The sequence below is a fragment of the Urocitellus parryii genome, chromosome 2, assembly GCF_045843805.1.
Source record: "Urocitellus parryii isolate mUroPar1 chromosome 2, mUroPar1.hap1, whole genome shotgun sequence".
In the NCBI taxonomy this organism is placed as follows: Eukaryota; Metazoa; Chordata; class Mammalia; order Rodentia; family Sciuridae; genus Urocitellus; species Urocitellus parryii.
Genome location: NC_135532.1, coordinates 5,500,686 through 5,644,864, shown reverse-complemented (window position 1 = coordinate 5,644,864; position 144,179 = coordinate 5,500,686). Strand labels below are relative to the sequence as shown.

Sequence of the window (144,179 nt, the reverse complement as noted above, 5' to 3'; positions counted from 1 at the left end):
TTTCCTCCTCCTTAGATGAGGGGTGCTTTAAAGTAGTGCCTGGTGTTGTACCCCAAACCCCTACAGCTTCCCTGTCATGTTGTAGATCCTCCATGAATATTTCTCAAAATAAAGAATAGACAGACGCATGAATCCGTGGATGGACAGAGGAGTGACGGAGCATGAGATGGCATGGGGACAGCTTTCCACACCTGCAGAGAGGTGTCAGGCCCACAGCCTTCGTGAGGACTCTTGCTATGATCTGGAAACATTCTGTGTGGAGCGTTCTGACCCCACCAACCACAAGCTGGAGACTGGATTTTCTCCCGTCTCCCATGGCACCAGAACATAGGGTGTCACGGAAATGTCATGAGAGACTGAAACTGGAGGACTGTTCTACTCCAGGCAACGGGTTCTGCATCTTGCTGGAGATGGGTCCAGAAACCATGCTGGTGGCCTCAGCTGAGGGTGTGGCAAGGCAGCCTGGTCCTAAGTGGAGTCCCAGCAGCAGAGGTACCAGGAGAGATGGGCACAGAAGCCGTCCTCCCAGGTGACCTCTACGGTGTGGTGTGGACATTACTCCACGGTCTGGCGTAGAATCAGGTCTTACAGCCCTCTCAAGGTGCCTGTGACCTACTCGTTTCTATAATTATATCCTTTTCTCTGTAACAGAAGAGTTGGGTTCATCTCGGGCAATTTTAAAAACAATATCTCCAGGCCACAGGACACTGGAACCGGAATAGAGAGCGCGTGCCTGTGTGCATGTGTGTTGGGGGTAGCAGATGCGGAGTGAAGCAGTAGCATTCAGAGGTAGTGAGAGGGGCAAACAGCACCATTCTTCATCTTTCGTGCTCCCATGAGGCACCACGGGTACATTATAATGTGAGGATTCAGGGATGGTGACCCATTTGTGATTTAAATTAACATCTTCCTATTTCAAATGCATGCCTTGTTTCTTTAGCCTATCATTAAACTTAATATTTACTGGATTCACAAAGTTGTTCCATCAAAGGATTTGAGTGGTTCATGTAGTGTTTGGGGTAAATCTGAGGGCAAGCTTAGGTTAACAGGGTATCTGAGCTATGTGACAGTGAGTCCCAGAGAGTCCTATGGCCTCACACCAAGCAGCAAGGAGTAGAGTTAGTGGGTTTTACAACACCAAAGTGGTTGTACTATCAAGAGAGCGCTGGAGATAGCCTGAAGCAGTTGCCCACCGCACAGCGACACGCTACGTGTGTCCCAAGAAATTCCAACTCAAGAAGAAGGAGCTGAAATAATTTTGGAAAGGACAGTAGAATAAAAAATTATTTTGGGAATTTTGCCCCCCTAAAAAATTAACTGAAAAAAAAAATAACTTGTCATTTTTTTCATCAAATATTTATTTCCATTAAAAGTTTGTGGACTCCCGAGAGTTTGCTTCCTGAGGGATGATTTTTTTTTGCTAGGGGCTACTCCTGTACCAATCAAGTGGACAAGGGGACATAGTTTTAGTTTTAAAATCCAGCATTTCAAGCCACACACCAGGACTTGACACTCTGAACCAAATGTGCTTCCTCTGAATTGAAATAACTTGGACTTCTGAAAGACCTTGGTTTAGGATTTCTCAAACTGGCCCACGGGCAGGGTGCGGGTGCCTACCTAGAAGATGATTGCTTTTTCCTCACGACCGTCCTTGCAGCACTCACAAGTGTGATTGACACTACTGCTTCTCGCTGTGTTCTGCAAAGTCTGGCTGGGAGTGAAGGGGTGGCCGCCTCGGAAAACCTGAGTGGCCGGAGGTCCCAGTGGCATCAGTCACAGCCCAGCTGCTCTTCTTTGAAAACAGGTCTATTTTTCAAGCTGTTGCTGGCATTTCTCTAGATCCTGGGGGCATGACTGAAAACAAGATCATAATTGAGCTGTAGGAGGTCTGCTTATCTCTCCAGCAATGAGCGGGAACAATGCCCCTGCTTGAAGGCCTAACTGATTTTAAATCTTGCTGGTGGAAAGGTGTGAAGAAATGCTCTTGCTGTTTTTATGTCTGCTGCCCTGGGAGGGGAGGGTGGGAAGCTGCGTGAAGTAGGCAGAAAGGACATAATTAAAACTATTCATTTTGTTTTTGAAAAACCTGCTCTAGCCTCCCAGAGGGCCTTGACCTCTGTTACGCTGCATTTGGGAGCTCTCTTGAAATGTCACTCAGGACGGTCGCACTCCAGCGGCCTGGCAGAAAGAGAAAGGACCGTCAGAGGAGCAGAGACAGTGAGAAAATAAAAGCACACACCTAAAAAAGACTGATGTTTCATTAGGAGCCTCTTAGTTAGTGGTTGGTGGATCCTGAAAAGTTTGACATGGATTCCAATCAAGTCATCTCCAAACAAAGATTTTTTCTAAAAACAAAGATTTTAAAGAATGACTATTTTTTTTTTATGAAAATGCATGTGACCTTCTTCCTTCTTCACTAACATGTTGGAAATGAGATTGCATCATATGGCAGGCTGATTTGTACCTAGAAAGAAGAGGAGGAGCAGTAATAAATAATAATGTCCATAATTAAAATAAGAGCCAACATTCACTCTGTAAACATGTGGATGTCATGTTGGTGCACTCCAATTTTGTTCTCAACTCATTTATGTGAACTTTCAGTTTGATTTTCTTATTACTCTTTATGCCTCTAAGTCATCCTCCTCTGAGGCCCAGATCTCCTGGACATCAAAGGTAGCGTGGAGTATGCAGAGGAGACTCCAGGAGGACCCAAGCAGACTGGGTTAGACCTGCAGAGACCACATTTGTTGGAGCTAATTTTTAAAGAATTAAAAGTATGGATATGTATCTAAGGCAAATACATAATTATCATGGAGAAATACCACAATCCTTCAGTCCTTAATTCATAAAGGCTAGATCTACCCAAGCTTGGTGTTTCAAGGGAATAGGGGGTGATATTAGCATACACTCATTAGAAAGTGTGGATTTTTAAAAATTATTCTTATTCTCTGAAAACAAATGAATGAAAAGGACAGCAATTTTGACAATTCCAAGGGTCAGGTCTTTAGATGATCCATCAGAATTCCCTCATCTGCTTGACTAACAACCTGTTGAACAGGGAGGGATCACTGGGAGAGGGGCAGGGAAAATGATCTTTTATAGTGAATTTGAGATGTACTTTTTAGAGTGGATCTGTGTCCTTACTCCTGCTGAAATATGGATTCAAACTCAAAAGTTAGATAAATCACAGTGGAACTCACTTGCAGCATTTTCAATTATGACTATAATTAGACACTAAAGTAAATCAAATATCTTGCCTAGGGTTCCTCTGAATTCTACCGAAAGAAGAAAATTTCTTTTTCTCAAAGAAAATAATGCTCTGTCAGATAATCAATGTATTTAATAATGGAGTAAATTGGAATCATTTCCTTTCCTAACATCAATAGTGTTATTCATCTGACTCTAATGAATGTGGCATCACATAACATTTCATTGATCACTAGCAGCAAAAATGGTAGGTGAGAAAAATCATTTTTGTCCTTTAAAAAAAATAAATACAGAAAGAATGTGAGCACAGCATATTAACACTTTCCTAAGACTTTTTTGTTATTAGGAAATAGGGAGATACTCCTTAGATTTTAAATAATCAAAGTTCTTATAGTTAATCTACTTTTTAATGTGAAAAAAAGTTCTAAATATATTATAGAGGTAATGCTATTGGAATTTATATATACATGTATATATATTTCAACTTTGTCTTTGTTTGTAAATAGTGTACTTAACCTTACATGCCTACTTTTTGAGATGGCTTTTTCAAATAAGATAAATTTTTCAAGACATGACTTTGTAAGATGTAACTTTTTCAGATAACTTTTTCAACATTTTCTGAAATCTGGAGGAACATTAAATCTCTATGTTGGAAGAGAGTACCATTTCACAGGTTCCTTATGTGAGTGCCAGAATTTCATAGGACTGGTGTTAAAAAAGGCAAGTAAGGGCTGGGGTTGTGTCTCAGTGGTAGAGTGCTTGCCTAACATGTGTGAGGCACTAGGTTCGGTCCTCAGCACTGCATAAAAATAAACAAATAAAGTAAAGGTATCGTGTCCATCTGCAACTAAAAAAAAATATTTTTTTAAAAAATGCAAGTAACCACAGAAGCACGTTCTCTGCTGCCCTGCACTCCGCTCTTCAGTAATTTAAGACAATTCAGTGAGGAAAAAAGAGTGAGATATGTTGAAAGAAGAACAGCATCTGTAAGGTGGTCTTCCTTTGTAATCTGAAGGGGCTTTATCATAAGCAACATCAGGCTGCGTAATCCCCACGTTGACGGCCAAACTGCCATGCAGGATAAGTATTGCACGTCCGGGGCTTAGAAGACTGTGAGTTTGAGGACAATTGTTCTCTGGGAAGGAAAAGCCATACTTCTCTAAAGATAAATTTTGAGGAGGGCATGAAGACAGAGCGGCACTGCGGGCTGTGAGTTCTTTCAAGGGATGGTGCCGGAATGCTACCATCATCTCACATTATTCCCAAGATATGTGCAATTACCTCCGAGAGAAGAACTGGAATTGTGAGGTCTCAAGAGCTTAGATAATGACATAAAATAAATTGCAACGATTACCCGTGTGCTTTTCCAGAATCATATTATTTAAAACCTATCTAGGGACTTCAAGAATGAAAGACACAGGAACGTCCACTTTATGAAATTGCTATTAAAGTGTGACCTAGAGTTGAAGACAAGGTTAATTATTGGTTTTTAACCGAAGTACCATTCTCATTTAATATTAGTGCCCAGGTCTTAAATATTGAAGCAAGTCACATTTTTCAGGGACAATTGCCTTTGAATGAAGAATGACAGGCCTCTAGTCTTTGCTGACCCTTACAACTCCTGCAGCGTAATCCATGGCAACCCGGTTACTACGGCAACTGAACAACACTCACAAGAACAGGATAAGACCGTGAAATCTGATGTCATACTTTCATAAGATATAAATTGCAAATGATATTCTAAAGTAGATTTGTTAAGTGTGTGATCTAAATTATAAATTACTTGGAAGTGAATATAGATAGAGCTTGCCGTTGGACTGTGTTCATCCAGTCAACTTCCTGGTGACCTACCAAGCCCGGCACGTGAAGATGAGTAAGTCAGAGTTCCTGAAGTTCTTTTCCTCTCCCACTCCCAATACTTCCACTAGAAACTCAAAGTTAGCTCTCTGCATTTATTTGAAACTGTCTAGCTGCAAAATAAAGTTGGTATTTTGTTTCCATTGGTTTGATCAATATAAAATCCATAACCAGATCTCATGCAAAATAGACATACATTTACCACGTTTCCAAGTTCCTTTCAGAAATAGAGGTCAACATTGTCTCACACTTTTCCATCTTGAAAAGTAGACTTCAGCATTTTTTTTGGGGGGGGGGTGTCTTGCTCTAGAAAACAAGGCTTCTGGAGTGTTGGAGCACTTCCAGGCACTTCCATCCACATGCCACTGAGTTTACCAGAACTCTGCAGTTAGACCAAAAGAAATCCCTGCTGTGCTTAGGAAGAGACTTGGAACCTAGAACTGAGCTGAATGTGGCAACTGCCAAGAGTGAGTCCTGGCCCTGACCCTGCCACAGGCTCTCTCCAGTACATCTCTAGAGTAAGACCCAGTCAACCCAGAGGCAAATGTGTCGTCATTCCCTAAATTTCCAAACTCAATGAAGGGAAATGTCAAGATTCTGGGGTAATGTAAGAGAAAAAAACAAGTGCACACAAATGGCCATTTCTCCATCCCCATTCACAAACTAAATGTAGGTGATTCCGACCACTGAATTTCCCAGCAGCCCCTGTACACCCCTGGCATGATGACAAGGTGCCTCCTCACTTAGCACCTCTGACAGATCTGCACAAACCAAACTGGTCTGTTTCAGCCTGTTTACAAGTCAGGTAACTGTGAGTGGCTCTTTCCTTTCCTTTTAGATCTATTTATATTGCAATACAATCCATGTCACATATTAAGAGAACATAAAGGAAAGCATATTTGCACTTCATAAGAGGTTTCATTCAGAAAACAATACTGCCATCTGAAAGTTGGAGTCCTTCCCTCATTCACTGAGAAAACACACAGTGAGCACCTATTGGCCAGCCATGATTTATTCAAGGGCTTAGGTGACTTGAAGAAACATAGTCTTTGAATAAACGCACAGCTCATGGAGGGAAGCAAATGCCGGTCATGCTAAACAAGCAATAGTCAACCGAATACCAACAAGAGATGTGCAGCCTGCCATGGGAATAAGAGGCAGAGCTGAGGGAAGCTCACATGAGGTTTGCTGTTCCCTGCAGAGAAAGTAGGTGACAATCCCATGCAGAGAGAACAGCACATGCACAAAGCACAGGGAACGAGATGGGCAGTGTGACTCAGCAGCCAGAGCTGCACCTGGGAGCTTGGCCCGCATCCCCCTTGAAACCACAGTGAGCCTTTCCTAACATGCTTTGTTAGTTTTGTACCTGAAGTGCTGGCCAGGCAAGCAATAGAGAGTCCCAGGACAGCTCCAGCTGTGACACTGATTAGTGATGCATTGCTGCAAAACCAACACCCAGAAACCTGCCTTGCTAAACAGCAAACACGCTGATCTCCCAGTGTCTGGGGTCAGGAATCCAGGTGTGGCTCAGCTACCTGCCTATGTCCCACAGCTGCAGAAGGCTTAGAGCTGAAGAGGCATCAGGAGTCGTGGAAGAACTGCCTCCAAGCTCACCTGCACAGGTCTCTCCACAGGAATGGAGCAGGCTGCCTGGGCGAGCCACCCAAGGCAGGAGCCCCATATCCTTGTAACCTCATCTCAGAAGTGACATTCAGTAATGTTTTCTTCTTGTTAAAAGTGAATTACTAGGTCCAACCCACAGTCAGGGAAGAGAACTACCAAGGAATGAATGGGCCAGGCTTCTTGGGGTACCCCCAGACTGCTCCGCATGGAAGGCCTGATGGTCTTGCATATGGGGCTGGCACCAAAATGGTGTCCACAGAGTGGAGGACCGCACGCCATCTTCAATTACATTAGCATTTCCGGTTACTAGAACCAGGTAAGTTCCCAAGCCCCAGTGTTCACTTCCATTGTCACAACACCTGTTGATGGTTTGAATGTGAGGTGTCCCCAAAAGCTCCTGTGTTAACACAGGAATGTTCAGGGCAAGTTGATTAGATTATGAGAGCTGTAACCTGATCAGTGGATTGATCCCTGAGATAGGTTAATAATTTTAATGAATTAACAGGTGGTAACTGTAGGCAGATGGGGTATGGCTTGAGGAAGTAGGTCACTGGGAGTTGGCCTTGGGGTCTGTATTTCATCCCTGCATCTCTCCTGTGTGTGCGCTCTCTCTCTCTCTCTCTCTCTCTCTCTCTCTCTCTCTCTCTCTCCTTTCTTCCTCCCATGAGTTGAGCAGATTTCCTCCACCCTGTCCTTCCTCCATGATATTCTGCCTCATCTCAGACCCAGAGCGATGGAGTTGGCTGACCATGGACTGAACCTCTGCAACTCTGAGCCAAAATAAACTTTCCCTCCTCTAAATTATTTCTGTCAGTTGTTTTGGTCACAGCAACATAAATCTTCTAACACACCAATTATGTGAGATAGGAAGAATTGTGTCCATTTTACACTGGAGAAAGTATAGTGAGTTTGCCCAAGAAAAACCAGGCAGGCAATGCTGACATCCTTGGAACTGGATTCGGGCCGCACTCTTCCTGCAGGTCTCTCCTCTCATTTAACCACTGCACAGGCCGCCTCTTATGTCTTCTCCGCTTCTGTGACCTTCAACCCCAGCCTCCCAGGCACCTCAGGACAAGGCTTAACATCCATGATGCAGTAAAGCAGGAGCAATGACAGAGAAAGACATCCAACACGTCCTCACCAATGTCTGGGCCTCAACATTGGTACTCAGGGCACCAACTCTGGTTATCAACAGAAGTACAAAGTAAATCACCTCTTCACGGGCTGAACTGAAGATGTTTGGCTCTGACTCTGCTGTGCCCAACCTCCTCCCCATGTAAAACACCATCCTGCTGACTTGCTATGTTCTAAGTAGCATGGAAGACCCGCAGAACGTGCAGTTCCAGGGAGAGCGCATTGTACGTGCTGGCCAACGCTTGGAACAGACGACAAGACACAGAATTTGCATTCAAGATACAATTTAATGCAGAAGTATAAACCTGATACCACACCAAATACACATCAAAATAGCAATGGCAGAGAAAGACAGCCACATACCCTCCCCAGAGCAGTTCTGGGCCTCAACTTGGCACTCCAATGCCAATGTTGGGTGGTAACAGGTAACGAGGAGGTAGTTTTAGGGCATTAGAGTCCCTAAAAAGCAGATGTTGACAGCAAGCCATGAAAGAAGATCTGAAAACTGTTGAGAAGCTGCAGAGCACCTGAAAAGGAAACAGGGAGACATGGGCCCCACTTGATTACATGGTCGAGATGAAACGTGTTCCATGTTAGTATCTTATTTATTTATTTAGTCCAAAGAATTGAACGGACTTTGTGAAGTTCAAGAGGCCGTAAAGATGGGCACACTCACCCTCATTTTGGATGAGGAGGGAAACACCTCCCCTGCACGATCCACCATAGTCATTCTTGCCCTGAACAAGAATCCTCTGTGCAGCCCCTCCGTCCCCAGGGCTTGGCTGCACAGTTCCGGAAGACGGTGGGCAGACGCCGTGCTCCCTGAGCAGCTTGTCATCCGCAGGAGGAGCCGAGTCTCACTGTGAAAAGGCAGAAACCCAGACCCAGGAGGGAAGAGCTCTTCCCGGGGCTGTTGGAAAAGACTGACCATGGAAATCTCAGCTGAGTGGGCAGAAAGGGGCTGCAGGAGGAGGGAAGGTGTGTGCTTAGGTGTAAGGGACGGGGACCTCTGGCTTTGGGGGACCTCTAGTAAAGAGGTAGAGGCCAGACCTCAGTTGGCACATCCTCACCCCTGCATTCCAGATTCTTTCTCTGCTTCAGCACAACGTACAAACTTGTGATTTGGTCTTTAGCTAGTGCTGTACACGAAAGGCTTGTGCACCCACCCCCCTGGACACATATTGAATCCTAGTCCCTGCCATGATGGTATTGGACATGGAGTCTTTGGGAGGTGACAGTAATGAGGGGGTAGCCTTCAGGAATGTAGTTAGTGCTGTACCCGCTCTAAAGCATAGAGGGACAGTCAAACACCATGTCCCTCTGTGCCCTCTTTCTGTCCCCAAAACCTAGCCAAGTTAAGAAGACACTGAGAGCAGGCCTGGGTGGGAAAGTCAGATACACAGTATCTTGAGGGACAATGGTTTGCTTTTGTGCGCCCTGGGAACTAGGTCAGGTGAGTGCTATCTCTAGAAAGCTACTTTCTTGCATGTACACCAGGACAGTTGCTCCTTGGGACGCTGGCACCCAGGCAAACTAAGCAAAGCACTATGAGAGACTGGTGCTCCCTGAGACTGGCCCATGGCCCTGAGCACATCTTGGAGCAGCCACTGATCGCTTGGAAGCTCTCCCAATAAACCATGAGTCTCCCATGCTGTCCCAGGTATTTTCTTTGCCCTATCAACAACCTGTACCACTGCCCTGGTGCTACTGGGCTGTGTACAAGATGAGTGCCTTTATAAAAGGACCCTCCATGAGTCCCCTCATCCCTTACACAAGAAGACACAATGAGAAGGTGCTGGAAACTAACAGGGAGTCCTTGCTAGACAACAAATCTGCCGGTACCTTATCTAGGGTTTTCAACTTCTAGAGCCATGAGAAAGAAGCTTCTGGTGTTCGTGAGACGCCCAGTTGTGTTCTTTTTGTGACAGCCCCAATGAGCGGGCGGTCTGATCATTATTGTTGTCTTGTGGCTTAGCTTTTGTTTCACCAAAACGCTGCCCTACTAGAACTACATATTAAAGTCCCCATAAAAGAACACCTCGTGCAGGCTGTATGCCATTCAGAAAGGCTTACTGCTCCTCAGAAGTGACATCTTCCAGCACTGTCCTCTGTTCCTCACTTTGCGCTCCACAACCTTCCCCGCAGTACTTTATTAACACCACAGACGCTGTGTCCAGCTGGGCAGATACCACGCAGCCCTGCCCTGGCCTGCCCTTCAGCATGCCTCCAGGATGCCAACACAGTAGGTCTCCTAAGATACCCCAGGACCGGCAAACTCATTTACCTATTTGTTCTAATTTTAGGAGGTAACTGCAGGAACAAGAACAAACCTATGAAGTATTAGGATCATTTATCATCAAAAACTGGCTTTTCCTTGGAAAATAAACATATACTTATTCATCATTACCCTAAGTACATGTATAAGTCAAGAATGGTTTGAAAATACTCTGTGTACAATCAGTGTCTTGAAAGATTGTGCCATATATGTGTAATATGACATGAATTGCATTCTGCCAGCATGTATAACAAATCAGAATAAATTTTAAAAAGTGGCTTTTCCTTGGAAAATAAACATAAACTTGTTTATCACCTCTTCTATTTGGGGTCATCTTGTTACATAGAACATTAAATGATTTTTCATTTTTAAAACAATCCTTACCACTGAGTTAATGCAAAAAAAAAATTGAAAGATAAATTGTACAATGTGTATTCTATACACACACACACACACACACACACACACACCCGCCAGTTACTGATTTACTGCATTTTTGAAAATCAAATAAAATTCCAAGTACTTAGACAAGACAATGTTTCTAAAAGAACTTAACAAGACTTGCTTGGGGATGTGTAAAGTTGTCCAAATATTTCATTAAGAAAAAAGGGGGGTGGGGGAAACAATTGAAGGATTCCATTTTAGTTAAGAGATTATTATATTTATGGGTTAGTAACAGTCTATAATTTGAGGGAAAAAAAGCCTGTTAATAGTGGGTTTCTCTGTGGAGAAAGGTATGAGAAAATTTCACTTTTTCATGTTAGAGATTTCTGAATTGTATTAATTTTTTATAATGGGCATGTGCTTCTTTTATAATCAGGAGAAAAAAAAACAATAAAGTAAAAAACACATTTGTCGCCGTCCACTCCTAAGCAATGTGACTCTCTCTCTCTGGTCCTTTGAGAATAGCTGAGGTCACTCGGGCTTTTCTTTCTTTCTTTTTTTTCTCCATCTCAGGCATGAGATGTTTCCACGCGGGAAAGGGCGCTTGACAGTGGGCCTTCCTGGGCACCCTCCTCCCGGTGCGAGAGCAACACCCCTCAGTAAGCAATGCAGCTGTCAGAGGGAGAGGAGGCTGCTTGCCTGGACGTCAGAGAGCTTTGAAAGCCACACAGCGACCAGACCTGAGTCACAGAGAAGGTTCTGAGCCACAGACTGAGGAGGAACTCTTCCCCCTGCAGCTGCTGGCCCGGGGCCAGCCTGGAGCCGGCCTCTCACTGATGCACCTGGGGCCAGCCAAGTTGAAGGCTCCCTGCTAACAAGGTGGCACTGTCCTTCCCCATCCAGGGAGAAGAACCCGGGTGCAGGCATTTCTAGGATAAACAGTGCTTAAGCCTCGAGAACATGCTAACACTTGTCTTTCTCAGGATTTTAAAAATACAAATGGCATCTGCTTTACCACTAAATTATATATTTGTTTGAAGCTTAATATAGGGATACTTTACATAGTTTCCCAAAACACAGCAGGACTTCTGGGATCCAGCATATATGAGAATCACCAGCCCAAAGTTCCTGGCAAGGGGTTCGGCCTGAGCCGCCTCTGTCGGCTCCAGTTGTGAGGAACACCAGAGGCATTTGAAGACGGCTGCTCCTTAATTCTGGCTTCTATACTCCTGCTACAGAGGGCTGCCTGGATTCCTTCCCTTCCCCCTGCCTCCCTCCACGTCATCTTTGACCTCATCCGAAGCTCAAATCAACCTTCTTTGGGATATTTTCCCTTTTATTTTCCTAAAATATTAGGCTTTTTCTTCTCTTTGCTCCCATAGCATCTCCCCCCCACACACACACACACTTTTTTTTATCAACTTTTCACTCTGTAAACACGAGAATTGCAATGAACAATATTTATATTGAGTACACGGAAAAGGAACTCTCGATCTGGTCTAGGAAGAATGAAGATGTTTTCCTGGAAACATGTCAATCAACCTAGCAAGGAAGGATGAAGTCGAGTTAGGCAGGCGGTCTGGGCTGAGGGACAGGGTTTGCAGGAGAAGCACGTTACAAGGTGCCTGAGATGGAGAATGCCCAGGCATGACGAGCAAAGGGAAGGGAGGAAGATGAGGCCCGGGAAGCAGGCAGGAGACCGAGAGCCTGGCCGGGCATTCTCCCATGAGGGAGACCACGGAGTGGGTGAGCAGGAGAGTGAGCGGACAGCTCTGTGCTCACAACATGCAGAAGCAGAGGAAATGGCCTACTGCGAGGTGAGCTGGAGGTCTATCAGGGTGGCCCAGGCAAGAGAGGATGACAGCACGGACCACAGCAGTGGCCAGGGGGGAGAGAAGGAAATCCGGGCAAGTTTTCCAGAAGCTGAGCTCAATAGGAATAGGAGATGGGCTGCATATGCGGAAGCCCAGGGAGGCGGGCAGGGCAGCTGCGGTCTCTGGGTCGTAGGAGGAACACCTCACCGTTCACTTGTCTCATGCACCGGGAGTGTGGACTGTTTGGGATGCACTGAGCATGAAGGGTCCTCAAGACAGCCAAGGAGAATGCGAGTGTCTTTCCTACCACCATCCGGGTATGCCATGAGCAGGTCTTCCCTCTGGCTTTGGAAGGGCAAATGAGGAAAGAGGAAGGGAAATTACACTTTTTCATGCCTCTCCCTTGAACCAAAGCCCATGTTAGCCTTCTTTGTCTTTGTAAAATTTTTCTTTATGAGATTTCTGCAAATAAGACTATTGTCCGCTGCTGGAGCAAGGAGCTGCTAAGAAGCATGTGACGAGCTCCGTGGAGCTGGGAAGGGCCCAGGCACACATCACTCCCCAAGTCCCTGGTCCATTTCTGCGTGGGTCACGACCTTCTGATCAACACTTTGTATTCACCTTTTTTGCTTCTTGTGGATTTTATGGACGCCCACTTCTCCTGATCAATACAGAAATTTCTTAAGGGCAGGATCCTTCCTTTTAATCCACTCGGTCTCCACATGACCTAGAAAAATGCTTTACATAATCAGCTCTCGGTGAAGCTGGGTTAGAGGTTGGAGGAGTGTCAGTGAAGTCGGCCAGACATCCTGGAGGGAGACAGCAGGTAGTTGTTTTCAAGCCGGTTTGTAACTCTGCACAGGGAAGCGTTCAAGTGCTGGGTTACTCGTGTATTCACACCCACTTGGGCAGGACACTAAAGGAAGCGAAGATGCTCTCTCCAGGGACTGGCCAGATGGGGTCACAGTGGCCCACCTGTCTGGGGTGTTGGCATGGACTGGTGAACCTTTCTCCAACCCAGTCATAGTGTCCTTCTGGTAGAACAGAACACAGAGTCTGGGTGGATTACAGAAAGCAGACATTTATTTCTCACAGTTCTGGAGGATGGATGTCCAAGACTGGGCACAGACAGGTTCTGCTCAAGGGCAACTGTCCTGTCGCGGAGGCCGGGTGTTCTGCCTGGCCGCTTTCACAGGAGCACTCTTCCCCTGCTTGAGGACTCTGCCCATGGAATCGCCTTGGAAAAGCCATCACACTGAGGGTGAGAATTGCATATGAATTGGGGGGACCCAAACCTGCAGACTATAGCAGCTACACAGAAAGCTTGAAGAAAAGCAAATTTCTCCTCCCAAATCCTCCAGGGTTTGAGGTTCTGTTTGCCAAAGCCAGAAGGGAAGCTGAGGCTCATCTGCATTCCTGGGTGTCAGTATAAGAGTCTCTGAAGCTACTTACGGTGATGGTTTTGGAGGAACAAGTCAGCATAAAAATTGGAACCGACAGGAAGGGTCCTGTCCAACAATGCTGCTGCGCCCTGCCCTGTTCCTCTGGGTGTGTGATGCACTGTTGGCTTTGTCACCTCCATGCAGACTGTCAGCCACTGCACCTCGGCTGCCTTCAGGATGGTGGGGAAATCTGGGTGCCCTGTGGGGTAGGAGGCCCCAGGGGCCTCTGGGCCTCTCAACATGCTGGGACGTGAGAGACCTTCCCAGGAGCCCGGCAGCACCCTCTGGACCCACCCTGTATCTCTCCCTGGGATTCAGGCCCCGTGTCTCCATCTCTTCAACCGTGAAGCTCCCAACTCAGGATCAGAGCCCAGAGTGAATTCTTTGCACTTGAAGTTCTCAAAATTGCCACAGAAGTGGAAGTCTCTCTCAACACCGTAGGGCTGCTGGGAAATAATAGAAGGCTATAAAATTCCTTCCAAGTGTAAAAGCATTTTGTAGAGTATAATCATTTCAATGGTCATTAGTATTTTTTCAGAGTCGCTTAGGAAGTGGTGGTTTACCAAAGTTCTGAACTCGGGATAATTAAAGAATAATTAAACTGTCTCGCCCCAGGCACCTGGGCCTCCCTGTTAGACACACTGAGCGAGGCTACGCTGAAGTGCTAGTTTACCCTGGAAAATGACAGGCTTGTTTTTCAAGGTGTAATAATTTTGTTGCAACAGACTACAGAGCTGAACTTGGCCACGATGAAATAGCAATTCACATCCTTCATCAGCTTACAATTTTTCTTTCAAGCTGGGTAGTTGTTAAAATCAAAGTCTGTAATGGCCCAGGAATGTTTAATTCTTCTCATCTGCGTATTGTTATTTTTACCCTTTTGATTATTTTCTTAATCTACTTTCCAGGTTTACTTGTTTTATCAGCTGAAAAGCTGGAAAATATCCTTATGACTAAATGCTTGGATGTTTATTATTTTACTTATTTTTTTAGCCAAACCCTATGATAACATTCTAATTTGATAATGTTCCATTAAACACATTAATAGGAGATGGGAAAATATAACAATTAAGGAATGTAGGAGCAGTTTTTAGTAAGATGAGTCCTCTAGCATAAAAACATGATATTTAGCTTTTTGGAGCTACAATATGTCTGTGACAAATGGCTCATATTCAGAAGTTGTAGGTATACTGTGTACACATTTTGAGCAGAAACTCGAAGAAACACCATGTGGATAATGTTTTGAAGCAACAGTGCAAAAATAAAGCCTCATAGCCTGATCCCAACACTTAACACAGTCTGCAAAACCCTTAACCTGCTTCACTTCTCCATAAAAGGCATCATAGAACTCATGTCCAGAGTTTGGAGATCAGGGTCATGAAGTGCTTAGAACTGCAAAAAGTGCATAAATCTTCAAAACAAGTGTTCAGTTACAGCTTGGGTTTTAAGCACATTTCATCTACAAATAACACTCATTTCCATGCCACTTCATAGCTAATTTTTAGGATATAGCTAGTAACACAACTGCATCTTATTAAGTCTATGTGATACAGTAAACTTTCTCCCAAGAAAGGGAATGCAAATGTTAGAACTTAAGGTACCATTTTTTTAAACACTTAAATAAGGAAAAGAAATTCAAAATAATTATTTTCTAGTGGTATTTATCCTTTTAAAAAATATTACTATGAAGGTGGTCATGCTTAGCCACCATTAACAAGAAAGATTTTATTTTGACTTCATTAATGTCAGCATTTCTTTCACGAATTTACATTTCCTTCACATTTTTTTGGTAGATGAGACTACTATGGTATGCAAATTTTAAATGTAATTTTCATAATGCATTTACGGAAGCAAGAATATCTGTGTAGGTATCTGAAAATAAATATGGAGCAGAAACCCAGGAAACAATCAGGTTAACTAATATTTACATGAGGAATCTAAAGGAACCACATGTACAGATATCTTGAATCAACTCCCAAGAGTTTGAAGCTAGATATTCAGATGTTGTAGAAAGCTTAACATTTCTTTGTCCAAGATGTGATCTTTCTAAATGAGTTTGCACTAAATAATTAGAAAGAAAACATACTTATTGGCCCCATAAACACACATGCACATTTACAAATTAGTTACACTCTGTTTCTCACGTGCTGTTTTGAAGTTGTTGTCTTTTCTTACAAAAAAAAAAAAAGACTTATTATGAGTAGAGCAGAGAAATATCATTATTCAGTATTACACCAAATGTTGAAAAATTCCCCTTTGCTCTGGGGATTGGCACTGCTTCCCCTGGTACCTTAGGTAAAGTCTGAATATATGTTTCAGAAGGCAAAACCATAGATGCAGTGAAAAGGTCCGTGGTGCCGGGGCTGGGGATCCTCAGAGGCAGCAGGTTCTTTGGGCAGTGAAACCCCTCTGCGTTACTGTAATGATGCACATACATCTTTACACATTCCCGCTCCACACCACACGGGGAAGCTGAATGTGTACCACGCCCCGGGGCACATTCCTGTGTCCTACAGGTCATGCACTGCAGTGACAGAGCCCCTCAGTGCGGCCAGTTGACTCTGCAGAGGCTGTGCGCAGGTGGGGCAGAAAGGACTGCCAATCTCTGTGCCTCCCCATCAGCTTGACAGTGAGCCTAAAACTACTCTAAACAATAAAGATTTTCAAGACTTTTTAACATATTATGTCCATTATATAACTTAAAACCTGTGTGTGAAAACATTTTAACCCATCTTTCTGTTTTTCAAAGGACATTAATACAAATAACTGTCTGACTTGGAACAGCTGGAAGTTTGTTTTTCCTCCTGTCTTTTTTCTCTGAATGTTTCCAGAAAGTTCTTTCTTAAAGCTGCCTGTCTTGAAATACTGGATTTTCTGAGTTCCGCTGTTCCTGCTGACCACACCGTCCTTGGTGGTGGGCTTATCTTGCTGTCTCCCCCTGTGGAAGGATTTCAGCCATCCACACCTCACATGCCCAAGTTCCTTCCTTTACCTTTCACACTAGCTCTATCCCCAGCTGCCTGCGCTCCCAGAAGAGAGTCAAGCAGAGAGGGAGAATGATGTCCACAGTGTCTGGCATAAATTTGGCCCCTGAGAGTGCATTTGCTGAATGAATGAATGGAAACCAAGGTGACTTCTTACTTCATTATTCCCATTCCGCCTCAACTGCCTAGCTATTATTTCACGTCTATGAAGAAAGCAAACATGAGCAGAGTGTCTCCTCAACCCCTCCAAGGTATTCCTGGACTTCTGCGTGTGTCTCTTCAATTGCCACCTCTGCTGTCACCTGGTATCCTCCCTGTGACCCTGCCTTCACCTGGTGTTTTGCTCTTTGAACAAGGGACACCAGTCACTTTAGATTCACACTGTCCTTTAAAACCCCACCTTGACATGGTGACATCTACAAAGGCTCTCCTTTCAAATACAGCTGCCTGTGCTGAACCAGAGGCCAAGCTGTGGGCCTGTCCTACAGGAGGACACAGCTGCACCCCTCACACTGGCTTCCCTCATTGGAAGTGCCTGTCCTTCAAAAGAATTCCTGTTTCAGAACAATTCCTGAACAACAGTGACAACCTGGATGGTGGCAGCAGTAGCAACAAACACAACGAAGACAAGCAGATAAACTCCCTGATGAGGATCTACTCCAGAAGGGCTGGTTCTGAACAAGTTTCTACAAATCATGAGAAGAGGTAACTACTCTCCACCTCCTGACTTTATTAAAGTCCACAAATTGTCTTTCCTGTGTGCACTTTCAATTCCCTAACTTTGTCCACATCTTGTAGAGGAAACAACCCGAAATTCATTCATATTAGAATTTTGGAAAATGAGGAGTTTAGCCCAATGGTGTGAAACCCTGTGGCGGAATGACAGTTTCTGCAGCAGGAAGCAGGGGAGGGCTTTGGGGTGGAACCTGAGCTTCTGAAAGCCATGCCACATGGTTGGCCACCCACCTCTTGCTGTGGAGGTTGCTCTTGACACCCTCACAGTCCTCTAACACCCTCACATCCAAGCAGCATGATGCTCCAATCCCCTCCCCACTGAATGCTGCCCAGGGTTCAGGGGCTAGTTCATGTGCATAGGTGTGGCTTCAGAGACCCAGCAGGTGAGGGTCCATGTGGCTACACAGCCTTCCCTTCTAAACCTATCCATGGCTCATGGCATGGGATGCATATTACCCAGGAGTAGAGAAACAGATAGGAGGAGGAGCCCGTGGAGTCTAGGAGCTCACCTAGTGCCTCTGCTCACCCAAGGTCAACATGCTCCTCACAGTGCTGCCTTCGCCACACCCTGGCTGGCCCTCTAGCAGTTCACTGAAGGGAAAGTTCCTTGGATGTCAGTTGGCTCTTCAGCCCTAATTTATAGCCAAATTAAGGAAGAAAATGTTCTCTGTCCCTTTAAAAAAAAAAATACAAATGAAACTTTGCAGGATTTTAAGGAGGTTTGAGAAAATAAAAGGCTGAGTACATCCTAGTGGGAGCCTGATGGGGTCTAGGGGAGGACTCTCGCTGGCTGTTTGTGTGCTCGGGTCGAGTTGGCATGGGTGAGGAACGCTGACCCAGGCCCGATTCCCACGTTCCGGACTGCTGTGCTGCTCTGGGGTGCTCAGTTGATAAGTGGATGTCAAGAACCCCGTGCTGGCTGAAGGCATGTATCGGATCCATGCACACAGGATGCATGTGTGCCAGGTGTGGTCAGGCTAGGCAGGGCCGGGGGTCAGCAGCAGGTAGCTCTCTCAAAATTGAAATAGCTTATTGCTTCTGGAGGAACTAACCGTAAATAGCAGTAGGTTTCCTAAATTTTGTTTTGTTTTTATGTTTTCATGGCTGTGGGAGAGAGCAGGCTGAACCGTATGTGAAAGGACAATGGTACCATGGTCCTCCCCAAGTTTAACTCGTTCTTTGGTCAGAGGGGGTTGACGGCTACAGGACACTCTGCCAAAGCTCGAGGCAGAGGGGAGGGGTGGGAAGAGTAGCATTGTCCACCACCCTGGGCTCCCCCAGACCTCCACGGCATCCCATGACCACAGGCACATCTCACAGCCGTCCCAACATAGGCAGGGGGTGGGTACTGGAGGAACTGGCCAGCAGGGCCAGGGACAGAGGCCTGTCCACAGAGATTCCTGCTAGCTTTTCATCCCTGTGGAAAAAATGCCTGAGAAAAACAATCTAAAGGAAGAAAGACTTATTTTGGCTCATGGTTGCAGAGGATCAGTCCATGGGCATCTGGCTCCATCACTGTGGGCCTGAGGTAAGGCAGAGCATCATGGAGGATTTGGGGGGTGAAGAGAGCTGTCAGCTTATGGCAGCCAGAAAACAGAGATGGGGTGAGGTTGTGGTGATATACACCCTCCACGGACAAGCCCTAGTGACCTACGTCCTTCAACCAGGCCCACCTCCCAACAGCACCACCAGCTGGGGACCCAGCCTTCAGTGACCACAGGAACATTGGGGTTAAGATCCAAACCATAACCTGTGGTACCTGGAATGGGCTGGAAGGGCAAGAGGGAAGCAGCCAATTCAAGATTTTGAGAAGGAGTGTTCTAGGCTGAGGCCAAAGGCAGACACAGCCCTGTGCTGGGAATACGCTGGGCCCCAGTCAAGGGCCGTAGCTGGAGCAGAAGGAGGGAAGAGAGAAAGGAGGTGAAGACCTCAAGCTGGTCAGACAGACAGCAGTGAAGGCTTTGGAGGTAAGCATTTGGGGTTTATCTTTTCTAAATATGTGAGAGGCTATTAGAAGATCTCAATGAAGGAGTCAAAGTGTCTTCTCTGTCCCATCGAGCCAGTGAGTCAGGATAAGTTGTTGGGGTGCAGGACTGTAGGAGAGTCCCTCCTGAGAGCCTGGCAGGAGGTGGTTCTCGTGGACCAAAGTGGATGGGCTTGGGTTTAATTTATGGGGGTAGATTCTAGAACTTGCTGATAAAATCGAGCGTGCAGTTCATTTCCTTAGATAACTAGGCACTGTACCAGCCACATAGACAGAGAAGACAAACCATGACGCCCATAAAGAAGCCAAACAGGTGACGTTATGGTTTGGATACGAGTGTCTGCCCAAAGCTCATGGGCGAGACAGCACAGGAATGCTGAGAGGAGAAATGATTAGACGATGATAGCTGTAACCCCATCAGTGGATTAATCCATTTGATGGATTGATCATTTGGAAGAACTACTGAACTGGGTGGTAGTTGTAGGCAAAAGGCAGGATGTGACTGAAGAAAGTAGATCCCTGAGGTTTTCCCTTGAGGTTTCACTTTGTTGCTGACACATCCCAGGGAGCTTTCTCTGCTTCCTGGCTAAGCTTCCTGCCAGGAGCTGAGCCACTTTCCTCCCCAGGCCTTTCCACCATGATGCCCTCCTCACCTCAGACCCAGAGCCATGGCGTTGGCTGACCATGGGCTGAACCTCTGAAACCATGAACCCAAATAAACTTTTCCTACTCTAAGTTGTTCTTATCGGGCACTTTGGTCACAGTGACGCCAAGCTCACGAGCACAGGCGGGTGCAGCAGTGAGGGGCTAGCTCAGGGAGGTATTGGCTGCAGACACATGGTCTCTCTCTCTAAATCAGGGAGGAAATGAGGAGTATAAAATAGGAGAAAATTTATGATCAAATCATGGGACACTCCCATCATTCAGTGGTTGAGCCAAGAATCATGAGCCAGCAGATGAGACTGGGAAGTAGTGGAGATGGCAGTGTGGGCGGGTGCTGGGCTCAGTGGCAGAGCCCTCCCTTCAAGGGCATGAGGCTCTGGGTTCCATTCCCAGCACTGGAAAAGAAAAAAAGAGAGAAAGAGGAAAAAAAAGATTGAAGTAGAAAGGAAACCAGGAAAGTAGGATTTCCTGAACCTGGGGAGCACCGTTTCAAGGAGTGGGCAGCAGCCCTACGAGGAGAGAATTGCTGAGAATTGAAGACAGGGGAGAAGGGGCGCCAACCGCCAGGCTTCAACATGGAGGAGAGAAATGGGGAGCTTTAGTCTGAAGAACAGAGAGCTAGAGTGCACTTATAGGAAGCCAAAAGAAAAAACAAACAACAAAAACCCAGGTAACTCGGCCTGGTGCAGCAGGTTTGTGGAGACCCTGGAAAAGGTGAGGCCTTAAGACAGAGGAAAGCTGTGAGGATTTTCATGACATTTCAACCGCAAGCTCCAGCTCTGAGCGGTGGGGACCCTAGGAGAACGGCCCGTGGACAGGTTTGAGTTTAATGAAATCACCATGGTTACCAGCGGGGTGGAGGGCAGCTCAAGAGTCAGTTGCATAAGAGGTGAGGGTGCCTGAGGTGAGGGGTGGGTTCGTCTTCAGGAAGGAGAACCGTCGTGTGTTTGTGGAATGTGGGAGCCAGGGAGAGAGGACCACCAGTTGGGAGGCTGGCTAGAGAGAGAGAACGCAGAATGAAGCCTGGTGTGCTTGTCTCCCTTGGCTTTTTGTGGCTGATGGTGTAAAACTGGTCAGGTGACGTCTTGCCTTCTTGAATTGGAGGTGGACAGATCCCTGGGCCTGCTTTGGGAAGTGAGAGAGAGCTGAAGTCCTCAGAGACCTGGCTGGAGTCATGAGCTCTCTGTGGTACTTGGTGCTGGGGGCTCGATGGCATGCATGATCCCAAAGTGGCATTCAGCGAGAGCACAGTCCTGGTGACTTCCAGGGGTGTTTTCTGATTGTCGAAGATGCAGCCTGGGGGGCTGGGGATGTGGCTCAAGCGGTAGCGCGCTCACCTGGCATGTGTGCGGCCCGGGTTCGATCCCCAGCACCACATACCAACAAAGATGTTGTGTCCGCCGAGAACTAAAATAAATAAATATTAAAAAAAAAAAAAAAAGAAGAAGATGCAGCCTGTGTGGAGTGAAAGTCTGGCTGCTGCAGACAGGTTTTGTGGTTGATTGGAAAGGGGATGACGGGGAAAAATGATCTGGAATTTGCCAAGAGCTCACATTTCTAACCCTGTTTCTCCCCATAGCTAGACAACACGTGGAGGAAGCGTCTTTTTGGTATTTTCCCCCCTCTGGAGTCTTGCTGTGAGGCTTAAGTTACTACCTGCGGGGTTTCAATAGTAATGACAAAGCCAAAAGTTTGAGAAGCTGACTTTAATGGGTTGATGTGCTGCTAAGAGGCATTTATTAGGCTAAGGAGAGTGGCGCATCATGGGACACATTCATCCGGAGGTGCAGAGCTAGGAGCAGGGAGATTTATCAAAGACGGAGCGTTATTAACCAACCCCAACACACGGGGAACATTGATTTCTATTAAAGTAGTGAGGGGCATATAAGCCTCAGTTTTTATACTCCTGTATCCCTTAACCTACCTTCAAAAGCAGTGAGGAAGACTTATTTGTCCAGGGAGGGGCTGCTTTCTGAGCCTGAGTCCCAGAATCCTCCTGGACCATGCGCTTGGCAGGAAGGTAGGAAAAGTGGTATGTATAGCTTACACATTGGGCAGTGTGGTGGGTTAAAGGGGCATGAAATCATTTCTTCACTCAGGTCACAGATAAATACACCTGACAACTCTTGGTGTATGTCACCTCAGTCCCCAGAGGTAGCCTTGGATTCAGGGATAAACTTCATGCCACTGGAGATGGAAGTACCACTGGCAGGTACTGAGCAGAGGAGGTCACTGAGTGCTCAGCAGGCCTGACCAGGTGGAAGCCGAAGTTTCAGGCAGTGGGAAGGAAGCAGGAGGCATCTCCTGGACAGGGACTAGCAGTGACCTCGCTGATGACACAGATGAACTGACATAGTGACCTCGCTGACATAGATGAACACGGCTGGCTACTTTGAGAAAATCTGAGCTGGAAGAGGCAACACATAGGAGAAACTCTCTTATAAGAACATGTGGATTATCTGCAAATATAATGCTTTGTGTTGGAAAAACTATGGAGAAATCCAGAAAGTAACAAAGTAACAACTGTAAAACTACTACCTAGAATGAACATATGCCAATATCCCGTTGGTTTTAATTTTTTTAAGAAACCATATGAAGCATTTTTGATAAAACGAGCTGTCCCTTTCCTTTTCTGTCTCCAGTGAAATTTTCTAGAGCTCAGAGAGAATCATTATGGGAATTCAATGTAATATGGCTGGACCACATTACACACACATGCAGGCATATGCGCGCGCGCGCACACACACACACACACACACACACACACACTCTGCTGCTTTTAAAGTTGTTCCTATAAATTGTGTTGTACTGCACTGTATAGCTTTGCATCTTTCTATTTGGGTTTTGATATTGTTTTGATATCTGTTCCTGGTGACACACATTGATCTTATTTCAGCTTCATAGTGTGAATGTGCCTCTAGTTCCCTCACTTAAATTGCGGAACATTCATTTTACTCCATGATATCCTGCTGCCATGAGGGCCTCTGTTCTTCCTGCTGCAGACCAACATACATTTGACCAGGATCTATGCCTCTAAGTAGAACTATAGATCTGGAATGTAACAACAGGAGGCAATTTGCTTCCTGAATATATTGAACCAATCTATAATTCCTGCAAAACCCATCTTTTTAGAGATTCCTAACAAAAAGAATTGGCCATTCAGTTCACCAAACCTTTTTGGTTGCCTGACAATTTAGGTCAGGAATTTTATGAATGACAGATCAGAATGAGAAAGAGGCTCACAAAGCACAGGAGTTGTCATTCATTCCATTTCCATTGGTCAAATATTCTGATGACCTTCTCCAAGGGGCCTCTTGCAGTAACAGTCATGGAGGAAGATTTGAGTCCTCTGTCCTGTGTACTTTTGCCAATGAGATAGGAATAGAATGTGATGTGTCACTTTTTTTCTTTTTCTTTAGTACTGTTGGAGGTTGAACCCAGTAGTGCTCTACCATTGGGCCATATCCCCAGACCTTTTTATTTTATTATTTTATTTATTATGAGACAGGGTTTTGCAAAGTTGCCCAGGCTGTCCTTGAACTTGTGATCCTCCAGCCTCAGCCTCCTGAGTTGCTGGAATTACAGGCATGGACCATCACATCTGGGGTGATGTGTCACTTCTAAACAAATGTTTTAAACAAATGTTTTAAGAGCCATTCTGGGCTCACTATGTGTGTTGATTACCTCTGTGCTGCAATTTTCCAGAAAAAGCACATTTCAGTGCAGGTCTCCGTGAAGGCAACAGGGAGCAGAAATTCAGTCAAAACAGAAGGGACAGAAAGAGAGAATGGAGTAAGAGCTTCTGGCACTGGAATGCACCTCAATAGCCTGGCCATTTGTTGTTGCAGCATGACTCTGCTCATGCTGACTGACACAGACACTTTCAGGAAGAGGAGATGCAGTATGAGCAATGACCATGATGAAACTGAGTGAGAGCAATGGGTGAGCAAATAAACAGCTGGGAGCTCTGCAGGTTGTGTTGGAGGGCAAGACTGAGACATCATATTTTATCAATGCTTTGCTTTTTTAATTAAAAAAATGCAGAATGCCTATGATTCCTCATGATTCCTCATGATCTGTCATAACAGATGAAAGCAGGAAAAAAATCTAACCTCTCAAGTTAGGAGAAAACTAAGCAATAAGCTTCATACCTGAAAAACTTTCCTTCTTAAAATTCTTCATGTTAAAATCTGAGATTTCAGTTCTGGGGAGACATTTCAGAGTTCTTTCATCTTTATGTGTCACAACATACCTTATTGTGTCCAACATTTTAATAAAAATTAGGACAGGTTTTATCACTTAGCATTTCATTTTTTTTTTCACTTAAGAAAGGATCAGAATACCTGAGGGACTTTTTAAACACGTGAGTCCCCAATCTTGAGTCAATATTGCTCTAGGTATTAATTCTGGAAACTCCACATATGTGTCTTTTGATGTGTGGAAAGGGACAGATGCTCCTGAAGGTTGGTATCTGTAGGTATAAAACTTCAATTGTATGGTTTTAAAAACAGAATTCCTTTCCTAACACTAAGTCATTCTTATTTTTAATTTTTAGTTTTAAAAGATCTTTTATTTATAAAATAACAGAAACAGCAAGTAGTAATCATGAAGGTATTTTTGGTTACTTCCTTTAGTGCGGTACTTGGCAAAATAAAGAACTGGAAGTCCTTTAAAAATAAAATAAATAGATAAATAAAAAGGATCCGAATGTACATCTTGGAGTTATTTAATAAAATAACCTAATTAGAACATGAGAAATTGGAAACATGGAAAAATTACATAGACCATTTGTTCGGAATTATGAGTCTGGTATTGGAAGTGGGAGAAGATAAACAACGAAGAATATGCGAATGAATAGCTCAGCGCTCTGGAAATTTAATCAGGTATCCATGAAGCAATAAATACTTGGGAGGCTTTCATAATTGCTGGTTATGGTGCTGTACGAAAGCGAGACTCAAGAAAATGTAACGCATAGCACCTGTCTTCCCAGACCTTAAAACCCACTTGGGGACACTGGATACAGGCGTGTGGAAAGCGCTAGTGCTCCAGCTAAGGACCACGAGAGGCAGATCAGCAGCACTGGACCGAGGGACGTGGCCTGGGCGACTGGGGCTCCTGTTGCCCTGTCCAAGATCCGGCCATCAGAAAGTGGCAGAGAACAGACGTGGAGCTTGAGTCTGTTCTCAGACTCAAAACATGTCTCTGTCATGTAGAATTCACAAATGTGTGGCTCAGAGCCCACATGTAGTCCACAGACATGTTTTTATTTTTATACATACATATATATGTTTTGGATTTTTTTTTTTGGTCTGCACATTTTCATAGATTGGAGGCCACAGAGAGTGAGTTGGAAACTTCATATGAAAATTCACACTTCTTAGCATCCCCTTCCCACAGGGCGCAGTGGGCTGGGTTAAGCAGTGGGCCTAGTGGATAGAGAGCACGATGCCGGGTCCACGCAGCCCTACTCACATGGCAAATGTGCGAGCGGCCACTCCTGCCCCTAGTCATAGATCCCCTAGTCAGCACCAGGGGCCTGTCCTCTGATGAGTCATCATGAAGACACTATGCAGGTGTTAGCTGCTTAGGTTGGCTCCTTTAAAAAACTCTCCCCCCACCCCACCCGCCGAAAGACACAAACTATGGTTCACATAAAAGAAACATCCGCTGGAGGCCTAAGTGGGAGATGTATTCCCCAGTGTCAGATGTCACCCACCTGCCCCTGGACGCTCACTGCATTTCTTCAGGTCCCTTTACGACTGCTCTCCTGGTCTAATCTCTGTTTATACCTTTCCTTGTCATTCCAGTTTGATGCATGGCCACCTTCCCTCCGACAGTGACCTCAGGTCCCTGCAGGCCCCTGGCTGTCATCACCCCTCCCGAGCTCTTCCTTAGACAGACAACCTTCCCTTGGCCCCTGGGACCTGCCCTCATGGGTACAGCCTCAGAGCAAGGGCATCACAAGCAAAGCCTGGCACAGCTCACCGCGTGGCCAGACTCTCATTTCTAGCAGTTGATTCCTATTTGGTTACTGAATTTATTGGTTTAGGGTGCCTATTTCCAATTATTTTCTGAAATAAATCTTCAGAAAACGTACAGTTATGATAAAGTGATTGAAACAAAGAAGAATCAACTAATGAAGGAGAGAGGAATAATTGTACCCCCCAAAAAGAAAAGTAATGTTGTGGTCACTGTCATTTCAACTGGGCTTCTGAGAGCTCTGCACTTCATAGAAAACAAAACAAAACAAAACAAACAAACAAACAAAAACCCACAGGAAGAGGGTGGCACTATGGCCAAGTTATATGACCTAGTTCTTAAATAAAAGAAGCACACTGGTCCATTTGGAGGGGGAAAAAAAACTTCTGCTATTAAACACTAAAAAAGATTAATGAGGAAAATTTGTTAGAACAATGAACTATTTCCCTAAGTATTAAAGATAAATGAACCAGACCTTTCTCTCAATGGAGAATTTTGATTAAATAAAGAATGTGTCCCCTCTCAGCCTAACAGTATTCTCTGCACGGTGACCACGGGCGGGCTGGAGTGCTCCCTACATGGGAATGAACACTGATCCTGACCCCTTCTGCTGTCCTTGACATGATCTAATTTCATGAATGCTACTATAACTCGCTTGCCTTAATTACCACTTAGCACCTGAAAATTGATACCTTGAAGGCCACTAAGGAGAGCTTTCCAAAGTCCCTCTACAGCGGCCACACTATTGTACTTGACAGGCCCATTGTGTGAAACAGACTCATCATTTCATGACTCCGGGACATCAACTTGTTGGGAGCTCGGCTCACTCCCCTCTCAGCGTGTCTGGGCCTGAAAGCTCCTGGACCGTGCTTTGAAATTCCATTATCTGCAGTCGCCCCCTGACCTGCCCTGTGCTGGGCTGGCATCTCCCCTCGGTGGGGGAGGCTGCGTCCCTCCTTGCCTTTGAGGGGCCCCCTGAAAGCTGCTCTTTCAGAAGTCAAAGAGGAGTTGAAGCTGACAAATAATGCCGGGAGAACTTCTTTTAACTTTTCCCCAAGTTATCTAAGCAGACAAGCTCGCAGCTTCAGTCCACCATCCAGCGGGGGGAGAGAGCTTGCAATCCAAGTGCTCTCCTTGACCAGGGAAGCTATCAGAGTAGGATGGTTCGTGAAAATGCCAGATTTTCAGTAGCCTCAGGCACATGCCAACCTGCTGGCACTGCCACGAATGCCAGGCCTCCCTTGCCAAAGTGAAGACGGGAGTCTGCGGGTCCCCAGTTTGCCAATCTGGGCCTGCGGCCTTGGCTGATAACATTGTCAGAAGCACCAACCATTCCGAGGAGGCAGCGGAGGGCCTCGGGTGACGGGGCGCCTTTCAATGACCAGGTTGCTCTGCCGAGCTCTGCCAGTTGGCCCGGGAGCTGCCATCGGCTGCCTCAGACAGGGCGACACAGCCAGATATGTGAAAAAGAGACCGCAGTTAACAGGCGAGGAACAAAACGAATCAGAGAAGGGCCTGGGAGACAGGTGGGGTGGGAGCTCAGCCGGGGCCAGCCATCCCTGCGACTCCTGCCTCAGGGGACAGGTGGAATGTGGCAGGAACTCCGAGGAGAAGTTCAGATCTGACTTCCACAGAAGCTGGGAGCTCCTCATGCTGTGTTGCGATCACAGATAGGGTTTCCTGCGCCTTCCCTGTTTCTTTCTGACAGTCACCTTGACACCTTTGCTGTTTGAGATATATGTTTCACCAAAATGTGCCGGCGAATCGTTTAAAAAACATTCTCATAACAACTTTTACCTAATTTTTCTTGATTTTTTCCTTTTCTTCATTGCCTGGAGACACCACCTGACACTTCCGAGAAGAACCACAGCCAACCAGGAAGCCACCTCGCCACATTTTATGAGCCTGCAATGGAGGATGCTGGTTCTCCTTAAGATTTCTTGGACAGAAATGGCTTCCCCGACTGTTTCACAGGGCAGGATTCACAGGTGCCTGGGAAGTCTAATCTGGGCACAGAGGGCTGTCCTTGCCAGGGCAGGAAAGGCATCAACTCCTTCATGGGAATCTGCCTGCAAGGAAGACTGAAGCCCAGGCAGGACAGTGGCCGGGGTGGGGCTGAGCATGGATTCTTTGCCAGAAGTCACCTGGATAACAGTTTCTGATCTTCACCGCAGAAGTGCATCCCTCCTTTGTGGCAAGACCAGAGCTCTCAGGACCCTCCGTCACCTCTCATGACTGCTCCCCGGGATGCATGGGGACTCGGTGTCAGTGGCAGAGAGAGGCCACAGATTGGTACCTGGATTCGCACCTGGGAGTGATAAGGAGCTGCTGCTAGACCGGGGAGGGGTTGATCTGAGGGGCTCTGATGCTGACCACAGTTATGGCCTGGTACTCAGCTCCTCGATTGGCCAACACACTGAAGAATTCAAAGTTGAAAGACAACAACTCTGAGAGCAACATCCTGTTTGAAGGCTGAAGTGAGCTCTCAAGCTGATTGCCCTCAGTGAAGATGAGAGCCCCGGATTCTATGCACAAATACAGATTTCCTTTCACTCTGGAAACTGAACACATAGAAAATAAGTTTCTAGTTGGGTGTGGTGGTAATGCTAGCAGCTGGGGAGGCTGAGGCAGGAGGATCACAAGTTTAGGCCAGACTCAGCAAATTAGTGAGCAACTTAGTGAGACCCTATTTCAAGATAAAAATTTTTTGAAAAGCAGGAGCAGAGGATGTGGCTCAGTGGTTGAGTGCCCCTGGTTTCAATCCCTGGTATCAAAAAAAAAAAAAGTTTTCATTTGCTTAATGAGTTGATAAGACTTTGTTTTTACTCCTATATAGGGAACAATGACAAGATCAGAGCCAGTTCTTAGGCAAAACAGGGAGGAATGTTCTGGAAGAAAGGTAAGTTCTAATTTGAAAAGTGTGTTTTAAGTCATACCTTGAGAATTACTCCTGATCAGGTCCAAAAAGAATCTTTCCCATCACCAAAATAAAAATAAAAACAAACTAACACACCTGCCCCACACTCACCCGACTGAGCGCTGTTTATGTTTTAGATGCTTAGCAGCCTCAGAAAGGAAAGCTCTGAGATGCGAGCACAAGGGGGGCTCCTCTGCTTGTCCCTGATGCTCCTACACACTATTTCTGATCTTATGAATCATGCTGGAGGAACTGGAAAGCACTTCTGCTTTGGATCAGCTGGTGAGGAGAAGGGGCTGGTGCATTATGCTAAAAGCATCCCCTTTCCTATTTCCCAGGAAAATATTTTCACTGGAAAAGTCAGTTTCTCTGGCTTCCAGGAACGAAAATACCAGTGCAGTCCTCCTCTGCTTTGCTCTCCTGTGCTGGGTGGCCTAGCTCACGTCACCACTCTCCTGGGACTCATGTCCCCAGCATTTCCCGAGGGTCCTCCTTGCTCTTCCCTGTTCCTTCTCTTGACCTGTCTTTCCCGTCCACGTGGACGTGGCTGCACCATGTGGCCATGCCCACTGATGCACAAGACCACACAAAGGTTGAGAAGCAGACTCTCACCTCCTTACCCTCTTCTTGCCCACCTATCCCTGTGCACTTAGCATCCAAATCATAAACAAGGAAACACCCGAGACATTTTGCACATGAGGCCTGCGCGCAGCCGCGAGTCTTGGGGCGTGGCTTGTGCTCTATGGCTGTGGAAGTGACAGAAGAGGAAGTTGAGACTAGTGGAAGGAAGGAACTTGGCTGGGTCATGCAGGGAGGAGACAGTGTTCAAAACATTCTTGTTGTTGTTGCTCTAATTAGTTATACATGACAGTAGAGCATAAATAGTATAACTTCTCATTCTTCTGCATGTACGTGATGTAGGGTCACACTGGTCATGTAGTCTTATATGCACATAGTGTATTAATGTCCAATTTATTCTACTATCCTTCCTGCCCCCATATCCCCTCCCTTCACTCCCCTGACTAATCCAAGGTACCTCTATTCTTCACTAGCCACCCCCCCTTATTGTGAATTAGCACACGCATATCAGAGAAAACATTCAGCCATTGGATTTGGGGGATTGGCTTATTTCGCATAGCATGACATTCTCCAGCTCCATCCATTTACCGATGGATCCAAACTAAAAAGCTTCTTCTCAGCAAAAGAAACAATCAATAACACGAAGAGAGAGCCTCCAAAATGGGAGAAAATCTTTACCACACATGCCTCAGATAGAGCAGAGCATTAATCTCCAGGATATATAAAGAACTCAAAAAACTTAACAACAACAACAAAATAACCCAATCAATAAATGGGCTAAGAAACTGAACAGATACTTCATAGAAGAAATACAATTTGTCAACAAATATTTGAAACAATGTTCAACATCTCTAGCAATTAAAGAAATGTGAATCAAAACTACTCTAAGATTTCATCTCACTCCAGTCAGAATGGCAGTTATCAAGAGTACAAACAGCAATAAATGTTGAGGAGGATGTGGGGGAAAAGCTACACTCATACATTGCTGGTGGGACTGCAAATTAGTGCAAACCATTAAGGAAAGCATTTGACCCAGTTATCCCACTCCTTTGTTTATACCCAAAGAACTTAAAATCAGCATACTATAGTGACGCAGCCACATCAATGTTTATAGCAGATCAATTTCCAATAGCTAAATTATGAAACCAAACTACGTGTCCTTCAAAAGATGAATGGACAAATAAAATGTGAAAAAATAAGAAAATATGGTACATAAACACAATGAAATATTACTCAGCCTTAAAGAAGAATGAAATCTAGCCATTCTTAATATTGCTACACAATATTATACCTTGGCATAGTTTTCAATCTGAGCAATAAAATATTTTACCCTAGAAAGGCATTAGCAACATTCATAATTCTTCTTTTTAGTGAAATCGCCTTGTAAGCACCATACTATTACTTGGGTTGTGCACCATTATCTCTCTTAAAAGATATATAATGTGGCTAAATGAACTATAACATAGGCTGGGTTCAATCCCCAGCATAGGAAAAGAGAAAAGTTATATAGATAGATAGATAATAGATGGATAGGTAGAAAGATAGATAGATATGTACGTATATTTGTGTATAACATGTCACTTAGTCACCAACAGAAAATGCATGTTTTCACAACACACTGCAGTTTTCGCCACATCTTAAAGAATCATTGTGGGTTGGGGTGTAGCTCAGTGGTAGAGCACTGCTTACCCAGAACCAGGAAAGAATGACCAAAACCCAGTCACTGCACTCAGGACTACTAAATTAAAAGCATCGCTGTTCCTTGCTGAGTGAGCGAGGAAGCACGTGGCTCTCTCACAAAGACTTTCAGTGTTATCCGCCTTCAAGATGATCGGTTTCCTCTGACACTTACTTCAATCCAGCTGGCTTCAGGATGTTCCATGTATCTCATGCTATGATTTTAAAATATTAGAAGGGACCTTGGCTTCATCAGGCTACACAGGGTGCTTGGCGCACACAGGGCTAGGAGCTCCTCTTTTCCTCCCTGCTGCATACAAAAATCTCTCTTCCTCTACTAGGAAGCAACTTTCCTAAAAGTGATTGATCCTTCACAAAGAGCAGTTTTCAAGGAGAAGAGGTGTGTGTGTTTGGGTCTGGGAGGGGTGGACCTCACCAGAGCTGGCCAGGGCTGCCTCTCTCCTGGGAGGTCACCCCTCCCATCCCCGAGTCAGCTGTGCCCAGGCGGGTGGCAGGAATCTAGGAGGAGAGGGATGCAGACTCCCTTTTACCAACCCCAGCCTCCTCCAGCCCAGCCTCCCTGGAGTTTCTGCTTATCTAGTGCCGACTGCTGGTGTCCCAGCCTTTGTCAGACTCGCTCACCCTGGACCTTGTCCTCCTGGCCCACTGCTGACCCCAGGCTCCTGCCTGCCAGCTTCTAGGCCAGGCTGACCTCTCGAGAACAAGCCCTGCAGTCAGCCCTTCCAGTGTCCTGGGGTGGCAGAAGGGGTCGGGAGACTAAGTCACTCCTGGGAAGGGAAATCTGAGGTGGACTCAGCACTGACTGAGAGGCTGAAGGCAAATATGCTTCTATCCAAAGGGAGTTGCCCCAACTCAGAGGTTGGTGAAAATAAAGACATAGTTTTTGCTTTTGTTTTCCCTGTCTGAGCTTATTGATCCCAGAAAAGTAATTACAAACTGTCTGTGGGTCACAGGTAAAAAAAAAAAAAAAAAAAAACCCAGCAGCAGACGATGGTAAAGTGAAGTCCTGTTGACTGGATCAACCAGTCAAGGGTCAAGTGGGCTCCTGATTACACAGGACTCCTCTGTCTCTAGCAGGTCCAGCTTCCTTTCAGGCCTACAGGAGTCCTCCAAGGGAGCCGTACTGTATTTAACCAATTCCTCTTGACTATAAGGAGGAATCACTGCGTTTCTCCTCTGCCAGAGGAGCCAAGGTCCACCAAGTCCCTGCCCAAGACTCTCAGCAGTGGCCACTGAGGCTGCAGCCTGGCCCAGTACCACTGGCAATGCTATGCATTGGTGTACTGCACAGATAGAAAATGATCCGGAAAGGTTGCTGCTGAAACGTGGAAGACATCATTGTGGGGGCTGCTCATTCACCCTTGGGTGTTCTCATCCCAGTTTTCAATGGCTGCCTTGAAAGGTCCATCTGCATTTACGGTTTTAAAAATTAAATAATCACGAAAAAGCTGCGAATTTATCTAGTCACTAAATCCGTGTGTAAAGGCAACAAAAATAATAGCCAGGCAAGCTCACGGTCTCACCGCAGACAGTGCTGTGCCTTTATTCCCCTCACACCAGGCCAGTCACTGAGGCAAGATGGTGAGAAACATAAGCCCCAGGCTGCAAGAATACCTCTCACTGTCCAGGGCTCCCGCGGTGTCGTTGGGACACCCCAGCGCGCCCCTGATCTGGCCAGAGAATTGTTAACTCCATCCAGTGTTTCAGGTGGTGGGTTTGGGCCCCTAGAAGTTAGGGAAACTTGTGAACTAAATGTAATGAGTCAGACTGCCTCCAAAACAAAAATTGAAGAGAACAAAACAGTATACGAAATATCACATGAAAGAAAGTTTGTGAGGAATAGTCAATGTTTCCGAATTTTTTGTTTCAGTGGCATGGTGTGCGCATGTGTGCTTCCACGGCCACCCAGCTCGCTCACTGTGACCTGCAACTGGCTCTTAGGGGAAAAAAAAAAAAAAATCAGCACTGTCCCTGGCCCGCACTTGGTCCAGGGGCAAGGCTGTGCAAATTTGGGTTCCTGCTGTGTTAACTAGAGCCTGTCTGCAAATTTGTACCTGGCCCTGATCCTTATCTGAGCAAAGATGGCCTATCATGTCCCCTCTGGAGCACAATGACAGTATCTGCCAGTCCTCTCGTGGTGAGAGCAATGAGAGCACATTATCCTCATGGCAAGAGTTAAATACAGACCCCGAGAAATGGAGCCCCACAGGCGGCAGGATTTGCCAGGGACAGTGATGGTGAAGGAGCCCGCCACACGGCTTCCCTCCTGGCCCTCAGTGCCCACCCCCAGGCCGCTAGGGCCCTTCTCCCGGAACCGCGGCCCTCCCCAGATGGAGGCTGATGGATGCTGTCCCCAGGTAGCAGCCCACCAGAGGCCCTTCCTCACCTGCCTTGGGTTATAATTACGCCTCTTACCCACTCTCTCCAAGAAGCAAAGGCCTCTTGGTGATTGACTCAGCTATCTTCACCTGTGTGTCTCTCATGCTCCGGCTCCATGTCAGGCACAGCTGCAGATCACTTAGTAGCTGTTCCATCTGAGGGCCTCTCCTTCTGGTGTGTGCAGACAGTTTCAGATTCAAGTTAGTTAGACCTCATTTAGATTTTTAACTGGTACATTAAAAATCGTGCATATTTATGGGCTCCCTGTGATGTTTAGATACAGGTGTACACTGTGTAAGATTAGCACTAAATGGCCCGGGTGGTGGTGCCTGCCTTTAATCCCAGGTACTCAGGAGGCTGAGGCAGGAAGACCAGGAGCTTCACACCAGGCTCATCTTTTTTTTTTTTTTTCTGTCTCAAAAAAATAAACAAAAAAACCCAATATCACACACATAGATTTTTAAACATAATTTAAACACAAAGGTAAAAAAAATAGAATTATTTAATGATTTCTTCAAAGAAATATGTAAGCTATGTTATGATTTGAATATGAAGCATCCCCCAAAGGCTCATGTGTGAAGAAGGCTGGGCCCTCAAGGCTTGATTCACAGGTGGGCTCTGGGGAGGTCATGGGATGGTGAGGGTTCTGACCGCCATCAGTGGGTTGATCCAGAGCTGAACAGAAACTGTAGGTGGGGGTCCTGGTTGGAGGAAGCAGGCCACTGGGGGTCCCCAGAAGGGTATCTCATGTCCACAGACCCTTCTTTTCTTGCTGACACCCACCCCCACATCCCTGCTTTCCACCTGGCTACCATTAGCGTCAGGTTTCCTCCACCCCAGCTTTCCTTGGTGATGTTTCTGCCTCGGAACCATGGACTGAAACCTCTGAAACCATGAGCCAGAATAAAGCCCTCCTCCTTCCAACTGTCCACATGAGGTACTTGTGCCAGCAAGGAGAAGCTGATCCACACGAGACACGAGTACCTGTGCTGTATGTGCCTGTGGGACTTGGCACGCCGGTGGTCAGCACAGATGCACTCCAAGAAATAGAAAGCAACGCTCCGAAGAAGGGAAGAGCTGGCCTGGTACCTTTTTGCTTCAGCCTGATGCTGCAATCTGATGCTGATAGCTTTTCTGGACACGGAAACTTCTCAGGCTGTGCTGGACTCAGCAGGTGTAGCTGGTCTCCAACCCCAGCACTCTGTGCAAATAGCTTCACCACTGTGCGCTTTAGTTACCCATTTATCATAAAATTTGGAGGTATGACTCATTGGCAGACAACGTCCAAGAAAATTGCCTGCTCTTGTCAGGCAGGGAGATGTAAAAGAGTCGTCCTCAGCTGCGGTACCACTCACTGCCGTGTTCTCTTTGAACATGCAATGCTGACATCCACACGAGATTGGGGACAGGGCGACATTTTCCCTCTGCTGTATCACACATCCTCTCTGAGTCGTCACTCTTGCCTTCACGATAAAAACTGCTTATATTTATTTAGCCAGCATGTTGTTTATCCTTAGGATGGGGCCCCTGTGACACGTCTTTATACCCATTGTCTCCTTTGATTTCTACACACTTCCCGCGACCATCCCCAGTTCACATGGAAAACGTTTAAGACTGCCGCGTCTAGCGGGTACAGCCAAGGTTGCACACAGTGCAAAATCGAGAGCTGTTTGTAGCATGAAACGAGCATCAGGACCCTGAGATCTGGAAGTAACACTTAGTCCCACGCTTCCCTCTTAACCTCTATGCTACTCTGGCTGCCCAAGTTGCAGGGGGACCCAACACCCAAGTGCAGACACCGCCCATCACATCAAGAGTTGACTGTTCCCTGCCTCACACCCTCGTGGTTGTGTATGACCGTATAGCTAATGTTTTACTCTGCTTGTGGACACTCCACCTCCTCCCTTACCTGTGTTTGGGACAGTCCTGTTCCCTGACTGCAGCTACCAAATGCAGAATCCTGATACAGGGGCAGTATTCTGTGTGACACATTCAGTGCACACTTTTATATGACTGCATTTTTAGTTTATTGCACAAACCAGGAAAAAACAGCCACACAATTATTTGTGATCAACAGTAAGATCCTTCAAAAAACCAGGCCTGAGATCAGCTATTTGAAATCTGAACACACCAGTCAAAGTTCATCACTGAGTACCTCCTATCTCCCAGAACCCTGTATGCACATTGTTTCTACTGGTCTTCACAGCAGTTCTTCAAGGTAGGTGTTCATAGACCTCAGTTCCTTGATGAAGAAACTGAGGTGCCAAGAGGTTAAGTAGCTTTCTCAAGAACTCATAGCTAGTGAGTGGCAGGACAGGGCACCCCCAGAATCCACCTCCAGGGAAAAAGAACTTTGAGTATCCTCCACAAGGCCACTGGGATGACATTGCAGTCTGGACAAGGGCCCCTTCCCATATCCAATAGAGGACCTGGAGTGATAGGAGGCCACTGCTCAGCCGTGGCTGACAGCTGCACAGCCCTGGATTCCTAACGCAGGGGGAGACATCGCTGCTGGCCAAGACTGCTCTTCCTTGCAACAGGATCTTCTCCTAATGTGTTTTCCTAACGCTCTGCAGAGGCCTCCTGCAGCTCAGATCCACAGAGCACCATCCCTGTGAGCTATTGCCCTGTGTGTGGAAATTGGCAAGAAAGAAAGGGAGAGAACCTAAAAACAACCACCACCAAAACCCAGCCCATTGTCTCTCCTCTTGGTTATCACCACTAGCTATTGACTGCATGTGTTTGCTGAAATAATGAAAAGCCTCACCCAGTTTCTCAATTTCTATAAGAAAAAAAAATCGAGACTGTTCGTGGTGTGAAAAAAAAAAAGAGGAAGAAGCAAAGCAAATTATGCTCATCCTTCCTGTTCTAGGGAAGTGCGGCTGAAGCCAGTTGGGCATCTGGAGGGGGAATTCGGCCTTTGGATGCTATCGAGGAGCGTTTGTTGCCAAAAAATATTTCTGTATGGACTTTCTATGAGCTGATATTTTACTGGGAAAAACAAGAAAAACTGAGGGCACTGTCTTCAAAGGCCCAGTCAAATAAACCATGTGTTTCTCAAGCCAGGCCTTTTAAGCTTTAGAAACTGTTCATCAGATTAAACAGTGAAAATTGGGGGTGGAGGGACCCAGATATTAAACAGGGGCTTCAGGGGGTGTGGTTCAGGGCAAAGTAAACTTGGCAGCCCAGTGGGATGTAGGGGCCACCAGGGAGGGGCACTGGCCCCGGAGCTCAGACCCCAGACATCTGCCTGGAGACTCAGAGGAAGGAGGAAACAGAGGCATTGAACAATCTCACCGGTTTTCTAAGGCTGGACCCTTTGCCAGCTTCCCTCTTTCAAACCTCTGATCTGCTGACTTGATGTCTATTTTCAGCCCATCTGTGCTGCTCGCAGACCCGTGAGAGTCAGAGGGGCACCGAAGAGGCCAGGCAGAGTAGGTGTATGTCTCTACTGGGAGTCCTGCAAGATTAGTCGGGTCCTAACCTAGACAAAGTGGGTGACCGCATGCACAGTATGATCTGAAGAGTTGGAGATCTGAGTTTCAGTCCTGTGTCTGAATAATTATATATATATAAAAAAGGTATGTGTAAGCAACATATTCTTCTCCCCATTCTTCCTTCATGGCTGGTAACTGGAATTATGCTAGAGAGCTTAGATTCTTTAATTGAAGAAGTTGAGCCCTTGAGAGAAACAATGGCCTGCTATGATGGGGTATTTCCATGCCAGGCATCTTGTGTGACTGCTGGGAAAAAGACTCTGTCTTTTTTGGTCACACCAGCCACACGGAGTCTGAGCCTCTGGCTTCAGACACAGGGACCTCTATTTTAAAATGGGGTATGGAAATTTACAGAACTGCTTCAGTAGACCTCCATAATTCTCAAAACAATGATTTACTCCTTAAAATTCTAGTTGTTTTTTTAAATAGAATTTTCTTTTCCCTAAAAGGGGTGTTCTTCTTAGGAAACTAAGGACACCATAGTGTGCTGTGATGGCTGCTGCACAGCAGCTCCATCACGTGTGCCTGCTGCCTCTCCTGCCAGGCTCCCAGCATAATTTTAGGCAAGTGGAGAGGTGTGGGGAGGGAGTAGTGAATGTGTGGTGAAATGAACAGAGTGCACGTCTCTTACCTTTGCACAGGACTGTCTATCATCAGCTCATCCTCCCATGGGCTCCTGGTCTCGGTCTGTGTTTTTGGAGCCCACAGAGATGAAGAAGTAATGAAGTATATGAAACCACAAAGTTACTACCTAAATTTAGGGAAATTTAATTTTGTTTTCATTACAAAGATTACCAATTGCAATTAAGCGATGTATACTTAGGCATCTTCTCTATTAGAAACATAAACCCCTGCATTATGGTCTAAGACCCACAGCTCAGGATCCCAGGTTCTGAACTCACCAGAAGATGTCAATTCCTGTTTTAGTAGCAAATACACAACGACTGAGCTGTTGTGCATCCAGAGCTACGCAACAGAGGACAAAACCATGACAAGTTGGGGTCAGGACTTTTGATGTTTTTAAGTATGTGACTTTTTTCTGATTCTGAGAACTGGCACCAAAGTGGTATATAGTGTCTCAACTATTGTGGCTTAAACAGAGGTAGTAGTTCAAGTACAGCAACACACCAACAAAAACTTCCTTTAAGTATCAATCTTTTTTATATTACTTGTCCCTTATAGGTTTCAAAGAGCATCCCAGAGTAAAAAATTGTAAACAAATTTGAAAAGGGAAGCAATAGAGTAGAACAGAAAGTGTGCATTTAAACCCAAAAAGAAGAGGAAGGAAATTGGAAGACAGTCCAGCAGGGCTCATCGAAAGTTCAAAAAGTTATCCCCTATCACACAGTGACCCTAGGTACTCACCCAAGTTGTCCCCTCAGGAAAGGACCTGGAGCCGTGTGGTGTGCACAGGGGAGGTCAGCTTGTGCTGTGGAATAAGCCTCCAAGTCTTCAAATGTAGCTCATTCATTTTATTTCTCATGCAGAGAAATGAACAGGAGGTTCCATTCCACTTAGTGACTCAGGAACCAAGCCTCTACCACCCTTCAGCCGCAGCATCTGAAACTTGGGACGGCCTCATTCACCACAGCAGGAGAGGCAGGGAACATGAGAAACCATATCTGCTCTTTTAAGCTTCCCCACATCTTTCCAATCGGGGTGCCTTGCTCTCAACCTCACTGCAGGTGAGTGAACACAGGGAATTCTGTTACTTGGTGAGTCCACCATCTCAACCACAAATCAAGAGGTGCATGAGGTCTCCGTGTGGGAGCTTAAAAGCCAAGTTCTGCTAGTAGGTGATGACTTAAAGAAACCATGGCATATTATGTGAGTTTTTAAAAGTAGATCTCCAAATGTATTATTTCCAAAGAAAAGGAGTAAAACCATGAGTATAATTGTAGCATTCGTTTTTTTAAGAGTACATGCATTATATGCCAATGTGGGCATACTATATTTTCCTGAAAGGATAGATAAAACTGCTGTTGATGGTTAGTTTGAAGGATGGAGAAAGGGATGGAAAAGGAAATATGGTTTTTTGTTTGTTTTTTGTCAGATACGAGTATATTACTATTTTTAACAAGAAAAAATTAAGCTAAAAGGATAAATTTAACAGACTAGATAAATGTTTGTTAATGCTCTCAAGATTGATAGTGACATTGTGCTGGTAGGGGAGGGTCTCTTTCTTGGATGCTGAGATGTGAGAGGGAAGCATCGTGAACTCTGCAGATGCTGTGGTATAAAACACACGCACCCATCCACACACATATATAAATACCTGCCTACACACACAGAAACACAGGAAGCATGCACACATGTGCAGAACATGGCTGCTGCTGGAAGATGTTTTGAGGCTCCTTGATCTTTCAACTGTTCCATATATCTGAATGTTTTCCAAGTAAAATGTTAAGAAAGTAAAACATAGCAAAAGGAAAAGTAGCACAGAACCCAAGAACAGTAAGCTCCACAGCTCCCCAGTCTTTGCATCTTGATGTTGGTGAAGAATTTAGGACCAGCCATGTTCTAATGGCAGAACTCAGGCACTGATCTCTCTAATGTGGCAGGTCTGTCCCGCTCAGCACTGTCCTGGGTGGCCTTATGATGCACACCTAGACTCCTCTCAGGATGTCCTCCCGTCATCATCCTGGACCTGTTTGCCTAGAGGTGCTGCTTAAAAATTCTACTGCCATATTTTGAATGTCTTTCTGGAATCTGTTCTGCAAGTTGGTGTGAATGAGACTCTTAAATAAAATACTGCACGTGGGGACGAGAACCCACAGGACTGCCCCCATTCTCTCTCACGTCCTGAAGGAGGTGTCTGAAGGCAAAAAGCATGCTCCTGCTGGTCCTCCTCAGAGGCAAGGTGGGCACATCCCTTCTAGTGGACAGCTGCTGGTCCCCGCATGGTCAGTGACATTGCACACCAGGCTGGTGAATCTGGCACCGGTGCCGTCCATAACTGGTGGAGTCCCCCACTTTGCCAGCGGTTCCCTGCAGCGTGGCGCGGAAGCTTGGGCCAGCACGTTCTCAAGGTAGACTTCCCATTGGTCAGCCCGGGGCTGCCCCTTTGGAATTGGCCAACAGTGCTTCTGCCACGTCCAGCAGATGTTTCCATAAACCCTCGTGTGCCTGCTACGCACGCCACCAGCGTAGCAGGTGCCATGGAAAATGGTGCAGCCATTTTCTCGTCCCTCCCTGATCCTCGGCCAGCTAGCTTGTGGAGGAGTAAACGCACGGAAGGTGACGTGTGATTAACGCTGTCATTACTTCTATCTGAAATATTTAAAGAGCTGGTATCTTTATCTGCTCCTGCCCCTTTGCGAGGAGAGCTGCTCACGGCAGGCCTGGGCTTCTGCGGGAGGAGCCCTGTGTCTGCCCGTCTGGAGCGCTTGTGCTGCCCGGAGCTGGGAGGTCACTTTGGCAAACATCCCAGATGCTCAGACTTCATTTTTTTTCCTGCTGTTTTCGAGCCCAGTGCTAACTACTGTTAGCAGACATAAAGCGCTCTGCAGTTCTTTCCTCAGCACTAGCTACAAGAAAACTACCAATTATAGCCAAGAAACAGTCTTTCAAGTACACATACACATTGTAATGTGGGCTGGAAACCAATTGGAAACCTTTTGATTTGCCCTTTAAGGCCAGAAGCAGGCACGTAAGGCGAACTCCTAAGATGTTTTGAAGAACGGAGCAGTTATACTAAATTTAGCATGCTAACCAGCCAGTTGGCACATATGTAATGAAAGATTTAAAAGGAAAAAAATTCAACCACAGAAACAGCAGACATAGATGGATGAAAAGAAAGCTACAAATAGACAAAGACATTTTTTTAAAAAGATGCTCAAGGAATACAACATGGGGGGTTATCAGCCTTATCACCTCCTTTCATGCAAGAATCTGAGATGCCCAATTGCTATTCATGAAAGTTTTGAATTCCCTATTAGGAGGAATCCACTCTTTCTTGTTGTAACTGCCAGCACAGTGCACACTGCCTGGCATACAGTAAGGGCTAAATGGATGTAGGTTGCATAATTGAACAAATTGATGTGTGTGTGTGTGTGTGTGTGTGTGTGTGTGTGTGTTCACTGTACAGACGCTTCTAGACCTTTCCATGAGCAAGAAGTGATTGGGTGGGCTCAATTCTGTGTGTTCGCCAGTTTAGTAAAAGGTTCAGCTGAGGATGGCTGACACAGTGCTGTTTCTGCCTGTCTGTCATTGCTCTTACTAACCAGAGAGTGCTTTCTGCTGGTAAGCCAGAAACAATGCTTTTGATTTGTTGTATATTATAAACTACATTTCAAAATGTAGTTTGAATACATGAAATTGAGTTAAACCTTAGGAAGCTCCAGAGAGCACCCATGAGAATCCACATTAAAGATGGTGAGTTGGGTACAGTGGTGCACACCTGACATCTCAGGAGGATCTCAAGTTCAAGGCCAGCCCTGGCAACTTAGACTCTGCTCAAAAAGAAACAATAAAAATGGGAAGTACTGGAGATGCATCTCAGTGGCAAAGAGACCTTGGTCAAAATATATAAATAAGTAAATAAAAACAAAGACGGTTGATGTACATGGAGGAGCATGGTTTACCTGTGGTCACACAAGAAGCCCAGCTTTGCAGACAGCAGAGCCTGTGCCTCATCTCAGAGTCCACTCAGACTTCATTGAAGGAAGCCCAGTTACAATAACACTCAAGCAAAAATTTTGGAGCGATGCTCGTGGAAACATGTCTCACATTTTCCCCAGCATCTTGAATATTATGCACAATACTTTGTTGATAAAGAATGAAGGGACCCAGATGGAGATGGATCAATCTGGGAATTCTTCCTTTTTTGCTTTTTTTTTTTTCCTTTCCCCACTTGGTGAATCCTAGAACAACACATTCATTTCTACTACTTTTTTTTTATATGTTGCATTAATGGAGTCTCTGCACAAGAATGACATACCTGAAGAAGAATTTCGTAAAATTTAGTTGAAGATTCTAGTTGATTTTAAGCAATTTTCTTTTATCTCCCCTACTGTCCTTGGACTTAAAGTGTTCTTGTGCCTTTAACAACGCACACCACAAAACACACACACACACACACACACACACCAAAAAACACTCTCTTAATTAAGCATGAATGGCATTTAGTTAGACAATAATGGCCATATTATCAACTCCAAGGTGTTTTTCAGCTGTGCGGTTTTCCGTGGCAGACTGCAGATCCGAGGTATAAATAATAAAGGAAGCATAAGGACCTGTTCAGATGCAGGTCTGACAAGAGTGACGTACTAAGCAAATTCCTCGAAAGACTATGAGGAAGAGGAAGTGAAGATGGGTCAAGTTAGTTGGTGGCCAGGGACTCACTGCCACCTGCCACTCTGCCTGGCCCACACCACACGGGCCCTAACGAGGTGATGTGAGAACAAGAATGTGTTGGATATGCTGGGCTTGGAAATGTTTTTAAATAAAGAAAAAAGATTTTACTTGACAAATAGGCTGAAGGATTGGAAGCACTGCCTCCCTCTGGCTCCCCATTTGGAGTGTGTCAATGTTAGCTCAGGGACTTTTTGGATTCTGATTCTGGGAAGGGTAGAGAGCAGCAGAACTCTGAGCCTCAGATGGAGAAGGCAAGTGGATGGTCAGGAGCAGCACAGCAGGACACACAGAAGCTTGATTCAGAAACTTTCTTAGAGGGGAAATTCCTGGTGACTTTGTTTTGAATTCTTAGAAAACTCAGGGCAACCTTCAATATCTTTGATTCCATCCTTTCACTTTGCAGATGGGACAACTGAGGCCCAGGACACAGATGGCTGTGCTGAGTGGCCTCAATGTGAACCAAAGCAGAGCTGGAAGCCAGCTATCCTGTGTTTATTCATGAAATATACTTACTTAACTATGTAAAGTGGACCTTCAACTGTGTTGGTAATAGTATTTCTCTTATGCCATATAGTTACATACCTGAGGATTTTTTTTTAAGGAGATGGGTAGTTGCTTTCTTAAAATAAAATTGACTTCATATAAAGAATTGTTTTAAGAGATTTCAGCAAGCAATTTATTGATGTATAAAAATCTTATGCTGAATATATCTTTAGCATTGGAGCACAGGTTAATCACTAAAATTTTGATTCATTTACCTCATTTGCTACATTTAATTACAAATATAGTATTTTAATACCCCGCCCCCGTCACTAATGAGTGCTTGTCCAGCTAGAATAGTGAGTAGAGTAGGAAATGCTCTTTTTCATTACAATATTGAAAACTTTCCTTCCAGTACATCTACAGTGGACATATCACAAACACAATTCCAAATCCAATAAAAACAAACCAAACAAAAGCACACCACCCACTTGAGTGTCATTGGTACTTCAGTTAGCAATTATGTCCCCCAAATTATTCTCCCAAGACCTATTTGCTATCCAGTAGGACAAATGTCCCTTTCTTTTTTTTCAAAACTTTTTCTTTTCTTTTTTACATAAATAAATTAGAAAAGTAATTTTTGCTACTCTGGATTTTGTGGGTTTTTAAATGCATCAATTCTCTCTGGGCTGGGTCCGGAGACTGACAGCAAGTTAGACAGCAGTTACTGAGTGAGGGCTCTCTTACTGATAACTTTCCCCCTTTCCTTTGAGAACCTTCACTGGGGTAGCATTGGCAACTCGAAGAGCTGCATTGTTGGCACGTGGTGATGGTCCCACAGAGGTTTCGACTCTCAGAAAGGACGAAGAGCATCTGGCCATACCGCCTCTGCAGGAAGTTTCAGGAGGTGCCATTCCTTCTCCCAGTTGAAAAGATAACACCCAGACACATCTGAGCATGAGCCCAGCTGATTCCATTTGGGAGATGCAGCCTCAAGAGCAAGGCATGAACTATGACCTGTTTTGAAATTTACAGGATTGTAACGCGGGCCACGGAGTAACAGAAGTACAATACTTCATTGTTTTTCTTTTCTTTTGCTCAGATTAAACATTAGGCATCATGGTACATAGGACTGAGCATCCAGCTTAGTGACTTGCCTGCAAATCGTGCCCCTAAACTTGGATCTGCCAAGGAGAGGCAGTTCGGTGTAGCCGAATAAATGCTGCCAGGTGAAAACTACCGTTCTAATGTCAACCAAGGCAGGGGGCCTCCTGGGATTTATTTATTTTTAACAGAGACATTTACTCAAATAACGCTTCTTTAATACAAGTACTGTGCCAGACTGAAGCTGCAGAGAGCCATGGCTCCCAGAGCAGCCTTCCTGGTGGGTGTCTCTTGCTCCTTCCACTTGCCCAGGCTGGGGTCTTGGGCAGGGCTGTCGGGCTGGCTTCCGGACTTCAGGGCCTTTCTAATCCTTCCTACCTAAAATGCCTCACTCCTCCTGGGATGGATTAACTGAGATAATGTGCACAGAGATTTTAACACTCAGGTCCCAGGTGAGGAGGCTTTCCCTGGGGGAGAACTCTCTGCTCACGGCTCCTCAGGGAGCTGATGATACAAGACCTTAAGACCACAAGAGGCCTGGAAGCTACTACCAACCCTCAGGGCACACAGTCACCCTCCTCGGAAAGGAGATGGCTGAAAACTTGGTCAGTCTCCCTGCTGGCCTCTGGTTCATCATAATCCAGTAGCACAAAATGATTTTCCTCAATGTCACACTTTACAAAGAACACTTGACTTTTTTCTTTCCCCTGGGATTCTTGTGTGAAGAAAAATAAAGCGATCCGTTGTGAACCACTGTGCTTAAATGGGAACAAGATAAATCTGCAAGTAAGTGCGAGGTAAGAGTACATTCCCTTCTTTGTCCTCCATAGCTACCTGTGCAGGCGACCATTCCTACAGTGCATTGCAGGTGTAGCGGGAGACACGTCCTGTTCAGGATGATTAGGATGTCATAAACCATTATTCACATCATGTGCGTGACCTGAATTGAGGAGCCAGGCCCAAAATATTCATGGGCAGAAGGGTCTGGATAATTGTAATTTTGGAGTAACAGAGTTGAAAGAGGCAAATCAAAATAAGAAACAAAAAGAAAGAAAAAATTGAAAAAAAAAATAAGGAAGAAAAGGAAAATACTTTGAAGGCACTTTTTTCCATAGGAAAAAAATATTTTATTTTTTTAAGAACAAATTCAGTTTGAAACAGACGTGGAATGTGACTTCACGGGTCTCATTTTCTGGGGGGGGGGGGTAACTGCAATGTGGAACTAAAGCAGATTTAAAACCTATGACAGGCTATTAAAATAAAACAAAGAAAGAAAAAAATATTTATAACTCAAGCATAATACTGTGTTACTTACAAATTGGACAACGAAATTTTAAATAAATATTCATGGTACATAATTACGGCACAAATATGCAGCAATTTGGCAACCTTTTATACCATTTTTTTTCCTCATTACAGCACAAAGGGGAATGACACTGCCGTTAAACAAGCTGTAGCTAAATACATTGCAAAATTCAGATTTTATACAAAACATCTTGCTTAGACTTTATAAAAAACCAACATTGCTCTATGTACACAATCTGGGTAAGAAAAACCATTTCTGTCTTGTTTTCACGTGTATTTTTATTAAAAAGGTGAATAAGGCTACTGTAACACCCCAAATCCATAGACAGTAAAATCTGAACCTATTTACAGCATCTTCACTTAAACACGATGGTGCAAATTCCGAAGTCAGGTGACTAGGGACGATAATACAAGCAAGGCATTTACAGTAACTTTCCAAAGCTGAACCAACTCCAAATAAGGGGACAGTTGGTAGATTGTCATCTTCTGCACCAGACACAAAACAGACTCGCAGAACAATTGGTTGCAGGTAACTCTTCATCAACTCATTTGATTTTTCACAGTTTAGCATATAACCCAAATGTAGCCAACTGATGATACATACATTGGATTTCATTAAAATCAGACTGTTTCCCATTTTTCCCCTCCTCGACCCTCTCCCCCATCCTACAAGTCACTTCTGATGGCTTACAAGAAAATCTTGTATGAATGCACAGAAAGGAGAGGTTGGGGTGATGGAAAGAATTACATATGTACTGTGACTGGTCACCATGGCAACCCTCCACAGAAATATGATATAGATATATATAATATATATTGGAGATATATATTATACATATATGTACACATGTATACCACACACCCAGTCATACACACAGACACGCACTTTGGACCAACATCATTTTCAGGTTCAGGAAATAGGGAATAATAATTTCTGTGACAACTCATTTTTGCAGGTACTCACTGGAGGTTTGAGAACCTTCAAATGCTGTCGCTACATTTTTTTCCCTCCCAATTCAGAAAGCAAAGTGTTACCATAGTAACAGGACTCTGCTAAAGATGTCTATTTTGCATAGCACATAAAAAGTAGGTTTCCTGTTTACTCTTCTTGTTTCTGGAAGGGTGGGGTGGGGGGAAGGAGAGGAGGAGGGAGCCCAGCCAGACTTTCAACCGAAACTCCCTCAGTGTGACTGCTGGATTCTAGAGAACACTTCAGCCCATAAGGCAAGGGAAAACCCAACACAGAGAATAAATGCCGGAACATCTTGTCATTGTTAAATAGATGACGCAGTCACATCGACTTCCTGGTGTTTGGGGCTTGTATTTCCTAGTCTACAGTCTGTGAGATGCTTTCCGAGGACTGTTATTTTTGTATTTGCTCTCATTATTGTTATTTTTGGAGTGGTATTGTTTTTCCCAGAAGTCGCTATCCAATTGTTACATTTCATTTCTTAAAGCACTGAGCGTTGGGATCACTTAATTGCCACGAATGAATTTCACATCTTCTGGTGTGTACTGTGTGCAATCTTAAAATATATATTAGTAAAAATCTTTCATTTTATATCCCTTGTGTTCTATACACCTATTATAAATATGTCCTATCTTCCTTCTCCCCCTCGACATCATAATTCACTTCCGTCTTAAGAACTCTAAGAGGTTTGCCTTGTGTGCTTCACTTTGACACCGAGCACTGGGCACTGGACTCGGCAGTACCTCCCTGTGGCCTAGCAGCCCGGACAGCACCGCCATAAATCAAAGTGTCATAAGGCTCAATTGGGGGAGGGGGTGGGGACGGGGGCATTTAGGGGGGCTGGGGAATCTGACCTACCTTTTACATATGAGAATTCTTTAATAATGTCAATGGTGATGGAATTACAGCCTGTTTGACCTTTGGCTTTTCAACTTTTAGGTCAGATTTGGCTCTCTGCTATTCTCCTAAATGCTTTCCCTGTGTTTAATAAAATGTGACAAGTATAGCAGCTGAGTCTGCTTAAAACATCACCCAAAGCAGACCGACTCTCGTACAGCTCCAGCGCTGTATGTCTTATTGCCAGTACCACGACAGTCCTGCCCGAGTGCGTCGCCAGTGGCCGACTTTCTCCCTCCCCGCCAGGCTCTTCCACTCCAACAGTGCCCCGCTTTGTCCCACTGAAGGAAGAGGGACTTGGTTTCCCTGCACATTGCTGTTTGGTAACAGTGACCGCCTCCCACGACCGCCATCCCCTGCGTGTGTTGTGTCTACTGGCTCCGTCAGTCTTAGCAAAGCCAAAGTGCTGTGACCTACTCGCTTCTCTCTCCTCCCCCACTTTCCACTTCAGGGGCAGCAGCGTGGACCTGCAGTCGCAGCCAGCCCTTTCCCTGTGGCCCTGCCACCAACTCCCAGTCCTCCCGGGTGGCTGACCGCCTGACGCCTGGGGGGCACCTACAGCGAGCAGGGTTTGAGGGGATTGCCCGCGTGACCCCAGCTGTTGTTGCAGGGGGCAGGAGCCGGGCTCCGGCCACGAGTGTCCCGTGAGTGATGCAGAATGTGGAGGTGCGGAGCTCAGGTGAGGAGCTCAGGTGAGGTGCTGCCGAGCCCCGGACAACAGGAGTGAGACAGTGAGGACTAAACGCTAGAGACCGCGGAGAACCTTACTTAGCCCGAGGTCCGAGGGACAAGTCCAGTGTGCACCGCGGGAGAGACCCGCCCGGGCAGGACTCCTGGGCAGCAGCGCCTTCGGACGCTCGGCCCTCTCGTCCACACCTCGCGCCCTCCCTGGGCTTCCGCAGAGGCCTGAGTGACTGCCGCACATGGCTTCGAGGACGCGGGGCGCGCAGCAGTCCCCACGATCGGGCGTCTCAGTCTTCCGGCTGCAGGGAGGGTTTGTGGTCACCAAGGCCGAAATGCTACAGACTAGAAAGCTGTCCAGCTGGGCTCTTCCCGGAGGCGTGATCCCGCTCCCGCGCCTGGCTCAGTCAGGGGCCGGTGCTGACCGGGCGGCGACAAGGCGGCGGCCGCCCTCAGCGGGAGGGGCGCTGAGGTCCCTCTGGGGCGAAGGAAGCCGGAGCCTCAGACCTTGTAGTAAATGTTGGCGGGGCTCTGCGGGGGCATCTCCTGGACTATGTACACCGGGTGCCCGTAATCGCCGCTCACCTTCTCGTAGTGCGGGCAGAAGACGCTGTCCGCAGTCCTTAGCGGGATGATAATGTCACTGGGCTCGGAGCCGTTGTTGTTGCTGCGCTTGGGCGTGGCCAGCGTGCTGAGCGACAGCGTGTTGGTGTGCTGCGGCGAGTGCTTGCGGTGCCTCCGGCGGTACTTGAGCAGCAGCACCACGAGCGTGATGATGATGACGATGAAGATGATGCATCCTGAAGCAATCCCTGCGAATAAGGCCACTTCGGAACCGAGGATGTTGTTCCCCGAATGTCCGGCGCTGTTGCCGTCTGTGCTGGAATCTAGGGAGAGGAGGACAGAAATAGGTACTGCTGTCGCCAGGGCTAATCAGCGGCGTTAAAAGCGCCCCCCAAAGCCAGCAAAACCAGTGACTTAAAGGGCAGCCAGACTTCCACGAGCCAGGTTCCCCGTTTAATAGCTAAATGCTAAACGGCAGACGTCAGCAGTCAGTGGCAAAGGGGACGGATGCCCAGGTCGGACTTCCAAGCCATCCCCAACCACATCGTTTCCTTTCATGTGTCCTCATCCCTCAGGAGCGCGAACTGGCGTGACGGCGAGCCCTTGATCTCCCTGCCTCTTTAACCCGAACGCCAGCCTGGGGCCACCGCAGGGAGGAAGAAAAAGAGCGGCCACCACTGTGGGCAGTGTTTAGCCTTCCTGTGGCCGGGCTCGTCCCCTTCCCTTCAGAAACCCGTTTCATGTGGATCTTCAAACAGCCTTTCTTCCGCGGCAGAACCCTGCCTACGGCAGAACAGCGCCAGAACCTGAACAGAGTGAGGGGGCTTGGGAAAAGGTTCAACTCGAAACTCGTTTGTATTATTTGATTTACACTTAAAATATATTTGGAAGGCAGCAGACACTCTCGCACTGAACAGACTGCCAACCCAAATGTTAAGCACTAAAAAATTGCCTGGCATCATTATATTATCCATTTATCAGTTTGTCACAAGAATTTGACACATCTTGTCATTGAAAATCAGAAATAACAACTTCCCTCCTTGACTCTTGGAAAGAGACAGAATATTGCTGCAGATGCTAAATTTGCACAACTACCAACCAAGCACACAGATCCCTAATACAAAACGCTGACGTCTGCTCACCAGCTATGTATGAAACATTCATTAGCATAGTAACCAATATACACAGTTCCAAGACTATTAAGAAAATCAAGTTCAAGGGCAGCCAATTTTATCGGGTATTCTGAACCTTAGTCAGGAATCCATTTGATATTTTATTTTAGTTAGAAGATGTGAAAAAATTAACAATAGCCACCTGAAAAGCATAGCATTATGCAGTATTAAAAATGTTACCATCTAAAATTCAGAAGAGGATCAGTGAGACTCATTGTGGATTAGACATAATTAGATGGAGGATTAGAACATTAATTACATATACATTAACATCAGCTTTAAGCTGGTGTTGACAATGAGCTCCATAAAGTGTCAGCCAATGAAAACTGTGATTTGAGGGAGTAGTACTAATAACTGGCTCTTACATCTGATGAATTCTGCTCTTCTGAATATAAGACTTTCATGGCAATGAATTATTTTGTCTAACTGAGTTTAATAACAACACACTGAGTGCAAAGATTACTGATGACTGTAACTACTAGTTAATTCATCTGGCACAGAAGCACTTTGACTCTCTTCTACCTCTTAGGATACTAAGAACGTGGCACACACAAACCCACAAACACAGACCACACTGCTGTACCTGGGTTTCGTTTTACAAAGGGGCTTGTTGTGGAACTTCTTCCATTTGTACCAGCTTCTAGTTCTGGACGTCTCGTTGGATCATTATTCCTGGTTGATCCAGCAGAACTTGCATCTACATGAAAAACAAATGATTAATTACAGCACCAACATCTGATAGCATCTAGCTTTAAGAGATGCACATATATCTCAAGAGGCATGAATAGCAATGAACATAAGACTCCTTATGCAAAGCACTGTGAAATACAAGAATATAATTTTCCTTTTAAAACACAACGGTTATACTAGTTATTTCTGAGGTTTAGATTGTGAGGCCATCTGTGGAAACTATAGGGATTCTTGCATTTGGCAGGCAAAGCACTGCAGATGACATTTCAATTTAACTGAGCAAGTTGATTGACTACTATACCAATTTCTAATTAGAAGAATAATTCTTTCTTTCTGCACAATAGGTTATCTCTATGTGAAAAGGCACAACGAACACAGCTCTTCTGTAGTCAACATTCGGAAACGAGTAAAACTGCAGAAACATAGTTTACATTGTGGAGATTTTGAATTGAATCAAAGAAGTGTTTTGCTTTTTTTAAAAGAATATACATATATGGCAATAGACATTCTGCCTGGCTGACCTTAACTTTTAGAGAGATCTCCAGTAAGAGAAGCTTATTACATTGGCTTGAGGAAATTTCAGTGGCTAGAGGTGCAGAGAAGTGTCTGCTTTCCAAACTAAGGAGAAGAGGGATGAAGGCGAGTGTCAACACTGGAGCCACACTAGTGGGGCCTGACCAGGGCACAGTGACTTCGGGAAGTAGCAGGTGGTCTTTACCTTGTCCAACCTTCATGAGGATCTTCATGGCTCTTGTCTGGCACACCCCTCCCTCCTGGTTATCCAGGCCCTCCAAAGACCCATTTGATGTAGCTGATTAAAAATAAAATGGACAAAACAAAAAAATAAAGAAAAATCAGGAAATCAATAAGCCAAGTTTACATGAACATGAAATGTCTGAAAACAATTTGAAAAATAAGAATTTACTCTTAATCACAAGTTTTCTAAAAGTATGGGATGCCGAAAGCCGAAAAAAAAAAAAAAAGAAAAAGAAACAAAGGAAAATGGACATTGGAAACACGGCTGCATGTCAACTACCTGCTCCTTCTCCTTCCTTCAACACAGCTGACAGGGCTGGCCTATGGGGAAAGGGACAGCATCTTCCTTTCTTTGGGGCCAAGCTCCAAAGAGCAAAAGAGTGAGTATGGCAATTCTGAAACATGGTAATCACCCCAGGACACCTGCTTCCTCCACTGCAGATTTCCTGCTTCAAGAACAATTAGTTTGATGCTCCCTTTGTCAAACATCCAAGTTCTGTAAACACTAGAAGGGGAGCTTTCCCACACCCTTTTTCTTCCTTCTCCAGCCTTAAATGTACTTCAGAAGTCCACCAGAATTCAAATTTTCAAAGTCTGATTTTCTTCCTCCATTAAGGTAGAAATCAGAAAGAATGCATGTGTGACTGTGGCCAACCTCCTCGCCCAAGGTCCCTGTTGGGTTAACACAGGAACCTCTGTCTCTGGGTCCTGTGGCTGCTCTGGATGTAAGGTGAGAACTCCTAACAACCGCCAGCCCCCAGTTCAACAGCGGGATTCCCTTCCCCCATCAGCACTGAGGGCAGAGGGGGGACAGAGCCCTTCTGCCATTTTCAGTGGGGATTTTCCCCTTTTTCTTTTTTCAAATGCAGACTGCGCTCTCTTTAAACACATTACTGTCTGTCTCTTTAGGTCGGGGAGTTCTCTGAACAGCTTTGTAACTAAAGCTGCAGAGCTAGGCTGCCAGGCACTCTAATGAGGAGCAGGCTTTCAATTACAGATCCAGTTCCAGGCGGGCAGAGGTGGAGGGTGCTGGACACTGCACACCCCTAAAGTTCAAGGGCCAAGGAACAGAAGTGTTTCATATACACTTCTGCAACTTAAATCATCTTCCACTTTGATTGCTGAAGTCTGGTCTACAAACATTGCACTCTGAAAGGAACTGAAAAAGGGACAGGTGTTCTGGTAAAAAATAAACCTGAAGATATCCTTTAAATCAGGTTGCTTTGTTTGCCAGATTGTAGGTCAGCAAACAAGTTCATTTACAGTGGAAACATGCACTCCATGCATAAGTATATAACTGAAAAAATAAGGCACTTATTTATTTCTCTTTGTGTTCTTGAGTTATCAACTTCTACCATCACCATTTTCCTTAAAAACAAAGGCAGCCTCTTCTGCATGTAAATATCTGGCTTATCAGAGAGCTCTAACTTGGGTCTCACCACTGCATCTCATTTTTCTGCTATTGCTGACACCAAGTTTTTCCTGGGAAAACAGGCAATAGTTGCCTTAATAATGGGTGTTGTTTTGTCAGGAAGGGTAAGAAGTAGACATAATCTTTTCTTAGATTATGGAGAGAATGTTTAGCAGATAAGTAAAAATAAACACCTGAAACCTTTGTATGCTTCTGGGAATCTAAACAACCTCCTCCCCATTCTTCAGTCTTCTTTCCCGGCTTCCCCTTCTCCAACTAAGTGGCTACATTTCAAAGTATCTACTCCTCCCAAGGCCTCAGTGTGAATTCCCAGGAGCAGACTCTGGTTCTGCACAGTTTCAGAGCAGCAGTATAATCTCTGATTAATAGTTTAGTTTTCTCACTTTATTTTTAGAAAATTAAGGTATGTCTTCATATAGAAAAGTGGAAAACTGATCTATTTGGCTGATGGTTTTGCATGTTCAGTGGACTTAATTCAAGTCAAATCCCAATGTCTTTTTAAATTCACATACATGTAAATGCACCTCCCTGCAAAAAGTGCATGAGCTTCAAAGTTAAATGACTTTTTCTTGCTAAAAGTTTCAATGCTAAATTGATAAATGACAAAATGATGTCTAAGAAGTAGGGCACAGGAAAAGATAAAGAGAAACAGAGATTTGTTTACTTTAATCTTGAGGTGGGTGGGGGGGACAAGTAAAGATTCAGAATGAAAAGAAAAAAAAGAAGTTAAATGGATACCAGAAAGGGGAAGGCAGGCACTGGGGAGCCTGGCGCTTCCCAGCGTAATTAACACTGCATCTGCAGAGGGAGGAGCCTCTCAAGACTGCTGTGCCAGCTGGAGAGCAGGAGAGGTGGGCATTGTCGGAGTGACTTTTTTCCTTTTAATTTGTAGGTCAGTGCCTTTGTGCCAAGCTCCCAGGTTTACTCAAAATGATGTCCAAACAATCCCCAAACCATAAACAACTCTAAAGGCATTCAAATTAAATTGCAATCCATAATTTGACATCCATGGACTGTTGGGTTAGTAGGAAGAAAACTGTTATATAAGGATGAAGTTGCTTTGCACCCTGAAGAGTTGAAACTTTTTCCTCCTTAGTTAACAGAGGGGGAGAAAAGAAAGAAAGGAAAAGAAACAGGCAGACAAAAAAGAAAACAAGGAGAGGTGGAGCCTTTGCATAGCTCTTCTCAGGAAGCTGCTGCTGGGTAAGGGCAGTGCGGGGACATGCAAGGGAGACACCATTCTGAATGAGGACAATTGTCCTCCCACATTCCAAATTCTGCTCCTTTTCCCATTAAGTCAGCTTATAACTTGCAGAAATCACGGGAAGGTATTGAAAAACTTCATTACTAATGTTACAATAGCATCTGGGATGACTGCCTGCTTAAAAATGGGCTGAACTTGAAATTACCATTTCATGTTCCACCATGAAAGATTTTGACCGTGAGTTAGGGATAGTCTATGTTATTACAGATAATCCTGTTTCAGACATTTACTACTAACCGACACGCAGAAGGTAATCTTTAAAATTAAGCTAATTTGGAATGACTTCCCTTTCTTATTTGATATAAATATAATTTTCCATAGTGAAAACTAACTTCCCTCTTCCTTTTGGAGTGCTCATCAGAGAATGCAGCTCTAATTCTAGAGGTCTTGGTCTCCACCTGAACACTGACATGACCAAAGGTGTCCTATCCTGAGTGTACCTCTTTCCCAGCAGTAAATTCTGAAATACAACCACAAGATTAATTTTCTGATTTCTCCTGCAATAGCCAGGTCCCCAGAAGCTTTAAAAGGCTTAGTGGTTGATTCTGAAAAAAAATCATAAGAAAATTGATAATGCTTGGGAATAAAATCTATTTCCATTTGGGGAGACAATTTTGCAATTATTTTTATTGTTCATTTGAATGTCCTCAGAATTTTCAATGTAAGACAAAGAGTAAAAATAAATCGTTATCTCATTACATTGAGTTTTTCCTTGTATCTCTCCATCAGTATTATCTAATGTAGCCACACTCGAATTATTACTAAATGGATAAAATTGCATTTAATCATTGAGAGACAGGAAAAAAAGAACATCTTTATACCTAAGCTTTTAGTGCCCAAGCATTTTTCCCCCTTGGCCCAGAGGGAAAAAAAAAATAGACTTTATAAAATTAAAAATTACAAGAAGTTTCTCCCTCCAGTTGGAAAATAGGCTTAATAAAAATACATGGGCATTTTACAGTCTGCTTTTAAGAGCTTTTGCTCCAGGGGTCTAATTGCATGCAGGGAGTCTACAGAAATCATTATATGGTTCCTCCAGGGTCTGACTTCCAGTGGGCAGAGATCACTGCTCAGGAAAGAGAAGCACCCCCAGTTCACAGCCCTGAGAGTTGTGTGGCACGTCTGAGAGCTGGGGCAGCAATTGCACCTGCTTATCTGTGGTTCTCACTCACCAGGCAGAGTGACAAGGCTTATCTGACTAGAGAGAGAGAGAGAGAGAGAGAGAGAGAGAGAGAGAGAGAGAGACAGACAATATGAATGAGAATACGAGAATCAGCAGGTGGTAAAGGGCTCAGAGGACCACCCCCAAAGAAAGGAAGACCATTGCATTTCCACCTGTCTTGGTTTGCTTGTTACATCTCTGCTCACCAGGAGGCTTAGCTGCAGCTCTGGGTAGGTCTTGCCTGCTGGAGTCTATCAGGCTGGCAAAACCATGCTAATCAGCTGGAGAATCAAACTGCTGCCTTTGGGCCCCTATGGGGTCTCATTCGCCAGGAGATTAGAAATGAGGGTAACCAAAAAATCCTAAAGAATAGGAGCATCTCTATGAAGAACGCTTTTTAGGTTCTTAAGGGAAGAATGAAGCCTCAAGATAGGTTAATGCTGTAGGAGATACATCAAACTATTTTACTGTGTAGCTTATTGGTGGGGGTCCTTGAAAGGGCTGCAGATTGATGGACATTTGAAAGCAAATATTTATATCAACTTCAAACAAGTCCACCAAAGAGCAACAGATAATAAGCATACAGAGTCAGGAAAACCACAGAGTAGTAAGAATAAAAAACCTTAAAGCTTGTCCTTAAAGCTGAGCTAGACATAATTCACGCTCATTTGATCATGAAACAAACAGCATTTTATGAAAAATCTTCTGTCAGTATCACCCTCTGTACTATTCGTTCCCACCATGCCATCTCATGCTCTGTGAAGGAGGGTTTCTTAGGCCAGATTGCCACACATGGTTCTCCTAAGGCTCAACACAGACTTCTAAAGAACCAGAATCCTGTTATCTGGCAAACCATGGGACTAAAAAAGAAAAAAAACATAACCCAGTGAGAAACATGGAAAGCAAAGCCACGACTTTAAAATAGACATGACACACAAAACTAGATCACTGTTTTCATGTATCATGGTGATTGAGAAAAAACAAAACAAACAAAAAAGGAGAAAGTAAAAAGAAGGGGGTACACACATTTGAAATACAAGGAAGCTGACAGAATGTGATTATTTAAAGCCAATGCACAACCCAGGAAGTCAAGATCTATTTACTTATCTTGGCATAGTTTCAAATCAAAATATGTGATGCGAACTCTGTTACAGAAACAGGGATTCCATTTCTAGAACACAATTCATGAGATGTCATGCCTTGAATAGCACAGTTGTCCTCTAAGATACTAACTCAAAAGGGGGAAAATCCTAAACATAAAAATAATGTGTCAAAAATGAATGACTGCTTTTTAGAAGTTAATTAACAAAGTATCTGAAACCTATATTTGTATAATATGCCCCCAAAATCACTCGAAAGTCTTTTTTTTTTCTTTTACTGTGGCTTTAGAGTGAAAGAAATGAGGACCATATCATTCTGACTTTCCAAGGGCAGTCAAAACATTATTGTTAATGTTTGGCTTAAAATCAAAAAAAAGTTCAGCATTACTTTTAAATCACATAGCATGTCATCCAACAAAGTCAAATTTTCCTTTTCTTAGAGCAAATGTATATGTGGTATACTTCTTCAATAGCTTTATTTGAAGAAAGAAAAAACACAAAGGGTAATACTTTCAAGATGAAACATTCACCAAATCTTTTTTTAAAAAAATAAAAAATAAAAACCCCTCTCCTGGATGAGATAACTCACTGACTCTGGATGAACCCTTACCTTTGAAACTGGGAAACTGTTCACAGCTAAAACACAGTATAAACTATCAGTGATGTAGGAGGTGTGAATTTCTCACCAACTGAACATTGTTCTAGCTCGATAAGAAGAATCACTTGAATTAGGCCACATTGTTATGGTTGTGTTTTGAAATTTTAAAGCAGCAAGTCATGCATAGAGAAGTAATAACTGGCTGAGGTTCAGTGACTTCTATACAACACAATTAATTAGTTTCTCTACTAAGCAGAATGATGTGGAAAAAGTGAATTCTAAAATGGATTCACAATTTAGACCTTCCCTCCTGTTTTCTAGCACTGGAGAATGACTGACAATACCACGAATCATGTACAAGTTCTTGAATAAAATTGTTTAATTTTATTTCCTCGATTTCAAAAGTTCATGGTAAACAATGATATGGTAGATCAATGACAACTCAGAAACAGAGGTTTTAAAAAAATGTTGCAACTTTGAAAAATGTTTACTAAGCTGCTTTTGTTTGTATGTGCACTTAAAAGAGTTTAATGACCTCGATTCCCTAGCCACTTTCACTTGGGAACAGACAGGACCTGAGATATACGTGGAAGGAGTTTGAAGATGCTAACAAAGTGGAGAAGGCCTGGACACTAGGAGGCCAGTGCATTGGAAGGACAGTCACAATACACAGCCAAAATTTCACACCTAAAATGCAACATGATTTATCATAGCTTAATCATAAAACCTTTCAACCATCAAAACTGTGCAAAAAGTAAACAAATGGCAATCATCAGAGATGACAAGAGACTTAGCTGTCTTTGATGGCATATACTGGAAAGTAACTAGCTACCTACAGTGGAAGCAGCAGCAGTGTATACACTTGTGTGCACCCAGGAGCAGTAATTGGGAAGAGAAGCAGAAATGCAGTATCCCTATCTAAAATGCTTGGGATCAGAGGTTTCAGGTTTGGGGATCCTTTGGGGTTTGGGGATTTTGGACTTTGGAACGTTTACGTAGACTTGTCATGCCAACACTCAATGTTTCAGATTGCAAAGCATTTTGGATTTCAGATTTTGTATCAGGGAAGTTCAACCTGCATCTCCAGGTTCAGCCCAGTATGTTGACACCTTTCTGGGAAAAGATCAAACAGTGCTGGCAATAAACTGCTTCCACCCCCCACATTTTTTTTTTCTTTTATCTGAGCAGTGCTTAAACACACATGATTATTTATGAAGTGGTTTACTTTATTTCCCCTCAAAACATTGCTTGCAACAACTTGGTGACTTGGTTTTTGATAAATCTAGCTGAGGAGAAATATTGCTATCCAGGACTAAAATTTTATTGCTAAAGTTATGATGATTTATGCAGGTAGAATTTCTCATTAGGTTAAAAAAATTCAACATGATTTCATAAAAAAGGCTTTTCATCTCATGCACTTCAAGGAGTTTTCTTATTGCCACAGTGATTCAGACAGTTAATATACTGAAGACATTTTAGTCAACAGTAAAATAATAATTACCTTCCCACAGAAGAGTCAACCTCTACATGGGCAAAAACCTACTAAGAAAGGAATTGTGTTTTAAAAATAGGTGTCCAGATGACCAATTCGATAGTAATGACTAAACTCACATTTTTTTTAAAGAAATGAATGATGTAATGGTTCTCAAGATAAAACATAATTCTCTATTGTGTATATTAGCCTAAGCATCAAGATTTTTAAAAGCCAAACTTCCTGGTTAAGAGAGCATGATAACATCTAATGAAAATATTCTGAACCATGAAGCAGCATGTGTTTGAGTGAATTATATCTAACACATAATCCATTGCCCACTCTCTAGTTTTTAATGATTTTCATCATTAAAATACCTTTGCAGAGATATGGAAATGTCCAGCTAGGACAGGGTCAGAGTAAAAAGTTCATGGGCGGGGGAAGGGCACACCTCCCACAAACCTCTAATTCATTCTCCTGTCACTAATCGCATGCAATGATATTAATGACCCAGTAATTGCAAGCCGAGCAGCGCTGAAGTGGAAAACATCCCTCTGAGGCTGGGTTCATCTCTAGGTGGTAGGATTTCACCAGTGACTGAATTAATGCCTGCTGACAGTTTAGAATATAACACTGCACATGAGAAAATGTGTCACTCTCATGGCATAAGACTTTAGATGGACATGATGTTATTTGCTGTGACCATGTAGAGACCAGCAGTAACCCCAATAAAGTGCCCCTGTCTAAATCTGCCCTGCGTGTGAACCTTATTCCATTCAGGGGACGTGTTCTACACTCTAAGAATCCAGGGCAATTTTCCACATGTTTGCTTCAATAAAAGAATACCTTCATCTCCTGGTTTAACATGGGGACAACAAAGCTGGGCTACTTCACTAATGCAAAAAGCCACTTTTGAAGCAGAAGTGTCTTTTAGTAACACACAGACTGGCTCCTCTGTAATAGGATCAATTACACTCCTGCCTGAGTTTGGGCCAATCCATCCAACCGTGCATCTGTCCAACCACCCATCCATCCATCCATTCATTTGAACTTGGCTAAGGAAATTCGAAATCTCTGTTATCTCTGTTTTCATATTTGACAGATTTTTATTTTTTAATAAACTTACTATTTAGTACTATTTTATTACATTAGCAAATTTCTACTTGCTAATGTAATAAAAAGTACAAAATAACATACTCTTATTTAAGAAATGGAATTAATAGACCTAAAAGGAAGAAGAAAATTCAGGATAGCTAACAAATTGCTATTAGGACCTTTCCTAATGGCCCTTACTCCTTTCTTACCAACCCGTAGGTTTTAATTATGTCTTTGTTTGTTTTTTGTTTGTTTGTTTATCTATTTTTGAGATAGGGTCTTGCTCTGTTCTCCAGGCTGGCCTTGAACTCCTGGGCTCAAGTGCTCCAGTTTCCCTTGTAGCTGACTATAGCCACGAACTACTCTACCTGATCCCACCTACCCTATAGGATGTGTGTGTTCACCTTTGGGGACATAGGATTAAAGTTAGTTGTGTGTTGTACAATGTATGTCAGGGTATCAGGGCCAACGTGCCTGACGCCAGCAGAATTCATCATTTGCTTTGCATGAGCTCCTTTATTGTTGCTATGTATGCAATGCAATATATGCACTCTTCACTGTCATTGTTTCTATGCTATGAATATAGGGACGCTGTCTTTTGTGCTACCAGGTATGCAATGTGTGTGTTGTGTGTGTGTGCTTTACTTTCTATAAATGTGTGCTAGGGGTGTTTATGCACCATTTTTATCACTGCTGTGGATGTGATGTGTGTGCACGCACACTCTCTGTGTGCCACATGTGTTTGCATGCTGTGCACCTGAGCCAGGAGCACCTTTACACACTAACAACTGTGGTCTAAGGGTGTGACAATCCAGGACTGTGTTTCGCCTGACATTTCTGCACTAAGCGACACACACCATCAAGTTTTGGTTTTCTCACAGCAGCAAAAACTGCTTCATCACCTGTGCTTCTAGACTTGAAAGTGAGATAAGAGTGTGTGAAGGCCACCACACATCCCTGAGTGATCAACACCCAGGCTGAGAGTTAGAATTTTAGGATCAAATGTGTGACTCATAGCAACTATATAAATCAGTTTTCTCAAAGTAATCTTTGCTAACGTCTGTCTATGCCTGTTGGCTATTTTTTAAAGTTTTATTTTGCTTTAAATTTTATCTTCATGATGAATATTTTAAGTCTGTTAAGAAAAAACCTTGTCCTCTTTTATGTTCGCACTAGGTCTCCAGGATTGTTCGATTATTTATAAATCTAAGTGAACCTTTGAAAAGCTATAAATACAGGGCTGGAGATATTGAGATGAGTTCCATGAAACAATAAAGGCAGTTTTATTCTGAGCAGTTCCTAAGTAACTCTTTCTCGGGCTGTCCTTCATTCTTCATCTGCTCTGAAATCTCTTTGGCATCCATAGCTTTTCGTCTCTCTCCCTTCCTCACCCAGTCCTTGTCACTTTGGGAAGCACAGTCATCTTTTCACTGGTTCCTTTGGGAATGAGGAATGGTGCCGAATGGAGATAAGCTGTCACCACTGCCTGGGCGAAATGCCACAGAAGGCAAATCAAGTCTTCCAACCCCTGAGCCACCTGGGACAGATATCCCAACCGTATGACTCCAAGGGAGGCCTCCCCACAGCCCAAAGAGGAGCTCACATTGTTAATAAACAGCAAAAACCACGCTTCTGTTACGGTGTCCTTTCCCAGCTAGTCTCATGACAAGGCAACTTGACACATTTGTTCCCTGAACAAATACTTGTCCTGTATTAAAGTGCTGCTTAATGTATCAATAAAAATGCAGGGTTTTCCCTGCTGTGTCCTAGGGAACCGAGAAGAGTACTGAGAAACGGGTGAAATGGAAAGTGGGAAACATGATTACATGTATCTGAAGACTCCTCCCCTGTCTGTCTCTTCTGGGTCTGACAAAGGACCTGTTAACAAGCTTGGGCAATTCCAGGAACAAACCATACATAAATGCATGCTTCCTGGTAAAGAAAGCCCAAGGACAGAATAACTTCAATAAGACTCAAAGAAGACAAAGAGAGATCTTGTAATTAAGCATTACTGAAACTTGTAAACTCTCTGCAGCTTCATTTTATGGGTGGACTTCAAGTCAGTGAGGCATTCTGTGTCATCCCGCTGGGTGCTCCAGTCGTCAGCCCCCTGCTTCCTCCCTGCTCCAAGGTGAATTCTTACTTGTGCTTTTTGTGCCAAGCTTGGAAGCAGGCTCCTGACATCTACCTGACACAACCCACATTACCCTCTGAGTAGGTGCTACCACCATCCCCATTCGCAGATGGAGACATCAAGGCACAATAACAGGTTAGATTACTTGAAGAAGGGCGCTCAAGAGCCCAGGACTGCCAGACCCCAGACCTTCAGCTCCTCGGCTAATCTGTGTTAGTGGTATGTATGTTTATTTTCTAAGCACCATACTCTACAGTGTCTGGCAAGATTTTGACAATTACATTACAAAAAGAACTGTTGTAGAGAAGGACAGAAATGGGTTTAAATGCTTACACTTAGTAATTATGTGCAAGTTAGCAAACATGAATCTCCAACCCTAAGTCAGGATGTAAGGGACAGGATGATTTTGCTGTATCACTTAGCCTGATCTATGTTATGATGGAAGTGTTGCTTTTGCCACATTTACATGTAAATAATCCACCAAATAAAGTGCATTATCACTTTATAGAAGTCACGTATTCTTATATATTTCAAATGATATCTAAATACCAAAAGACATTTGAAAGCTCCCGTAACTTATTTAGCTAGGAAAGAGATGACAGCACATTTAGTATATGTTAGTGTCCTCTGTCATTCCTATTCCCCAAACCTAGATCCATAAATGAAAAAACAGCAGAAGAAAACAAACATACATACATACGCTCAATCAAAATAAGGAGTAGGATCTACTGTTCTGCTTGGGTTTTTACAAGTGTTGTTTCATTCTATTTGTGTAAGCATTTACTTGATTTTGTGATTTTGCTCAAAAGTGGAATACATGTCCAAAAAAACTGCAAAAGGTACCTGTGGAGCCTTCCAATTTTGCATGCTCTTATATAAAAAAACAAAAACAAAAACAAAAAAAACGGACCACCAAACCAATGAGGGGCCTAAGAAATGGCAGTTCCTCCAGAATCCTTCCGTGTTTATCAGGGAAGGCTGGAAAGTGAGGGCTGACTCCCAGAAAGACCACTGTGAACACCTCAGGCTGAGCGTGTGTGTACATGTAACAGAACAACTATCAACCAAACAGCCTTTAGAAATGATGACCTACAGGCTACGCCACAAGACCACGTCCTGGCTACAGGTTGACAGTCAAATAATGCAAAAGCCACATTAAACTAAATGGGGAGGCACTCTATGAATATTATTTTATCCACAGCTCTGTTGTGGTCACTGTTCACTTAAAATGCACGATCACAAAGGCATCCACTTCCCGCCCATCTCTGATTCACACAGTTCTGGTAGTGTGATGGAAATCTCTGTATCTTGAAGGTTTTATGCGAAGGTCATAAGCAACCTACAGGACTGCCCTTAGGACTGTGTGGCAAAGACCCACACACCCAATGGCCGCGCCACACAGCTTGGGATCATCACCTTTAAAAAAGATGGTAAGCCAAGCAGAGAGGGCCTAAGGGACACTGTGCGGATGAAGGACAGGGAGGCAGGAACACTTTTAATATTAGTTGGAATGTTTACTTATGTCCAACACAGAGCTTCCCTCGAAAATGGGAATCAGCATGAACATATAGTTATTTCACAAACATTTGCACAATTTTAAAGACATGATAAAAATAACTGGAGTGGAGAACAGGGGCTTATCAGACCATCTTTGAATCATTTAATAATTAGATTTTTATTATGCAAATTAAGCCCAAGGCTAATTAATGAAACAGGTCACTTGAAAAAGTCAATTGTAAACATGAAGAAAATCCATATATATCATTTTGCCACATGTCAAAGCAAATAATCATCTATGAGAAGTATTAATGAGGATACATATCATTTTATTATGTCATTTCTTAAGAGAATTTAGTGGATCTTTGGTAGGATTAAAATAGTTCTCATTAAACAGTAATATTTATTTTTAAAACTCAAAGTGTGATGACTATTTTAAATTGGGTAATTCTACAGATTGAATGAAGAGTCTTTAAAGAATTCAGAGCAGATCCTGCCCGTGTCAGCTGAGAAGAGTCACCTTAACAAGGTCAGGTTTAGGATCCTGTTCAGCCATAGACAGCCTGGACCTAGAGGAGACTGCTGTTGCTCATCTGAACAATAACACCAATAATCAATGAATTTTCTAGAGAAGGAAATTAAAGTTCATAGAAATAAAGTGACTTTCTCATTATGCTCAGGCAGCAGAACTAGGATGCAGGACTCTGGGCTCCTGGTCCAATTATTCCAAATCTCTGTTCCCCAGTGGAATCACCAGACCCCAGTGTAGTCCATGTGGACTGTCCCCGGGGGGTCCATCCCACCCCCAGTGATGAAGACGCCACCAACCAGACACAAAGGTTTGGAGTTAAACAGAGTATTATATTTCCTAGCAATTCAAATGCCAATATTACTGTCTCAAAGAGAACCAGTGCTTTCAGGAGTTAAAAATACACTTGTAAATCTGGGTATTTTCCATCATGCTACCAGCACTATTTTATGAGTGTACCATTATAAAAATCAATATCTTCAAACATTTACTTTCCTTCTTCTGAAGAAAGGCAAAGAGTCTGACTGTGACCCTGTGTGTGCGCACACACGGGTGGGCATTTGTTTGATATAGAAATTAGTAACTTTTACAAATCCCTTAATTATTTTGGTGTCTTGGAAGTCTTGAAGAAAACAATTCAAAGTCAACATTATTTTTTAAGACTATTTTAACATCTGTTCTTTTAATTTCCCATTTCCTTTCAAGAGAGATTTGTGTATTGATGAGCTTTGCTATAGGGTGGGTAAGAAACTGGCTTCTGCTTTTTCCTAAGCATCTGAAATGCCCTCCTCTGCCTGCAAAGTAGTCGAAACCTTTCAACTCTGTTAAGGTGTCACTGGACTTCCAGGCCAATTTCTGAGCCTGGGCACTTACCAACCCTGGGGCAGTCTCTCAACAGCCAACATTCAAAAATCTCCTCCTTTTGCAAATCTGCAACCCTCAATTCTGTTTAAGATTCTTTTATCTCAGTCCACCCCATGGTTTTGCACTGTAAATCACAATTCTAAGCAGAGTTTTGGAGGCCAGAGTAGCTCAGCTACCTGCAATGAACCTGCTAATGTGGCATAATGAGTTTCCAAAGAAAGAAAAATAAGGGATGCCATTATTGTGTAGATTATTATAATTATAAATTAAACTATGCTTCTAAATACAAATCTCTCATGCATTGATAAAAGCTAGTTATTAAATGCACTACATTAAGCAAAGAGATGTTGGTAAACCATTTATTTATTTGCATTTCTTGTGTAGTATTTCAGACTAAAGGTTAAGCCTTTAATGTTTACTGAAATCCCACTTGCACTCAGTGGGATCTTAGAATTCACAAAGCCATCTTTATGAAGACATGAACTAAGATAAGAGAGAGAATGGATGAGGGTCTGTTGGCTATCCTCCATGGCTGGGTCAACAGGCAGCCTCAGGCAAAGGGACAGGCCTTCACCACCACGGAACATCAATCTAGTGCACCCACTGATCAGAGACTGCCACTTCCCCTCTCTACCCCACAGGGGCAGAAACCTCTTCCTGAATTCACTGCAGGTCATTTTCACTATCAATGTTATGCTAGGCATTAGGATCCACTGAAAAAGTCCTTACATGGTCTTGAAAAAAAAAAAAAAACACTGTTCAGCTTACGAAAGTTTGGTTTTCATCTATTTTACCTTGTAACTATTGTGTATTGTCAAAGATTTCCCTATTATTTTGTACACTTTACCACCCCATCTGCTTTGTTTCATCTTGGAATGCTTTTATTTTCATTTTATGATAATTATTCCATTAAATACATAATTTACCACTTTCCCCTATCCTTTGTTACTTATTCTTGGAAAGCTGCTCTCTATGTATCAAGTTGGCTTCAAAAACAGGTTTTTAGTCTTTGTAGCATTTCGAAGCAACAGACAAGATAATTAGGCATCCATGACCACCTTCTTTTAAATTCCTAATGTAGTAAAACATACATATTATGGAGCACTGGATAAATATTCAGTGAATTATTGGTTCTGAGCTCTAAAGAAGCAGCTTGTAGATGGAGAAAGCCAGACCTTTAATCTGATCACCAAGCAGTAGGGGAGCCCAGCCAGCAGAGGCAGTTCCCTAATGAGCTCAAGTCTACAGAAACAAATGGAGAATTCCACTCAGTTAAGAGTATAATTTTAAACTGAAAATTTAGGGAAAAATATTTCATTGCTTGAATCATGCACACAGCTGTCTGAGCCTCCCAGACTCCACTCTGACAGAATCCAGGGCCCTGGGAGCAATCTGGGCTTGGTGCTAGCTCAGGGTGCACACAGTAGGCCCATGTTCAGGGTGTCCTCGTGGATTTGGAACTCACAGCCTCATGAGTTTCCATCAGATATAATCCAAGAACTCTGCACCATCTATTCCTGAAACAATGTTATATTTATGGGGAAGGGAAGTAATTCAGTGAGAAAACTAGGTTTTGCTTTACCCTTCAAAATCTGGTTTTAAGAAGTCCATGTATAATGGTGCTTAGTCTTGCAACCCTAACCCTTCCAACCTATGAGATCCATCTTCTCCAGGCTGACACCTTCATGCAGGAAGTCATCATTATGCCACCATGTCCAATGCTGAGTCCCTGACACTGAAGCACTGTCACCAGAACAAACACTGAATGGATGGATGAAGGGACAAATGGATGGGTGGATGGATGGATGGAGAGAAAAGGCATCGCATAGATTTACCCATCAAAATCTCATCAGTGGTCCTTAAAAGTGGTTTTGTCAGTAGAGCTGCTGAGTATATATTCATTTAATCCATTTATGTCAATACTGTAGGAATCCCAAGATGTTTTTTCCCCCTTTGGGTATTTATATTTAATTAATACTGTTACTACAGGGTCCCAAATTCAATTAAAATTTCCTTGAAAAAGTGGACAACTCTTCAGCAAAGATTCTCACCCAACTATTTGCCACAATAATTTTAAGGAAACAAAAATTGATACAAACCTATTTAGCTTATCCTAATTTCTACAAAATAAGGGAACACAATTATACTTACATATAATGTAGTAATCTTTGTTCTTCTGAAATTCTAGACCCCAGAGATTAGGGCTGAATTCTTGAAACTTGATAGTAAATTTCACGTCTTGGTCTGGTTTGGCACAGTTGAGCAGAGGGGTATTTTCCTTCTTAATAGTGCATCTGTCTGCTTGGTCTTTATCAACCATATAAACTTTATAATATTCATACTGGCCAACAGTTTTAGAGTCCACTTTGGGGCAAATAATATCCAATTTGTCTCCTATCTGTGGGTATAGTACCAGTCCTTGTCCAGGTAGAAATCTAAAATATAAAAGAAAAGCCACTGAGTTGATAAAACTTAAACAGTGTTAATGATATGTTAACATCAAGCCAGACACTGCCAATAATCCCAAATTGCAACTTCTTGGATCCACACTTTTACTTACTGAAAGTCTCTTTGTTCATCAGATCATCATTGAGACTTTTTGTTTTGTTTGCAGGGCTGGGGCTGGGACCAGGGCTCCATGCAGGCCGGACAAATGTATTTAGGAACTAAGCTTCAAAAACCAAACAAGAAAGCAGACTCCTTCTAAGCCGCAGGGTCAGGCAGCCTGCTGACATTTCGTGGCCACCTCCTCCCTCAGAATAGTTCAGTACTCCTTTGTGTAGCTTTACAATAACTTTTCCTCCAGGGTGAGTCAGACCTTCCCACCTGTTTGTTATTTTTTAACCATTGGCAATTTGGGTTTATTGGGCATGCCACAGAGATCTCATCCATTCCAGGGAACAGTGGGCGCACTAAGACTTTGTTGTCCTGTTGGTTTCCATTTGCTGTGGATGTTAATTAACAGACAAGTTTCATCAGGAATGATTCAAATTACTTATCATAATTAGTCACGATCAAACAATGGGTTTTTTATTACACTGAACAAAAGAAATGTCTTACAAACCCATAAAAGATAACCAGAAATAATTAGTCCTACTATTGATTCACCTGCAAAATGAAGAGTCCTCTACTTGCAAGGATAACAACTTCAGTCCTTGCTCTACATAGCTTCTCCCCTCCTCTGAGATGTATTTGCTCCAATTAATTATTAGGGGCAAACCTTTAGAGCTAGGGCTACTGATACAATATCCCTGGTTGCACACACCTAAAAGTCTCCCTCCTTCCTTCCCTCGCTAGTCATGCTGCTGAAAGATCTTTCCTAATGGGGAGTTTCTCTGAGATACTGAAACAAGAGCTTCCTAATGAACATCCTGGTTCAAGTACTAACACTAACAACACACTCAGAAGTCCCAGGCACTTATAAGCAGCCAGGCCTGTGGGCTCATTAAGATATTAAAGCATGGGAAAAAAGCATTGCCCCGGAATCCTTCCAATGTAAGGTTTTATTTAACCAGAGAAGCCCACCAGCCACGATGTTGATGGGCCAGGATGCACCCACAGAGATAAAGCAAGGGGTTCAGGCACTCCAAATTTCTAGTCCACACTGAAGTAACCGTGTATGGTTTATGCTAATGAAGTATTCATTTTCTGAAGAGTACATCAGAGTGGCTATGAAACAGCCATGTAATATAATTATATTATAGCTTTGATTTTAGAAACCAATACTTTTATGGTAGGAAAAATGCAGGTTGCACATGGTGGCTTGTCACTCTCTGGGGAATGTACAACCCCAAAGAGAGGGCTGTCCCCCCTTAATGTGGCACCTTAAGCAAGAACATATAACATTCATTCGTCCTTTTATTTTTTTTTAATATTTATTTTTTAGCTGGACACAACACAATGCCTTTCTTTCTTTATTTTTTTATGTGGTGCTGAGGATGGAACCTGGGTCGCGCCTGTGCTAGGCGAGGGCTCTACCGCTGAGCCACAACCCCAGCCCTCATTCATCCATTAAAAAAAAAAAAAAAGTGGTGAACAGGAATCATCTAAGACAAAACCTTCCTACAAAGCAGAATTCAAAATTAGTACATCTGATAACAATGACAGACTCTAAACATCATGTGTGCACTGCCGAAGAACTCTCTGGAACTTCTGACCAGGGGTGCTCACCTCTCAGAGAGGCCTCTCTGTGCCTTCTAGGCCTTGCCACAGCTCCCCAGAGAGACACTTCCAACTCTAACCTGGGGAGGGGTTGGCGGAAGCTGCGTGTCCCCAGGCGCTTCCCCTCTGCAGTCCCAGTCCCTGAGAAGGGCTGCATCTGAGCATTTGTGGAAGAGGATTTTTCGTTTTTTAACGGCCCTCCCCACAGGACACTCAGTGATTCTGGCGCGTCCTGTGGTGAAAGAACAGGCCCCGTGCCTGGCAGCAGGTACAGGAAATTCCACGGGATCAAACTGCTCTCCTTCTGAAGCTGCTTTGTCTTTATGCTTCCTCCTCCACCTTTGCAGGACAACTCCATCGTTACAAAAACCAGGGCCCCGTCCTGCCTGGGGTTCCCACCCTGCTGGCACCCAGGGACACGCGTGGGAGTGAGCGAGTGTCGGCACCAGCATTCCTAAGTAACCAGAGGAAGCCCAGGCCTGCTCTACTCTGCAAAGTTCCGTGGCCAGGTGGGGCCGCTTTAACCTTCTAGCAACTGCCCGGAGGGCTTCCTGGGCTTAGAGGGCAGCTCCTTCCCAGGCCGGAGCAGCCCTGTTCTAGGTCAGCCTCCCTCCCCAGCTGTGCGCCTGCGCAGCTCTGGAGCCCATCACAGCCTGGCCAGCAGTTGGGCTTGACAAGCTCTGAGCTCAGAACCTGCCAGGACCCCTCCTTCCTGAGGATGCCCTCCTGCTGCAGTGAAGACCCCCGGAGGCCCCCTGCCCGCCCAGGAAGGCGCCTGCTCTGGACTCTCCTGCCGCTCACCAGGGCCCAGGGCAGCTCTTGCTGAGCTGGATAGAGGCAGGTCAGTGGCCCATGGCGCAGGGGCTGGCGCGGCTTCCGGGACGACCTGGGCATCTTAGGCCATATTCTTCAGACGGCACAAATCACATAAATATTTAATTGGCTCTTAACTCATTTTGCAAACAAGCTACACTTTCTTAACACAAAAGTTTTAATCCAGTGTATGCAGTCCAGCTTTGTCAAGGGCTGTGTCCCAGCCAGTGACAGGAGGCTATGACCCATGGGACGTCCAATCAACATGACAGTGCAGGGGAGCAGAGGGGGTTGAGTTCAAACAAGCATATCTGACACGCTCCTATCAAACCCTGACAAAACCCACTGGCCCTAAAGCTCAAAAAAAAAGTTAATTACCTTTTGAGTATATTGTGGCAAAAGGGGGCGGGGCCTCCCCGAAACTGGGCCCTCCCCGAAGCCCTATTTCCTAAAGCAACAGGGTCTCAGTGAAGGGCACAGCAACCTACTCCTTGTCAGATGCTCTCAGAGAGAAGAGGTCCCGCCGTCAAAACCTCAGCTCCTGAGGGCAGAAGTCTGGCTCAATACTAAAGAGCAGCGGCCCAAGTGGGGGAGACGCTGAATGCGGAGGCATTCGTTAGTTGAAGAAAAAGGGAAGTGAACCAACGGGGGACACCATACACGCATGCAAGTCAAATCACGTGCCACAGACTGCTTGCAGATCACAGGCCTGGTAGGGATTCTAAGACCGAGCCACGTGGAGTTTCCAAGCCATGTCACCCAGGGCAGACTTCTGACCCTTTCTCTGTAGAAGGATGTGTATGAATCCTATGCAGCCTTCTAAAATTCCTCCCCATTTAAAATACAGGAATCAGCCACTTCCAAAGTCACTCATCACGACAACACGACAGCTGCTGGGCACTTTCTGGTGGGTCAGCAGGGTCCACGGAGTTCACACCACACACCCCAACCTGCAGAGCAAGGGGCAGCACTGGCGCCCATGAACCGGACAGGGAAAGCCTGACCCTCCACCGTACAGTTCTCAGTGCCTTTTGAACTGAAGTCCAAATCTAGTTTTGTGAGATACTTGTTTTCCTAAATTAAGCTTTTTATAGAAAGCCATGAAGCTAAGGAAAAATCAAGAGAAAACCAAGATGCAGCGCAGGCCTGTGGCTTCCCACGGAGAGCTCCAGGGGACCTGGGGGCATGCACAGCACACACCCCTGTGCCTGAGCGCTTCCAGCGCTTCGTGGCACTCATCTGAGGCCCTGGCTCCTGCAGGCTGCCACCTGGTATCCTGCTTTGCCCCAGGAGGCCAAGAGCCAAAAGGAGAAGAAGAAATAGGCCGACCACATGGAATTTGTGTTTTACAGGCCATGTTACAGATGCATTCCAGACCATTCATGTAAACAGCAGATGGGAGATGCAAACCAAAAGGGGTGTTTCTTAATAATAATACCATTTTTAAAAATGGAACACAATGATTCCTATATGTTAGAATCAGGTCAGTAAACAGTAATGGTTTTGAAGCTAAGGGTTTTATATTCGGATTCTGTCAGTTATCATGTGTTGACTTGGAAAGTGTTAAAAAATCATCTGGTGATGATAACTGGTTACCTTGAAATTACTACATGATCATTCCATGGTGGATGTTAAATATAGATTTCTTTTTGGTGAGCTAAGCTTCATCTTGAACCCAAGCCAGCTCAGTGAAACCCCCATAGTTACAGCTCACACCACAGAAGGAATGTAGCTCTGGTTAAATCTTGCCCCAAACAGTGGCCACAGAGAGGGGCCATTTAATAATGTCTGTTCATTAATGTCTGTTCCACGGTGCTTCACATCCTAGACTGGAGAGAGGGGGAGCCAGGTGGGTCCCTCTCTGAGCCTGAGGTCAGCATGGGCACCCTGTGGTGTGCATCCTCCTGTCCTGGGAACCTCAGAGCTGCTTCCTGGGCCTCCAGCATTCTCTGCAGGGAGCCAGGGGGTAGCACAGTCCCCAAATAGGCAACTCCTATGGTCTTCCCATGGATCACTTCCAAGCAAGACAATAGATGTCATGACCTTGAATCAGATAGACAGACAATAGAAGGTGGGAAAAAATGGAATCTCTAAAGTGGGGTTTCCAAAGCTAACTTGCCTTAAAGTAAAATGACTTGATTTTAGCGTCTATTTTTACCTTTGGATTACCTATTGAATTTAATTCAAGTTTTTAAATTATTCGCCAAACTAGACTCTAATACTCCCTCATGGAATACTTTGGATGATAAATCTAATAATCTAAATTAGACATTAATATTTAGTAATCTAAATTAGATCTCTAATAATTATTAGACATTTCAACTTCAGAGTACTAATTGTAAAAATTCTCACTGCCATTATGTAACATAATATTCTTCGATGTTATAGATGAGAACAGAACAGAATTAATAATAAGGCAAGAGCCGGGCTTTTTAACCGGGTGGAACCCAGGCTGGTTTAACACAGGGCACAAGGTACTGAAGGCACCATCAACGAGCCACTTGGGTTCACAGGCCACCATGTATGAGTTCGGGGACAGGGTAGATCAAATTGCTTTGTGATGTAGGGTCAGGGTCCTTCTGTTGATCTCTACTGCACCCCCAGGTCTGAAGGGGGCCTGGAGTCAGATGGAGGCAGCAGTCACCAGATCTCTCTGTGAACCCACTCAGTGCAACAGGAGGATCCAGGAGAAGCCAGTAGATGAGACACCAAGGGACAGCTGTTCAGGGACCGTAATGTCACACCCTGCCCTTCTCCCGCCAGAGGACACTGTGCTGTCACTGCTCCCTTCACCTTGCCCCCTCCCACATTTCCATCGACCATACAGAACGCACCTTGGTAGAGACAGCCCGTGACTTATTTGGCCTGACCACCCAGGCTAACCTGGAAGAAAACCCACCAGTGGCCACCGATGCTGATGTAGTTCAGTAAATACTCATGAAGTTGAGTTGGGAGATGGCCTGGTGGGTCTCCTTCGAGAAATGGTGGATAAGTGGATGTAAATAACTGTCAGAATGTGCCAGAGTGACCACACAAACAAGGTTGAGTTCTTGTTGGTACTCAATGCAGAACTCTCAAGCTGACAAACGTTGAGATCAAAATAAAAAAGACACAGACAGGAATGACCAGTTTCTGCATCCAAACAAAGAACTAGGTCAGGTAAAGCACTCGTGCAGAAACAGCAGTGTTTCGTGCAAGTGCTGGGGGAGGGCTTCTGTTCACACAGGGTCAGCTCAGGCCCAGAGCCACAGCTAATACCACACACAGAAAAATCTATTTAAATAAGATACTTCATATTTCCACATAATTAGGGCAGGTATCAAGCACACCAGGAATAAGGCCAGGCTACTCATGTAACACGACAATGCAAATCCTGCTCTACTTGCTGCTACAGGTGGAAATGAGTAAGTGGGGAGGTGGGAGGAGACCCCACAGGAAGTTTCTCTACCTGCAAAATCACCAAGACTTGCCCATGAATATACATTCTGTACTGCGGAGAGTTGATTTTATTTTCATTTCAAAATTATACCATTAGAGTGTAGTCAAGCCTCTTGTAATGACATTTTAGTCAATAATGGGACCAAATATATGACAGTGGTCCCATCAGATTTCTGTCATCTAGTGACACTGCAGCATCTTGTGTGTAAACATGCAACAATGCTCAGGTGACAGAACCGCCTAGTGATTCTATGAGGCAATGCAGGGCTGCACGTGATCACTTTAAGTAAATGGACTATCTAAATGGAAAACATTTTACACATATGTAAAATGTCTGGCATGTTGTCCAGATTATTTTGCTGACTACACAGAGACTAATATATGCAGATGGTTACATGCAGGGCCTCTACCTGGGCTGCTGTTGGCTGTGGGATGCAGAGCTAAAGAGACTCTCAGGTTTCTGTGGTTTTCAAAGTTCTCTGCAATAAACACTCAAAGCTTTTGTATGCAGATTGGAACATTACTTTTTAAGGTATAACTTCAAACACCAAACAGTCCTATCTTCTTGAACTAGCTCTCATAACTGATTTTTAAAAGACATGTCTAAAATATTGAAGGCTTGGAGACATTTTAACTTTTTGATGCAATTTCTTAGAAAGAAAATAAATGAAGTTATCATAGTCTTAACCATGGCCTATGCAATTAGTTTACAAGTCCACAAAAGCTGGAATAACAAACCTGTTTTTTCCAACAAATGAAGAATAAGGGATAGAAGCAATTTATGCTTAATCACTGAGCGCCACAAATCTGGACATTGGCTTCTATTTCAAGGAGACCGAATCCTTCCTAATTTTACAAACAGGTTCACCCTAGCAGTTAGCAAACCTGAAACCATATACTAGCTTTATTCCCAAGCCCGTGTTCTGCAATAAGTATGCTGTGAATTTACCACATTTTGGAAAATGTAGTTTTTCCTTACAAATGCTTTCATTTTTGCTTTAAATAAATGTCAAAGGCTACCAGGAAGAAGGAAAACCAGAATGTGAATTGGTTCGTCTGAAATCTGAACAAGGACATGTCCTTCAATCTAGCTGTGGTTGGTGGGTCCTTCTAGTCAGTCCCACTCGGGTGGCACGGTGCTCAGGAGATGCCCAGCACTTCTGGCCTTCTGCATCTATCTGGGGCTAGAATAGCTTAACACAAAAGACCCAGGTTCCTTTCCTGATTGCTCTGCGCACCAGGGAACACAAATACTCTCAAGGAATGGCGTTGCACGTGAATTTGATGGCACGTCATAAACAGGTGGAATCTTGGGTGTTGCGTTTCTTCCATTTAATACTAGAGTGCTGTCACAGCTTATTAAGATTTTCTAGAAACGCCCCAAACAGAGTTCTGTTATAAGATGAATCAGTGAAAGTGGGACCAAGGATGACCTAGGTAGCGTCTTCCGTAGGAAATACCGGGGAAACATTTCCCTTCTTTTGTGGAAAGCACTTTACTGCCCCCTTTTGCACTTTAACTTCAGAACAAATTTCCACGCAGACTTCTCCTGAAACCAGAGCAGCCGTGGGGTGTAGCTACTGGGTGTCGGGTTCACACAGACCCAGGCTACCAGACACCACTGCTCAGAGTAACAAGTAATTACCTTGAAACTTCAGGCCAGCACACCACTGTCTTCTCAGTGGCTTTGACCTCCAAGAAGTGAGGCAGCCATGGAGGCTTTAGTCAACACTTTCTGCTTTAATTCAAGTGGGTATGTGTTGGAACCACTGCCTGTTTTCACAGGTGCCCCTTCTTTCACAGTTTTCTAAAACAAATATCATCTGCAACATGAACCTGATTTAGTCAAGGACAAGGGAAGGGGGCCCAGAGCAGCCTAGACAATTGGGGACATTAAAGTGTGAGAAAGGGGAGAGCAGGAGTGGGGTGTACATTTCAGACTTCACACCAACCACAAGCAAAACCTTTTCAAGAAAAGAAAGATGAGAAGCCCAGAAATTCAATTGCCTGGTGAGCCCACAGGCACACAACCAGTTCAGCCACTTTCCCAGGTGAGGCGCACCCGGCCTCCTCATCCACCACGCACTTGGGAAAAAGGAATTAAGCTAGAGTCCAAAGGTAAGTTTTACTTATCGGAATCTAATTTGCAGCAACAGAGCTGGAGGGCCCACTTCTTGGCCCAGTGACCTCAACTTGCATCTGACAGGGTCTGCGTGTGCCGTGGTGGGCACTTTTATTGAAACTTATCCATTTCTCTCTGTCAGTCTACAGTTACCAACGACTCCAAATAATATTAAATTTCACAGCTCACAGTGCTGCACAATTGAATGAAAACTGACTCCTTTAGATGTTAATCTTGTTTTTTATTTATGACATAATGCTCAAAACACTGGTGGCTAACGTGAATTTTGTTTTAAAATGCTCAAAGACAATATTCTTATGGTTTAAACCATTTTTCAGGAAAATAACACAAGCATTTATTGCATTTTTATCCTTGCTGTGATTTTCACTGTCATAAAAACCTCCAATTCACAGAGGGGAACGCCTCTTGCAAGCTGAACCTGAGAATATATGCATTAATCACCTGCAAGTCATATTTCAAGTGTGTGACGCATAGATAGATGTCTCTTCACAAGTTCAGAAGCTGGTCAAATTTCTGCCCTGAAGTTTTTTAAAAATCAACTGATCTCAAATCAAAACCAAGTTTTATTTGTGTAGTTAACTAAAAACTACACCCAACTTCAAAAAAAAAAAAAATCACTTAAGAGCTCTATAGCTAGAGCAGGCAAAATGTGGGGGTTTCAGAGTGACACTGGGACACTGGGAGATGAGGTGGGAAGTGGGAGTGGAGTGACCTCCGAAGCAACCCTGTCCTGCTGGCTTCTCCACCACGTGGCTGCATGATTGAAACTAGGATTTCATCACTCAAGAGACATTGCAGGCTTCTTTCCCAGCCATAATTTGTTTGCACCTGTATGGTCTTGTTCCCAGCAGGGCTTTTAGCAAGAGGCCATAAAGGAAGGTGGAACCTGTGTTATTTATAGGTGAGGCACCAGAGAGGAACATGGCTCTCATCAGGAAAGAAACTCAAAGGGCACTTCCAGCCGGCTGGCTGTTGTTTCAGACACAAGTGCAGGGGTCTGTCTGCTCATGTACCTGGGTGGGAGAAAGTCAAAGGTGACAGCCACACGTGAATCAGATGGTCAGTGGTGGGGTACGGGGTGAAGCTGAGCGGCCTGGGCTGCTGCACCTTTTCTCCAGCCCTGTCCCAACATCCCCACCACCTAGTGTTTTGTTCTTTAAATTCTAATAATTTTGCTTAGTTAGAAAAAATTCACTCATGCCTTTGGGGAGAAGGGTTCCTGCTGCCTCCCATTGGCAGAAGCCCCTCACCCCCTCAGACTGGGTGCTCAGGAGGTGCCTGTGCAGTTAAACAATGTGTGAATGACTCAGATAAAGAGCAGGTCAAGCGCTCCCAGGTCTCTCTCACGGTGAGGAGGGACTCTCCTTGCAATCACAATAAGTCCAGCAGCACAGTTTGTAAGGTTGTGTGCAGCTGCTCTACAAGCCGCTAAATGGCCGCCTCCCAGACACTTCCTCCTTCCCGGGCTCCAGGATGGGTCAGGTACAGGTTGGTTGTGGGTGTGCGACAGGAGACACCTTCGTGCGTCTCTCGTTCTTTGTCACGGCCCGTGGGGCAGGGGAAGAAGGAAGCAAAGAGAAAGTGGGTGCAGAACTGTTCACCTCAGGCAGCAGTGAAGCTGGACTGGTCACCAAAACTAGGCACCTTAGAAACAAAGGGCGCTCCTCTGTGTCCACTGCAGCTCTGGGCACCACAGTTTATTTTCCTGCTCAGTCACCACAAACAGCCTGGAGTTACTTTAACCAAAATATAAATGCACTTCAGAGTTAAATACTGTGAGTTATTTAAAGAGTCTGCTACTGAACTAAACAGAAGTAAATTGGACAAGGAGAAGGTAAGAGGATCCAGCAGGCCCTAAGTTCTAAAGGAAGTGACGCTGTGGTCCGCAGAGACCTCTGGTCACTGCGGGGTCTTGCAGGCAAGCAGATGAGGAGCGGGGCGAAAGTGCAAACCCAGAGGCGCCACTCTGAAGTCAAGAGAACCCCAGGCCCACCGGTATTCACCGCCTGGCTTCCTTAAACAAACTGCTCCAAACTTGCAGAACATCAAAAGCCAGATGGGCTGCACTGAATGAATCCACAGGCAAGAAGCCAGATTCCCAGTTTGCTGTAGAAATAGGCCTCGACTTGATTCGAGTCTTCTCAGCTCTGACAAGCTGGAAGCTGGCACAGATCCCAAAATCCAAAATAAAATGGCATTTAATTGTGACTAGACTCTAAAAAAGATGTCATACTATCTCCTTAGCTTGATACACACACTCAGCATCTAACCCAACACAACTCTCCTCAAAAATCTGACCTCTTTTTCTCCCAGCAAGAATTGATCAGTTATTTAAATTTTTAAGAGGAAAATGTTAAAAGTCAAAGGAATAATACTGAATAAATGCATTGGTATCATACACTGTAAAAACTGCCTCATCACCCTTTAAATGAGCTGATGATGATTCTGCTTCCAGTGGTGTGACTCGTTACATCAAAGATTCAAAGGAGCCATTCAGAGTTACATGTCCAGCATGAGAAAGGGACTCCAAGTCAACACGGACAATGAAGAGTCACATCCAACACGTCCTCTTCGCCAACCTGCACATACACTGCTTTGAGCAAATGCATGCTCAGTTGCCCAGTAACTAACGAGGTGAGGCAGGGGATTAAGAGGAGGGATCCAGGCACCAGAGGACCTGGGTTCCAAGCCACTTCTCAGCTACACATGACTTTGGCCTCAGTTTCCACACTGGTATAAAAGGGATAAGAACACTTCCTTCAGGTGGTGTGCTCTGAAGGGTTACGAGTGTGTGTCCAGCAGTTGGAATAGAGCTGGCCCCTGTGAGTGCTGTGTACCACTGAGATGGACAACCACGCTGTCATGAGAAATATCATGTAGTATTAATGCAAAAAATGCTACCCATGCCCTTCACAGCCTCACTCAACGACCCAATCTCCTACTGCACCCTTTCCTAGAGGATACAAAACAGATTGGGACAAAGCCACCATTGTGAGTGCATAGCTGAACAGCGGAAAAAGTGTCCAGAGTCCTAATGTTCTAAAAACCACAGAGGTTATGGAAGCAGGAGTGCTCAACTTGGTAGGATACAGGAACTAAAAGGAGCAGGACACCTTCGAGTAGAAGGGGGATAGTAAACCAAATACCATATGACATCAGACAGTTTGCAAGGTGGAAGTCCTATTTTATTAAATTAGTATTCTCATTTTTTCTTTGGCGTGAGAAAGGCAAACTGAACTATAGATAGGCACACAGTAGATTTTCAATTAATTTTTAATAATAGCTGACATTTACTACTGGTTCATTGTTCCAAGCACAGCACTAGGCTCTTTAAACACATTTCATTTTACCACAATCTTAGTACTCTTTATTCAGTTCTATTATATTATTGCTCCTATTTGGGGGATAGGGCAACTGAGCAACATGGGGGTCCTTCTGCCAAGTTACACAGCTCCTGGGCAGCTCACCTGGGACTGTCTGGTTCACAGAGGTGAATTCCCAACAGATGCTCTTCACCAGGCTAACACACCCCTCTGTCCTTGCTAAAATGAAGTGCCTCACCTGGCCAGGATCACCTTGTTCTGAAAAGCAGTATACACTGATAGTCCTCACATTACAGAGGTAGCTGAAATCAGTGGGCTAGCCATCCCACAGGGACTATTTGTTCTATCTGTGGGATTTGCCTTTGTGCTATTAAATAATGGGGCGTGTTTACAGGTGGACACTGGACAGATAGGCACTGCCCTGTGCTGAAGCAGTGCTACCTCTCTGGGGCTTGCTTACCGTCCTCCATTTCAGCAGGCTACTGCAACTTTACTTGGAGTTGCCCTGTCTTTCAAGACTCAAGTGTCTCCTCCCCTGGGCTGCTGCCTTGTCCCCTACTCCAGGGTGGCCACCTTCTCTTCTTCCTGGGCACTCCCTGAACACGATGAGGTCATGGCACCCTAATGTGGAATGTGCCTGTGTCTACCTGGATTTCTCTCAGGTTCTTCACCTGAGAATCAGTGAACTCTCCTCCATCGATGGTCTAGATCCTTCATGCCTCCTAACGCAAGGAAGGGACCACAGAGCAGCAAGTCAGGGAATCCAGATTCCCTCAGAGATCCTCAAACAGGCTTTCGAGTTAGGATAACTCAACATTGAGTCTTTTTCCCTGAAGGACTGCCGGAGGGCGATGCTTCTCCAAGTACAGTCTAGAGCAGCAGCCACTGCATCCCTGGGAGCTTGCTAGAAAGATAAATTTCCCAGTCCCACCTTGGACCTCAGGGATGAAGACCTCTGGGGGCATCACCTGTGCAGGTGATTCTAGGGCCCTGAAGCCCAGGCGGGGTCTGGAAGGTAGATCTCTAGTAGTAGCTAGACAAGCTGAGCAGCCATCCATACAAGACTGGGCTGTGTCTGTCCAGCCCATGAGTGCTTCCTGGATGGAAATGCTGGCTGAGAAGGGGACTGTTGAAATGAAGCCATGTCTGTCCCTGACTTTTCACACAGGAAGGGTGGAAGAGAGTCTGCATTAGGAACGGGGACCTGTGGTGTATGCTGTTCTTCCTGTACCGGAGGTACTTAACTACGAGTACCATGAGAGTACAGAGGAAAGATTTAAAGAAATCACTTTTGATCTACACCTTGAAGGAGGGGAGAGAACACATCTAGGAGAAACCTTGAATTTTGCTGGATAGTCCTAACGATGATGTGTTTTCCCATGGGGGAGATTGAAAACTTAAGAGTTTGTTTTAGTCTAAAGTGTACCCAGAATATAGCTCTGAAAATTAAGTAAAAAGGGACATTTTCCCACTTCTTCTGTAGACAGAGACATTCTGAGGTGGACAAGAACATGGCCTGCCCAGCTGCAATCACTCATTAGGCGATTGTGATTCAGCTCAAACGAGTTTAAGTGGTGACCGTGAGTAAGGACTGAAATGCAGAAGCATCTTTTTCAGGTGATTCAAGTATGCTGGCTCAGGTTCCTCAGCTACGAGGAGCAGCTGGAAGAGGTCATTTGAAAGACATAGACTTTGAAAGTCAGAAATTCTGTGATATGCTCATAGAGAGGTGCCCTGCAGGGAACAGCAGGCCAGTAGACAGGCAATAGCAAGTTGCCCCCAACACATACACCCGCCAAGCAAGGAGAGGCCTCAGACCCACCTATAATCCCTCACTGCCACAAAACACTGACCCGAGAGCCTCAAAAATCCATGTAGTTCTCATACTTATTCTGGGGTGATACAGGAGTGATCTGCATGAGAAGCACAGATCAATACCTTAGTGGCAAACAGGGACTTCTGTAGACAGTATTGGAAGACTCACACAAATAATGTAATTAAAATTGTATGCAACTGAATTTTTAAAAGGAGAAAACAAAGTCGATTGTTTCATGGCTCTATATGGAGTCTACTTTTAGTCCCAAAGCAAAGGATGTTTTCCAACTGTGGCAGAACACCAGTGGCTCGTTCTCAGAATTCTGCACGTGCCCCCGTGGAGTGGTTTGAACACTTGTGCACGCGTGCCTTACAGAGGGGAAAGTGAGAACTATCCGTACTTCACTACTACCCATTCGCTCTTGGTATTTTGTTCAGAGAATTACTCAAGGAAGAAACAACTTGGCTTTTGTTTGTAACAGAGCTTTTTCCTAGTATTTCTTGAAATTATTATTTGAACTCAGCACGTATGCACTCACCGCAGAACGCTCTGGCCTAGAATTACGTATCTGAACTTATACATGGAAAGGAAAATATCTGAATAGCTTAGAGTCACTGCTGAGTCTCTGCTGGAGCCACACAGCCAGGCTCCCCTGGCCATCGGCCTGCAGGGAAACAGGCGCACCTGCTCACCCACTTTCTCTCAAGGGCTAGACCTAGCACCCTCACGCATCATACTTGAGAAATATGTTCACCAGGCACAGCACAGAGCTGACTATGGACGGCAGTTAGTAAACAAATGGCAGCGCTTTCCTGCATCCTTTCTTTAATCACTTTAACCCTCTGTGTAATAGAAAGCTGGAGGCCAGGGCAATTCAGCCTCTCCTTTTGTCATTTGCCTGCCATAAATATGCACCAGCCTGCATCTGAAAAGCTGAAGGCGGCTGCAAGCTTGCTGGACATTTATCATGCTCTGTTCCCTGCTAACAAGCAAATACTTTAGTTGAATGGGCCATTAGCAATCATTGTCAAATGGAGAATGCAAGGTGCTAGGATGTGACCAGCTTGTAAATTAGGGGGTGTCCCTTCTCTTTGATGAATCTAGACAAATGAGATGGACCTTTTGATATAGATTACTGAATTAAGTTAGAAAGGAAGGTAAAGTAGGTACTGGGTATAGGAGATCTGTGCGCAAGCATTTAAAAATGTTTTTAGTCTATGAAAGCTACTTAGTAATAACTATAGTAATTCTCATAGTGATGAGAAGACAGCAGCAAATGTAACGTCTCTGTAGCCGCACATATAAAGTCAAGTCAACAGTCTGAGAACTAAGAACAAAGTTAACTAAATGGGTCTAAAGTAGACTATTTAGGATTTAGAGACAGTCTTTATCAGACACCCTCAGAAGCAAAAGTCTAGAAGGCCTCAGGGTGCTGTAAATAAACAGCCCTTTGTAAAAACACACCCAAGATCCACTCCACCAAGACAGTCAGACCCGGGGGTGGCAGTCTGCAGTACTTGCAGAGTCTTAGAGTTCCTGAAGAGATGCTGACACTTTTCTCTAATGCCAAAAGGGAGGCAATAAAGCCAATATTTCCTTTCTGGCTTGACCCAACGGTGGATGTCACTCTGCATGTCACACAATCATGGAACCCATGGTTTGTCTTGTTTAATGACTAAAGTGGCAGTGTGGCAGCAAAGACAAAAAGCCCAGTCCACTTGCCAAGCTGCTCAGGATAGAGGGGGAAAAGAGTCAAGAGTGCAGAGAGTTTTGTTTTTAATTTAAAAGCTGGGCAACACTGTCCTTTTTATAATAGTGTGATTTACACCAAGGACCATATCCCATCCAGCTCAAAAGTGACAATGCACATTTTCTAGATAGAGTTCACAGTTTTTGACATCTGAGATGTATTAATTTGAATTTAAACTAAAGCCCTACTTTAAAAGATGTCTCAGCCGTTTCTTTACCAGGGTGCAGAGAGACAAACTCCCAGACGCGCTGCTGGGAGAAAGAGGGGCCAAGGGCCGTGTTGACGTGTGCCTCTCTGAGAGATGGCAGCATCAAAAGGCCTCTGTTTTCTTTTCAGATAACCCAGCCCTACCTATCCCTCCTGGTCTCCACTGCTGCCCAGCAGGGCCCTGCCTGAAGCCCCAATAGATGAAGGCAAGGACCAACTGCGAAGTGCGGCTAATCCTTCAGGATGGCTGGGCTGCCAGGCCAGGAGTTAAGAAGGAAAATCTTCCAGGCCCTAACGACTGCAGTGATCTGAAGTTTTAATCAGCCCCAATCTCAATCTATAAAAAAAGGCAGTCAATGAAACCTACCTTGGCCATATTATCCTCCACCAATGAGCAAGAACTGAGCAGCTTTTCTTTGCGGCTCCAGCCACCCCAGACCACAAGCGGAGCTTTCATAGTTTGTAATCCCAGTTTCCAAGCCTGTGTGGCTCTCACATAATACCCCACAGCCCCGAGCAAGGGCCTGCGCTCTGCACCCTTTCAGAGACGTGTCATTTCTAACATCAAGCTCATCTATATGTTGCCATGGCTTCCCCTTTATCTGCCTTTACATCTCATGAACTGCATGGATTTACCACATTATTTTTATCTGAAAGACAGAAAATGGTGGTTTTATTGCCATACAATCAGATTACTGCTGCTAGTTTCTCTAGGCCTTTTTACCATACTTCAATCAAAAGGGATCAGTTTCTTTATGCTCTGCCCTTGATTTACATTACATCTGTAAAGACCTAGTCTGGGTTGTAATCCCCTTATTAACTATGACCAGGGTTGATTTGCCTAAAAATAAAAGCAAATTGTGTCAGACCCTTTCACTTTGTTTTTGATTCGGAACTACAAAATGGATTACTAAAGAAATCTTCAGAGTTCACACGGCTGGGACAGTGCTGAATTTAAAATGAGAATTAAACAAGTTAAACAGGGGAGCCATGTCAACGGCTTCCATTTTCCATCATGGGAGAAGGGCTGAATTGCTGATGTCTTTGTATTCTTTGGCTTTATAGAGACAATGAAGCCACAGGAGTTTTTCCAAGCTGTTCGGAACATGTCCCATTTGCTATCCTTCCTTCTTTGCTGTTCTTATTTCTCCCCCAGCTCCATTCTAATTCCCCCCTTGAAGGGAAGGGGGGCAGCTCTTCCCTGAAAGAGCTAATTCCTGACTAGAAGCTTATAGTTCTATGGGTCCTGCATATTTTAATCAAAATATTTTAAACAGTTGAACACTCCTCTTTAAGGCTCTCCTCCACCACACAAAGGGTGAGCTCATAAGCAAATCTATGTAGATGTATAATAAGTGACCTGAAAAACAGGTTCTTTATGTCAGCAGCAAAAGAAGGCAGAGATTAGGCAAGACATGAGGGCCATTTTAATCATCTTTCCTACAAGAGCACTTCTTTTTGTCCAATTTGCAATTAAATGTTTTAAGAGAAAAAAAATTCTATAAAATTTTTAAAGAAAATCTTTCCTAAGAAATGTTTTCATTGGGGTCTACCATCTGTATTTCCTTCTCTCTGCCACTCCCATTGCTGTGACGCACCACCGCAGTCACATTAGGTGGGCTCACTGTGAAATGTAGCTCCCAGTTAGGTGTCATATGAAGTTCTGCAAGCGACCTGAAATATTCAGTGCAAGACAAGATGGCGAGGTTCAATTGCTCCATTGACAAGGTCCCTCTGAAGGCAGTTACGCTGCTGATCCACCAGGCAGGGGGGTTAGCTCAGTAAGTGCACACACAGGAGGTTTGGGGTAGTTAATATAAATATACAATTGCTCTTCCGCTGCTGACTCTACCGGCAAACCAAGCATCCCAACATGTAGTTTTAGGTTGTCTCCAGGTGATGGCTAATTCACCTGAACTCATACTTTATTTAGCTCAAGGGTCAGAAACGTTAAGGAATGTTGGCGTCATTTGCATTTCTTTGCATCAGTAGGACAAGTGTCAACAGCTATGCTTTTGTGAAAGGTTTAGAACCAAGTGCTTAACAAACCATCTTAACCTCCAGCTTCTGTTTCAGAGGCTGGAAGCTGTAATTGTTGAGGTTAAAAAGTGCAGTCCCGAGACACATGATTCCCAAATAAATTCTCATCTGAATAGAAGGCTACCAACCATGTTGTAAGATATCGCTTTAGCTCTGTCTTTGTGCTCGGCCTGGCTCAGTTGTCCTGTGAAACAACGACAGTCCATTACCTACAGTTTATCATCCTGACAAAACGTGAGGAATGTGGATGTGAAAGCACTCACAATTCCACCCCTGGTGCTTTGTGCTTTTTTCTCTCTATATTAAAACCGACAAGATTAACCCACACGCAAACTGTGGAGCATAGTTCAAGGGGCTATTCAATCAGTGCTGAATGTGCATTTGTTTACCTACAAAAATAAGAATTTCAGACACAATGGAAGGCAGGCTGGCGTATATATGTTTTTGAATGGGCTGTTTAAACAGCACAATCCATTGTAGTTTATTTTATCAATCTGGCAGCTCTGTATTTATTCAGAGCCTGACTGGGGTGAGGCTCGTGTATTATAGGTTATCTGGATATTATCCAGCCATTCTTTTGTATCAAGTCAATCAATATCAGGAATTCAGCATTATGTAGAAGGAAAATTAATGAGAAAAGCAAATGCTTTATTAAGTAACTAGTTTGTGATGCATAGGGAATAGCAACTCTAGACATAATAAATTAATCTTCTACTGAAATTTGCAACAATGTAATTCATTCTAGAATACCATACCAGTATAGATTTGCTCACCTTAAAGTGAAATTGATTTTTTTAAAAACCAACTATTTTATTTTAGCAAAAAGAAAAAAGTTCCACTGAAATATTAATTAGAAATGGAAGCTAGGTTTTGCTGTTCTCCCCCATTTAAAAAAAAAAAAAAAAAGTTGAAAGGATCTAAATGTTACCAGAACCTATTGATGCCATGTGAATAATCTAACAGGCAGCCACTAATGTTTCAGTACACAGAACTTGTTTGGATTATTTCAGAAACTCTCAGGATGGAAGCAGAGACAATGTTATTAAAGTAGTTATGGAGACGCTGAATTTGCAAAGGGTTTTCTGGACCTGTATGCAAACAGCTGTTGTCTGCTCCCTGGGTGTACCACCTGCTAAAAAACTGACCTCCAAATGAAACAAATCTAATTGCTGATGGTTGCTTCGTTACAAATGAATTGTTTCACAGTTCAGATACAGTGATGTGAAACTTGGATGCCTTTGATTACCTTGTGCTACATTATATTTACTGCTTGAAACTTTTCCCTGGAAATAAAAATGCAACTTCTCCAAGTGAAGCAAGTCCCTGGCACCATGGTGAGTTTATACAGCCTCAAACTCAAGAATGGCTCTTTCATATTGTCCCCCAGGAAGATATCTTTCTGGTCTTTCAAGCTAGCATTCAGTTGCATACTTTCCAAAAGTAGATCTTTTTCAGAGAAACCTTATCCAGTCCTCCAGGCAAGCCATTATCCAGGGATTTGGAAAGAAATCTCACTTCGGAGGACTGGGAGCAATCACACCCACGCAGCAGCAGCAGCAGCAGCAGCAGCAGCTCAGGGAGGTGGTTTCTCCAAAACGCAGGCCCCTACCAGGTCTCCCAGTCTGTGGCCACAGCTCGGCAAAAATAGACTTAAAGCTCAGGCCGGGGAGTGAATATCAGTCACCTTCCTCCTCCAACATATTGAGAAAATATTACCATTTCAACCTTGGGTGGGAATAATCCTTGTCCCCCGCTCAATAGGCATTTCTAATCCTTCTCCCAGATACACACAAACTATTGGTTAGATACTGAGAGCTGACCGCTGAAGGAGTTAAGTGTAATTTTTTCAACTCGACTTAAATATATTAAATGCAGATAGAAAGACAGAAAGAAAAAGAATCAGCCCCAAAGAGAGCCCTGAGTGAAAGTGGAAAGTGGAGCGGAGCAGTCGGCCTGGGGGAGGGGCGCGGCCGACCCGCGAGCATTCGGCATGGAAGAGTGACCTCTGTAGGCACAGAGCGAGCAGGGCCGGCCGCGCCCGGACTCGGGCCGCTACTGCACCAGGTCCCAGCCAGGCGCCTTCCGGCACCACCTGGTGCCTCAGGATTCGTTCTCCTGGTAAAGATGCCACCGCCAGTACAGCAAATGTCATATCTTACTTTAAAAAATTAAAACCAAAACTATACAAGGTCAGACTACATGGAAGGAGGCTGCATTAAGCAACTTTTAAATATGAGCAGTGTTTGAGCAGTGTTTGAAAGTACCATCCATCGAACAGCGGGCAAGAAATTGCTGTTTAAAGCTAGTTATAAATGTAATGTTTTGACCATTTAGTGGGAGCATTTGTGGCTAACATGTTGGCAATTCGAAATTCACCTTTTCAAAGAGAGAGGATACATTTCTTTAATAAAGATGTAATTTCTAAATCAATCTCCTTTCTCTTTACTCCTAATTCCATGCACCACTTGCACAACTTCAAATACGCCATTGATTGTGCTTCTGATTTCAAATATTTTCTCCAGAAACTAGGCAATGTCTCCATACTTTCCCCAAGTTTCCCAGGGCTAAAATTCCAAGATTCTATAAAACACTTTTTGGCTTTGATTAGAAATATATCCCGAGAATGAGGTGAAATGCAGCACCGAATGCCCAGATGACTGCGAGTGTAGTCATATACATATATGGAGGGAATGCATTTTCTAAATTCTGAATATACCCTGATAGCTCAAACTGAAAGTTACTCTCCACAGGCCTGATTTTCTCTAGGCTGTGTTTGATAAAAGCCAAGTCTGATCCAAAGAATCCTATTTCGACCCAGGGCCTCCAAAGGCGAAGGCTTCTGGAGAAGTGTCGACTGGGCAGGGCCCTAAGCTTTTGCAGAAAATGCGAAATTAAGCCGGCTACTGGGACCTCACAGAGTTCTGGGCCATCGGTATATATAAACGAAGGGAGAAGCTGACGCGCGGAGGGCCCTCTGGGACAAATCTAAGGCCCCTCTCCCCAGGCGGAAAAGAGAGGGCTCGCTGCCTGAGTTCTCCTGACGAGCAAGAGAACTCCCCGCCGCACCCTCGGGCTGCTAGTGGGGAGCCGAGGCACGCGGGCTCCTGGACGCTGCGGGAAGCTCAGCAACCCGGTCTTCCCTCTCCAAGGCTGTACTCCTCTGCCCCAGACCCACAGGCCCCTTAGCCCTCCAGCCCGCGGCGCCCGGGCCCGCAGCGCCAGCGCTCCTTGCAAGCGCAGCATCTCCGCCGGTCTCCGGAGCCCGCCAGTCGCAGCGCGTTGGTCTGCCCTGTTTGTGGACACTTCCTTCGTCCTCGAAAAGAAGTGAGTCAGGTATCGCCATCCGACACCTTCCCGGACGCGCCACCTGAGCCGCCAGGGGCTTTTAGCACCCTGAAGCATTTAGGAGAGGAAGAGGGAGAATGCGCCTTTTGGAGACGGCGCTCGGGCTGAAAAGCACAGCTAGTCTCCACCTAGTGAAATGTGGCAGGGTGGGTGTGGGGAACAGGAGACCCGGGTTCCAGATACAAGCTCCGAGGCTCAGTGGGCCCACCCTCCTCCCGCCGGGAGGGCGTAGCGGACCCCGGGAAGGGAATCGAGGGGGATCGCGGACGCCACTTACTTGGAGTTCGAGGAATTCCAATAGATAGGCTCTAAAACTATCGATCTGGAAATTGCAGTTCTGCATAAAACCATCAAAACTCCCCAGCAGTACTTCCACACGGAGTCCCTTCTCACGGCCATGGCCAAGCCGCTCCCAGCTCCGCGCACTCCTGACGCGAAGAGACTGGATTCGGGGCGGGATCCCCAATTCTCCGGGGTAGACGAGAAGGAAGACCACAAGCGCCTGGAGGCAGCTTTGGGGCGCGCCGAGCAGCTCCAACAGTCGCCGAGGCCAGATGCGCTTGCCCTCCGAGGCCCTCAGGGCGCGGGCTGGGATCGCTCGCGCGGGGCGCGGCGGCGCGGCGGGCTCGGGGCTCCGGGGCGCCGCGCCGGACGCAGCTCCGACGGCCGGCTCCCGTGCGGCTCCAGGGTGCCAGGCCAGCCGCGGCGGGCGGGCGGGCGGGCGGAGGGAGGAAAGGAGAGCGCTGGGCCGGGACAAAGGCCAGAAGCGGAGAGACGGTGCGGGCCGGCGGGCACAGCGTCCCGAGCAGGGCCGCCTCTGACTATAGATCCAGGGGAGCGGGCAGCAGCCCGAGCGCGCGGGCGCCGCGTCGGCGCGGTTCCATGTCCCGGATCGCGGAGTGGAGAAGGGCGCCTCCCGGCGCGCAGGAGCCTCCTCAGTCCTCGCAGCTCGCGGCCCGCGGAGCAAGTAGAAGGGATCTGGGTCTCTGCCGCGGGCGCCGTACGCGCGAGGGCCTTTGTGTTCGGGGAGGGCGCCGGGACCGACTCCGCGCGCAGATCCTCGCTCCGGCCGGCGCCGCCGTCCCCGCCGAGGAGAGTCAGCGCGGCCCGCGCGCTGTCAGAGAGCTATAAACACCGGGCCCCGCCCCGCGACGCGCAGCCCATTGGCCCGCTTTGCAGCAGCGGTGCGATGATTGGGTAGTCGGCCCGTCTGTTCGCCACCCCCGCCCGACATTGGGCGCCGCGAGGCGGGGCGCCAGCTGACAGGTGAGCCCCGCCCCCGACCCCCGAGCTGAGAGCTGCGAGGCCGACCAGGACCTAGGAGAAGTGGCCCCGTGTGTGCACGGGGCGCCCCCAGAGCGGCGGGAGGGCCTCCCAGGCGTGGTGGGAACGTCGAAATGAACACGGCCGAGGGGGAGTGGGCGATCGTGACTGGCCACCTGTCCCCGCGCCCGGCTGCCCTCTGGCCTTTGTCGCCGCGCCCAACAGCACGCCTCCATTGCCTGGCAAGTGTCCGAACTTCTACTGAAAGGCAAAGCTTTCACTTAGGCGGGGCTGAAGGCGCTGGCTTTCCTTTTGGGTTTTACTTAAAACGAAACGTTTCCTTCTGTGTAGGGCTAACACACCGCACACGCGCGCATACAGTTCCCTGGCTCCCTTCGTTGCTTCACTTGATTTTGTTACTAAACAGTCAACTCGGGTCCGACCTAAGTCAACAGCGTCGAGAAATGCGAAATGATTCCGGGGGACGCGGGGCCGGAATTTGCAGCGTATAATTAGGTCGAGATGTCTGTACCTCCCACTCTCCCCTGCACTTTCCTCGCGGACGTCTCCCTTCCGTTCCTCACTTTCCGGGAAAACAGCACCTCCTAGGCTCTGCCTGCAAATGTCACTACTACAGGACTTTCTCCTACTAGCTTCAGGGAGAGGCTCCTGCTGCCCAAGGTTACCAGGAAGTCAGCAGGTGACGCGTGCAGATTTCCGCGTGTGATGTACAAGTCAACGCCAGTATCTCTTATTCAGAGTCTAAAACTGCAAAATGGAGAAGTGAAAGGAATTCTACATTACATTGATGATCGGTTAACTGCTAGCCCAAAGAACGGCTTTGCAGAGCTCCACATATGACTTCCACGGATCCACAGCGCCCACTAGCGCCCAGTTTTACTTCTCTGCATCTTTGGAGCACACGTCGACCTACCCGGAACCAGTAGCTAATCAAGTCAGAAAGCCCAAAATAGGATCTTTTAAAATGCCTAGCAGCATGGAGAACAATCCAAAAATAAGGCACAGATCAAATGTACAGTTCATAGTTTAACAAAAATTAAACAATAAAATATGCTGTATAACCAATTTTTTGTTTTTAAATGCTGTCCCTGCCAGAATTTTTTCCAAGGAAGAAACCAGACATATTCCCCAAATTTCCACTATGCTACATTAAGATATTATGTTAAGACACCTTATTTAGTTGCTTATTAGTTTTTTAAATACACTCCATATAACAATCTGGGGATTTTCAGAGTGCCATGGTTTTTGAAGCATTAACATAAGTTAATGCATACTTCACATGGAGTGTGTTAAATTTCTGAAGACTAATTTGTTAGGATAAAACACGCCAAGGTGTGCAAACAAATCTTTGAAGAGAAAACGTTTCGTTTTAAATAAGACTTCAATTTAAGAAAATACATTTTTTTAAAAGTCTCAACAGGGGCTGGGGTTGTGGCTAAGCGATACAGAGCGCTTGCTCGCATGTGTGAAGCACTGGGTTCGATCCTCAGCACCACATAAAAATAAACAAGCAAAATAAAGGAATTAAAAAAAAAAAAAACCTCTCAACAATAGTACAATTTGAACTTACTGGCCCATTACCAGGAAGACTAAAAAGACAGGAAAAGACAGGCACAATTACTCAAACTCCATGAAGATAGTAAAAATGAACTCATGTTTAATATGCTTTAAGAAATAAGGAATTCATTTAAATCTATGTAACTAGCTGAATTAATTTTTGAAAGAACTGAGTACCTTTCACATTTAGCAAACTTACACTGTGAAATTTAAGCTGTGACCTCCTAACTCCTTCATATCCTTTCTCCAAGTAAGCTAGGAAATAAAGGAAATTTGTATTGTCTAAAAATAACTAAGTTTCCAAAAATACCATCTAGAGTAAATCAGCTATTCTCACATCCAAACCATTTTACTGGGGGAAAATGTAAAATGTAATTATTGATTCTTTAAAAAAAAAAAATCAGTGCATAGTACACAACCCCAAAGATTGGTATTGTGTAACTTTAAAAGTATGTGAACTTTAAAAAACTTACTTTCAAATTTCAGTAAATATAGACTTTAGAGAATAAATGTAAAGCATCAACAACTACAAACAACTCTGTGATGTAGAAAGTCCACTTTGATTAGATACTTTGTTAACTAAAAACATAACCACAAACCACTTCCATCATACATACGTCATCCCAGGCAAAAATGTCATCTTGCCATGTACAAAATACCAAAGAGAAATTCTAAAGGATGCCAAATCAAGAACCCACATCAGTTTAATCTCTCTGCATTTTGACTTCATTTTACAATTACACTCTTGGTTGTTTTTGAAAATCTGTAATTTTGCCAGGATGTACTTAAACCCTTGTTAAAAGATGAGACCTTATTTCCACAGATGAAGTCACTTCTGTTTCCTGGAGTTATGAAGTTTCAAAAGTCAAACTAATAAAGGCTTGGGGATTTCAAAGATATGGTCAATTTTTAAGTTAATGTAAATCAATGTGTATTACAAAGCAGCAAATACAAACATTGGTAGTTCCAGTTAAAGAAAATGTAATTTACTAATTAATCATATTCTCACCTTTGGTTAACCTTTAAATCCTTGTACTTCCAAATACATAAAACTTCTATAAAAACAAAACCTTATCTAAACAATATTGCAGAAAAATCACTGAGATATTAAGTGTGGTGGTCTAAGCCATAAATTTTTTATTTACATAGACCTCTCCTGAAATTGCACCGTTTCCTGGCATTGTATGTTGTTTCATACAAGTCACTTAACTTTTCAGAACTATGGTAAATCACATTTTGCTCAGTTCTACTCTCAAAAAAATAAAATCCTTTCTTAAAAAATCAACTTTGGCCAGCCCGTTGACACACACCAGTTAATCCCAGTGGCTCCGGAAGCTGACACAGTTTAAAGCCAGACTCAGCAAAAGTGAAGTGCTAAGCAATTCAGTGAGACCCTGTCTCTAAATAAAATACGAAACAGGTGGGGATGTAGCTCAGTGGTCAAATGCTGGAGTTCAATCCCTGGTACCAAAGAAGCGGGGGGAATCAAAACTCAACTTTGCCACACAAACCTATCCCATTTATCTGCTTCTGAAATTCAGATTACTAAAGCATCTTAAAATTATAGCCTGCTTCTTTACAGCTGGCAGGAAACCCTACATTAGTCTTCATCAGAATTATTCCCTCTGGCAAGTTTAGTGACATGTCTCTTAGCTTCTCTGTTAGTGGTCACCTTGTCTCCAGCACAACCTATCTTTTCTTTTACAGCATTTCTATTTGAAAAATAGATACTTGAAAGAATACAGAAATGGCTCCAACTACCTTGGGCACCTAGCATAAAACCTCATTTCCTTATTTGCAAAATGAGAGGTTTGGAGAACCAGCCAAGCTCCACTCACCACTCCAGACTGCATTAGGTAGTGGTGGAGACAACAGAGCACTTCACTTAACAGCTTGCTCTGCAGGGTTTCCAGTGTATTGGTTACTTTGGTATCTTATTCTTTATGGACTGATACCGACATTCTACATGAAAATTCCAAGTTAAATGCTACTATTGTAAATACATAAGGGGAATTACTGAGGACAGTGATGAGGTAATCATGGATCTTCTATTTTAGGCCCAACCCCCCTTCTCAACCCTTGTCCTCCTTTGTAGGGATTTTGACAACCTTCAGAACTCAAGTTACATATTCCTTATTATACATATTTAAAGCCTAGAAAATGAGGGAAAGAAACATTCAAATGTATAGTTATTAAGCTCATTTTATTTAAACCCTAATAACTCAAGTTCAGTATCAAGTTTTAATAATCTTAGAAAATACACTACCACAATAACACATACAAGCATAACTTTGGATGCTTTATAGTGAAATTGTTGGAACATTGCAGATATTACTTTCTACTGGCTCAGAGAAGTGCTCCCACATCCTCTGATCAACCACTGGGTAAGGGCGCAATTGTCTTTTCAAGTACAACTTCCAACGAAGTGTTAAAATTATAAATTCAATAAGGTATGAAACAACATATCACTAACTTGGGGGGCACTCTACTAGATGTAAAAACAAACATTCAGATTTCCATTACTTTCTAGGATCAGAGTAAAGATCCAAAGAAATACTCTGTAGTGTAGGAGGATGGTTCACACACACCCTAGAGTTCTCTGCACTTCCCCTTCCCTTGTGGTTCTTCAAATCATTTACTCTAATAACTGTAAATCTAAAATATATATGGCAATGAAATCTGATTACCATAAGTAATGGTAAATCAGCTACAAAATGTATAGTGCAGTCTGTAAGAAATGCAAATCTACATTACTACACCCCTGGATTCTCCCTCTTCATGGACAATTGAATTCAAAATGAGCACTTAAAAAAAATAGCAAAGGATTCAAGACCATTGTTAAAAGGCAGTTTAATCAATGGTTGATGGAAGATAAAGACCTACTGCTTGAACTGTAACTGAGACTCTATTTCTAATCTGAGGTCCTTCTTTTACCTTCCATACTCCTAGGTCCTTTCATTAACCAGTAACAGATCTAGTGTTTATAGAGAGTTGACAAGACTCTCCTACAGGGGATGGGTTATTTCCCAAAATTGGATGATCTGTCTTCAGCATTTCTCATAGCCAGAAATGCAAAACACATAGATGGTAATGGGTATAATGGAGTGAAAAATAGAGACACCTGAAACACAAGTTCTAAGAGTTGATAGTTTGAGAAAATGTAGTTAAGTGACAAACTGAGAATCCTTAATATGAGGTATTAGAAATAATAAGCAAAATTAACTACAGGATTCTGTTTTTTATTTCAGAATATTATAAAGAAATATAAAGTCATTCAAAATTCCTAAAGCAAGGCTTTATCTAGGAATTGTGGCAATAAAAAATAATTAAGAAAAAAAAAATCAAGCAAGCTATGGACATACTAACCCAATTAACTAAATAAGGAGAGGCCAGAATCAGTTTAATATGCTAACTCTTACAGAGAACCTGAGGTCATAAGTCAAACTACAAGCCCCTTACCCTACTAAAGCATTAAAGAGTACTCACACCAAGCTAATTTAAAGGTTTAGTTTATACAATTGATAATTCTGCAAACTCCACAATATAAATGGCAATAACTACATGTTTTAAATACTGTAATAAAAAATAAACAGTCATTGGTTATTCTGTAATGCAATAAGAATTAATAACCTAAGAAAACAAATTGTGAATAAAGGCATATTTAATAAATTAGGGAACATCTGAACTAATGGATTAGGGGGAAAATTTAACTTTTATAGTATGTACACAAAGGCAAGGGAAACAAATGAAGAAAACAAATTACTACATTATTGCAGCACAGAAAAGATTGGGTGTATATTATTAACAATTACAATCTCTTTCCTGTAGCCCGGCAAAGAACAGAAGTCAAGCACAGGGACAATTTCATCTCTCATGTGAGTCTCCAACAGCAAGTAGATACGGCAATTTCATTAAGTGACTTACTGTTATTTCACACAATATGTGGCAGTAAGAAACTTAAAAAAGGATTAAAAGGCACGCATACGCTGATTTCAAATATTTTAAGTTCAGGCTACTCTCTTCAGATACAATGTTTAAAACACTAGTATAGCAAAAACAATTTTTAAATAAACATTTCCAAAAACTTGAATACACAACTTAGGAACAGTGAATCTGCATCAAAAAAAGTTACAATAAAAAAAAAGTGTAAGAATCATGAAATAATCACAGCTAATTTATATTAGAGATAAGAAAAACTTGTAGGTAACCTATTTGTTAGGGAAATAAAGTGAATGTTTGATTTTAGAATAACAGGTATCATGTTTATTGAAAGTTCTCACTACAGTTCATGCCTACTTAAAATTCTATCTTTAGAGATATTTAAGCTGATTTTATTATTCCTTACCACAATTAGACTCATTGAAGAGCTCAAAATGAAAGCAATAGCATTTTTCTTAGCATGCACACACTATAAAATAATCTACCATTTAGTCATCTCATTAACTTGTTTCCAAAATTTAAAGAATGATCAAACTGTCTTGAAAATACTGGGGAACATTTTCTCTAGTGTGACATGTTTATGCATCGCAAGTAGCATTTTTATATCCATATCCTTTTCTTGAATAAACATTTTAACACCAGTAGACTTAAACATATATAAGGATGGGGCAGATTCTAGTGTATAAGATGGAAGTCATCCATAAGATTCCACGTGCAAAACACAAAGCCGAAAGTCAAAAAGGAAAAACGAAAAATCAAAACAACAATCAAAAAACCCATCAAACACAAACCTTATATAAAAGTTTAAAGGTGTTCGTCCAAAAAATAAACATGCAAGGATGATTTGACTACTTTAGCCTTTTTGAATGTTCAAAGCTAAGTCCTTTCTGATGGCCCCCTTTTGAAAATGATCTAATATTCCATAAATTTTTAGATGCATTTTTCTTGTCTTTATTAGTATAATTTGTGGTGACAATACTTGTTTCCTAAAACAGAGGCACAGGTTTAAGGAGTTAAATCTCCTTCTAGGTGTTAAGTCTTCTTAAAGGTAATATTTGATGTCATAAGTGCTCTATCAGCATAAAGTAGGTATTTGTAAAAATAGCCATTAAACTATTTCACAAGTATATTTAATGGACATATAAACCCTATGCTAAAAATATAAATGAGGAAATATAGCATAGTTCTAAGACTTACATTGTTGACCATCAAAAAGTAAACCACCCTCTTTTTAAGACTTAACAAAACTTTAAAAAAAATTGCTTAAACATATGAATTTAAGACTTTACTTTATTCAGCAAAATCATTTATTTACACAATGGGGAATGCTGGTTTGATTTTGTCAATGAAATAAAAACAAACTGAACAGAGACAATACTGAACTGTATATATATATGTATATATATATATATTTTGTATCAGAGTTGACCAACTGTTTCCTTACCTGTATCGGGAACATCAAGAGCAACAGTATCACAAGGACACTGGTTTAACAATACACCACACAGGTCCAGTAATACCCTGGGAATTTTCCAATGCAATTACCAACTTTTTCTTTTTTTATAAAGATATAAAAAAACAAAAAGTCAGCGAAACCAGCATTATGATGTAATAAACAGAGTATAACCCTGAAGTCAGTGGGTCAGTAAAAACCTTATCAGACCATCTAGTTACAAAGTGATCTGCTCTTCTTCAGACCACAATTCAGAATCCAAAGAGGTGAAAAAATATCACTTTTTAGAAGATAGCAATGATCTGATAAGGATTTGACTTAATGGAAGTTAAGGGGGACAAAATAAAAATAAAAGGGATTGCAGAGCATAGCCCCTATTAGAACAAGCTAACTTTCCAGATTTTCCAAATTTAAAAAAAAAAAACAAAATTAAAAAAAAAAAAAAAAAAAACACTTCAACATGAAGCTACCATACAAAGTTTTTCCATGTTTCTTTGTAAAAAGTTCAGAGTTTGCAATTTAATCCTGGGTTTTTAATGAGAAGGACAGTTTTGGCCTGGACTTCCCCTTGCCCAGGATAATTTTTTGTTCTTCTTTTTGTTGACGTTGTCGTTCTTGTTCTAGTTTCATCCTTTCCTCATGAATCTTTCTTTGCTCTTCAACAATTCTCAACTGTTCTTCAGCCTGTAAATTAAAAGAAAAATCAGACCTATAAATTTCCACGCTTTTATTAATATTTTGTCTATCAAGTGACAACTGACGATCAATACAACATTCGAGAGCATGTTTCTCAAAGTATGCCTAATATCACACAGTAGATGATAAAAGAAAAAGTGATGAAATAGAACTCTTCATTATTCCTGCATTTTCTGTATTTCACATTTTATGAACAACAAAACTGTAGAAAAACACATTTTGAAAATGGAAAGAAATTTCTACAAATCATCTTTAGTGTAGATTTTCTTTTACTTATCTATGAATTATTAACCAAAACTATCAATTATAAATCAAGGCAGATTTTTGTTACCTACTGGTTACTATATTCATAATTAGAAAAGTATACAATAAATCATATGAAAAATCCCCACTGGGGCTACACTGTGTTGTTGATATGCAACCAAGAAATACTATAGACATAATTTCCTAGAGAGAAAAAAATTAGTAAACTTAGTGGACTAAAATGCTATCTAATTTCAAATGCACAGTGATTTAAGTAACTCTTGCAGTGCCTTCAACCCCTTAAATCTCAAGCAAAGAATTTTCTGTATTCTCCTACAGGTTTCCTCTCTTTAACAAGAAAATTCCGGCCACTGTCATAAGCTTCTTATTAAATCTTTCCTTCCTACCTTCCACATCCAATTCCTCAATTCTAAACCAGGCATACTATTACTCCTCTTCCCCTAAGACACTATGCAATGATTAGGGGATAATTTTGGATGTCACAAATGGAGATGATTACTTGCACCTGGGGGGTAGAAATCATGAACAATGCTAGACATCCTATAATGCAAAAGATACAATCCCACAATCAATACCAAGGGTTAACAGTGCCACCATGAGAGACTGTTTTTAACCCCTGAATTTTGGATCCATCACCAACGTGTCCTTTTTTTCCTTCTGATCTTGATTTTTTAAAAACGTTCACTGCATCCTGTGAGCTCCCTTCAATTTTCATTCAATCATTTTAAGTCTTTACTTCTATTTCCATTATTCTATTGAAACTATTTTCAAGATGGTCAATAACAATATATCCAGTGATCTTTCTCTTTATTTGAATAAATTATTTAAACATTTTAAAAATGCTCTCTCCTACATATTCTCTAATACAAAACACTAGGTTCTCCACTGGATCACCCATTTTGTCTTTACTTTCTTTTAAAAAGTAAAACATAATGTGACTAGACTAAAGGACTGTTGGCAGATAATAGCTTCTGGGATGCAAAAATGCTAAAATTTTATCTTATGGATACGCAAAACAGAAAGAAAAAAAAAGCATCTCCTAAGTATGTTAATACAAAAAGGTTTAAGACAATGCAGGGAAGACTAAAAGGCAGAAGAAAGATGGTGGAACAGATCTACTATAGTTAAGTCAGGTTAGAGAGAAATAAGCAAAGATCGGGATGAAATGAGCAAGGCCCTGGTAGCTGGGTCAGGTGGAAAATCCAAGAGAGATATAACATAATCTTTTCTCTCTCTGATCTTTTTTCTAAGCTACAATTACAGGACACAGAGTCCCAATGGTCCTTTCAAAATTCAACATGCTCAAACATAAATTTTTCTATCTGCTGTTCTAATTCTACAGATTTCTTTTGCCTCCTTCTTTCCTGAAAACAACTAGTCATTAAGTCTGCTTAATGCTTCTTTTACATTCTCTCTGGTCTGAGAGTTTATTCTTGTTTCCATTGCCAACATACAAGTTCAGGGTCACACATCTCTTGCACACCTAAAACAATATGCCTGTTTTCAGTGTGTCTTTTAATCCATCCTACAGATAATGTGACTAGACTTGCTTTTCTTTACCATTCCTCTCTTGCTCTCAAATTTCCAATGATTTTTCCACTGTCTACAGAACATAGCTAGTGTTTCTAAATCACGTTTCTATAAGCCTTAAAACTTACACTAGGATTGGGGATATAGCTCAGTTGGTAGAGTGCTTGCCTTGAAAGCACAAGATGCTGGGTTCAATCCCTTGCAACACACACACACACACACACACACACACACACACATACCAACAACAAAACCTTACACTAAAATTCTACTTGTACATTAGAATCTATTTCAAATCACTAATCTTCCTTAGATTTTCCATGACAATTACAACAAAAAATTATATTTCTATTCTTTAGCTAACTCATATGCCAATTGCTTTATTCAGTTTTAATAAATCATCACACATTTAGGATAAAAAAGTGTGTACTATTGAATAAAAGTGTGATGCATGTGTTTTAGGAAATCACTGTCAATATAAAACACCCAAGCTCATTTTTCCCTAAAAATCCAATTCTGCCCTAGAAAAGCATATTGGAACCCTGGGGAGTGAGGGTGAAAGGGCAAAAAGAAAGAACATTATAACCTCAACCTGAGATTAGAATTAGAATTACAGAGATACCATCTTTGACCCTACCAAACTGACAGAAATCCAAAAGCATGAAAGCATTTTCTATCTTAACAAAGTGCACTTTGATCCCCATCAAAATTGTACCCTTTGCAATACTGTAACCCAATGATTTCATTTTCTGGAATTTATAAGTATGCTTGCACACATGCAAAACTAATAATTTGATAAGGTTATATATTGTAACATAGTTCATAAAAGGAAAAGACTAGAAATAAATCCAAATATTTAGCAATTAAGCACTGACAATAAATAAGATATAAAAGATCTACAAAACAGAATACTGCATATGTACTTAAAAAAAAAAACTAAAAAAAGTCTCCACATTCTGAAACAGAACAAGAATATGCTATTATGGGATAAAAGCAAACTGCCAAATAGCATAGCATGCATACAGTGTATGCTACCTTCATTCAATAAATAAACATATATATTTACCTGACATGCATTTTAAAAATTCTAAACAAAAAACATAATTGAATGTTTTAGGAGATGGGAATAAGAAGTGGGCAGATCAGGGGAAAGATACAGGAACTTTATTGTATATTTTCCTTTAAAAGTCATGCGAACCATGTGACTATATAATCAAAAAGTTGACAACAAAAATTATAAAGTAAAGCAATTCCATAGAAAAATCATAGTGCACTGAAGTTACCTTTACACCACAAATAATCAAGACTCATTTTTGTTTAGGTCTACAAATATAAAAGATATAAGTACGATTGTAGAGTAGAGCTATAATTTCTCTGGGACCATGTATCTCAATAGAAGTTAATTCCCAGTGCTAATAATATAGCACCAATTAGAAGTACTTAGTAATGTAATAAAGTTTTTGTGGCTGGGTGTTGTGGCACACACGCCTATAATCCCAGTGGCTCAGGAGGCTGAGGCAGGAGGATCACAAGTTCCAAGTCAGTCTCAGCAAATTAGTGAGACCCTATCTCAAAATGACAAAATAAAAAAGGGCTGGGGATGTGGTAAGTGGTTAAGTGCCCCTGGGTTTGATCCCTAATACCCCCCCCCAAAAAAAGTGTTTTTCTGTCCATCCTTTGGTAAATTAAGTACCCTTACTAGGTCTTTTTCTAAACCCTAACCTCCCTCCAATTAACTTCTTCCTTCCTGACTGACTCAATCTAGCAGGAAACATCCATTGTTCTTCTCACCTCTTCTTTTCTTTCAGATTTATGCAGAAAAAAAGAGTGTATGCATGGGGGTAAGGAACAATACAAAGTTACAAGGATAAAGTGGTGAACATCTTGGAAGTCAAGGAGAAACTTAAGGCCTACGACAACAGAGCTATTACATTTGGACAGGTCTTCCTGGTCATTACACCCAGGACTCTGCAACCCACCCCAAAAGTGACTGGTAAGAAGGAACATACAGAAACAAAATGTACTGTTATGTTATAGGTAAGGAGCCCTTTTACCCTCCCAGTATCCTATACCTTATCTTTACTCAGAAAATCTAATGATATTATAAAAATTACTCTCATACTTCAATTGCATTGCCTGTAAATTTATTCAAGGTGTTGCCGAACAGTCCCTTTAAGTAAGGATACTGAAAACCACTCACTATGATATATACACAGATATGAAATCTTATAGAATGTTTAAAAAAAAACCCAAAGACAGAGATATTTGTTATGAAGAGTAATTATACCAAAAAAATAACACCAAAAAAATTAAAAAGTAAAAAACAGCACAATTAGGAACCATGCCACTACTAAGAAATATGAACTTTGGATGTTTTGAACCTTCCAGAAAACTGGAAATCCATATGCAACAAAATGAAACTGAATCCCTTTCTCTCGCCATGCACAAAAGTTAACTCAAAATGGATCAAGGAGCTTGATATCAAATCAGAGACTCTGCTTCTCATAGAAGAAAAAGTTGGCTCCGATCTACAGACTGAGGGGTTGGGCTCCAAATTTCTTAACAGGACACCCATAGCACAAGAGTTATAACAAGAATCAACAAATGGGACTTAAACTAAAAAGTTTTTTCTCAGCAAGAGAAACAATAAGAGAGGTAAATAGGGAGCCTACATCATGGGAACAAATTTTTACTCCTCACACTTCAGATAGAGCCCTAATATCCAGAATATACAAAGAACTCAAAAATTAAACAATAAGATAACAAATAACCCAATCAACAAATGGGCCAAGGACCTGAACAGACACTTCTCAGAGGAGGACATACAATCAATCAACAAGTACATGAAAAAATGCTCATAATCTCTAGCAGTCAGAGAAATGCAAATCAAAACCACCCTAAGATACCATCTCACTCCAGTGAGATTGGCAGCCATTATGAAGTCAAACAACAACAAGTGCTGGCGAGGATGTGGGGAAAAGGGTACACTTGTACACTGCTGTTGGGACAGCAAATTGGTGCGGCCAATTTGGAAAGCAGTATGGAGATTCCTTGGAAAGCTGGGAATGGAACCACCATTTGACCCAGCTATTCCCCTTCTTGGACTATTCCCTAAAGACCTTAAAAGAGCATGCTATAGGGACACGGCTACAACAATGTTCATAGCAGCACAATTCACAATAGCTAGACTGTGGAACCAACCTAGATGCCCTTCAATAGATGAATGGATAAAAAAAATGTGGCATTTATACACAATGGAGTATTACTCTGCACTAAAAAAATGACAAAATCATGGAATTTGCAGGGAAATGGATGGCACTAGAGCAGATTATGCTAAGTGAAGCTAGCCAATCCCTAAAAAATAAATGCCAAATGTCTTCTTTGATATAAGGAGAGCAACTAAGAACAGAACAGAGAGGAAGAGCATGAGAAGATCACCACTAAACAGGGATGAGAGGGGGGAGGGAAAGAGAGAAGGGAAATTGCATGGTAAAGAAAGGAGACCCTCATTGTTACACAAAATTACATTTAAGAGGAAATGAGGGGAAAGGGGGGAAAAAAAAACAAGAGAGAGAAATGAATTACAGTAGATGGGGTAGAGAGAGAAGCCGGGAAAGGAGGGGATGGGAAGGGAGGGCATGGGAGGGGAGGGGAGGGAAGGGGAGGGGAGGGGGGATAGCAGAGGTTAGGAAAGGCAGCAGAATACAACATACACTAGTATGGCAGTAGGTAAAAAAGTGGATGTGTAACCGATGTGAATCTGCATTATGTATATAGGGTAAAAATGGGAGTTCATAATCCGCTTGAATCAAATGTATGAAATATGATATGTCAAGAACTTTGTAATGTTTTGAACAATAAAAAAATTTTAAAACCTTCCAGAACGCAAATCCTGATCCACTCTGTTATTTGTAAATTTAATTACTTGATACATCATCTCCTCTATACATTAATGTATCTGACTTTAAATAACAAATGAATAAAAAAATTTTAAAAGAAATTACATGTTATTAGTTCTGACCTTCACAAAGCTGCATTAATAAAAAATTTTTAAAGTTTTTCATTTCTAAGGCTAAAAAATTATCATAGAAGGGTAAGACACAAGATCCTCTCCCTTCTTGTGACAATTTAATAACGATGAGGTTCTCTCCTTATGGTATACAATATTCCCCATCTATCCTTATGTGATATTATTAGCTTCTATACAAAGAGAATTCATGCCATCACATACTCCCTTCTCAATCTATTTTAATTCTTGTTACCTTTCTAATCTTAACCACCCCTCCCCCGTTTTTGTGGTTCTGGGGATTAAACCCAGGGCCTTGTGCATGAAAAGCAGGCCCTCTACCAACTGAGCTATATCCCCAACCCCTTAAACAACTTTTGAAACATCAACCTTGTTATCTCCTGAGATGCCATATTAACTAAAGATAACTGCTTCAAAAGGTAAAAAAGACTGATAATTGAGTTAGGTATGAAATATCAGGGATGAAATCCACTGCAGTAGACCTCCAAAGACAATGCTCTATGATACTGCCAACAGAAATATGGTAACTACAGAATTTCTTTTATCCTTTATGTTCCAAAGTTTCAAACAAAACCTGTATCTTCTAGATGTGGCTCTTTGAATCTTCTGCACCCTAAGATCTCTTTTCTTTGGGGTTAGAAAATTTTGTCTTTGTCATTTATTCCATTTTGTATGCTTCAGTTTTCCTTAAATGCCTGGTAATCCCTGTAGTTCTTAGGAATGATTACATCAGAGGGTCTTCCATGGTACTGACAAGCTAACTTTCTTACCCCTTTTGCTTCCTGTACATATCCCATTACTTGCCCATTTATGTTTCTAAGAACTGCTACTTTATGAATACAAGACCCCATCTTCTCACTAGCTTTCAATGGCTTATTGTTTCTAGTCTTTCAAGTCATCCTTCACAATAACATCTAGTTATATTTTAAATTGCTGTCCCCAAATACATTAATCTTTTTCTTTGGGTACCAAATATTGAATACAGGAATGCTTAACCACTGAGCCATATATCCCCAGCCCTTTTTATTTTATTTTGAGACAGGGTCTCACTAAATTGATCAAGGCCTTGCCAAACTGCCTCAGCCCCACAAACTGTTGGGATTATAGGCATGGGCCACAGCATCCAGCTACATTAAGATATTAAATGAGAGTTTAAAAAAAATCATTCTGACTGAAAACTTTCATTTCAAACTAAATTAAAATAGCTGACACATTCAGTGTCATATTTTTCTATCTCTTAAAATGTGTATATTATTAGCTCTCCTCCAAACTGTGCCATTTCAACTTAAATGTTTATTCTACTATAAAATGCCCTGTTCTCCCCCAAATGTTGTTAATCTCATATGGCTGTTACATTAAAAAAAAAATCAGCACAAACTGGAGTTTGCAAAGGAAATGTACTGTGGAGATGGTAAGTCTAATATCAGTATCCCCACAGCAAAATCAAGCTGTTGGCAGGAATACTTTTCTTTCAAAGGCTCTAGTGGAGAATCACCCCCGCTCTTTCCAGCTTCTAATAGAGACCAGGATTTCCTGAATTCCAATCATCACGGCCAATATCCTCAAATCTCTTTGTTGGTCCTCTCATCAACCTTCCCTATATGTGAGGACTTTCTTGGGAGTCTGACAACCTCCCTTCACCATGTCCTTTCTTTCTACCCCTTTCAGTCCAGAGTTGGCAGTGTTTCTACTAATAGCATTTTCAGAAACCTTGTTGTTCTTAGTTCATTTACAGCTGCTATAATACTATACCACAGACTGAATAATTTTTTTTTTTTAACATTTTTACCTTAGTTCTCGGCAGACACAACATCTTTATTGGTATATGGTGCTGAGGATCGAACCCGGGCCGCACGCATGCCAGGCGAGCGCGCTACCGCTGAGCCACATCCCCAGCGCCCCAGACTGAATAATTATAAAGAAATGGGATATATATGTTGCAGCTCCAGAGGCCAGGGAGTCCAATGAAGCATCTGATGAAGGCCTTCTTGCTCTATCATAACACAGTGAAGTTATCATGTGACCAGAGAGCATTCTCACCAAAAAGGAAAGACCAAGAGATCATTTTACAATCATCATTAATCCATTTGTGACGTGGAGTCTTCGTGGCCTTAACTTCTCTTAAAGTTCTCACCTCCCAATATTATGGCAATTAAATGTCAATATGCATTCTGGAGATATTCAAACCACAAAGTCTTCAACCCAAATCACACAGTAGACAAGAGGGACCTACACAGGTCTTTCCTAGATAATCTCATCCATTACTGGCTTTTACTGAGATGGCAAAGGGACTTAATAAATCACATGCATGGTCTCTTCAGCAACAGCAAAACTATTTCTTGCCAAACCTATGGCTTTCTTTCTAGAGCAAGTTCTACCAGTGAACATCTTTCCTATCTGGATAGACTGAGATTCCCCCAAAAACTGAGTGCTGATTCTTTTCAAACTTAGTCCATTCTTTGATCTCCTCTTGTTATTTTATTATGAACAGTAAGAAGCCAGGCTACACTTTCAACACTTAGTATTCTCCTTATAAATTCTGCCTTCTATACAATTGCAAGATATAATTCAGCTAGGTTTTCTATCACAAAAAAAAAAAGCCTTCTTTTCCCTTAGTTTCCAATAACATGTTCTTGACCAGCTTTTAGCCAAAGCACCTTTAAAGCCCATAGTTTCAAAACCAACAGTTTTTTTAAAGTAATGTATCCATTTTCCATCACATGCCTTAAAATCTTTCCAGCTTCTACCCAATTCCAAAACCACATACACATTTTTAGTTCCAAAAAACAGAAATATATGCTAGAGGCCAGAGTATGGAACTAGTATCACTAGTCTGAAATCGAAGTATCAGCAGAGGCACATTCCTTTTGGAGGCTGAGCCCCTTGCCTAACTCTTCCAGCTTCCAGTGGCTCCCAGGACTCCTTGGCTTCTGGCCACATTACACTAAACTTCAAATCTCTCTGCTTTGTCTTTACTTCAACTTCTGCTGTTTTGTATGGTAAAAATACCCTCTTCTCTCTTGAAAAGGTCACATGATGGCAGCTGAGGTTCACCAAATAATCCAGGATAAACTCCCCACCTCAAGATAATCTCTCACATCTACAAAGAATTTCTCCTATACATACACTTTTCTCAGCCAAATAAGGTAATAGTTCATAGATTTCAGGAATTAGAATATAAATGTCTTTCTTTGGAGAAGAGGACCTTTTTCAACATACTACACAAACATTAAAAAGTTTTTGCTCACATTTTTTTCTTAGAATTCCTTACAGAGCTCTCTCTTAATCATAAAGTGAACTATTTATTTTACACTTAAAAACATGGATATACACTTTCAAACATCTCTCAAATGGGTGTTCAAAGTGACATAGCACAAGGAAGGGTGAAGGAGAAAACTAACTCAATATTAAAGATACCTATAAATCAAGAACTTATAATTTTCACATATTATAAAATTTCAAAGATACCCGTCTAGTCAAAATTAACCTGTCCTTCTTCTAATCAGCAAGTTATTTATAATTTAATCAAATCTGCCAGTCTGATTCTTAGTTTAGGTATTCACATGTAGATTAATTAAACCCCAGGTCCCACACATTCCTTTTTTACTACCACCTCCACCAGGGTAACAAGTTGAGGTTTGTTTTTCCTACTAACACAATCTCCTGCAAGAACATTATTCCACAGCAATATCTAACACCTTTTAAAAAGTCTGCTGCTTCTCTTTCCAAGAGAGAAAAATTGATATACATTTCTGAATACTTGGGGTTATACTCAGGCATGTCACAAAAACAAAACCTCTGGAGACTTCAAAAAATTTTAAGTGCTACTTAAAATAATAATAATAATAAACCTTTACTGTATTAGCAATGACTCTTCCAATATTTGAAGAAAGCTGTGCATTGCCAAAGTAAAACCAAGTCACATTTAGATGAATTATTTGATTTAATGAAACAAGTTATGTGTATCAGTTGAAATTTTATTTTTTATGGATAGACAAAGCAAATATCTTGACAGACAATTTGAAACTAAAATGAATAAAAAAAAACTACCCTTGACTAGAGCACTTAATATTGATCTTCATATATAAATTGATAAGCTTAACACATTACTGTCATCCCTGGGTCCAGTTTTTTTTTTATCAGAGGGTCTACTGAAAAGCTAATCAAGTGTGGCTTGTTAACTGTTTTCCTAATTTTGTGTGATCATGAAAGTGATATAGATTACTTGTAGAATATGCAGAAACTGAAAACTACTGAGATGCACTCTAGCATATATATTTCTGTGTCTTAAAATGTACAAATATACTTTTTTCAAAATAGTAGTATATTATAGATGTAAGTTTCCTATTTGGCTATTTCCTATTTCCCCTGCATCAAATATTTTTTGATTACAGAATAATTCACTGATTATAATTTTGCTAATAACCTGGACTGTTTTACTATTTTAAATAATCTGGGGAAAATTTTATTTTTGTGTAACTTTATTTTATAAATTATAATTGATTTTATACGTCAGTTTATTTTTAGGAACCATTTTCACATTCTTAGAAGAATTTGGTATTTACTAATTTACTGTTAAGTAATTTGGGGAATTGTATTTCCATCTAAATTCCCAAAATAATTACATAAAGGACACTCCTTACACTATATCCTTACCAACACAGGATACTGCCACAGCTTTTCCAAAAGCTTTTCCATTTTGGGACTTGCTATTACAGAAAAACAAAAAGAGAGGGGCATTCCTTTGCTTCCCTATTTTCTGAAACTTTTGTAGCTTTTTATTGTACTTGTATAAATAATCTCTTTAATGTTTGTCAATTATTGTGAGCTGTAATTAGAAATTTGGCCTTCTCTTCCCATTTGTAAAATATAACTGCTATTATGTCTTCACTGTTACGATGTTTCTAAAAAAACTCCTCCCCCCCTCCCAGAGTATTTTCTTATCCAACTGTCTTTAATCTGCTTTCAAAATCTTAACATTGCTTTAACATACTTACTTTTCCCCCAGTATCCCAAGAGATTCCATTTCACCTGCTCTTGTATTTGTCCTATTATTTCTGCTCAAAAGGCCTTTGCCCTGCTTCATTTCCTCACTGCCTCCTACTTCCAATTTAATCTATCCAGGCTGAGCACAAGGGGTACCTTTTCTAGAAAGGTTTCTCAAGCCTCCCACCATGACAAGTAGATCAATCATCTCACATCACTGACACCACCTACCAAATATTTCCATATTAATTTAGTTAACTTTTCTTGGAGTTGGCCTTGTCTCTGCAATAAATACATTAAATTACTTAAAGGAAATGAATTCCTTGTCAACTTTAAAACCAAAATGCTTCTCAAAAACAATTTTAGTAAATAGCTCCTGAGGCCACAACTGCTTTCCCCTCATTTTCTTACGGCCAGAATGCTTCCTATCTTTTTGCTTTACATAGCACACAGAACAACAAACCGTCCACACTTTTTGTGTACTCATGAAGTCACAAAACAATCGCAAATGCTGGTTTGATCAGATGAACTGCCACTGCTAATATACTGAGGAAATTCCCCTATGGTATCTGTAACATGCTATTACATCTCCTTCCTTTCACAAACACCAGGTTATTTTAATGGGATTCTCAATGAATTTTGCATTATATTTCCTAAAAAAAAAAAAAAAAAAAAAAATGTATAAAGATTAAAGCACAGTGCTTTTTCCCTTGAGGAAGGAAAAGTCCAATGAAAATGAAAGAAATCTCCATGTGTTCTATGCCACTATCTATACAGCAATAATTTTATACAAAGTACATCCTACTTTCCCTGCCAACATGACTACCAATAGAAATTTAAAAAAACAAACAAACAAAAAAACTGCTACAACATCAACAGCTTCCTATGCTTGTAACTTACCACAGCAAGCATGTGTTAAGTATATCTGAATTCTTACCAACTTTTCTAAAATTCAAACCTCTTTCCCCCATGGTATCTTTTCACTGCATTTTAGTGAAAAAAAAAGTCATCAGAATAATAACACTCCCTACAGTTGACCAGCTCAAACATAAATCTATGCCCTCTAGAACAGTCCCGGTGCTAAGTGGCCTGCAGCCCAATAGTCTGCAAATTAATCAGATCACAAATAGAAACCAAGAGTAAGTATTTTAGAGGACTTTCATCTTTCTAGTAATTCTCCGAACTGTATTTTTTAAAAGTAGAAGTCTCAAATGAGATTAAAAACACAGAACTAGCCATCTATTACCACTTGAAAAGTACTCCTCTACAATACAGTTACCAATCTGTTCCCAGTAATAATAAACAAAAGTTCATATTTTTATGGTTCATATGAGTAAACAAGAAGAGCTGCTGAAGGGACAAAAGAGGCCAAGATGTCCCTAACCACCCCAGGGTCAGGAGGGATCAAGATCTTGGCATATCAGACTTAGGTGAGGAATTTCCATGCCATCCACAAACCAAACCAACCACAGCTATCCCATCTCTTCAGCATATCTTACGAGGAATTCTAGTTTCAACTGCTTGGTTACTTTGCTTCAATTTTCTAAAGATCAATCATATTTTTCTTCTCTTTTAGAAGGCTCCACATAGCCCTCTTGTAATCCTAGCTGCTCAGGAGGCTGAGGCAGGAGGATTTTGAGTTCAAAGACAGCCTCAGCAACTTAGCAAGGCACTAAGCAACTCTGTCTCAAAATCTGAAGAAATAAAAAGGGGCAGAATGTGTCTCAGTGATTGAGTTGTCGTGAGTTCAATCCCTGATACAAAAAAAACAAAATAAAACTCAAACTCCCTCTTACTTCCTCATGTGTACAGAGATTCTCTCCTTAAATGGAATCAGTAAAGAAGCATTATCACATATTATTTGTAAGAATGATAAATTCTATGATTTATCATACATCTCATATTCATATCTTTTTCTTCTACCTAAGCAGATTTCAAAGTATTTCACTGGGAAAGTAGGATTAAGGCTTTCTAATAGAGATTTCATTATGGCCTTCAAAATAAACAAGACAGTGCTAATTGTCAAGATGCTAAGTCACCTAGCTTATTTCCAGTATCATCTTTATCTGGGGCACTCTATTTTTTTTTAAAGTTATGCTTTTGAAACAACTGTCCCATATTAACTTTTCAGACCCTTGTGAACTATAGGATAATAAAGTTCTCCTTCACCCTAAGTAGGCTCCATTATCAATTAGACTCTTCTTGAGATCTTTTATTGTGAACTCATCAACATAAAGATTATTTTTTAATAAAAATAAGCCAGGAACAGTGGCACATTCCTACAATCCTAGCTACTCAGGAGAAATGCAAGTTTAAGGCCAGCCTGAGCAACTTAGAAGGACCCTATGGCATAACTTTAAAAAAGTATGGGGTGTAACTCAGTGTCTGAGTGCCCCAGGGCACACACAAAAAAAGGGGAACTGAAGCTTACAGACTAGCCATGCCTCCCCACCTCCAGTCAACAATATGACTCAGCAACAAATATCATTGTTTGGGCCCTATTATTCTCAATACATTTCTAACTTAACAATCTTTTCTATATTTCTCCCCAAAGCCAAGAGTTCCTCCTGGGTCCTATCTTTACTCCTGGGCATTAAATGACCACCACTAATCACCTCCCTCTACCATCTTAGGTAAATGTCCTTCAATCTATCTATCTTCAAAGTATATTCTTACTTTGAAGTAGTCTTCCTGTATATATCACCTTCATGGTGGATAAAAGTCTTTCCTCAAAGTACCTATTTCCCTTTGTGTGTTTTGGAATACTCATATCCAATTCTAGCTTTCTTCTTCCTCAGACTGAGGCTACTTCAAAATCTTTATTCAACTTCAAAAATGTTGGTAAACATTAAAAAAAAAAAAAAACTTGGAAGGAAAATAGAAGTGATATAGTTTCTTCCTTTTAAAACATTTACTCAATGGGATGCTGACTCATAATGGTTATGGGGGGCAGAGGCATGGGAGGAATGGAGGAGTTTTAGATAGGGCAAAGGGGAGGAAGGAAAAATGAGGGGGCTAGGGGGTAGGAATGATGGTGAAATGAGTTAGACATTATTACCCTAAGTACATGTATGAAGACATGAATGGTGTGAAAATACTTTGTGTACAATCAGTAACTTGAAAAATTGTGCTCTATAAGTGTAATACGGAATGAATTGTATTCTGCCATCATGTATAACAAATTAGAATAATATATTTTAAAAACTTGCTTAATGTTTTTTACATTGGTTTCTTTACTGCAATTTAAAATTGCTCTTTACTACCTTTATAGGTCTCATTATCATAATTACTTAAGTCTCTGTGGTTAGATTATAAATTAGGAATAGGAAAAAAGAAAAAAAAAGAATTTTAATTATCTTCATGTACTTGCTCAAATATATACTCTATTCTGCCTCGTAGCCCAAAACAAAATGCTAAACATCAGTTGGTTTAAACAACTCCAAGATTTTGGTGTTAGTGTTTTTAGGCATAGAAGAAATGTGAATGGGCTTAGGATGGAAAAAAACTGGGGAGGGGTGAAAGTAGAACTTCTCCATGAAACCTGTTTTAAACCCCTGAAAATTTTGGAATCTTCTCCAGACTAAGAATCTAGTCAACTATTCACACTCCTGCTTTAAAGCATTAGAGTAGCTCTGAGCGTCCCCAGCAAATAAGTCAAATTATAAAGCATAAAATCATTCCACAAAATTTGTTAAAAAGAAAAGGCAAATGCAAAATACTTCTCACAAGTGCTTTATTTAAACTTACCAGTTTGGCTTGTGCTTCTGCAATTTTTCGGTTATTCTCTTCTAGTATTCGCTCTAGCTCCTCACGTTTTGCACGTTCTTCCTCCTAAAGGGGAGGACATGTTAAGATATTAGAAAAATAAAATGTTTATTTTTATTGATAAATATTTACTAATCTTCCTCTGAACTTTTTTGATCTGACTTACTGGGTAGCTTTATAGCTACCTTCTGTCTGACAAATGATAAACTGTGCAGCCACTAAAATTGGTTTCTAGCACTAAATTTAAATCATCCCTCCCAGTCCAAACAGCAACCGACTAAACCCTCCCTAATGATAGTTTCCTGGCAATTATTACTAATATTTTAATATCACACAAATCAACAAGGACAACTACAAACTGGATAGTATTTACCAAATTAAAAAATAATATATAAAATATAAATAAAGTGAATATTTGTCTCACCAATTATGTATACCTACGTATTCTTTACCTATACTCCTTTAATCAGCATTAAAAGTTGAATATTTACTGTCTTGTCCAGTGTCCTGCAGAGTGTGCTCCTCGGCTGCCATACGCGCCAGCTTCCTCTTTAAAATGATTTGTACTGTTAGCTTGGCAATACCTGCATCAGCAGCTCAACCATTTATAAAGAAACAACATACAAGGAAGGCTGAGCTGAGGAATGCAGATGTTTATGGTAAGAAGGAACAAAAAAATGTAATTCATCATTCCTAAGGCAAACAATTAATAAGAAAAATACATTTACTGTTAGTGAAAAATACAAATGGTAATCCATACTTCATGGAACTAAGGGCTTCTTCCATGGGGAAAATGGACTTAACATTCAGATGTTGACAATTTCTAAAGGCAGCTTATATTGTCATCTACAGTCTGAACTGAAATTCAGGAATCCAGGGGATGCATGGTTAGGAAATAAAATTCTGCAATTTATTTTTGCTTGGAGAATTTAATGAAATTTTATAATGCAAACTATATGAAGACTGCTTGATGATTTGGGCAGTGTTCAGATCACAGCATACATATTCAAATGATTTTAATATTTGAAAAGACTGTCAGAGGGTTGTGTCCGTGTAAAAAAAAAATTGTTAATATGAAACAAAAAGCAAATGAAGAGAAAAAAATCTTTACTATGATTAATAACTCGCTACAAGATAGCACAATTACTCCAAAAATATCATTATTAAAAGCACTGGTATCATTGCAAATTTCGTACGTTCAATTTTATAGTCTGTGAAATCCAGTATAAATATAGACATGTATATCTAAAGACAGGACAAGAGAAAAACGCATGTTATAAGCTAAGCTTACTGGAAAGCAAAGAGATTTGATACTACATCAACTTGTCCACAACCATGCCCACATGAAAAATAACAATGAGCCATATTTTAAGTCAAATATTTCAGTTCAAGAAAATATGACTACAGGATTTCCTACATCACACCAATGGGATTCATGTTTGTTAACACAAACTATTTTGATGGGTGACACTCAGTGCTGTGAAGTAATTAACCCTGAGTGTCCCAGTGTCTTTCACCAAGTTTAGGATCCTGGAGTAATCAGTGCAAACAAGCCATAAAGCTTCAGTAGCAAATTACTGTCTCACAGAAAGACATTTTCAACTTCTGCTCCAGCTGCTGATAAAACAAATCATGTGTTTAGCTTGACTCCAGACAAGGACAACCTGTTCCTTCATAACTCTCTAGAGAAAAAAAGGAGTTGTTAGTAGATACTAAAAAAGTGGATGAATATTCTGGACATTTTTCCTAAAAAGATTCCTTGAAACACATTAGGAAAATGGAGGGCCTTATGATCAGAATGCTAGAATTAGTCCATTGTGCTGAAGCAGGATTTGGGGGAGGGGGAGGAATAAAAGAAGGGAAAAAGAAGAGTGAGAAAACCTATTTATCAAAAGCAGGTGCTGTCACTCAATGTTAGGCCCTGCTCTTTTTAATCTGACTGAAGGCAAAAAGCCTCTCACAGTCTAGGTAGTAGAGTGATAAACAGAAAAGAATATACAACCACAGGTGGCTTTTTAACCTTTTCCCTTTACCACTTCCTGTCTCCCCCCACCCGCCCAAAAGAATGTAAGTCCTGCAGCCATGGCAAAAGTTTCAAACACTTCTCAAATATATAAGCCAGTTCCATTAAATCAAAAAGTATCCTTGAATAAGTTTTATGAAAGTAACTTTTAAGTATCAGTCAGCACTTCTGAATATGCTAAAAAATTAACTTTCTCGCAGCAATGTAAGTTTAGATGAGAAAGGAATTAGATAGTCTGTATTCCATCTCTTTCTGAACTGAGCAGGAGGCACAACCGGACACTGAAAGTTTTGCCATGGACTGTCTCTACTTTCCAAACGACCGAGCGTTACCTCTCTAGCTTTTTGTGCTGCAAGCTCAGCTTGTCTCTGTCGCTCGAGTTCTTCGAGCAACTGCTTTTCCATGATGCGCTTGGCTTCCTCCACCCTTCGGAGTACTTCTCGCTCAATTTCATCCTTCCTTTTCTCTAATTCTTCTTCTACCCTTTTTGCCACCAATTCTTCCACTCTTCGTGCTGTTTCTTCCTCGATGAGTTTTTCTTCTATTTCCTGTTGTCGACTATGAAACAAAGTGGAAAAAAAATTATTTTGATATTTTAAAAACACTAATTTTAAGCCTCAATCACATCAGCTTGATTTTACACATTTAATGACTTTACAATTCATTTCATGTCACATATGGGGAAATGTTAAATATATTAAGGTGTTAAGACATATACTTCTGTTATTAAGTTTATAATAAGAGGATAAGCTGTTAAAAATATATGTATTTGCTCATTTGCCAACCAACTCAACAGAACAGCTGAGCTACAGAAAAGCAAGAGAATCTATTACGCGGGGAATTCAGAGTGGCTCAATTCATTTGTCCCTTCTCCTTAAGCAAAGACAGAACAAACAGACTTTTAAAGAGATTTGACTGAAGTTAACAGAACTGTGAACCTTCCACTCAAAGTATAGATCACTGAATTTCTCAACTTTTCTCTACTGTGCCTTTTCTTCCAAAAATTTCACTAATCTTCAAGGAAAAGCTCCTCCAGTAATAGGAAAAGTAGAAAGATGAAAATATAAAGTTCAATGAAGCATGATATTTTTGTTTTAGTTAAATTCCATTCTATTATAAACCAGCTTGTTTATTCAAAATAAAATCTGTGCTGAAAATACTAACATTTATCAAGGTATTATCATGGAAGTCTTATAAAATTTATACCAATGCTTGCCTCTAGTCACATGCATCTAGTCTAAATTGAATATTAGTATTAAGAAAAACATAAAAGATCAAATAAAAATTTAACAGACTAAGAATATATTAAAATTAATTCTGGTTTCTTTTTAACATGGCTACTAGAACACTATAAATTGCCTATTTTGCTCATATATTACTAGTGAATAGCATACTGAGGCAATATTTGTGCTTAACTAATGAATTCAGAGGCTCTTGGAGTACTCTATCTACATCCTAAGAGAACAATTTATTAATGCTTCAACTTTCTCGCAATCCAAATTAAATAAAACCTGCAACTTTTATATCTTTTGGTGACTCATTTGACATACCTATGTATGAAACAGTCATTCAATTCATAAATTTAGTAAAGACTCTAGTTTCAATGTGACCTTTAAATACCTCAATCCACTCCAACTTAATTCTATTCTTGGGAGTGATTCAATTCCCACCCAACAGGTTTTCATTCTCAACTTCTGTCACTTATTTAGTGACACCACACTAATACTAAAACTGTCTTCAACATTTTGCTTCACTTCAGTTTCGTCATTTCTCTCCTCCATCAAAAAAATAGGAGGTACTAGAGAAAGTTTCTTTTCCTTTAAGGTCCTAGATATTTGCAGAACCCATACTGAGGACTCCATTTCATAAACATCTCCTAAATTTTAAAAAAAAGGATATGAAAGCCTAGGAATAACTATGCTTCTCTCCTTTTCCTTAACTTCCCATCAAATACAGGATTGTGGTAATCACAATAAGCCTTTTTATATACAGCAGTTCAATAAGAGCATGTACTTTCTGTGACACCACCTAATAGGAACTGCCAAGACCATTGAAAGAATTAGTAATTTCAATTCAATGGAAAATTAAATGACAATTTTAATATAAAACGTTGTCTCTATTTCATCCAAAGGGAAGGAAAGAAATAACAAAAAATAAAACAAGTAAGGCTGACAACTGCTGAATCTGGGTATGGGTTTATAAGGATAACAATTCTACTTTTTATATGCCAACTTTTCATTAGTTTTATAAATGCACACACACATTTGCTAATTGATTAATATGTAATTATTAAATGTAGAGGCCTAAAAAGAAACTTGATATTTAAAATTTCAATACAATGCAATTCTTAATTATCAATGTTAAGTAGAACTCAGTACTGACTATTTATCGTAAGACTTTCAATTAAACTTTCTATACAAAGTGGAAAGGAAGGAAAACAGTATAAGGCTTTAAATTAGCTCAAGAGTAGAAAAGTTCCCAACTTAGGAATATAGATAAAATTGGAAAAGACCTTATACTTACATATTCAGGGTTTTTCTCAGGAAGTTATGCCATCCCTAAGCACTAACACAATGGCTAACTGGGCCACATTTCCATTCACTTGATCATTAAGGACAAAATGAGCCAGAGGACAGAAGGTGAGTTTCTCTATTGCTAAGTCAAGTCTAAGTACAGCTCAATGGTTTTATAGCCCAAAGGGGAGGGCAAATGGAAAGTCCCAAGCTCAACTGAAACAGTGGAGGGTGTGAAACATCCTCCTGCAGTCTCACAAAGCTGCTTTATCTCCCTTTGCTCCTGGAGGAACTACAGAGTATTCCACCATGAGTGCAGTAAGCCTTACTGATAGGTCTCTAAGTGAAGACCAGCAAGGTCTGGGCATCACAGCAGAACTGTTCCTCTAGGAGTATTACAAGAATATAACTTTTGTTGGTATTCTTGGTAAGATTAAATATGCTATTTTGGAATTCGGGGAAAAAAATTTAAATCAATTTTTTGAACCAGTATTAAAAATTAAGGTTTAGAGTTCAATACCACTTTATCTCCTCCTGTACACATACAGGCACATATACAATTGAATTATGCATAAATTCATCTTCATTTATGGCAAATTTATCACCATAATCAATAAGACCACTGTTAAGCTAACTCCCATAAGAGGCAATGGAACTTTCTTGAAGATCAAAACACTAGTTACTGGTGTCTTTAAAAAGACACGATATCTAATAGCCAGTCCATAAAACATTTGCTATAGGAGTTGTCAACATATATTATTTTCTCTAATCTATTCCTTATACTTCTCTGATCAATCCATTTCCTTGCCAAAAATATGTGCTAATGAAAGGTTAAATCAAAATCTTCAAGTTTTTCAATGGAAATGTTATTATTACCTAGACCCTGCTTCTTCTATGTGTTCTGGTATTTTAAATACACTAGTCACAATCAACTTTAAAATGGTACAAAACAGCAAGGGCGCAACATTTCACAACTGTCAAATGAGATTATAACTTGGCACAGAGCAAATGCCACTATTGTTTTAAGATGTCTTTAAAATGTATGAACTCAATCCTAGGGGCTTATTTCCAGGAACTGGTTAAAAATTATTAGCCAATAGCAGTTAATAGGTCCAAATCACTATTCTAAAAGCTCAGTATAGCATGTCACCACTTAAATCTCAGATATGTTCCTACAATATATGTATTATTGACTGAAGTTAATAAGTTAAATTTCTGTACTCAGGCTTAATGGGTGCTGCTAAATTGTGAATATGAACCTTGGTAGACTTCAAAGCTAAGGAACTTAAGCACTTTACTATCCTGTACAGTCTCTCCAGAATAAATGTGAGAGGAAAAGATATGAAGTAACTACCAAAACAACTAGCCACAAATACCAGCTAGGTCTTTAAGCTCTCTTATTGTCTCAAAGCACCAACCTCCAAGAATGCACTGTTCCACATACCAAGTTTGCTTTCACAATGAGCTCTTCAAGTACTGTCTGAAAATCACAGAAACCCTAGTTCAACAGTAGAATATTCAAGTTTTGGCACATCAGACCATTAACATTTTCCTGATTTGCTACAAGACATTTTCAACTGTCTATTTATTTTAGCAATTAATACAACACATATATAGCATCTCTAAAAAAAAAAAAAGTTAAAAAATGGTAATACCAGTCTACTGGAGGGGTAAGAGCAATTCATGAATGGATGGGAGACAAAGACATGATAACCTTCTGAATCTAATTTTGAATCATGTGAATTAGCTATTCAAAGTGAGGAAATAACTTAAAGGCCTACCTTTTACTGCATTAAGATTATAACTCACAAGAACACTTTTTAAACTCAGCAGGCTTTAAGAGTATATAAGTTATGTTAAATAACACTGAGACCCATTATATGCCAAACACCATCTAGATAATTTAGATATACCTACAATTTTCATAATAGGACAGGTATCTCCATTTCACAGACAAAAAAAAAACAATCTCAGAGATGATTTGTTTAAGGTCTTAAAAGTTTAAGAAGCAAAGCAATCTCATCTCCTCTGGGACTACAGAATTCCTAATTGGTTAAACTCAGCAAATGGATCTTATTTTACTGTTTCCATCTAATCTGAGAATTCTTGAACACACAAGATACTCTGCATTGTTCTAGTATCTGCTCTGCTTTCAACTTGAGCTTTTCATTCAGTCCCTTGAACCAACTGCTTTTCTCTCCTTATACTCTGCCTTGGTCATTTCATAAACTCTCAGGATTTTAATGATACAAGTAAAGCCCCTTTCCTTAGGCTTCAGTCCCTCATTATTAATTTAAGCAAGTTCAGAATACCTAAAACTATGGCCCACAGTGAAGTGCCAAATGGAAACTCCTGCTTTTCCCTCTTCCTTAACCACTGTTCAGCAAGTTTCTGGATAAATTACAATAGCCACACTATAAATAAAAGCCAATAATATTCTTTTCTTTAGGTCTGAGATCCAATTTTATATCCCATCTGTTTCTTAAATTGGTCCTTCTTTTCCTTTCTAGTAACTGTCTGTACTATTCTTTCCTCAGTTTACTGTATCCTCCTTCCTCGTAACTTGTTTCCATCTTATAGAACTATTCATGATCTGTTTAGAATGGGGGGGGGGTGGCGTGCCATTTGCCTCCTCAAAACCTTTCCTGTTTCTAGAATGAAACCAAATTTCTTAATATGGCATATAAGAACCCTTCCTTAATTTCCAGCCTGTTTACATCTTCAGTCACTGTATCACTGTAGTACTTAAAGAACTTCTTGTTGTAGCCAAAAATATCTGGTCCACTCTAAGACCACTGCCTTCCAAGCTCCTTATTGTGACAGGGGTGGTGAAGGAGGCTTTCTCCTTTGGTCCACATATACTCTATACCCAGCATGACAGTTTTTCCTCCTATACCCTTAATTCATTCTTTAGGACAAAGGTTTTTACCCACCAGGATGCTTCCTTTATACAGTTGTATCAATTACCTGTCCTTGAATTAGCCATCAAAATCTTAGAAGAGACCAATCACCTTTATATTAATATTGCCTAGCACAGTGCCTGGCACTTACTAAAGCCATAGTAAATACTAACTGAATGAACTAACAAACAGGGATTTGTAGACAACTATTTGCTCCTGTTTCCAAAGCTCTAACACCTGTCTTTCCAGACTTTTCTTTGCATTATTTCTAAGGCATTTGGCCACATTAAGTAAAGTCTATAGAGTACACAGGAATTTAGGGTTCAAGTGGCTACTGGTCCTACCTCTTTCCCCTCGTAGACATGAATGGCAGTTTCTCTCTCTCAACCTAGAACCATATACCAATTCTATTTCCTATCATCTCATTCCCTGGATCTCTTCTCTGCTGTCCACATGTAGCTTTCTAAATGTTTCTAATTATTCTTTATATATCAAATTTCCTTTCATTTTTCCTTTAAGTTTTAACTTCCTAGTGAAAGGCAAGTAGTTATTTCACATGGAAAAATTATCAGTGATATCTTAGGTAATTTCTCATATATCCTGTTGATATCCTGTTGAGAGCTTTATCTTTATAGCTAAGGATCTTTTCCAGATCCAAAAGCTGGATTCTACATGTTTTCACATGCATCATCAACAGCTCCAAGTATAGCAGAAGTGGAACAACTGCATAAGCTTTAAAGAAATGTAGACAGCAAATTAGCAAACTTTCTCTCTAGTATTATTTATGATATATTTCCATACCTCCTAATAACTTTGCTTTTAGAAACAAGGTGTGCTGGAAAGTCTACATCATACAAACCTAACTGCAGAAAACATGATATATTTCCATACCTCCTAATAACTTTGCTTTTAGAAACAAGGTGTGCTAGAAAGTCTACATTATACAAACCTAACTGCAGAAAACTGTAAAACCCCTAGACAATTATGTATACATAAAATCCTTGCAGGAAGATTTTCCGTACATAAAAATTCTGTATGTGAGCAAGGCAAAAATAAAAACAAATACTCAGACGTATTCTAAACAAGTATACTACAAGGGGGAAAAAGAGAACTACACATAACTCATTGGAGTATATGAAGGAATAGACTTTGTATAGAATGATGGTTACATAGGTGAAATCAAATATCAAAGTCGACATACACTAAGGTATGCATTTTGATTTTTATTTGTTAAAAAAAAAAAAAAGGGATAAAAGACCAGAGGGGGATATAAAGCAAAGGCCACACCTTTAAACACACTAAGCCAAAAATGTGGGGTTTTTCTTTGTTTTTTGATGAACCACTTAAAGTGTCTTAAACCCTGTCCTCAATCTAAGCTTCAATAAAAAGATGCTTCTGGCAAGCTGCAATTTATATGCCACGGGTTAATTCCTTTCCATACCCTTCGCAAGCGGACCTGCAAAAGCTGACCATCCGCACCTTTAGGCTAACCGAATCCCCGCCTTACCCGCCAGCGCAGCGCCCAGACCTCTTTCTGAACTCCACCCCTACTTCCGGGACTCTCCACTCCGCGCGCCAAAATCGCTTTCTCCCCTCTAGCACCACGATTTTACATCCCAGCCACCTCGTGGATCTTTCCACTTAAGGGTTTCAAACCACGTGTGCCCCCAGGCGGGTGCTTGCACCCTTCCTGCATTTCTCCCAGCCCCGCGCCCCCACTCTTCGTGCCTACCCACCCCGCAGCGCCCCCACTCTCCGCGCCCACGAAGCCCGCAACCCCCAGTCTCCCGGTTTACCCACCCGACAGCGCCCCCACTCTCTGCGCCTACCCACCCCGCAGCGCCCCCACTCTCCCCATCTACCAACCCGCAGCCCCCTCTCTCCCCGTCTGCCTGTCCCGCAGCCCGCTCTCTCCCGGTCTTCACACCTCGCAGCGCCCACCGCTCTCCCCGTCTACCCACCCCGCAGCCCCCACTCTCCCCGTCTGCCCACCCCGCAGCGGCCCCCACCTTCCCGGTCCGCCCACCCCGCAGCCCCCTCCCCGCCGTCTGCCCAGCGCAAGACCCCACTCTCGGCCCGCGCCCCCACTCCGGGCCGGCACCCCCACTCCCGGCCCGCACCCCCACTGTCCGGCCCTTCCCCCCGCGGCACTCACATTTTTCGCTGCCTCTCGAACTCGGCTTTCTTCTCCTCCTCCTCCCGCTTCTGCTTCTCGTCCAGGCTGCTGCGCTTGCTCACCGTGCGCCCGAAGATGTCGATGCGGTCGGGCGGGGACGAGGCGCGCTCCCGGTCCCGCTCGCGCCGGGACACGGCCGTATTGGTGGAGCGCGAGCGGGACCGCGACTCCCGCCGCCGGTTCCGTTTACTTTCCCGGGACTTGGAACGCTTGCGCACGCGCTCCTTGTCCCGCGACCGCGACCGCGACCGGCTGCGCTTCTTGTTGTGCTTGCTGCTCTTGGTGTGCTTGGAGCGGGACGAGCTCCGGCTCCGGGACCGGCCCATCCTTCCGGGCGCCGCTCTGACTAACCGCTGGCCTCGGGCCCCGCACGCGCCTGGCTCCCCTCGCCTCCGCTTCGGACGCGGGCAGACCGTCCTGTGGAGGCCGGAGGAACGACGGCTGTCCACTCGCCGACTTTCTTCCTCTCCTCGAGGTCTACAGTCGCCACGAAGGCCGCCTCCAACGAGAAGGCCGCAACGCAAGGAGTCTCTAAGATGGCAGCTGCGGCTGCACCGGCCGCCTTTCCCACAATGCCCTGCGCGAAACGTGCCGAAGCGTGAGCCCCGCCGCCTGACGATTGTGGCCGAGGACTGGCGGGCGTTTCCGAGTGCACTCGGCCCTTTTCGCCACTCGTGGCGGAAGCCTACGAACTCAAGGCCAGAGCCTGCCGCCTTTGCGTCAGTGTACTTTTCCTAGTAAAATGCCACGCAAGGTAGAATGGATCAACGTTTTAATACGATCTAAGCCACGCTTTGACAGGAGTTGATTGATTGGATTATTTTCTAGGAGCAGATCACCTTTGGCAGATCACTCTATTGTATAGAGTGACCTTTGGCAGATCACTCCACTCTTGCTGCTTGTTTCCTTGTTTGCAAAATGCACTTTGACACACTTTCTGACCTGGTTCTGAAGCTTACAGGAGATAAATTATGCAGTAGGGTTTTGATTAGTGTATGCTAATACTTGACATAAGACTTAATGTGCATTCCAAATGCTTTTTAAACTATTGCTTAATACTTAATACTTTAGTTTCTAAATTAAGTACCACTGTTATTCCTATTTTGTAGATGGGGACCCTGAGGTCCATAGAGGTTAAAAAGTTGCCCAAGGTCACACACTTATTAGATGGCAGAGCAGTGACATGTTCCTAGGTAGGTGGTGCAAAGACTGCACATAACTAAGACCAACTGAGCCCTGGCCAAGAAAAGCCATGTTATTCTGCGGTACAACACTGTCACTGTCAAGCCACCCCACCAAAAAAGACAATGTCATCATTTGTACGTCATTATTTGCAGATGATAGGAAATGTTGGAAATCTGGATGCCTCAATGTTAAATAAGTCCAGTAAAAGACTTCACTCCAGGTAAGCGGAGGAAAAATCAAAACTTTACTTTGAGCAACCAGTAGCCTATTAAAAATGAAATATTAAGGTTTTCTACAGAATGGCAACAAAATCCATAAAATACTTAGGAATAAACTTTACCAAGTTACAAAGTCTTTGTGATGAACCTTGGCTGAAAGACAGAATAAATGGAAAACACACGCTGTTTTCTCAATTGTGAAGTCAGTATCAAAAACATGCCAATTCCTTCTAAGTCAAATTAGAAAATTAATGCAGTTTTCATGAAAGCCCCAAATTCTCTTGGGAATGCACATGTTATAACAAACTAAATAATTTTAAGTTTTATATGAAGGATTACATAACTGAGAATTTTCAAGAAAACATGAAAAAGAAGAGTAATTAATGTCTTAATCCATCTGCACTGTGTTACCGTTTAGAACTTAAATGTCCCCCAAAAGCCCATGTGTGGAAGGCTTAGTCCCCAGGGCCCCAATGTTCAGAGGTGGGGGCTGGGGACATGATTCAGTCACGAAGGAGCTGAGCTCATCACTGAATCAACCCATTTATGAATTCATACCGTAATGGCTACATCAGAGTGATGGCAACTGCAGGAGGACCTCATGGAGGAGACAGATCACTGGGCTCTGCAGGGACTGTTTTGTCCCTGACCCCTTCTCCTCATTCTCTCCTCTGTTTGCTCTCCAAACACAATGAGGTGAGCAGCTTTGCTCTACTTTTGCTTCCCTTCATTATGTTCTACCTCACCACAGGCCCAGAAACAATTGAGAGAAGTGCAGGTGGACCAAAACTTTTGAAACTGTGAGCTCCTTTTAAGTTACTTATGCCAGATACTTTTGTCACAGTAACGCAAAGCTAACAGACTGCTATAGCAAAGCAGTAAAAAAACAAGTAGCTTATAAGTAACAAAAAATTATTTCTCACAACCCCAGGGGCTAGGAAATCCAAGTCAGCAGCAGCTCCTTGTGTATTAAGGGCTCTCTTGCTGCTTCCAAGGCGGTGGCTTATTGATGTAACCTCAGGGGAAAGTGACTACCTCGCTCCTTTCAATGCATCTCATAAAAGGTGCCAGTTCCATTAGTGAACTCAGAGCACTTACAACTCAACCATTTCTCAAAAGCCTCCACTTCTAACATCATCTTTGGGTCTTGAGTTTCCACAGGTGAATTGTGAAGGGCATGTATATTCAAACCATAGCGGTATCCTAATAAAAGAGCCCAAAGGAGCCTGTTCACCCATTCTACCATAAAAACCAAGCAAGAATGGGCTGGGGTTGTGGTTCAGTGGTTGAGCGCTTGCCTAGCACCTGTGAGGCACTGGGTTCGATACAAATCAATCAATAAAATGAAGGGTTTTGTTCTTCTACAACTGAAAAAATAAAAATCAAAAAAAGAATAAACAAGAAGTCACCATCAGTGAAGCAGCGATTGGGAGACTAGGCTGTGAGCCAATTACCCATTTTATTTAGGTTGCATGTTCCCTGAGGTTGACTTTAAGAGATAGTTTATGGAGCTTTTAAAGGAAGATGATATGTATCCCATTCAGGCTATGTCTTTGTTGCCTGGTAGGGAAAATCAGAAAAAAAAAAAAAATGCATCAGAGATCCCCAAACTAACTAGAGATTATCTCAGAGAATTCATTGAATGAATGAGTGGCACATATGTTTCAAATCTACCTTTTTATAGTAGAATTATCAAAATTCTGGCATTTCACACTCCCTGAACTTATTTTGTTTCATTAGTTATTTGTTTAATGAATATCTTTAGCCACCAGATCCAAATTCCAGGCATCTTGATTGTTTTGTGCTCAGTGTAACCCCATGGGTTAACATGCTAACCTCAGTAAATGTGCACTGAATATACCTGGAGCAAATACAACTTGAATGATTTTTTGATCATGAATTTTATCATGGTTCCACACTTGAATCCCCAAGTCTTATGTGTTGAAGGGTTTGATCCCAATACAACAAAGCTTGGAGATAGAGCTCTTGCATGGTAATTGGATCATGAATGGATCCGCTCATGGATCTGTAGCTGATGGCATTATTGGGAGGTGTGGAAACTTCAGGAAAGAGGTCACTGGGGTGTGCCCTAGAAGCCCTTCCTCTCTCTCTCTCTCTCTCTTCTTCCTGGCTGTCCTGAGGTGAGCTGCTTGCTTCCACCCTCCACCCTGATATTCTGCCTCACCTCCAAATAACAGAGCAGTAGAGCCAGTGCAGCAGGTACTGGAACCATGAGCCAAAGTAAATTTTCCCTCCTTTAGGTTGCTATTATCAGGTATTTTGGTCACAGCAACAAAAAGCTGCGTAACACAAGCTTTGATTTATTTGTTTGGCTTTATTTTATTTTGTGTTTAGACTCTTTTTTTTTTTTTTTTTTAGATTTTTACTTGGCTTCTCTCTTCCACTCTCTTCTCCCAATAAAAGTTCCCTTATTCATCTTTGAACAGTTTCAGTAACCAACTGCAAATAACAGATCATTCTAAAGAGCGGTATTCAAATGTGAAAACTCTCAAGGGAATGCCTGAATGTCTCCCTCCTATAAATCCTTAAATTATCAATCCTCAGCCCTCTTTGACCACTTTTCAGAATTAAATTATATCCTGTGACATGTCCATGAAGTGCCATTTCTTCAACTCATAAATATGAAGTGCTTTGTTTGTGGAAAATACTGTGCTAGTTGCTCGTGGAATTCTATCTACACCTACAGAGTAGATCAAATCCCTGGGCACAGGGGTCCTGTCTTTCACAGCTCCCTTACCAGCCCATGACTCTTTTTATTACCTTACTATTTGTTCCTGAGCTACTGGAGCCCCTCTTTATACTCTTTCTTCCAACCCCACCTGACTCGTAGTCCCTTGGCAGGTGGTGTCCTTGGCAGCAGCAGAATTCCATATTTGTAATTTAGGAAATGTTGATTACTTATTTTAAACCCCTCTCTCTTGCTAAAAAACAACCCCAAGAGGGAGGGACAGACAGCTTCTGATCTGTTCACTGCTGTGTTCCTGTGTCAGGCCTGGCCCCTGGCTCATGGGCAGTATTCAACAAAACATTTTGAGTGAGAAAACAAATATGAAATATGTTGTCTGACTTCCCCTAGCAATCTTACAACATAGATTCTTTTTGAACAGCTTTACACAGAATATTACATAATTTCAAAAAGAGTAAACACTGTCATCACAGCTCCTGGCAATAAAATGTGGAGAATTCCAGGTTCCAGAATCTATCTTTTGATTCAATTCATAATTTTCAGCTCTGTACGAAGCATTCAGTCTTTTTCCCTATGACAAATTATCATCTAATTCTCCATCTGAAACAAATGACAGGAGGCCCAATACTATATACGGTTAATTTTAAGTGTATGCCTCTATGAAAAAAAAAAATCTAATGTTTGTCTAAGAAATGAAAAAGGAATCTTCTACTGGAGATGCAGAAAAAATATCTTCTGACTGGGAAAGGTACCCAGAGACTGTTGCAGCAGCAATGAGTGCAGAGATCTGTTACTTCTGTTCCAATGTCTGAAGAGCAAGGCTGCAAAACTCTTGTTGCTGAGCATCAAAAGACAAAGGATGTCCTTCCCAGAAATGTGCTCAGACTGGACGGGACGGGATGTGAGCAGGGCTGATCTCAGGCAGATGGGAGTATGAGCTGGGCAGGCTCTGACCAGGAGCCAAGAAACAGGAGGCCACAATTACACTATCAAGTAAAAACAGACCAGGACTTAGCAAGAGACTTTTTTTTTCCACCCCAAAGGATCATTGCAGGATTGGTTGGGGGTGGGGTGCAGAGAGAGCCTAGTGCTGTAGGGAGAAGCTCTGACAGCAAAACCTGCATGTGGTTGGACACTACAGCAGTCTGGCTTCATTTTCCAGAGAAGGCTGGACAAATCCAGGAAACACTGGGTGTGGGGAAGCTGGATGAAGACTGTTGGCAGGAGGGCTTGAAGTCCTACTTGCTGGGCCAGAGGGTGGGCTGGATTCTGGTGGGAAGAGAAGGGGAGAGACACTTGACCAAATTCTGATAAAAAAAAAAATTAAAAATGTGTTCTCATTAGTCAGTGGGGAAAAACTAGTTCAGGTAACCTTATGAGGTAAAGAATACAAATTTGGAGGGTCTGTGTCTGGCCTTGTCAAGGTAACAGAGGGGCTTCAGTGAGCCTTATAGACGTCATACGAGGAAGGAATTTCTTCAAAGTAAATCATTTCTGTGAATGAAATGGTAGATTTCTTAACCTTCTCTGTTTTCCAGGGGTACCTGGCTCAGGTAAAATTCCACTGTGTCAACAGCAAGGGCTTCTAAGGACAGCCCAAGAGTCTTCATTTATTCTTTACCTGGCTCTCTCCCTGTGTAGATCTGAGCACCTGACCTGTATTCTCTTTCTTTCCTGGGAAGAACTTCTTTCAACCTTTCTTACCAGCCAGGACTATTGGAGACAAACCACCTTGGTTTTGCTTTTTTCTGAGAACGTCTTTTTTTCTTCACCACTTATGAAGGATAATTTTGCTGGATACAAAATTCTAGGTCCAGGGTTATTTCATCTCAAAATTTTCCCTCCACGCCTCCTGCTTGCTGGTTACTTGCTTGCAGGTGTGATTCTTTCCCTTGTTCTTCTAAAGCTTATAAAAGATTTTCTTTGTCTTTGCTTCTTGGCAATGTTTTGATATTTTTTCAACTTGGTGTTCCCTAGTGTCTTTAATCTGTGGTTTGATTTTTATTAATAATTTTAGAAAATTCTCAGCAATTATTAAATATTTTTGGTCTTTTTCTTTTTTATTATTCTTCCAGAATTCTACTATCATATGATATTCCTTTTCTAATTATCCTACAGTGCCTGGATATTCTCTTTTTCTTTTTAAATTATTTTCCTCTTTTCATTTCAGTTTGGAAAGTTTCTATTGACCTATCTTCAGTGTATGGATGAGCCCATAAAAGATATTCTTAATTTCTGTTACAGAGCATTTTTTTCTTTACTTCTAGGGTTTTCTTTGTATTTTATTTTTTATTTTCCTTAGAATCTCCATTTTCATAGAGCACTCAGCATTTTATTATATATTTATATGTTTATAATTATGAACTTAATTTATTTCATAGTTATTTGAAATTCCTGATGTGGTGTTTCTAAAACCTCTGTTTCTTATTTTTGCTGTGTCTTTTTTTCTGATTTTTTTTCTTTTCTTTTTGACTTATGACATGCCTTGCAGTTTCTTGTTCAAATGACGTAGTGAGCAACAGGATCTGAGGTAGTTGGGCCCCTGGTGTGCATTTTCACGTTCATCAGGCTGAAGTTAAGCTGTGTTTATTATTTGCTGTAGCTACAGCTCAGAGTTTCTACCTTCTTTATCCCTGTTTTTGTCTTCCTTGTTGACTGAGGGTTTCCCTGGGAACTCCTTCTTAAATTCGGTAGCGTACTGGTAGTCTTCTCTCTCACTGGGTAAAGGAGCGAAAACGCTCTGCCTAGATTTCAAAATGGTCACCTTTTCCCAGGCCAAACATGAGAGTATTTTTCTCTTATCTTCGTCATGAGAATCATGGGTGGTCCTGGAAGTGAAAGCCATGAAAATGTGGCCTCCCCTAAACTGGGCCTCCAGCAAATTAATCTACCTTCATCCCCCAGCAATTCGCCAAAAGTACCAGTGAAGTGTTCTTACCTATTACTTGCTCCAGTGGCTTCTGCCTCAGGGAAGCTGATCTGTAATCTCAATACAGTGGTCCCCCGCTTAGTTTCACATTCTGCAGTTTCCATTACACATGGCTAACCATAATCCAAAAATATTAAATGGAAAATTTCAAAAATGAATAATTCATCAGCTTTAAATTGCACACTGCAATTGAGCTCCATCTGACCTGGTGTTGAGAGCCACAGCCAAAGGGGCCCAGCAAACTTCCAGCTGCCAGCAAACTTCCAGCTACCAGCTGATGATTGGCTCACAGCGGCCCCAGCAACATCTAGCTGATTGGCTCCTCTGCGGTGCTGTTCATTGGGCTGTTTCCCTGCCCTTCAGACTGCCAGCTGATGATTGGCTCACAGTGGCCCCAGCAACATCTAGCTGATTGGCTCCTCTGCGGTGATGTTCATTGGGCTGTTTCCCTGCCCTTCAGACTACGGAACTGCTCATTGGGGGACTTCTTTGGCTCCGCCCATGCGACCCAGCCAATCGGCCTCAAGAGCAGGAGGATTGGGGGAGGTGGTGAGGTTTGTGGGGGTGAGAGGCTTGTGGAAGCTGGTGGTGGCAGTTGGGCTCTGAGGGTTTTTTCCTTTGGAGCTGTTTTGTTTGGCGTTTGTAGTTCTAAAAATAAAGTTAGTTTCTTTTGACAAGTGGCTCCTGAATTGTGCCCAGCCAGACTGCGGCAACCTGGGATGGGACTCATCTGTTTGTCCAGCATATCCACACTGTAAAGCTACCTGCTTCTTATGGGCTTAGTAGCCATTTGGGTCCCAGATTGACTGTCCTATATACGGTGATATATACTAATACAACACTATTGCCATTCCTGTGACCAAGTCATACAAATTTTACTTAATAATGCCCCCAAAGCACAAAAGTACTGATACTTGTCAATTTTGTTATAATATATTGCTGTAACTGTTTTGCATTTCATCATTAGTTATTACTGTTAACCTACTGCTGTGCCTCATTTATAAATTAAACCTTATGCACAAATAGGAAAAAGTAAAACATATATATATATAGGATTGCTTATTCCCTGTGGTTTCAGGTCTCCTGTGGGGACCTTGGAATGTATCCTTTGTGCAAATGGAGGGGCTACTACACTCACCTGTCTCTTCAGTTTTTAGGGTGATATTTTATCCAGTGACTTTAATCCTGTGATAGATACAGAACAAGGCAGTGATTTTGTTCATTCAGCTGTTTTTGTTGTAATTTTAAGAGCAGGAGAGACAATTTCTAAGGTTCTTTTTTTTTCACATCAAAAAACTGTATATGCACATTGACATTTCCACAAGAATTATATACTGGTAACCACTGAACTCACCTGCTATTTTCAGATAACACAATCTTCTAAAAAAAAAAAATGTATCCAAGCTATCCCTTCTCTTTGGATTTGTTTTTCTCTGTTAGATCTGAGTGACCTTTCCTTAAATAAAAATGAAGGCGGAGATTTCCTGAAGAGTAAGTACTGAAAGTTTGTGTCTTTCACCCAGCTATTGTTTGTTAGCCAATTTCTTTTTGTAGGAGGAAGTTAGTTTGAGAATGGCCTATTTTCCTCCTTATTCATTTCAGCCTAGAGTTATTAAATTAAATGTGAGCTTAGCTATTTTATCTCAGTGCTTTCGTAGTGTTTCTGAGTAGAGGGGATCAGCACTCATTAGAAAATTAGTATGCCCCTAGGATCCTGCTAAGTGCTGCTCAAACTTCCATGTGTACCAAATTATCAGGGAGATGGTAAGATGCAGATTCTGGCTCAGGGGTCCATCTGGGGTCCAGTCTCAGTGGTTTTCGCCAGGCAGTGCTCATGCTGCTTGCCTAGGGCCTCTTGTCTGACTCAGTCCCCACTGTTCTCTGGCCTGGAGATGGCAGTGACTTTTTCACAGCGTCACAGCTAGTCAGTATTTAAATCCAGTTTTTTTCTGACGACACGAGGGGTGGCAGAAGGAATGCCCTGCAAATAATTATGGTCTCCTCCTCACAACCACAAGCTTTAATTTAGATCTTTTTATAGGACATTGCTGTAGTTTGAATTTTGTCCGAAAGACACATATGTTGAACTTCAATGACCTTCCACGACCTTCTATGGAAACAGGGTGCTTCCACATATAACTCAGGCAGGATGAGTTCGTGCCCGAGTCGGGGAACCCTTTCCCAGCATGACAGGCATCCTTACCCGAAGAGGAAAGGACACACAGACACACACGGAGGAGACCGAGGCAGAAACGGAAGTGGGGAAGCTGCAAGCCAAAGGATCCCAAAGATGTCTGGAGCCGTCAGAAGCTAGCAAAGCAGGGAATGAGCCTTGTGGAACCTTCAGAGGCAGCAGGACCCTGCCAACGTTTCAACTGGGGATTTGTAGCCTCCATCAGTGAGCAGTGTATTTCTGGTGATCTTAGCCTCCATGTTTGAGGTAATATGTGACAGTAACACTAGGAAGCAAATAAAACCCATTAACACATTGCTCTAGTGTTCCTGTTTCTGAGTGTGTCTGTGTGCCCTGCCAGACTGTCATCAGGCAAGTTCAGTGGCAGCTGAGAGTATTTCGGACCAACACCAGCCTTCATCACACTTGGCTGTCCATTTGGCTTATTAGTGATTAGACTAAAGATAGTAATGTGTACTGTTTTCTCAGCTTTCTGCTACTATATCAAAATACCTGAGATAATCAACTTCTAAAGAGAAAAGGTGTATTTTGATGTGCAGTTTTAGAGGTTACAGTCCATGATTGGTGGGCCCTATGGCTTTGAATTAGACAGCACATGATGGTGCGGAGCACGCGGCGGAGCAAAAACTTCTAACCACATGGTCAGGAAGCAAGGAGAGGGAAAGGGAGGGGCTGGGGTTCCTCGTCTCCTCCACAGCATGCCCCAGTGACCTGAAGCCCTCCCACGAGTCCCAGCTCCTCCACCACCTCCCACTAGCACCAAGAGGGAACCCAGCCTTTAGCACATGAGCCTCCTGGGGATACTCAAGACGTAAACTAGGGCGTTTACACTGTGAAAGTAAATCAGCTGTATTGTACTTCCGAGCAGTGAATCACTGTGTTTACTTTCATTTTCACATACTTCTTAAAGTATCTGTCCTCTGTGTTAGTAAAATATTTTTTCATATTTGCATTTTTTTTCACATACACAAAATATTCCCCACAGAAAAGAATGTTGTGTATGTGTGATTAATTGCCTGTATATTTGCCTGGGAAAGGCACTGCTAAACAAGTGTTTATCATCTCCTGAAAGTCTTACAACATTTACTAAAAAACCCCTCTTGGGCTTGCCCTATATTTGTTCCTCAAAGAATCTGTGCCGCTGAAATTTTAAATTCAAAACCAAGTTTTATTTCACTTCTCTTTTCAAGTCAAACATAGCATTTTGGCTTTCATTGGCCTTAAGTGCAGATAAAATAGACTAGGATGAGTATTTCTTCCTTGGTCTCTGTGCAGAAGCCTCCACTGGAAGGGAAAGGTGCTGTTTCTACTCCCACTGCTGCATAACAAATCACCCCGAAACTCAGTGGCAGCAAACCTCCATTTTATGATGCCCGAGAACACTGTGGGCCAGGGACATGGGCAGCTCACGTGGGAAAGATTGATCTCTGGTCTACTGTGCCTTGGGGACTCAGCTGAGAAGACGGGGAGAAAGAAAAGGGAATGTGGTTCAAGGACCAGCTGAGCATGTTTTCCAGAAGACTCCTCCCACACGTCAGACAGTTGATGCTGGTTGCTGCCTGACCCCTCAGCTGTCAGTGGTGTTACCTACGAGTGTCCTCTTCCTGAGGCTTCAGCCTCTGCACCACATGATGGCCTTGCAGTCGCACTGCGTTCCAGTGAGTGACCTGAGAGAATGTGGTGGACGTCGGAAAGTCTTCCTCACTGAGCTTTGGAAGCCATGATACATTTTATCGCTTACCAGTGATGCAACTACAGTGACCCAGAGTTAAGGCGAGGTGACTTAAACTATACCTCACAATGGGAGGAATTAAAAAAAAATGTGAAGATGTGTTTAAAAACCTCATGACACCTGTGTAGGTCGGCTCTCTGTCACTGTAACAAAATACATGAGATAGTCAACTTTTAAATGGGAGGAAAGTTTATTTTGTCTCATAGTTTTGGCGATCTCAGGCCATAGTTGACTGGTTCATTTTTTTTTTTCTTTTAAGTCCATGGTAAGACAGTACTTTGTGGCATAATCACTATGGAAGAAGCTGCTCACCTCATAATTGGGATACGAAGGAGAGGGAGCAGAGGGGCTAGGTTCCCAGTATCCCTTTCCAGGCTACAACTCAGTTACTTAACTTTCTTCCACTAGGCCCCACCACCATCACCAAAGTGTTCCAACACCTCGGCAGAGAACCACAGAATGGGGACCAAGCATTTAACACAGGGGCATCTGGGTGACTGTCAAATCCAAATTATGAGAATCTTTTTTTACAAAAACATGTTTCACATAGCACACAATGAAAATGGCACTGACTTCTGGTTGGAAGATACGGATGAGTTTCTGCTTGGTCTTGAGTAAGATGTTACACCTCTGTAGCCCTTAATTTCCTCAACAGCAAGATGAAGGGTTGCACTAGGCGGGATCCACAGGTCCTTGGCAGAGCTATGATTTTGTTTCTCCCTGAAATTGTGCCAATTGAAACACTAGAAATTCCAGACTGTATTTTATAATAGACTTTATTTGAAAGGAAGTTTTTTTTGTGCCACATATACCTGTCCAGAGAAGAATGGAACAGACACACATATATCTCAATCCTTCCGGTTCACCCCACTGTTATTAATATTAGATGTAGGTACCATCACTGCTAAGTGATGCATGCCATTCCTGGGCCTCCTTTACTCTCCATACTCAAGGCTAGCCTGGGTATTGCTTTCAGGATAGGTTTTAAGGGGTCTGCTCAAGCTCACCTCTTCATTGGGATGACCCCCATCTCAGACTCTTTCAGAATAAAACTTTGAATATGAGATTATTTTGTATCCGAAGCAAAGTTGTTGTGGTTACCCAACAGAAAGTGGTGAAGGGGTGTGGGGGGAGAGGGGATCCATGTCAGAGAACTCCAACCAGGCACATTGGGACACAAGAATGACCAAGAACTCAGAGGCACCTGTCACCATTGAAATGGCACATGTAAAGTGACCGGTAATGATACCAAATTTGCCACATGACAAATGCAAAGCTCACCATTTTCTGTGGTTCCCCACAGAAAATAGGAGACACATAATGCTAACTCATTAGTTTTCCTCCATTGTACAGAGGAATAAAATGTAACTGATAGATTTAGGTGGCTGGTCTGAGAAGGTTAACTGCTAAGTTAGAGAAAGGCTGTAGAGCCCAGGTCATCTGACCTCTGAGCCCAGGCCCATCTTTTCTCCACAGACATGTTGGCTTCTGTTGGCTGTTCCCACCAGTCATTAGACCCTGCCGCAGTCCAGCTGCAGCAAACTAACGGGGGGTTGGGGGGTAGGGGGGATGACGAGGAACTTGTGTAGATTGATACAGCAGGAGTGGGAGCCGTTTATTATAGGACAGGAGGGGTATATATACATTCCACACAGCTTATCTTAATTAACATGAACTAGATACAGTAGTCAACCAATAAGGAATCTCCACACTTAATGGCTCGCTGGCATTACTTCACAAACCACTCCCTCTGGCAAAATGTCTGGCGCCATCCTGACTTGTTTATAGACCTTAACATTAACCACTCCCTCTGGCAAAATGCCAGGCGCCATCCGGACTTGTTTACAGACTCTAACATTTGTCAGGCGCCATCCTGACTTGTTTACAGACCCTACCATGCCCCAGAAGCCTTAGCACAGTCTTGGCTCATCATTTTTCTTCTCCATTCTGTGTCATTGATGTCCAGGACTAGCCACATGACATGTAGAGTCCAGTGCAAAATGGAAAGGTGGGTCTCTCATTAAAACAAGGTAAAAAGTGCTTTTAATGACACCGAAATATAAAGCTTTTATTTCTTCGATGGCCTCTTTCTTGACCTGCCATGGTAATTTATTTCCTGTTGAACGATCTGCTTCCTGCTTCAGGAGGATTCTCAAAAGCAAGTTCAGACCCGCAGAGGTATCTAGAGCCCCCTTGCCCCAGGACTTGTCCCCTAGCTGAGTGTGGAAAGCAGAACCAGGCTCATGGCCCATGCGTGGTCTACACCGTGGGTTGAACCAGGTACCTGGAGGGGACACATTCTGTGACCACCCTTAGATGTAGTACTGCCAGCTCATGTGGGACAAGGGAAATGGTGAAGGTGTGGCTACATGTGACCTGAGGTCCCAAGCCTGCAGTTCTGTACCATGTCCTATCTCATCAAACTTCCCTCACAAGACATTCAAAGATGATGACTTCAAGAGGGGAACAGCAGAGCTTTCAGCCCACTCAGGGATTCCTGAGACTATCTGCTCACACCACTGTCCATGTGGCCCTGGTGCTCATCATTCTTTCTGCAAACCACTTCTTCTCATTGACTTTTCTGTTCGTGCCCTAGGTCTCTGTTATGGTTTTGATAGGAGGAGTCCCCAAAAGCTCAAGTGGGAGAAAGGCAAGACAGTGCATGTTAATCCCCTGGTAGGGATTAACTTGGTGGCATCTGTAGGTAGGGTGTGGCTGGAGGAGGTAGGTCCCTGGGGCCATGCCATTGGGGTTTATATTTTGTCCTTCCTGGTGCATGTTCCTTCCATGTTCCCAGCGGTTTCCTCTGCCACATTCTCTGCCATGATGTTCTGCCTCATCTCCAGCCCCAAGGAATGGAGTCGGCCTTCCATGGACTGAGATCTCTCAAAACTGTATGTTCCAAAATAAATTTTTCTTCTTATAATTTTTCTTGGCAGGTCTTTTGGTGACAGCAGCAAAAAGGCTGAGTAAAAGTTTCCATCAAAGCCCAGGATTCTTCCTCACTTCTGAAACCCCCAGTTGCACCCAGCCATTCATCACTTTGAGTTCAAGCTTCTCCACCTGACTCTGAGGAGCTCTCACTCTCCATACCGGACTGTCCAGACTCGCCCATTTTTATTTTTTATTTTTAGTAAGCTTTTCATTGCTGTGATCAAAGACATGACATGACATAATCTCGCAGTTTCGGAGATTCAGTCCATGGTCAGCCAAATCCTTGAGCTTGCAATGAATGTGATCTTGCCAGGTCCTAAGATGACTTCAAACCATCTTTCCTGTTGCATCTGTGTAAAGTTCTTAGCATCCCTTTAGTGGCTGTAATCTCTTCAACAACCAGAATTTCCTTGGCTCCAGTTTTATAGGCACTTTTCTGGTGGAATTGCAAATTTGTCAAATCTTTCTCCTGATTATCACAGTAAACTTGACTGAAAGTCACCAGCAGTATCCATGGCACTGCATGAATGCTGTGTTGTCTTGAAATTTCTTCTGCCAGATTAATTAGTCCATCACGTCACTTTAAATTCAGCCTCACAGAACATGGTCATAGGAAAATTATAGACCACTCTCTGACAGAATGTAACATGAATGCCCTCTAATCCAATTTCCTAGAGTCTACTTCCTCTGAGACCTTATGAGTCCAGTCTTAACTATCTTCTGGTCTTCTGAGTTCCCACCAGAATTGTCCACTAAATTCTGCTTACAACATTCTAAGATTTCTCCAGTCGGAATCTCTAAACTTTTCCAAACTCCTCTCATAAACCATTTCCAAATGCTTCCAAACACCATGGTCAGGTTAGTGAGCAAAGACCTTGCTTCTAAATACCTATTTCTGTTAGGTTTGTTGTTGTTGTTGTTGGTTTGTTTGTTGTGAGCAAAAGACCTAACAAGAATAACTTAGAGGAGAAAGTTTATTTGGCACATGATTTCAGAGGTTCAGTCCACGGCTGGCTGACTCCATTCCTCTGGGCCAAGGTGAGGCAGAGCATCATGGTGGAAAGGGCTTGGTAGAGAAAAGCAGTTCAGTTCATGACAGAAAGGAAGCAGAGAAAAAATTTCACCAGTAACAACAAGTAAACCCTAAAACATGTCCCCAGTGGCCTACTTCCTGCAGCCGTGTCCTACCTGCCTACAGTTACCACCTATTACTCCATTCAGATTATTAACCCATCAAATGGATCAATCCACTGACTAGGTCACAGCTCTCACAATCTCATCATTCCCAAACATTCTGACATTGTTCTCCCAAGAAAATTTTGGGGATACCTGATATTTAAACCATAATACCCACCCTGCCCAGAACAACTCTCCAATGTTTCTTAACATGCACTACCTGCCTCTGCTCAGGGTGAACAGCCATTCTATAGAGCACACGCAGAACTATGCTCTTAACTAACTTACTCATTTCCCTTGGCCCCAAACCCTGGCTCTTCAGATGGGGTTCTACCGTTTCCAGCATCCTCTACAATATGAGGGAACAGCCCGACACGGGGTTGGTGACTTGATAATTTACCATTATTGGCTGCTTTATATTTCTCTTTCTCCTGCTCTGTTCCTCTACTGATGACTCCTAAACTATTTACAGTTGGCTTAGGGCTTTATGGTCCTGTATATATACATGCGATCCAATGGCATCCAGCCCAGGACTGGGTTCAGATGTCACTGAGTTCAGATGTACTGCTCTGCAAAGGAGGCATGAGTTGGACAGCCTCAGCATAGACACGCTTCACAATTAGTCCATGGGTGAGCAACACCTGGCCATTGTCACCATCGAAATATGGGCATCCCGTGCCCCATTTTACCTTTTCCCTGTGAATGTCTCCAGCATCAGTGATGCCCAACTCCAGGAGAAAAAAATGCCTGAGCTCTCAGGTGGGACTGAGAATTTATAAGGTCTGTCAGGACAAGACCTCCCTCCGCACTGCTGGCCACAGGTTACCTGTGTCATTCAGGTTACATTGAAGTGGTACCCCCTTTCTCCACAGAAAAGCCCTCTTCACCATGGCTGATTTTAGGACTATCAGCAAGAGTCCATTGTAGATAAACTTCCTATTTTCATGTCACCCTGTTTACTTGGCCACTGGCCGAGAAGATACCAGCACTCCAGGTGCTGGACACCCCTTACTAGTTTTTCACAAACGTATCAGTATAGTACTTTGAAGAAATGTGCAAACAAGGCCTCTGGCCTTGAGCTGGGCTTCACAGAGATGTCTACATTTTTAAGATAAGTTAAAAATGGGCTCCATGGTAACAGCTGGCAGGGGGAGGAGAGAGAGGGGAGATGAAACTCTTCCCTTCTCAGGTGTGGTCCTTGAAGAGTTAACTTGCCCAGAACAGTGAAAGAAAAAGCTGCTTTTATGTGAACTTCTGCAGACTGTGAACTTCTGAGCCCCTCCCCTTTACACACTGGGTATAAAACTCTGAAACTCCCTGAACTCGGGGTTCAGGGGATTGATTGATTACAGCAAAGGCTGTGCCCTCTGAACCTGGCTGCAGCCAAATAAAACTGTTTCCTGCTATCTTCGATGCCTTGCCTCGTTTGTCCCTACAACAACATGAGGCCATGTTGTTTTCGGCTCACCTTAGCCCCATCGGGGTAGATTTTGGTGGACTGAAGACAACTGTTGTTGCTTTACTGTCTTTGTTGGGTGACTGGCTTAGGGGTGAGTTTGAGACACAATTGTGACCAATGAGATGTGAGGGAAGTTCTGCTGGGAGGCTTCTAAGAAAGTTAGCTTCACTCCAGAAAAGACTGACTTAGCAACTGTATGGCCAATTGTGGAATAGCCTGATTTCCTGATCCCTGATGGTGTAGGACGACAGATTTCACACACGTGTGTATCATGCGATGCATTTGGATTTGGCCCTCTGGTTACTTGCAGCCCAAATCTTCTGCACTTGACCCATTCAGCAATCAATGTGAAGGACAAAAGGAAGTGAGACGCTTCATGGAGGAGGCTGACTTTACTACATGCAACAGTTGAATGCGGTGTGAATCCCTGTTGAGTCAAAGTTTGAACAAACCAACTGTAAAGGACACTCTGAAGACCAAAGGGGACACTGGAATAGACTGGGTGTTGAATGAAGTCGAGAATGTTTGCTAATTTTCTATGTGTCCATGATAATTATCACTGTATAAGAAAATGTTTTAAGATTATAGTTGTGGATTTTGAAATGCTCAGAGTAAAATTTGATGGTATGTATAATTACAGGCAAAATGATAAAAATATGAGCATCATATATTATGAATGGTTAGCAGTAATGGCCTCTGAGCAATGGATATGTGGGGCTCATTTTGCTGGAACTGGACCAGGCTGTTTTTTCCACTGTGTGGTATGACAACCTCTGTTTTGCAGTAACAAGGCATCTACTCACAAGACAAGGCTGGCACGATGAGACGGGAGGCCTAAGTCTGAAATCTGCCTCCCTGAAAGCAGGTGTCAGTGGTGTTTATGGGATGAAGAAGCGGGCACAAGGGAAGGTGAATGGAGGCGAGGAACCGGTGTCTGCACAGGCGTAATCAATCTTCATGACTCCTTGTCAGTCACAAGTCAAAAAATAGCATTGGCATGATCTGAAAGCTGAGGTTTTCAGCCTCAGAACATCTAAAGTTCTCTCAGGGGCACCTGTGCAGGCCTAGGTGAAGAGGCAGTGGTTTACACAAGTGGCCTTCAAGTCCCTGAAGAGCAACTGAGGGAACTGTTGTCACCATGACCTCCACGTCAGAGTTGTGTGACTGCCAACAGTTTTAAAGTCAACAGTAAGCAATAACAAAATCCAAGCTGGGCTGTGTTAAGAGCCACAGCCGAGTCGGAATGGCCCCTGGCATTTTGCCAGAAGTAATGGTTGAGAGGTGAGCCATTAAGATGATGCTGGATTGATTCAATTGTATATTAGACCTTTACACCAGTAATAGGGCAGCTCTTGCTGGGGGGGGGGGCACTACTTCAGAGTTCCCGTTGAGTTCTCGCCGGTTCCCAGGGTGAATGCACGCGCAGCCCAGGGGAGGGAGTTCCGGTTGGTGTGTGGGGTGTTCCTGGAGGAGCCACATGGGTGGCGTTCGGGAGAGTTTCCGGGGAGTGTGCGTGGAGTGCTGTGGGAGTTCAGAAATAAAGTTTGTTCCTGCTTCAGTGGCTCGTGATTTGTGCCCAGCCAGACTTTGGCAGGGAGGGAGGGTTTATTCAGGTTTTTTCAGTTTCAGTGCCACTCTCCTCAATGACTCTATTTCCAAAATGTCACATAAATAAAAAGAAAAAAATTTTTGGATGGCACATCTGATAAGAATTAATCTACTTTCATGATGTTAGTGCTGTGCAAAAGGGCAGGGTTTTTCTTGAGGAAAAGTTTTATGGAGAAACACATAAAAGGAGCTTGAAGACAGGAGGAGCACTATGCATTGTTAACCTGGCTAATTCTCCCTGTGTTTGCTAAAGGCATTGATCTTGTCCCCAGGAGAAAGCATGACCTCAAGGGCATGCAACATTAACGCAAAGCCACAGAACATAGTAGTGGAGAAGGCAGACTCCCCTCCTCTCTAGGATAGGCACCATTTTGTGGGCCCCATTTCACAGAGGTGCACCCTGGTGTTCTTCTGGAAATATCCGTCAGTGTCCCCAAAGCAATGGCCACCCAAATTAAGTGAATGGTGCCAAGATGGTGGGAATTGGGGCAGAAGGTTGGCTACAACAGACCCAGGGGATCTGTTCAAAAAACAGATATCAGGAAAATTTCCAAGCCTTTCTTGTCAGTCGTGCCACATTTCACAGACTTTAAAACTTCACTGGGAAGTTAGACCCATGCCCAGATAAACGTTGGAGAAATTAGAGGTTCACGTAGAAACAGGACGCATTTATTAACATTCTGGAACGGAAAAAAGTCGTTTGATTGGTGTGGGAACAAAAAGAGCCTGCTTTTGTAAAGGGTGCGTGTGCACCTGAGTTGTTCCTCTACCAGACACGCTCCCCTGAGGTTCCTTGAGCTCATATCTCAAATATCCTTGGCTTTGGGGCTTTTGTGTTCTTTTCTGCATTGCCCAACTTCAGCAAGAATCCTGATAAGCCAGTTTAGCCAGCAAACCCCCACCCTTCATTGCCCCGGGATATCTGATCAGGTTCCTTATCCTCAACCAATGGTCAGCTGATGTCTGATCACCCTGGCTGCCTTCAGTAAGAATCTTGTTGTGTGGGTTTAGCCACAATCCTCCTCACTCCTCTGTCTGTGCTTAGTCGTTTTCTACCTACTGATCTCCTCCCTGATCCTTGGCTATAAATTTCCATTTTACTGTGGGTGGAACTCAACCTCTCTCCCCTAGTGCAAAACCCCACTGCAATGCCTGCCTTACAGTGCTTTAACAAGTAAAAGGATGACTTTTTCCTTAAGAAAGTACCTATCATTTTTAAAAAGACAACACAGAGAAGATGGCTTCTGTTCATTGCCACTCCCAAAAGTAAGCCAGTCAGGGCTGAGTTTGTCACACATTATACCCCAATAGATATGTAGGGAGAACTTGTAGAAACCACCACTGCCGACCATAGATCAGATCAGGATTTTAAAATGAAATGAAACAAAAACCAATGAGCTCTGCCCAGTTTTGTGGAAACGGTGGGGGAAGAATTGCATGTCTTGACACAGAGGCATGGTCGATGGCCCCCAGCAGCTCTGCACTCCCAGGATGATGTGGTTGGGAGTGAGGTGCTCACCGGCCACAAGGGCAACCATTGCTCTTCCAGGTTCCACTGCACTGTGTGCAAGGCAGGGCAGCCACCCTGACCACGGTGTTTCCTGAAGGAAGAGGCAAGCACGTGTATGGACACACTGCTAGTACAAGGAAAGCCCAGAGACACTGTTTGTGAGTTGTTTTCAGCAAACTGCTGGAATTTTTAGATACTTTGCACAGTGACATTTTAATGCAGTTTCTCAAGGATGGGGTTCTCAAAACCCAGCTCCAAGTATCAAGAATGCCTTTTGCTTCTTCACTTCTTGGCTGTTCTAGACATTTGTTTATAAGGTTGCAGATAAAATGAAGGATAAACATAGTGCACGGGACATTCTTATATATATAAAATAACGCTGTTTATCTGAAATTCAAACACATACCTGGGCAACCTGTATTGTTATTTGCCAAATCTCTCAAAGGTATCTGCACATCCCTGTTTTTCTTTGGTCAGGGAAGTCCCTGCGGGGCCTGCAAACTGCTGGGACCTGCTGATTATACTTTCCAGACACCCCTGAAAAGTGTGTGCATGTGTCAGTTGGCCTCTTCCATTTGGAGCACTGTCTGGCCTCCCACCAGCTGCAGGAGGGACAATGCCTCCTCCCTGCAGCTGCCTGCGCGGTCCAGTCAGGGACTTGCTCAGCTAGTAAGTGACCATCTTGCACGGCTGGGCAGTGTGAGTAACTATTTCTTCTATTCTGAGTGAGGATGAGGTGGTTGGCTTTTTTCTCTGTTTAAGGGTAATCCTCACTTTGGTTTCTCTGAACAGCCTCTCTCCTTTGCCCATTTCCTGTTTGAGTTTTGCTTTCCTCATTTGCTGGGAGAGCTTCGTAGATCAGCCCTGGCCGCGGCTGGGAGTGGAGGCGTTTCCTGGTTTAAGGCCCCTCCGTGTCTTCTCACTCTGGCTCTTCCCTGGTGTCACCTAGTGGATTTCACATGCTCAGAGGTGAACTCAAACCTCTTCCTCCTGATGTCTGTCTTCCTGTCTCCGGTCTCTCTGAGTGATGCTGCTGGGGTAGCTCCTGGGCCAGAGTGTCCTTCCTGTTACAATTACTATTTGGGGCCAGAATCGGTGGACTTGGTCCCATTTTAATGCTAGGACCACAGCTTCCTTCTGTTTGTGCTTTCTTCTCTATATTTTGTCTTTCTTCTCTGTACTTTTCCACCCACCCAAATCACTTTTGTGGGGCGTGTCTCTTGCTCACACTCTGGACGTGGATTTTGCTTTACATTTAGATGTCTAATTCCTATTTTTTATTTAATGATTGAAATATAAGCTGTCATGTTATGTCTTATTTTGGTTCTCAGGGTGTTTTTTTAAAAGTTGTCATAGGGCTGGTTTTCTTTGTTTTTTTTGTGTAGAGCCATCATTTTCGTGGCATATATTTCTGTTTTATTAGCTATTTTTACAAATGAACATTGTACACTTCACTCCATTATTTTTTAGATGGCAATGATGACATTAGAATCTCCCCTCTCCCTCTTTCTTCTTACTTTAATCAAGAATGCTCTATTTCTCAGCATTTGCACCTGAGCAGGGCCATCAGCTGCCCTATTTGCCGTGTGCCAGCCCACGACACATCATCTGCTCCCCACAGCGGTGGTCAGCTCTGCCTCCCTGTCTTCTTCCCAAGTTGGCCAGCCGTGTCACCTCCACTTCAGCAAGTCTGACACTCAAGTCCGACCCCAGTCACTGCACTGACCTTGGAGCCAGGACTTATGGTGTGGTGAGAGTGCTCAGGAACATGCCATGGGAATCTGGTTACAGAGCTCCTGTAACATCAAACTCCAAGAACTTTGTGTTGACAGTTTGGATCCTGGATCTTGGGGATATTTTGGGGGACTTTGTTGTTGCAGGTTTTTTTTAATTATTATTATTATTTTTAATCTTGGAGCTGCCCCACTGACTTCTGGTTTTAAATGGCTGCAAATAAACAGAAGCCAGATTGAATTTTTACCTACCTGATGCCCAAAGGAGTCTTTCTTTACTTCATGGTCAGACAACTTGACTACGAAGTGTGTTAGCAATGCTGGTTTGAATCAGCTGGGCTGGCATAATGGATGCTTTAATTTTTTTCCATTTACATCAGGTATTATATTCATGCCAACGTCTGTGTTAGTCAGTTTTCACAGCTGTGACTAAAATACCTGATAAGAACAGCTTAAAGGAGGAAGGCTTTATTTTGGTTCATAGTTTCGGAGGTCTCAGTGCATAGGCGGCCAATTCCATTGCTCTGGGTCTGAGTCGGGCAGAACATCATGGTAGAAGATGTGGCAGAGAAAAGCTGCTGAGCTCCTGGGAGCCAGGCAGCAGAGAGAAAGGGAGGGAAAGGGAGGAGGAGATAGAGAGATAGAGAGACAGGAAGAAAGAGAGAGCATGCAGATCCCTTTTTTATTTTTATTTTTTATCACAAACCCACTCCTTCAACAACAAATCAGTCCTCAGATAAGGCAGTAATCCATTCTTGAGGGCTCCACCCTCATGACCTCATCTCCTCTTGAAGGTCCTACCTCTCAACACTGTTGCATTGGGGATTAAGTCTCCAGCACATGAACTTCAGGGGACAGTCAAGTCATAGTTTCAGGAAAGTTCTGTGGAATTGCTGGTGCTCTTGTGTAAGTGCACGTGCTATTCCATTATTGTGATTACTATTAATGTTACGATGGGGGTCTGAGTGTGGGTACGTTGTTTCCTTTACGTCTTATCCAGTCCTCGGAGACCTTTGATTTCCACTTCAAGCATCTGCTCTTCTCACGTCTTTTATTGCTTTTACTTTCTTCTCAATGGCATTGCTTAGCCCTTGTTCACCTTCCAATGTATCTTTATTTTTTGTGTGATTTTGCTATGTCTAGCCATTACTTCCTTGAGTTCCTGTGTTTCCCTTTGGTGGCTTTTCTTCACAGAGGCTTTTTTTCCTTCTCAGATTTGGAATAAAGAGAACTGACACTCAATAAGAGAGTGAATACCCGAGTAGGCAAAAGGTGTTTCGCTAAGAACCCAAGACAACTATGAACAAATTTCAACTTATGCTTAAACACTGATACATTAAAACAACATTTTTTCTAATGTCTAAGGTAGTTCCATGCAGCGACACACCAGCAGCAGACAGGGACTTGTCCCCTTTCTGTTACTGGAGGAGGAAGGTAGCTCTGCAGTGGGAGAGAAGTTCAGGGACTGGTGGTCGGGGACAAAGGCACAGAGCACAGGTACACAGAGCATGCACCAGCAGCCTTTGGAGCTAACCATCCCCTTGTCTGTTGAGAGCCTGGCCCAGGGTCGGGAATTGCTTTTAAACATGCACCTGTGTGACATCTGAAGCACAACCCGGTGCTCTAGGAAATGTGGGTCTACGAGCTTCCTACTTGTTTGGATGAGTAGAGGCACAGCTCATTTGGAACCACTGACTTTTCCATTGCTTAGGTTTGTTTCATAAAGGGTGGTCCCACATGCGGTGGCAGAATGGAGATGTGAAGTCATGCCTACGAGAGTCACTGTGTATTTGTGGGGAAGCTAGTATTATGCTGGTCTAAACAGGCCTTATGTCATGCTGGCACTCCTGCTGCCAAAACCTGAGATGGTTTTATTTCATGCTGTGTTCCTGTAGTGTGCGATGTGGTATGGATTTGAATGTGGTTCTGCATGCTCTTCTATGAATTCATTCTGAAAACCGAGGGGTTGGATTAAAAGCAAAGCTTTTTCTCAGATGAGAGGGAATAAGATTGAGTCATTATGTCATTCAGATCCCTTTCCCACTTTTCCACAATTAAAACTTATTGTAGAGACCTTCATTTAAACATAGAGGATTCAAACATGTAATTAACAATTTCCATGCCCTCCCCAAGCCCCGTAGGAAGATGGAAAAGTAATTTTAACAAAAAGGTGTAAACAATAAACACAAAACCAAAAAGAATAGGAGGCACAGCGTTGGAGGAGTTCAGGGCAGCTTCAGAAGTTGGAGGCTGGAAGCAAAATGGAAACTAGTTGAATTAGGTGAGTTGAATCTGGAATCCAAATATTCTTAGGAGAAGCACAAAGAGAGCCAATTAAAGCCTCAGGGCAGGGAGAGGCAGGGCACAGGCCTGG

The 144,179-nt window shown here is 42.8% G+C and overlaps 2 protein-coding genes across 4 annotated transcripts; both read right to left on the bottom strand.

The window, feature by feature from the left end:
* Positions 1-47,186: 47,186 nt before the first annotated feature.
* Efnb2 (ephrin B2) lies at positions 47,187-87,785 on the bottom strand. Its single transcript, XM_026400245.2, has 5 exons — positions 87,585-87,785; positions 66,423-66,706; positions 51,088-51,180; positions 50,263-50,376; positions 47,187-48,830 (listed from the first exon to the last, which is right to left on the bottom strand). The coding sequence occupies exons 1-5, from the start codon at positions 87,704-87,706 to the stop codon at positions 48,445-48,447; spliced, it is 999 nt and encodes a 332-aa protein (XP_026256030.1). The 5' UTR covers positions 87,707-87,785; the 3' UTR covers positions 47,187-48,444.
* Positions 87,786-93,737: 5,952 nt separating this feature from the next.
* Arglu1 (arginine and glutamate rich 1) lies at positions 93,738-120,976 on the bottom strand. 3 transcript variants are annotated; one of them, XM_026399266.2, is made up of 4 exons: positions 120,400-120,976; positions 113,164-113,389; positions 110,791-110,874; positions 93,738-96,224 (listed from the first exon to the last, which is right to left on the bottom strand). In XM_026399266.2, the coding sequence occupies exons 1-4, from the start codon at positions 120,744-120,746 to the stop codon at positions 96,060-96,062; spliced, it is 822 nt and encodes a 273-aa protein (XP_026255051.1). In that variant the 5' UTR covers positions 120,747-120,976; the 3' UTR covers positions 93,738-96,059. The 3 variants fall into 3 exon arrangements, 2 of the variants coding, with proteins under 2 accessions (XP_026255051.1, XP_026255063.1); XM_026399278.2 differs by lacking the exon at positions 93,738-96,224 and having other exon boundaries at positions 110,796-111,357; XR_003301743.2 differs by lacking the exon at positions 93,738-96,224 and having other exon boundaries at positions 110,834-110,874; positions 111,300-113,389.
* Between the last annotated feature and the right edge of the window lie 23,203 nt (positions 120,977-144,179).

Excerpts from the sequence above, each read along its gene's own strand:
- Arglu1 (XM_026399266.2), bottom strand. The coding sequence starts at position 120,746 with ATGGGCCGGTCCCGGAGCCGGAGCTCGTCCCGCTCCAAGCACACCAAG. Across the intron at positions 110,875-113,163 it reads CAGCACAAAAAGCTAGAGAG|GAGGAAGAACGTGCAAAACG; the intron begins GTAACGCTCGGT and ends CCTCCCCTTTAG. Across the intron at positions 96,225-110,790 it reads CAGAAGCACAAGCCAAACTG|GCTGAAGAACAGTTGAGAAT; the intron begins GTAAGTTTAAAT and ends TTTAATTTACAG.
- Efnb2 (XM_026400245.2), bottom strand. The coding sequence starts at position 87,706 with ATGGCCGTGAGAAGGGACTCCGTGTGGAAGTACTGCTGGGGAGTTTTG. Across the intron at positions 66,707-87,584 it reads TGGAATTCCTCGAACTCCAA|ATTTCTACCTGGACAAGGAC; the intron begins GTAAGTGGCGTC and ends TTTATATTTTAG. Across the intron at positions 51,181-66,422 it reads CAAAGATTACTACATTATAT|CTACATCAAATGGGTCTTTG; the intron begins GTAAGTATAATT and ends ATTTTTAATCAG.